Raw genomic sequence first — 114,294 nt, forward strand, 5'->3', positions numbered from 1 at the left:
GCCTTCTCATGAAGCTGGCCGTCAATGTCCTCCTTCTTGATTCAGGCTCTTCAGTGCCTGTTTCTTTTCAGAATTATTTTTGTGCCCTGTGCTTCTGAACTGTAGATCAGTTTGAGTGGAGAATTCTTACCCACAAGTGGCTTAACAGAACACAGCATCGATTGTTAAGTGAATTTTAGTGTTGACGTAACAATACTGTTAACCACGACCCCAGGTTGTTGGGAAGCTTAGGGAAGTTTCCTGGAGATGTTTGTCAGCAGGTGTTTGGCAGAGGGGCGTGAGCAGTCCGGGACTCTGGGGGCTGCTAGTGTGGCTTCTCACCAGCAGCAAGGAGCTGAGAGGAACTACTGCTTTATGAAGAACACTACAATCACTTTTGTTACATAATTTCCCTCTCCCACTTCAACCCACACCAGTCTGGTTCCTGCCCTTTGTATGAAACATGTATTAATTATCCCGTGTATAGAGCATGCTGGTTTATTACAATTCCTCTGCTCACTGGTGTCCATTGGCTTCTTTACTCCTGACCTTACTTGATCAGCCTGCTGCACTCACACTGTTGACTTTAAAAACTGTTTTTACCTCTCCGACTTCCTTGTTGGTTGTTCCTCTACCGGTGCTCCTCAGAGCGATGACTTTTGCCCTCTTTTCACTCGTGATCTCTAGGATATCTGCCCTGTACTGTGGCTTCAACTACGATGCTTTTGTGGTCTTCAAAGTGACCAGCCTACCTAGACCACTCCCCAGGATCTCCCTAGATCTCATGTAGCCAACTGCCTACTGGAAATGGCCGTCTGGAAGGCCTCTGGCCTCAGACAAAAGCTGTCCAGAGCTGCTCCTGCCTCCAGAGCCTTTTTTTCTAGCTCAGTCTCCCCAGCTGTCCAAGCCAGAAACCTTACAGGGCTCCCAGCAGTAAGCATGTCCAGGTCCGGAGCGGGGCCACCTGTCCTGCCAGTAGCGCCTTCATTCCCTGACACTGCAGTGGGCTCCTTCTCTTTCTCAGACACAGAGACAAATAGGAAGGGAGAAAAATGAGAAGCATCAACTTGTAGTTAGTTGTTCAAAGATTGCTTCTCCCTTGATGGGGGGAGGGAGCCAGTGACCTTCAGACCATGTCTATGACCCCACACTCAAGCTGGCAACCTCAGGGTTTCAAACCTGGGTCCTCAGCGTCCCAGGTAAATGCTCTATCCGCTGCGCTATCACCTGGTCAAGCTGCACTCGTCTTTTTTTTTTTTTTTTTTTTTTTTTACTACAGAGACAGAGGGATAGATAGGGACAGAAACGGAGAGAGCTGAGAAGCATCAATCATCAGTTTTTCATTGCGACACCTTAGTTGTTCATTGATTGCTTTCTCATATGTGCCTTGACCGCGGGCCTTTAGCAGACCGAGTAACCCCTTGCTCGAGCCAGTGACCTTGGGTCCAAGCTGGTGAGCTTTGCTCAAACCAGATGAGCCCACACTCAAGCTGGCGACCTCGGGGCCTCGAACCTGGGTCTTCCGCATCCCAGTCCAACACTCTATCCACTGCTCCACCGCCTGGTCAGGCTGCACTCGTCTCTTAAATGACATTTTTGCCTCTGGTCCTTCTTTCAAGTATGTCATCCTTTGGAATTACCAAAGAAATTCTTTTAAATTTCAAGTCTGATCATGTCATTTTGTGTGCAACCCTTGGGGGCTCCCAGTACGCCTCTGCCCGAGGTCCCGGCCTTTCCTTACTCTGGCCTCATGTCTGTATCACCCCAGCCGCCTTCCTAACAATACAATTTTGTCCTCTTTGCCCACAGTTGAGCTGGCCTGGGATACCTCCCCTCGTATTCATGGACCCAAAACAACTGGTATCTTTTCTTCACAACTTGGTTCATGTGTCACCTCTAGAATGCTCATGTGAACTTGACCCCTCACAGTAGAAACTGGCCACTCCACCCTTCTGGGCTTTGAGTGACCGGCACTGTCGACAGAGATCTCCATGTGGTTACAGAAGCCCCTTGGAGGGAGACGCCGTGTCCGGGGCAGTGTGTCCCCGGCCAAGCAGTGCTCAGCAGTGCGCTCACATGGCCACGTCTCCAGATCATGCTGAGTGAGGCCCCAAGCCACCACGGGCAGGCCTGGGGCACGCATGCTGAGCGCCTGGGTGGTAGTGCCCGCAGGCTTCCGGCTGGGTGAGCTGAATGCTCAGCAGACACCAATGGCAGGACCACCCGGACAGGGCAGGGCCACTGGACAGGGCAGGGCGAGAGGTCCTATGGGGCAGGCAGGGTCCTCCCTGGCCGGCCTGCACTCCGCTCTCCCTTCTCATCCGCCGCCCTCCGTGGCGCAGCTCCTCAGCTGCTACAAACCAAAACGGGGACGCGACGTTGGAGTCCTCTTACCTTTCAGGTTTACGTTTGACTTTGTGGGGTCTGAGGGTTCAAGGGTCTCAAGTGCAAGCTAACCAGGAACTAGAGAGAGCATTGGGGCTCTGGAAGCTGGGGGCACAGAGGAACGGCAGATGGGCACACGCAGCTCAGCGCGCCCTGTGGCCCTGCAGGAGAGGGGACCGGCCTGGGCAGGCCCCTGCTGCTCTTTTTGGTCCCTTTTAACTTCTAATTTTATTTTCTACCACCCCCCCCAAAAAACCAAAAAGACACAAATGATAATATTTTATTATTTTTTTTAAAAAAGGAGCATCCCAAATACAGGATTACGTAAACACTGGCGGGTGAAATGTGCAATTTAAATACAGAGTGAAGAGGCCGAGGGAAGGCATCTGCCTGTGAGAGTTCTGCAGAGGCGGTCCCACCCGGAGCACGGTGTGGCGCCGTCCCCCGTGGAGGCGCCGTTTGCTTTCTGAACTCACCGTGCCCATTTCAACACTTTCAAAATGGTGGCAAGAAGTGGCATTGAATAGATTACCAAACCCCTTCTTAACTTTCTATTTTCGCTCAAAAAGTGTCTCCATATCATACTTGGTCTGCATTCAAGCCTGTATTCGGATCGTCGTTACTACCCAGGGACCTGCAGGAACTCTCTCTGCAGACATGCGCCCTTCCCGGACGGTCCCCAGCGCTCCCAGGTCTGTCTCCATCAGCTCGCACACCTTCTCTGGGATTTCCGCCTACAGCAGCTGTGCGGGCAGTGAGGCTGCTCTCCCCTGTGCTGTCTGTCCTTCTGTCAACACCTCTCCTCCTCCCCTGTGCTGTCTGTCCTTCTGTCAACACTTCTCCTCCGCTTTGGAGAAATCATTACTGTCATCACCAGACACCCTTGAACAGCCTCCTTGCCCACTATAGTCTCTGAGTCCCCAGTGGCAAGGGCGTCCTACTCTCCCACACGTGATGTGATGTGGACACAGACTCGGACTCGAACCCTCAAGTCCAAGTTCATCTTGGCTTGCTGATACCTCTGAGCGAGACAGTCTGGGCAAAACCATTTCTCTATGCACATGATCCTGTGTGAACCACCTGGCTTTCTTTAGGCACTTAGAAGAAACACTGAGCCAGAGCCCACCTCTTCTGTATCAGAAACACCTGCTCAGGGGACCAGTGCTGACCCCAAAGGGAAGGGCCGCAGCCCAGCCTGTGTTCCCGTGGGGCGGAACGTCCTGGCCCTGGGAACGAGCTGCTGTGGCTGAGCGCAGCCCCCCAATCACAGCAATGCAGAGCCCCGGGCTGGGGGGTGTGCGGGGCGGGAGAGACCTCCTCTCCCTGGGGCCCAGCCTCCTCCTCAGCCACCACCACTGGCTGGCACAGGCACACTGACCTCCACCGCTTTTCCATGGGGTTGGGGCCAAAAGCACAAGCCAGGTTGGGGGAAAAGAATCTAATTCTTCACAGCCTGAGTGAGTCAATGGTTTATGTGGAAAACAAGTGTGGAGCCCACGCCATCCTTTCAGCTTGGCTTCCTGCCCGACAAGGACCGACACGGCGTGAGCACGGGCCACAGCGCATGGACGCCCCGGACACCCCAGACGTCAGCAGCACAGCAGCTGCGACAGGCACACAGACCACACACAGCCAGGGCAGACTCCCTCTCTGTGACATGGCAAGAACTGAAAGTGCAAGGGAAGCACCAGCAAACAGCTTCTGGGCTGCTCAATGACTAGTGGGCATGACCGTACACTGGTAGCGCCACAGCCAGACCTGACCTCAAGTATGAGCCAATCAGCGTCACAGAAATAACACTGCCCTCTGGTGGCTAAGTAACCCCAACCCCACACCTTAACCTGGCGTCAGCCTTCCCCACGGTGCCAGTGGGCATCAGAACGCTGTCAGCGGGAGGTGATTCAGCTCAAACCTGATCACCATTTCCGAGTGGGAAACAGCACTGACTCCTGCTGACCACGCGCACAGAGAACAGGTCCTCAGAAACCTTGTTCTGTAAGCCTGGAGGGGCAGCTCTCAGCACCATCTGACTTCACCTCTGGAGGCCCGGGACTAGCAGTCATAAAACAGAGTCGAGCAGCTGACCCCATGGGAAAGGAGTTGAAGAGAACTGGACATGCTCATATCCTGAAGAACCTGAACGAAACGACACCTCTTTGTAGCCCGTGATGAGTCAACGCTCTGGGGAGGTGACTGGACAGCCAACCTGGACCACAGAATGGGAGCTCATCCAATGACACACGTGGCTCTAGCCATGCAGACACCGGAGGACGTGGGTCATTGCTGGGGGGAGAGATCTGGGCGGTCACACGCTATGCATTATCACGCAGCTGACCGACCGAACACAACCACTAGGTCTAATTTCTTTTCAGCTCCCCCTCCTTTGGGGATTATATTAGTATGGCTTCTTAGTGTGAGCAGCCGACAGGCCGTCTCAAAAATGAAAAATATCCTGGCATCCAAAATAACTCCACGAGTATGAAAAGAATATACAAAGAAAAAGTCTGGACTGGGACAAAGCTGGTGTCCCCCCAGGGACCCCCAGTGCTGGGGAGAAGACGGTGCCCACATCCTGAAAGCCTTCAGGTCCCCTCTGAGCCTCCCAGCCACACCCACGGCCATGTGCCACTCCAGGGCGGAGACCGGCGGCTTCCCGCTAGTCCAAGCCTGGACAGCGCACGCGGCCTGGTCTGGAGAGGTTCTTCTACTTGAGCTGTGAGTTTCCTCCCAAGTGAGTCCTTCATTGAGGCTCAAGCACCACGAAGCTGGGGCTTTGTGAACACTGCTCTGCCATCACCCTTCCTGCCAGTGAACGGGTGGTTTTGGAGCGTTTGCTGCATGAATGAAAAAACAAAACTGAATTTAAGTGCCTAAGAATTTCCTTTTAGACAGTCTGAGTGAGAGCCTCGCTCTTCCCTGATGCGATCTGGGCTCAGACGCCACCGGGAACGGCACCTTCATGAACCTCCTCTGAGCATGCCATTAGCGCCCATCTGAGGAAGACGGAGATGATCTCCTTTTCCCTTTGGTCCCTTTGCTAAGTAACGTGCCTGCTATCAAAGCAAGCACACAGAAGCCAAGAACAAAGCATAAAGGACAAGAACCGCTCTGCTGGATATGAGGCAACCGGAGTCCTGACTTCCTTTTCTGCTTCTGCAGTTATGCAAAGACTCACTGAACAGCACCAGACCTCAAATTTCAAGTGACCAGGGCTACTGCAAAGCAGGCAGCTCACTTCCCAGTGGGGCTGTGACCCCCTGCCGGGGGTGCAGGTACCCTGGGAGGACGCACGTGGATGGGAGAGTGGGGCAGGATGGGGGAGAAGCACGTCTCTTGCTCATGGGGAGGACTGGCTGTGGGCAGCCCAGACAGAAAAGCTTCGAGGAGGGGTGGACCCACAGCTGGCCCTACTCCTGAAAGTCGTTAGAAGCCATCTGAGAAAGTGGGGCGTTTAGCCGGTCAAGTTCGTCCACCTGGGGCGGATGATGCATCACGACCTCCTGGTCCTCCAAGACATCCTCCCCAGTTGCTACCAGATTAGTGAGCGATTTGCTCCGAACACACTGGAAATCCACGTGGCGGCTCTTCCCTTCTTCCTTCTCCCACGACATCTGGATGAAGGGCCGCTGCACGTAATTGTAGATGACTTCGGATCGGCCACCAGGTCTTCTCTTAATCTTTTCTTTACAGGTGGGGTAACCTAAAATAGGAAAGGCCGTCCTCATGACTTCAGCATGTGCTCACTCTGGCTGCCTGACCTCATCCTCACCACATCCATTTCCTCCCAAATCCAGAGACGCAGGAAAGTGACCAGCCTCTGACAGCGATCTCCCAGCCCCAGAGACCCTTTCCCTCCTGCACAGTCGGTCTCAGCCCTGGAAGGGAAGTAAAAGTTCTACCCCTCCTAATGGGAGGGGAGAGGAGCTTCTTACTGATCTCGGAAGCTTTTAGTTACCGGCAAGGACCCTGGACAGAAGCCCTGCGGGGCGCGGCTACTCCAGGCCTCTGCTGCTGGTGCTCAGAGGGCACACCGGGAGAACGAGCTCAGGGAAGGAGGAATGTTTAGCCTAAAGAAAAAACAGGGATGCCGCCAACATATCTGCCAGGCTGTCATATGGAAATGGCAGAGATCTTACTCAGAGTCTAGACCGAACAGGGCGGCGGTCGCCTATTAGAGATGTTGAGAAATGTCCCCACAGTGGAACAATGTGATGTCCTGCCCTGGGCAGTGGAATGATCCCTACCACCCTGTCCCCAGGGTTTCCAGAAACAAAGGAAGCACACAGTCTAAAGAGATTTACTGCCTGACCAGGTGGTGGCGCAGTGGATAGAGCATCAGACTGGGATGCAGAGGACCCAGGTTCAAGACCCCGAGCCCGCCAGCTTGAGTGCAGGCTCATCTGGTTTGAGCAAAAGCTCACCAGCTTGGACCCAAGGTCACTGGCTCGAGCAAGGGGTTACTCAGTCTGCTATAGTCCCACGGTCAAGGCACATATGAGAAAGCAATCAATGAACACCTAAGGTGTCACAACAAAAAACTGATTGATGCTTCTCATCTCTCTCTGTTCCTCTCTGTCTGTCCCTATCTATCCCTCTCTCTGACTCTGTCTCTGAAAAAAAAAAAAAAAAAAGATTTACTAGAGGATCTCAAAAACCTCTTCCAACTTGAAATCCCAACCTAAGTCAGACACAGTGAAGATCCGCTGGGTTCTGTGGGTAAGACCCACGACTTAAGGGAGAGGCGCAGGACGCAGGAGTCAGAGGCCTGTGGAGGGAGGCGGGTGGCCTCGGCAGTCTCCGAGACCCTTCCACGGAGACCGCAGGTTGGGAGTCACTGCTCAAGAAAGGATCTTTCAAGGTAAAGCAATTCCGTCAGTGTGTCTAGGCATTTCTCAAAGGTATGTATGCTGGTCACAGCCAAACCTGACCTCAAATATGAGCCAGTTAGTTTCAAAGAAATAAAATTACCCCTGGCTACAAAATAACCCTAACCCTAAGCCTTAACCCAGTATTAGCTTACAAAACTTAAAAATGTTGAGTCTCTACGCTCTAGTGTTCAGGAGGAGCCTTCCTGATCGCAGAAGGATGCCCACCGAGATGGCTAGCGGCCCTCGGACCTCCAACGGGGGAGCCCCAAGACCTGCTCCGCCCCCCAGAGGCCTGGCCCGCACTGCGCTCCTCCTGAGGCAGGAGACTGGAGCTTACTCCTCCGCTGCCTTACCGCGTTTGCAACTGAAACAGGATGAGGAGGAATGTATGGGCAAACAAATGGAAAGTGCTTCACACTCGGGGAGGACTGTCGTTCTCCTGTGTGTCCACTGTCTCGGTCCCCTGGCGGCCGGGCTGAGGGACCGGAGCTGAGGCCCTAGCTCCAACGTACCCCGTAAGCCATGCAAGCTGAAAGCGGACTGGACTCCCTTACCTTCGATTCCAATGCGGATGTTTTTCAGGCCGCGTTCCTTTAACACTGTTTTAGCAACATCCCGATTCTCAATGTATTTGAAGAACCTGTAGAGCTTGGAGCTATAAAGAACTGGGGGAGAAAGATCGGGTGTTAGTCACGGAGCGGAGACCTCCGCAAGGAGGAAGGGGGGCTGGATCACAGATTAGACATTAAATAATACAGTAACCATAAGAAAAAATCCATACAAGAAATTTTTATCATCGCAGGGCAAGGAAGGCCTTTCTGGGTATGACGTAAAATCCAGAAGCCATGAAAGAAAAGCTTATCCCCCCATCACATAGAAATATATCTCTGCTTAGTCACAACCACCACTAAAGCTAAAGCGACAAATAATCAACTGGAAATATTTGCAACTTGTACTAGAAAAGGCTAACCACCTTGATATACAGTGGTCACAAACAGTGTTTGCACAAATTGCTAAGCAAGCGACTAACAGTCTCATTTGTAATGGACAAAAGGCACGAGTACAGTTAACAGAAAAGGAAATAAAAATGGCTCTTAAAAATGAAGATGTTCAGCTTGACCTGTGGTGGCGCAGGGGATAGAGCGTCGACCTGGATGCTGAGGTCGCCGGTTTGAAGCCCGGGCTCGCCTGGTCAAGGCCCATATGAGAAGCAACTACTAGAAGTTGTTGCTTCCCACTACCCCCCTCCCCCATTCTCTCTCTTTATTCTAAAGTCAGTAAGTAAAATCTATTAAAAAAAAAAAGGAAGATGTTCAGTCTTATTCATGAAATGAGAAATATAAATTAAAACTCTAGTAAAAAAAAAACACAAAAAAAAACTCCAGTAGCAGCCTGACCAGGCAGTGGCGCAGTGGATAGAGCATTGGACTGGGATGCGGAAGACCCAGGTTCGAGACCCCAAGGTCGCCAGCTTGAGCGAGGGCTCATCTGGTTTGAGCAAAAGCTCACCAGCTTGAGCCCAAGGTTGCTGGCTTCAGCAAGGGGTCACTCAGTCTGCTGAAGGCCCGTGGACAAGGCACATATGAGAAAGCAATCAATGAACAATTAAGGTGTTGCAACGCGCAACGAAAAACTAATGAATGATGCTTCTCATCTCTCCGTTCCTGTCTGTCCCTGCCTATCCCTCTCTCTGACTCTGTCTCTGTTAAAAAAAAAACAAAATAAAAAAACTCTAGTAGCAGACAGAAAAGTTTAGTAAAACACTTTTGGTAAACGGGTGCAGAAAACAAATTCATGTTTTGTGAGTATAAATTGGCTCAAGCTCTGTGGAGAATAATTTGGCAAGATCTATCAAAATTACAAAAGCTTAAGGCTTTTGGTACAGAAATCCCACTTAGAGAAATATCATTCTATAGCGACGTGCATGTGTGAGAGACTTGTACAGAATAGTCACTGTGGCGTCACGATTTATAGCTTAAATGTCTGTAACAGGGCTGGTTAGCGATCACAGCACAATCATGCGATACAGTACTGTGCCGCTATAGAAACTCGGGAAGCTTTCAGTGTAAGAAATGGTAATGAAGCCTGACCAGACGGTGGCGCAGTGGATAGAGCGTTGGCCTAGGATGTGGAAGACCCAGGTTCGAGACCCTGTGGTCGCCAGCTTGAGTGCAGGCTCATCTGGTTTGAGCAAAAATTCACCAGCTTGGACCCAAGGTCGCTGGCTCAAGCAAGGGGTCATTCGGTCTGCTGAAGGCCCACGGTCAAGGCACATATGAGAAAGCAATCAATGAACAACTAAGGTGTTGCAACAAAAAACTGATGATTGATGCTTCTCATCTCTCCGTTCTTGTCTACCCCTCACTCTGACTCTGTGTCTCTGTAAAAAAAAAAAAAAAAAAAAAAGAAATGGTACTGAAGTCTGTGGAACACGGTATCATCTGAGAGAAGGAGAGCCTCGTGCAAGTGCCCGTGTGTGCGCTGAGTGCATCGGGAAGACACTGAGGAGGACAGCGGACAGACGAGGCCCGCTGGGAACGAGACTTTTCAATGTATATCCTTTCGTACTTTTTGGATTCTGAATTATCGCTAATTCAAATGGATTTAAACATGAAACAGACGGAGGTAAAAATGCCGGCTCAGAAGTGACGCCGGACCAGACGCTGGTGGCAGCAGGGCAGGCAGACGTGCACTCTGCTCCCCGGACACAGGGAGCACCCGCCTCACTAGGCTGAGCTGACCACCCAGGCGGTGTGCTCATCACTGGCTCAACAGTGACATTCCCAGTGCTCCTGGGACCTACTGCTCCCCTGGGCAGCATGTCACTGGCCAAGAACATGGCGTCATGCAGGTGGCTCCTACTTTGGGAATATTCCTCCCCCATGGGTGGGGGGTGGTCTTCGTCCCAGTCCACAGAATCCTCATCCGTCAGCACAACGATGTGGCACTCTCGCTCCCCCTTCTTGGCACAGCCCACCATGATGGGCAGGATCAGCTCTTCGAGGTAGTGATCGAACTGCTTGTGGGCACCGTCGTTAGACAGCTCGTGCAGCAGCGCGCCTGGGGAGAGAGGGACCCAGTGAACACCCCGCGGCCCACGTGCGTGTTCCTGGAGTGACAAGACGCGAGTGATACTGTTACCACTGATAAGGTCAGAGAATTGACCCATGAAAGGGCAGACTGTTTGTTTCCTGCTGCACAGAGATAACTAGCCCATTTTGTTAGGTGTTTCACATTCTACCATGCTTCCGTTTCCTGCTTAATATTAATAACACCTGAGCCTTCTGATGAATGGAGATTCTGCTGAACACAGGGTCATACCATAAACATGAATTCTTCCTGAGACAGAACCTTCATTTGGGGACGACTCTGTGGCACTCCTGAAGATGCCCGGGGCCCCAGCGTCATGCACCTCGAGTACCACAGCTGAGGAGTCATCTCGTTTGGTGACACCAAGGGGCTTGCGCTAAGGATACGCTAGACCCAGTGGAGAAAGCACCAGTCCGGAGAACGTGGAGGACTCTGCCAGGAAATGTGTCATGAACTTTAAAGAACAATTTAAAAATAATTTTCAGGAAGCCTGGTAATGATAAGAGCATGGACTTTGTATTTAATTAGTTCTAATCTCAGCTTTTAATGCTTTGAGTTTTAAATAGCTAATTTCTCAGTCTCATTTGTTAATTAAGGTTATCACCCATCTTTTAGGGTTGTTATAAGCACTTATGCCAAGTTCACATCTGTAAAGCACTTAGCAAACACTAAGTTAAAATAATAATATATATTGAGTGGGACACTTGAAACCATGTCAACACAATAAATTAAAAATTAGAAAAAAAATTAAAATAATGATAAAAATAATGGTAAGAACCCAGCTAACTTACACTGTTTAACTTTATTAGTGAGACATCCCGCACACGTGAGACTCAGTAGCGAGACTTCCCGCACACGTGAGACTCAGTAGCGAGACTTCCCGCACAGGTGAGACTCAGTAGCGAGACTTCCCGCACAGGTGAGACTCAGTAGCGAGACTTCCCGCACAGGTGAGACTCAGTAGCGAGATTTCCTGCACACGTGAGACTCAGCACCCTTATCTGTTAAAAGGTTGAGATACCCAGGTCCCAGGAAGGGAAGGACTCAGCCTGATGACCCAGGGGTCAAGCCACGTTTAGAACCCACTCCATGTTCTCGTTCCTCCGCCTCCTCAGCGCTCAGAAGCACAGGGGATGGAGCGCATCCCGCCTCCACCTCCGCGGATGATTTTCAATCCCGTGAAACTCTTTCTGTTTATCAATAAAAAGTGCCAGTCAACTGCAGGCCAACTAAGTCCCACTGCACCTGTACTTACTCAGATCCTGACAGCGGATAGTGTTGAAGTCGAAGTTGATGCAGAGGTAATCACACGTATCTCTCAGGTCTGGGATAGAGATGCCGTCAGGACAATTGATGATGCCAGTTTTGTAATAATCCTGTCAACAGGTTAAGAAGAAGAAATGTAGGCAAAGGACAAGATGAAAAATGACCGCTTCAACACCCTCTTCATCGCTGGTTCTGTTCAAGTGATGGGTTCCGAGCACCATCACGAAGCTGGGCGACTCATTAAATAGTAGTGGCTGCAGGCGGTCCTGACATGTGTAATCACCATCTGACGCCTGATCAGGCTCACACAGCGAGAAGGCTTACGTTACAAGAGGAAAAGAGAAAGCAGGAGAGTCAGGAACACGCCTGCTGGAACTGTCAGGGCGTGGACCCTGCGGGCCCGCGGGCAGGATGTGACAGAAAGGCTAGCACGCACCAGCACCGTCCGGAAGACAGTGCAGCTGATCCCCTCAGCGATCTCATACTCGCCCTTCTCGTTGGGCCGGGTGAAGTTGTACTCTCGTCCGGGTCCAAACATCCTGAAAGACAGCAGGCAACGGGGTGACCATCTCCCACAGGATTCGTCACCTCCCCTCCAGGAGACTGTCCATGTTACTCTCTCCTAGTGAGAGGTAGTGGAGGCTGGGGGCCCAGCCCCCAGGGAGGTACTCGGGTCTCAGGAAATGCCCCTTAGACGGGAACGGAGGCAGCCATTGCATTCAGCGTTGGAGTGCTTGGAGGCCTGAGACCTCACGCGTCCCCAGCGTGGGCTTCTGTGACAGCAAATGAAGTGAAACAGCACCACAGAGCTGGATGGGCGAGGGCACCTCTCCCACCCCGCCCCGGCCCAGGACTCTGCCTGCACGTGCACCGGGCAGCCCGGGGCAGCCTCCCGCGCTCCTGCCCTTGCCTGGTCTTTCCCCTCCTCTGCCAACATGTCTGCCACGCCGGCCCTCAGTACTCCTGGGCTTTGCTTTTCACGTCCCATCTGACAGGTGGATTTGTATTACTAGGTACAAATGTGTTCATGCTTTCCCTTCCTGGTACAATTTAATGGTGGAGCTCTGGGGGAAAGTGCCCTTCTTCCCTCCAAGGAGTAACTGGCACACAGGACACGTAAAAAGGGGGTGGTATTCGAGTGAGCAGTGTGACACAGGTCAGAGCCACAGGCCTGCTCTGGGCATGAACTCAGAGGCCATGAGGATACAAGGAGGAGTCTTGCTTTCTTATTCCTCCTTTCCCATCCCTCCTCCCTTATGCCAAGTCCCCTCCGGCAAAGCTGGCCCCTGCCTTCTAGGACCCTGCTGCACCTCTGTGTGAGCTGCGGTTAGGTTACCTAACCGGAAGCCAGGCGCTGCCTCCAGCCGACTTCAGTTCCCTGTGGGGGCACGCGGCCACTTCCTTCCTGGACCTGCGGGGAAGCCCTACCGTTCCACTGGGCACACTGTCAGCCTCCCCTCTGAAGACCCGGAGAAGACTCCCTCGACCATATATCAGGAGTCCATCCTGATAAAAGCCGTCTCCAAAGAATGCCGACGTTTTTCTGGAACGTTCTGGTTGAAATCTAGCCAAGACAGTTATGACTCAAAATAGTGAACACCACGCCATGAATATACTCCCCTCACCATCAGTGGGACCTAACCTCAGAGATATTTCTCTAGGAACGGCATCAATCCGGTCTCCCTCTCCTAGCCTGTCCTCTGTGACTAGCGGGTCACAGTAAGCTCATTATTAGCTGGACTTACAAATACTGTATGTAGCCACAGGACAGAATTCATGATCTTAGTCAACTCAGCTGATGGGCCATTTAGATAAAGAAACCTTCCTGAGATAATCTACTCCTAGATTCAGAGAACCAGTCACCCAGGAACCTGTAACCCAGAAAATGCTTGCCTTCCCGTGATCGCTCCTTGCAGAGGGAACCCAGCTCGGCCCGCCAGCCCCCGCCCCCCCCCAGGAGCCCTGTGGGGGCGGGGCTGGAGGCAGGGCACCGAGAACTGAGGCCAGGAAGTCAAGTCTGGTAAAACATAGGGCCAGCTTAGAAGATGTTTTAATGTCCTAGATTAATCTTAATTCAGACGTTTGAAAAATATATAGGTTTGGGGTTTTTTTTTTATGTGAGAGAGTCAGAGAGAGGGACAGATACGGACAGACAGGAAGGGAGAGAGATGAGAAACATCAATTCTTGTGGCTCCTTATTGTTCATTGATTGCTTTCTCATGTGTGCCTTGATGGGGGGGCTACAGCAGACTGAGGGACCCCTTGCTCAAGCCAGTGACCTTGGGCTCAAGCTGGTGACCTCGGGGTTTCGAACCTGGGTCCTCTGCATCCCAGGCCGATGCTGTGACCACTGCGCAACCGCCCTGGTCAGACGAAGTTAGATCTTTAAATAAGATCTACTCCTAAGTAGATGAAAATCCTTAAAAGCCAAATGTGTGTACAAACCCGTTACTGGTACTGTTATTTTACTCTCAGCCCACCGGCCCTTCCCCAGGTTAAGGTCTCTGACCAGCCAGGAAGGGGACTCCTAACTCGCAGCCCGGCTCCCAGAGCCTGCTCCTCCACACAGGTGCGGGCCCCCACTAGCTCTGACCCTGAGCCCTGGGGCGGGGGTGAAGAGTGGAGGGTGAGACCACAGTCTGAAGAGAACAAGGAGAATGAAGAAGACGATCACACAGCAATGCAACAGGCGGACACAGGCTCCGGAGGCCAACAGCGGCGGAGGCTCTGAAACACCACAGCGCGGGTCCCTTTCCAAGCACCATGGCAAAAGGTGGCAGGAGAACAACGCTTTCGGGGACTGGCTGTGCTGTCCTGTCATGTGAAACATTTGTCTAATTCTGTCTTTTCTTTATCAAGAGACAAAAGAAGTCCCCCCCAAAAAATAAAAGAAAAAGAAAAGATCATGATTTACAGATCTCACCTCATCCCACCAAGTCTGACTCATGGAACCCAGAAAACGTGAATAGAAGAAATTGTGACTAGAAGAAATCAAGTAGCTGACTTCTGTTTTGGAGTGAGTGCACAGAGGCACAGGGAACGAGACGGACCATTTCCCAGGGTTCTCCCTGTCTGCACGGACTTTCGTTCACTACACTGGCTTTGCACGTAACTCCGGTACCCAGGCCCACAAGTCACCCCCACACAGGGTTTCTGAGCTGCGTGTTCTCCCTGTCTCTCCATGGGGGGGGGGGGGGGGGGGAGGAAACTGGGCAATGCAATGCTTTTTATTCTCGCGTCTAAAGCCAGATTGACAGCAGGTGTTCTAGTCACAGAAACAGAGCATTTGGAAGGAAATGATCACCAATTACCTCCCCAACATGGTATCCGGATGAGCAGTGAAAATCTGCGGGTTCACCACAAAGCGTGTGCCATCTACAAGAAGTGTCACTTTCTCTGGCGCCTGGGGATGGACGTGACTGCCAAAGCCCGCCGTGCTGTTCCCGAAGCGTTCTGGAGCAGGAAAGGGCTCATGGCTCCGTTTGCTCCCACTCGGGAAGCAAGGGCCTCTGATGTCCTCGGGGAGCGGCATTATGTGCGGGAACAGAGGGTTTGCTGGTGGGGACGCGTGGTCAAGTGAAAGGTCTAAAAGATCAGACAGACAAACCAAAATAGCTCAGCAGTGGAAGCCTTGGGGGAAAAAAAGAAACCCTCTCTTCTTTAAAAAACAATAAAAAAAATTAAACCAGAAGCTCACAGGTTTTCAGGGGTTCACAGGCAAAATTCTTGCCTAAGGCAAGTAAAGAACAAATACACCAAGAGACTTATATTGGACCCCCCCAGTTCCCCCCCCATGCATGTGTGCACATGCATGTGTGTGTAGTGGGAATAAAGATAATAAAGGTAGTAATACCCACATTTTAAAATAAAATTAAAAGTTTTAAAAGTAAACTTGTGCATGGTTTAAACAAATGAAACATTAGGGAAGACGGTTCATGGAACAGCACGCTCTTGCCACCCCCACGACCACCCAGGCTTGTTTCAGGGGCGGCCACTTTCTTCTTCTGTCTTCACTTCTGTCTCTAAATAAGACTCACAGTTCCTGTGTTTTATGATTTAAGGAACCTGCTACCTCTGTGTGCCACAACTGTGTGGCAAGTTTTCCACAGTCTTCAAAAATGTCTCCAAGTTTTATTTTCCAGAAAGATAATGATGGATCCTGTCTAATGCATCACTTTTTCTATTAAAGTCAGAGGAAAAACACATTTTCACTCCTCAGAAAAGAACTGACCTCACCAACAGCACTTTTGGAACACGCAAGTCTTCTTACTGACAGCCAAGTCCACTGCGAGTGGCCCTGGGTGAGGGTTCATGCTTGGAATCTCAGGGTTGGTATCAACAAAGAGCCATTTTGGTTAAGTGATTTACTTTCTTTTCCTTTTTTTTTCTTTTTTAAAGTGAGAAGAGGGGAGGTAGAGAGACAGACTCCCACATGTACCCCGACCAGGAACCACCTGCAAACCCCTATCTGGGGCTGATGCTCTGCCCATCTGGAGCCATTTTTTTTCTTTACTTCTTTTTATTAAAATTTTTTTAAAAATCTCATTTTTAAAGAGAGAAGCAAAAGAGAGAGAGGGAGAGGGAGAAAGAGAAAGTGAAAGCAGAAGCGGGGAGGAGCAGGAAGCATCAGCTCCCATGTGTGCCTCGACCGGGCAGCAAGCCCAGGGGTTTGAATCAGTGACCTCAGCGTTCCAGGTGGATGCTTTATCCACTGCTCCACCACAGGGCAGGCCCATCCGGGGCCGATTTTATTTTTCTAAGCCTGGCTCATCGTCTGTGTAATGAGAATAATGTTCATTCATTCCATCTACTGCACAGGACTGACCAACTGCAAGCCTGTGAGAGCAGGTAGAAGTGGCCTGCACCAACTGCAGTAATGAAATCTGAGGTGTGGCCCTGGCCAGCTGGCTCAGTGGTAGGGCATGACCCAGCATGTGGATGTCCCAGGTTTGATTCCTGGGCAGGGAACAAAGAAGCACCCATCTGTTTCTCCACCCCTCCCTCTTCCCCTCCTGCAGCCATGGCTCGACTGGAGTGAGTTGGCCCGGGCACTGAGGATGGCTCCATGGCCTCTGCCTCAGGTGCTAAAATATAGCTCCAGTTGCAATGGAGCAAGCCCCAGATGGGCAGAACATCGCCCCCTAGTGGGGTTGCCGGGTGGATCCCAGTCGGGTACATGCGGGAGTCTGTCTCTGCCTCCCCTCCTCTCACTAAATAAAAAAATCTAAGGTGTACAGAAGACCATCAGGAACACGTACTGACCCAGGAGGCTCCTAAATTGGCAGTTCTCCTTGTATTTTATTTCAATGTAAAAATGTTTCTTAATGAAAAATTTCAAACAGGTTGAAGCAAAGCATTAATACAATATGTATAAGCCATTACCTACATTTGGCAAGCTCGGTTAACATTTTTCTACATTTTCTTCCCACCTTTTTTGGGGGGGAATTATAGAAACAACTGTATGTCTCACTCCCACCCTTCCTGTATTTTAAATCTGTATACAGTAGTTCATGAACACGGAAAATGCCCATGACTCTGGGAAATTAGTCTAATTTTCAGGCACTTAGGTAACCAAAGTACATTCTATTTTTTCTCCCACTAGTTTCTAGAGAAAAAGAAACCAAAATCTAGATCAAAAATCAATTTTGGGTTCACATCCTACAGCTGGAGGATTTCAGTTTTGAATGTGGCCCTGATTTTGCCAAGAGCTAAGTTTCCCCAAATCCACAGGCAGCCTGTAGCAAGAAACACCTTAATCACCAGACCAGACAGGCTTGCACAGGGCAGGGCAGGTCTCAAAAATGAAAAGAGGTCTCTAAGTTGCTACTACAGTTCTCTAGAAAGCTTCCCGTGCCCCCAGCAATGAAGCAATTAAATGAGGCTGATTCCTGAAGGGTGCCTCGGGCTCCACCCTTAAAAGACAAGTAGGAAGAGACACATTGCAGGAATTCTCCCAAAGGGTGCGCTCTAGGGGGCAGTCACTCAGCTTCTCTGTCAGTTTTTGTATCTAAAATAATACCACACAGTCTGATCAGAAAGACACAGGTTCAAATCCCGGTCCCCTAGGTCCTAGCAGTATGCCTCCAATTCCTCATTTTTAACGAGAAAATGAGTCAAACTTTCTGTTGAAGGCCAGAAATGAAATATTCTGGGCTTTCTGGGGCAGAGTGTGCCATTGTAGCAGGAAAGCAGCACAGACAACATGGAAACGTAAGGGCATGATGGCTGTATTTCAAACCTGTACTTACAAAAGCAGGCAGCAGCCCAGAGGTGACCACACCCTGCCACCCTCGATCTGAAGGATGTATGTAAAACTCCCAGCACAGCGAGTGGGCAGTAAGTGGGCAGTGCTGTGACTGTTGCTACTGATTTTATTAAAAGTCAGAAAGAACCTAATAGTTTATCAAGAGCCTTCACTTCCTGGCCTGACCTGTGGTGGCGCAGTGGATAAAGCGTCGACCTGGAAATGCTGAGGTCACCGGTTCGAAACCCTGGGCTTGCCTGGTCAGGGCACATATGGGAGTTGATGCTTCCAGCTCCTCTCCACCTTCTCTCTCTGTCTCTCTCTCCTCTCTCTCTCCCTCTCTGTCTCTCTCTCTCCCTTTCTCTCTCCTCTCTAAAATGAATAAAAAATAAATAAAATAAAAAAAACCTTCACTTCCATTAACTCAATAATCTTCCAGCCTTGAGGGGTAAGAAGGATGTTAATATTCTTGTTTTCTCAATGAAGGCAGTGGGGCTCGGGGAGATTAAGGCTATGGTGACAGTGGATAGGTCGCAGAGCTAGAATTCGAACCTATCTTCTGCCTGCAAACCCGTGACTATTTTTCTTTCTTTTTTTTTTTTTTTCATTTTTCTGAAGCTGGAAACAGGGAGAGACAGTCAGACAGACTCCCGCATGCGCCCGACTGGGATCCACCCGGCACGCCCACCATGGGGCGACGCTCTGCCCACCAGGGGGCGATGCCCTGCCCATCCTGGGCGTCCCCATGCTGCGACCAGAGCCACTCTAGCGCCTGGGGCAGAGGCCACAGAGCCATCCCCAGCGCCCGGGCCATGTTTGCTCCAATGGAGCCTCAGCTGCGGGAGGGGAAGAGAGAGACAGAGAGGAAAGCGCGGCGGAGGGGTGGAGAAGCAAATGGGCGCTTCTCCTGTGTGCCCTGGCTGGGAATCGAACCCGGGTCCTCCGCACGCTAGGCCGACGCTCTACCGCTGAGCCAACCGGCCAGGGCACCCGTGACTATTTTTCATACATCATTACTGCCAACTTAGATGAGCTGCTAGACGAATTAAATAAGCAGAGAGTTTCTGTGATGGTTAGCTTTATGTAACTGTGATATGTAAACTAAGCCAATTCACTGGATATGTTCCTTAGATGAAGAACATTTATGTCTTCTGGGCAGAGCGGATGCGTGGGTTCAGAAAGCCCTCCAGATTAAGTCAAGATCTATCTCATCAGCGTACCGTCAGTCCTGGGACCCAGAGGATACGTGAGATTCTGAAGACCAGAGGAAGTCAGGCAGCTTGTTTCTCTTTCCTGGACTGCAGCTGGGGTGCCGTCCATCAGGCCGCTGGGCTCCTGCCGCAGGAACCTGTCGTTCTCACCGCCACGCTGCACGCTCATGCCTGGGCCCTACGCCCAACTGTGGGCTTGATCGGGAAAACCCTGCAAGACAGGAATAGGCAGGACTCAGAAATTTCAAAACAGGTTGCCGACGACTTCCGTGGCACGAAAATCAAGCTCGAGGGCTGACAGCTCTCCTCCTTGTTTGAGAAGATATCACATCTCCAACACTTCTACGATTTTATATTGAGAGGAATCGGCTGATGTAAATGATCTGTTGGTGAACCTGTTACTAGGACATCACTTTAAGTTTTACCCACAGAATGGCACTGACCGCACTGATTTTTATGGTGCTGTGATAATACGGTGGTGTTTAAAAGGCAAGAGATTTCTGCGATCTGAAGAGAAAGCAGAGTCTATAACATATGGTGTTGTTTATACCAAAGAGACACCAGAGGGGAAGAGTCCAATTGGTCACTTAGAGAACACCTGCCCATATATTTTTTAAAAACCAACACATACTTCGGCAACCATAGAGCACCAGGAAATGGAAAATATTCACAGTGATAATGCTACTAAAATGAGAACTGAAACTCCGAGTCACCTGCCCTAAAAAAAGCGAAATTATCAGTTCTCTCTTTCACTTTCTATAGCTTATGCTCACTCCCCAACACCCAGCTATCACTGGCTATCACTCAAAATCACACCAAGCTATCACTGGCCTTAAAGCTAATGGTCCCCCCAGCAGGGGGCAGCCATCACAGAAACAACTACTGAGGGAATGCCATGTGCAACGTATCCACTGATCAGGCAGAATGGAGAGGCCAGGCAGAGGGCTTCTAACCTCTCCTCCAGGCAGTCATGCCCCGCAGCCCTTCCCCTTGGGGGCTGCCCATCTTCTGAAAACATTCCTGACGTCCACCCTACTCAGCACTTTCTGTACTGTACTGATTTTGGTGTTTTCATGGAAGAATCATCTTACATCATCTATGGATTGCAGGCTAACACCAATTTGTGAAGAAGGTCACTAAGGGCAGTAACATGTCTTGTTTTGTTTGTTTTTTTAAGTGAGAGGCAGAGATAGTTTCCTACATGTACCCTGACCAAGCCCCCTAAGAGCAATCGATGCTCTGCCCATCTTGGGCTGCTGTCCTGGCAATGAGCTATTTTTAGCACCTGAGGCAGAAGCCATGGAGCCATCCAGGGCCAACTTGCTCAAACTGAGCCATGGCTGCAGGAAGGGGGGGAAAGGGGAGGGGAGAGGAGAGGATGGAGAAGTAGATGGTTGCTTCTTCTGTGTGCCCTGACTGGAAATCAAACCTGGGACTTCCACACACCAGGCTGATGTACTACCGCTGAGCTAGCTGGCCAGGGCTTAGTTATGGCCATTAAAATAACTTTATGCTAGGAACTATCCAATGTAAGGTATTTTCCCCCGCCGAGAAGGAAGGAAGGGGCCTGGAGCTGCAAAGTGTGGAATAATAAAAGGCTTTATTGAGTACAGAGCGCGCATCCCGCCCAGCGAGTTTCCTTGGCCCCGAAGAAAGAAAGATGGAGGAGATGGAGGCCAGGGAAGTCGCAAGGATTAAACCGCGTGGGAGATATTTAAAGGGGTCCCTCTAGGGAAGTAGAGCTAATATGACGTGGTGAAATCTCACTGGCTGGCAGACGGTCGCTTTTTTCCAAACGGTTCCTGTGAAGCCTCTTTTGGTGCGCTTGGTTGTAGGCAGTCCTAGCCCAAGTTCCCGGGTCTGACCTTTCCCACCTGACCATCCCCCATTATCCACCGACCTTACATCCAAGGCACAAAACAGACCAGGCAAAGCTCATGACTCCTAATAAAAATCCAGTTAACATGCGACAGAATCTCTGGGGTGATGTCCCTAAAATCCAGGACACTCTTGTACTTGCTGTTACCCAAAGCCCGCTAAAGGAAGTGACACACAAACTGTTAAAGATTACTTAATGGCAAACTTCCAGGAACTAGACAAGATAAGATAGCAATAATATCTTAAAAAGGAACAGCATTGTCAACACAGCAGGCCATTTTACAGGAAAAAGCTAAGTGTGTGTACAGTAAGAAAAGGTCTGAATGCCTCAGGGAAGAGATCCATGGGCCTGTCCGTGCTGAAAATCCTGGAGGCAATCCACATCACCGTGTCAGAAGATGGTTCAAGGACTGGTTCCAAGAGTGTCAAAAGTTTTCACTGATTCTTGCCTGACTAGCAGTAGCGGTGGCGGTGGCACAGTGGATACAGTGTTGATCTGGGACCCTGAGGTCCCAGGTTTGAAGCCCCGAGGTCACTGGCTTGAGTGCAGGCTTGCTACTCAAGCTTGATTTCTGGTCACCGGCTTGTATTTGGGATCATCGAAACAATCCCATCCTAGCTGGCTTGAGCCCAAAGGTCATGGGCTTGAGCAAGGGGTCACTGGCTCGGGTCAGCCCCCCCCCCCAAGGCACGTATGAGAAGCAATCAAGGAACAATTAAAATGATGCAAATACAAGTTACTGCTTCTTCTATCTCTTCCTTCCTGTCTCTGTCCATCTCTCCCTCTCAAAAGAAAGATTTCACTGATTCTTAGCAAAAGTAAGGACAAAGCAGACAATCACACTCACACACAGATGCACACATCACACAGACACACATGCACCAATTTTAAAACCCTTGACATTAAAACATCAATCTAATAATAGGTTTTAGGAAAAAGAAGCACTACTATATTAAATGTATGTTTGATTTTCAGATACATCCTGATTTCAAAAAGATTAAAATGTCAACTGAAGAATTATAGTAGGTTAATGTAATGTTTTCTTGGGAAGGACTACCTTTTGTACCCAAATTATATCTTTACTTCTTTTTTTATGTTTAAAGATGTCTTTTCTTTAATGAAATCATGGTAACAGAAAGTGATGCCCGGATGTTATTTAATGTCCTAACTGCTGGCAACTTCACAAGAGGCTCCCAACTGCCCGCCCGGGCCCCACAATATTACTAGTTATGACTCTCAAAAGATGCGGGATCTCAGTCACCTTCCACCCGACTACGAAAACATGTCCAGTTCAGTCCTGTCTACCAAAAATAGAGTCTCTTGCTTAGCTCACTGTACCGCTGGGCAGAAAGCCTTGGCGGAAAAGACTTTTTTCCCCGTGTTGAGCTGAAGTCTGCCTTCCTTCCTCTGAGTGCCCACTCTGACCTACCTCCAGGCACTGGTTTTAGTCCTACCCCCTGGAATAACGTCCCTCAGAAAACTGTGGTAGAACCGAAAAAACATTTGTTTGAAGGTATTAGACAACCGGTAAGATAGTTCCTGGGGAGATGTGATGGTCAATTTTAAATGTCAACTTGGGGAGGCTGCAAGTATTGAATCAAACACTGATCTAGGCATTACTGTGAAAGTACCTGTATTTGGTAGATGGGAGGAAGATCTCTACTTCACTCTGAGGAAGAGCAACCTCGATCATCTGGATGCCTGACCCAGTCAAGGAGTCTCTGAGGAAGAAGAAATGTGACTATACACGGCGGCTTCAGCTCCGGCCCGAGCTGCCAGCCGGCCCCTCCTGATGGCCGCGCCCAGTCCCCCTTGTAAGCCAGCTCCCTGCAAGCATACCGTGAGATACATGTGTGTAGTTACACACAGACGGTATATCACATTATTCTGAGATAGGTACACACACACAGAACCGTATTCTGTAACTAAATCAAACAAACCAACTCCAGGACCAAACAGCCTGACTAGCAAATTCTTCCATGCCTTTAAGAAAGAAATTCCATCAATCTTACACATTCTTCCAGAGAATAGAAAAAGAGGACCATTTCCCAATTTGTTCTGAAGGCAGCATAACACGGACCCCAGACTTGATAAAAACATTACCAAAAGGGAATGTTGGTCCCGTTCTCTCATCAACAAGAATCCTAAACACATCATTAAAAAATCAAATCCAGATACATTAAAAAAAGATAATGCAACATGACAGTGATTTTCAACCTTTTTCACTTCATGGCACACATAAATTAATTACTGAAATTCTGTGGCACACCAAAAAAATATACTATACTCTTTCCTGATCTGACAAAAAAAAAAAATAGGTATTAATTCTGATTGATTTACAAAAATAACAGTAATAATAATAATCATTACCAACTCTTTTAGTTCCACAGTGACTTTTTTAAAAATCAGGTGCCTATACTTGTATATAAGGATCTCTGGTACCAAGAATTAAACGATTAGACACAACTTTTTATGTGATGTGCCCAGTAAGATGCAGCTCTATTTTATGACCTATATATTTATGGTTCAAGACAGGGCATTCACACTGGACACTATTGTGTTGGCTGGTGTCATCTTTTTATTTGGGAAAAGAGGTCAGTGCCCCTTACTAAACAGTCAGGTATTGCATGTTTTAAATTAAAAAAATTTTTTTCCCATTGATTTGAAAGAGAGATAGAGAAAGGGAGAGAGAGAGGGAAGTAGGGAGGGAGGGAAGGAGAGAGGGAGAGAGGCATCATCTTGTCGTTTCCCTTAGTTGTGGACTCACTGATCGATTCTCTAACATGCCCTGACTGGGAGTCGAATCCGCGACCACAGGCGATCCAGATTAATGCTTTATCCACTGAGCCAACCAGCCAGGGCCAGGTATTATGTTTTTAAAATTCTTGTGGCATATTGGTTGAAAATTGCTGCATCATGACAAAGTTTGACTTAACATGTAAAATCAATCAATATAACTCACCACAATAAAAAGTAGTTTTAAAATACTAACTAAAATAGCATGAAATAGGCCCTGGCCGGTTGGCTCAGTGGTAGAGTGTCAGCCTGGCGTGCAGAAGTCCCGGGTTCGATTCCCGGCCAGGGCACACAGGAGAAGCGCCCATCTGCTTCTCCACCCCCCCCTCTCCTTCCTCTCTGTCTCTCTCTTCCCCTCCCGCAGCCGAGGCTCCATTGGAGCAAAGATGGCCCGGGCGCTGGGGATGGCTCCTTGGCCTCTGCCCCAGGCGCTGGAGTGGCCTGGTCGCAGCAGAGCGTCGCCCCCTGGTGGGCGTGCCGGGTGGATCCCGGTCGGGCGCATGCGGGAGTCTGTCTGTCTCTCCCCGTTTCCGGCTTCAGAAAAATACAGAAAAAAAAAATAGCATGAAATAGTATTAATATTAGGTTTTAAAAAGGCAGGTTGAAATAATAAATATATTCATAGAAAAACAGATGGAAAATATTCATAATTATTCTCCTTTACTTGTAGGTTCATCATATGATTTTATTTTGAAATGGTGTTTTATTGAGTACTCCAAAGTCTCTAAAATACTTTTTAAATGAGAGAAAAGGAAGGTGTATCTCTAACACAGGGGACTCTTGAAGAAAATGTTGTAATTTTTTAAAATAAAAGCTTAGAACAGGAAACTTTGTTATGGCAGCCCTAGCAAACTAATACACAGATAAAACTGCAAAAATTAAATTTCACTCTTTCCCACCAAAATGAGCTTTAGGACAAACACACGGAAGGAGTCTCATATGGTTTTCTGGCAATGTTTTTCAACCTCCCACAGACGAGTGCTGGCCTGAGAAAGAGTTAACACCCTGACATGTGAAGATTACAGACCCAATGATCTTAGTCCCTTAAGCTCAGGGCGATTGTCACTTATCAGCCTGTATCACCAATGAAAATACCACTGAGGTTGTCTTAGAGATCTCAGCAACTTGCAGGCTCATTCAGACAACCTTTTATACCTGCAGAGCATTGACAGATCGTGCGCAACAGACAAACAGCATTCGGGCAAACTGATGTCATCCTCAATGCATCGTGCATTGGGGTTCGGAGATCAAGCATCATCTTGTACAGTGTCGCTCTGTCACGCGCAGTAAAATAAAATTTTATTCATTGCACACTTCCATTTCTGGCGGACTAGGTCACTGGTCCCCAAGTCTAAAAAGATTGAAAACCATTGTTTTACGGTATAGACTGGGATTTTCAAAGGGAGCTGTTTTATTCTAAGAAAGTTGAAATTTCTTTTAATAATCTCAACAATAATTTACTCTCACTTTCCTCTACAACCTTACTGACAGTATTTCACATCCATACAGCATACCATTCAGATTTTGTTCATATCTGTTACTGCAACTGATCCTCACAACCTTCTCTATGAAACAAGCAGGATTGCAGTAACAGAGACACCTGAAACCGAGTCCTCCGGCCAGGTCACAGGTCTTTCCACTGCGCCTCAGTGCTTTCCAAACTTGGGGCAAGACTCCCCGTTTTTGTAAGGACAGAGATCATTCACTTTATATCTATACTTATCATAAAGCCTTAAAATTTCAACAGTGGAAAACACAATATGAACCTAAAGAAGACAGTAACTTGAAATAAATTATAATGAATAATAGTAATAAAACCAATGAACAGCCAGCATTTCCTGAGAATGTGCAGCATCTCAGGCACAGCTGTGAGCACTTCACAGGCATTAACTCAATCCCAATAACCCTCCAAGGTGGGTACTATTATAATCACTATGTCAGAGACACAGAAACTGCCGGGTACTTTATCCAAGCTGGTACATGAAGGAGCTAGGATTTGAGCCCAGGCAAGATGGGCTCCAAAGCCCACATTCTTAACCACTACCCCATGGGGAACAGCTGACCCCTGAACACGGGTTAGGGGCATCGACCTCCCACACTGTTCAAAAACTGCACAAGTTCTCTGCATACTCAGATTCCCAAACGTGGAACTGACTGACCCTGGGATAACACAGGTTTAAACTGAGAGGGTCAACTGAACTGCAGTCATTTGAAAAATAAAAATTCATATTCATGAAACCTCATAGTTCAAGCCCATGTTGTTTGAAGGTCAACTGTATGAGGGTCTAAGGCTATTAAGCATAAACCTCAACGGTTTTGGAGCCAGCCAGATGGAAGTTTGAACACTGACAATAGGTTTATGACTTTGGGCAAGCTTAAGCTCTGCGTGTCTCGGATTCCTGAGTTATAAAATAAAGAGCACAAATTGAGACAATGGACATAAAAGCATTTAGTACAGCGTCTGACAGACAGTAATGTCGATGATACAGCAAGTCCAGTATTTCTCATTCTACTTTTCATGAATACATAAGAATGATCCAACATCTAATGTGGGACTCCCAGCAAAACTAAGTATCAAAAAGTTCTCTTCTTGCCTGACCGGGTGGTGGCGCAGTGGATGGAGCGTCCGACTGGGATGCAGAGGACCCAGGTTCGAGACCCCGAGGTCGCCAGCTTGAGCGCAGGAGAATCTGGTTTGAGCAAAGTTCACTAGCTTGGACCCAAGGTCGCTGGCTCGAGCAAGGGGTTGCTCGGTCTGCTGAGAGCCCGCGGTCAAGGCACATGTGAGAAAGCAATCAATGAACAACTAAGGTGTTGCAACGAAAGGCTGATGATTGATGCTTCCCGTCTCTCTCCGTTCCTGTCTGTCTGTCCCTCTCTCTGACTCTCTGTCTCTCTGTAAAAAAAAAAAAAAAAAAAAGTTCTCTTCTTTCATCCCTACTTCTTTCCTTCCTGCTATTGCAGAAATGCACATATACCATTCGGATAATCTCGCTTCTAGTAGGAGCATCAGAATATATTGAATCATATTAGTAGTTACATCAGTCTTTTATTCTGTCTCCCACAGAGATACCTAGTAACTTTGGTAAGGACAACAGTACAGTTATGTGACAACTTCAAAAGATTCTGGACATTGTTCAAACATCTAACACAGGGGTCGGGAACCTATGGCTCGCAAGCCAGATGTGGCTCTTTTGATGGCTGCATCTGGCTTGCAGGCAAATCTTTAATAAAAAAAATAATAACGTTAAAAATATAAAACAGTCTCATGTATTACAATCCGTTCATTTCCTACCGCTCATGTTCATGGTTGTGGGTGGCTGGAGCCAATCACAGCTGTCCTCTGGGACAACACCAAATTTTTATTGGATAATGACGAACACGGGTCATTGTATGGTTCTCACAGAATTACATTTTAAAATATGTGGTGTTCATGGCTCTCTCAGCCATAAAGGTTCCCGACCCCTGATCTTTACATAATAAAAGATCACCAATGTACTTAACTTTTACTGAATCTTCAAAAAAAAAACAAAACATCTCTTGGGATTACAAAATAACTACATATTTGCTCCTGTTTTTCCTTTTTCTACTTATTCCAGGCTCAGAGTTCCTTATTTTTAGTATTCCCACTCGTCAGGATTTATATGGTTCGATGACATTCTCCTTCAATCTCCCTTTTTTCCAAACACTGCTACTTCTGTAGTCAGTGAACGTCTCTGCCGTTTTCTTCATCTCCTTACAAGTTAATTTCTCTGGAGCTTTTCCATGTTTGAAGCCTTTTTCTCGAGACAGCTCAGGGGGAAGAACGCTGGGCCAGGAGCCAGGAGTCCTCACTCAGCCATCTCATCTCTCAGAGTCTTTATCTGAAAGACGAGAGGCTCGCGCTGGATACATTTGTAATAGGTTTCCTTATATCTCTAAGCGCATATTTCCATGACTCTGGGTATTCCAACCAGAAATCATTCATTTTCCAACAATTTCCCTAAACTGTCTATCCAGTTAGCCAAGGAGAGGCAGGCACATTCAGATCTGGGGGCAGAGGAAGTTGTGATAATCAGGAAACCCAGGACTTTGGAAGGAAAGATGTGACATTTGGTGAACCAATAGGAAAAAAGATGAATTAAGAGGAGAAATCAGACACCAAAATGATACTGAAGTCGGAAAGAAGGTCAGAAACACAGAGCCTGACTCGAACCTCACGCCTCCACATTTACTTAAAGAAGGACTAAGAAACAGAAAAGGCTTCTGGTAGCAGACTTGAGGATCCAGCCCTGCCTGCAGGGAGCCGTGGAACTCGGGGCCACCTCTGCAAGGTTACTGCTAAAATGACCTGCTACCCGTGCTCTGCACAACACACACATTACTGGGGTATCTGATGACGGAACTGAAAGCCCTCCTAAATGCTACCGGTGCTGCCACAAACCGGGGAGTCTGAAAGCTCAAGGCCCTGGGGGATGGCACGGCACCCGCCGCCCTGGTTCTAAGGGAAGGAGCCCCAGTTAGCCGAGAGGAGGCAAATCCTGCTAATGGCACTGTTGGTCTGATAATATGGAAAATAGCCCCCAGAAGGAAAAAGGACACATGAATAGGCCCTGGCTCTCTCTCAGCCACCAAGGCAATGTCAGAAATATGTATGAAAGTCATTTCCTACCCTGGTGTCAGAGTCTTGGCTCATGGACCGGCGGGGGGGGCAGGGGAGAGTAAATCAACAGAGGGATAAGGGAGCTGGGCAGCTCTCAAAGTCCTCAGGCCGCCCTATGGTGCTGTTTCTTCAAGTGTGGGCCCTGGGTCACCAGTAACAGCCCAAGAGAGAGGGTGCTTGGTTAAAATGCATACTCAGGGACCCATCACAGATCTCCGGAACCAAATTTCTGGGAATGGTACTGGCATTTACGATTTTTATTTCTTGATGGATTTTAGAGAGAGAGGAAGAGAGAGAGAGAGAGAGAAACATTGATTTTGTTGTTCCATTTGTTATGCATTCATTGGTTGATTCTTGTATGTGTCCCGACCCAGGATGGAAGCCACAACCTTGGTGTGTTACCAGGACAACACTCTAACCCCATTAATCTACCCCGCCAAGGCAAGTACTGGCATTTTTAAGGAGCAAACCTATGTCTGAGAACTACTGCACCCATAATTTGGGGGAGGGTGCTGATATTACTACACATTTTGGGAGCCTTAAGAAAACAACACAAACCCCTCAATTTCTCAGGTTAACAGCTGCAGCTAGTCGCTGCGCAGCTTACAGGGGGACAACAAAAGGGCCTGGAAAATGCATGTCCACAAACTGGTTCCACGGTTCCTCCACTGCCCTGTTTATACACTGTTAAGTTGGCTGGCTGGTCTGTTTATAGATAAATCGGTTCAACCCAGGAATTTTCAGAAAGAAACACAAACTCCAAAACAGAAGAGGTTTTTTTTTTTTGTTTTGTTTTTTGGGGTTTTTTGATCGTGCAGTGCCAGGGCTGTCAACCTGAAGTCACTGTGGGCTACTAAAAAGTGAGGTTTCATTTAAAAGAAAATGACCGGTTAGGGCTCTGCCCAGCGCCTCTGCAGACAGGGCCGCCCACGGAGGCTCGCGGGTGCGGGTGCGGGTGCGGGTGCGGGGCAGGAACGCCGAAGCAGGCGCGAAAAGCGGCGAGCAAATGCACTCTGCTCGAGTTGAGGAGGCAGTCCCACCAGCTACGTCATTTTTAACGAGTTTAGTGAATAGCCGGAAAAAAAGAAAAGAAAACTCGTGCCTGCGACTGTTTCATCAATGAACGCTCGGGAGTTCCGACTGGCGGCGAGCCCGACACAGCCAAGGCCCGCAGGAAACAGCTCGGGGACACTTCGGCCGCCCCCGCGGCCGAGCCGACGCTGGCCGGACAGGTGACGCCGCCCCGGCTCGCCGGGCCCCCCGCGGCACGGACACCGGCGCCGGGCCCGCCTGCCGACGCTGCTCCCCGCGGCGAGCGCAGCCCCGCGGCCTCGGCCCCGGGCGGCGTCCCGGGCAGACGCCCCCGCCCCCACCCGACACAAAGACAGACCGCGGGGCCGCGCCCGCCGCCCCTTACCTGCCGCCGCCCGCTGCCGCGCTCCGGGGCCGGGAGCCCGAATCCGCCCGGGAGGCGCGCGCACCCCGCCCGCCCGCCCGCGCCGCCAGAAGCCGCCCCGGGACCGGCCGTGCCGCAGCGGCGCGCGCCCCTCGCCCCGGCCGGCGCGGCCACGCGGCTGAATCACCCGGCGCTTCACGTTAAGAGTCCCCTCGGCGCGCGGGGCACGCTGGGAAAGCCGGGCTCCAGGGCCCGGACCGAGACCGCGGGCCCCACGCGGGGGCGGAGACCGGGGTGGGCCCCTCTTCGCTCACCCACACGCCCCACGGGCGGGAGGAGAGCACACTCTTCCACCTGCACCGCCAAAGTGGATTCGAGTTCTCAGGTGCGGATACCCACTTTCAATTATTAAAGGTCTAAAACGGAAAAGTTAGTACAGGTCTCAGTTGTAAAAATAAACTCGCTCTATCCCAGGACAGCTAATGCATTATATGTAGAACATTGTGGAGCCCGGATCGCTCCATACGTCTGAGGGACGGAGGTAATAAGAGCAGTGGAATTGTTTAAACACGTTTTCCTTGCAAGCCCCTATCCTGGGTGTGCATTCTGACCAAAAGGAAGGGGGCGGGGCGCTTTTTCTTAAGCCTTGAGTGCAATGAAACTACATGCTGTAGCAAACGAGGTGGAATTACGAACTTGAAATCAACTGGAAGCAAATTATTGGAAAACTGGTTGTGTTACAAGAAAACTATTTTAAGATTCATAAACACCTAGGTATGATCCTCTAACATGAAAGAAATGGCATCAATCCTCACTGTCATGATTTCTAATGGCTTTTGTGCTTTCAAGAGTTATCATACGAGTGAAATAAAACGTTCTACTGGTTATGCAAACTATTCTATTTTTTTAAATGTTGAGAACCATATAAGTTAATAATGGCATGATTCCTTAAATTCTGAGTCAACTTTTTTGTTACAAAAGTCTCTAAAAATTAATTTGAGGGCTAAGATTGTGATTCGAGCTGAAATCTCAGTAATAGAAGAAAAGAGTTTGACTCATTCCACCAGGTTGCAAATGGTTGCCAGATACTTGCACCAAATAGCAAAATTGCATTTTGCAAGATCAACAGCATTAATTGCAGAAAACTAAAATTTTTCATTATAATTGGATCTTAGAGGTCTAGAGGTCACTCCCCGTTTCTACTGGTTCACTTCTCTTTAAGTGACGGTGAAGCATTCAGTCCTGTGTTTGAATCAGGCCAGGCTAGGCTTTGATGCTGCACCAACCACCGGAAGGGACAGGAGACTCCAGGGCAGCGGACTTACACGTGGTGACTCAGCAGCTCTGTTAACCAAGCACTCGATTGGCAGGAGGGCTTAGAGTGGAGAATCCTGCCAAGGCTTTTCTTTGCCTCACCTGAGAGTGAACCTCTCACTTCTGCTGACACGTCATGGGCCTGAACTAGTCACATTGTTCAACCTGATTAAGAAGGCTGGTGGGTATCATTTCCTCTGTGCCTGGGAAAAAGGAATGCGAGAAATGGTTTGGTGAGCACATAGCCCTGTGTCTGCCACAGTGTTCAATAGTAAAAATAAATATAGACAATTGGAGAGCTATAGGATCCAGACTTTACAACCAAAGTAAACGTGGAGGATTATTCAAACTAATGCCTTTCTTTCCATTTCTATAAAGTACAGTGTTCTGTCCTTCAAGGTAAAGGAAAAAAAGCGGGGGGGGGGGGGGACTTTCTAATGTTCCTGTAAGAATTCTTGAAACAAATTCTTCCTTTCTGGAAAGGTTTCTCTCTGCACATTTGTAATAGACAAAAACCTGGCCCAAAGGTTGGAGAATCAGGCTAACAACTGTGTCTTTTAATTAATAGTTAAGACTAAATGGTTCTATTTTTTTGTCTTTAATTTTATATAATTAATTAATATAATGAATGAATATCAGACCTGATACCTTTTTTTCTTTTTTTGAGTAGACATCAAGGAGACGGACTAGAACAAATGTCTATTCACAGAAAGCACAGGTGTATGCTGACTTTTATCATTTGATTTCTACTCTAGTGCAGCTCCAAAACCTGAATCTCTCAGATGTATTTCTGTCTGAAGCTGAAACCCTTCCTAATGTCAAATTGGCAGACGTGGAATTTTCAGTGGTCTTAATAGCCAATTGAAAAGGCAATACAGTTCATCTCACTAACTGTTATCGGAGTCTCCTTAAAACATAACATCTATTACCAGTAATGTACAAAGCACTTTTCCCAATATTTTACATTACTTAATCTTTTTTAACAACTTGGGGAAAGAGATTTGATTACTCGGGTTTACAAATGAGGAAAACAAGATGTAATCGAATTATCTAAGGTCTTTACACTACTCAGCGGTGCTGAAGAACTGAGAAGCCAGGCCCTCTGACCCCAGCATTCTTGCTGGACCTCCGCCAAGGTAGGCACGTCCCCTGACTGCGTGCAGGTCAACTCCTGAGCACATGCTGGAGGCACCGTAAATGCCTTCAGCCGTTAGCACCAGACAACTAATTTAAAGTTGATGCTATCTATCTTAGAATGAAAATATTTTTAAAGCAATAGCCATTATCAATTATCATATAAGAAACTAATTATTCTTTCCACAGACTACATCAAATGTACAGTGGTAAATATAAAAACAAACCAAAAATCGCAAGATATTTGAACTCTCAAAGTAATAATGTTTGCAGGTTCTTAACTAACTGGTTTAGTTGTGTGATCTCTAGATGACTGCAAACATCTAATGAGACTATTTGAAAGAATGATCACTTCTGTTTGAAGTCCACATTGTGCTCAGCTATAGATGGCAATAATTATTTAATTTCTCACTTTCTAGATGGAAGCTGGCCAGAACCCTGCATTTTGACCCAAAATAGATCCACAAGAAACCTTTTTACTTCACTTTTATCAGCTTACCTTTGTTAACAATCTCTTCATGAAAGTCTCAAAGGCTTACGACCGGCAGGAAGCAAAGATTGGACCTTGAATAAATGTTCAACCAGAGAATCAAGCATTTTAAGTTTCTTCGTGGCTGGAATTTACTACTAAATCTTTATTAATATACATTTGCTTTACATACAACTTCAGTGTGCCTCTTAGTCTCGTTTATAGGAATGTCTCATATGCTAATTCAACAAACAAGTAGCCACAGTCCAAAGGTATAGGACCCCAAGAGAACTACGTAGATGATGATGGTAGGATTTCTCCTCTTAAGGAATTTTACAAAGTGAAGGCTAGTTATCTGGGCAACCAAGTAAGAAGTGAGGGAAAGCGAATCTGCGTCAAAGTATTCCACTATTATGTAAAAGAGAAATGATAGAGTAGCCCGATTTTGTAACCTCCCATGAATTAGTAGATACAGGCATTATGGGTCAACATTTTCAAAGATCATAAGAAGAGGGAGAACTAGACATTACGTGCCTCTTGAGGGGAAACCACACCACTGCTTAAATTGCTGCTGATGGGATCGAACCTAAATCTGATCTAGATGTGGGATCAGCAGCCAGTTTGTAGGAAACACAGGGAACAGTGGAACATGTTGAACTGTACTATGATCCTGGAATTTGCAAAGTCCTGACTATGGAAAACTCTATGGGTCAAAAGGCCTCTAGATAAATTATAAAGTTAAAAAAAAAAACCAAAAAAAAAAACCACAACAACTGGCCCTGGACGGTTGGCTCAGTGGTAGAGCGTTGGCCCGGCGTGTGGAAGTCCCAGGTTCAATTCCCAGTCAGGGCACACAGGAGAAGCGCCCATCTGCTTCTCCACCCTTTCCCCCTTTCCTTTCTCTTTCTCTCTCTCTCTCTCTCTCTTCCCTTCCCGCAGCAAAGGCTCCATTCTCCATTGAAGCAAAGTTGGCCCGGGCGCTGAGGATGGCACCATGGCCTCCACCTCAGGTGCTAGAATGGCTCTGGTTGCAATGAAGCAATGCCCCAGATGGGCAGAGCATCGCCCCCTGGTGGACATGCCGGGTTGGGTGCATGCGGGAGTCTGTCTCTGCCTCCCCGCTTCTCATTTCAGAAAAATACGAAAAGAAAAAGAAAACATGAGGCCAGTCCTACCTAAGAGCTGAGTTGTATTTTCTTCACACAGAGCATTTGCAAATACATCCATTGGGGTTTTTGAGACTATAAAAATTTAAATTCCTCTAAAAAGAAAAATAAATGCTTTGAAAAGAACAAACCCTTTGAAAGATATTCCACATTGTACTACAATTGTGGAATTTTATTTTGATATTCTTTTCTTCTAGAAGGCAATGGGCAAGCAGGTAGTGGAGTGTATTTTGAGTGTCAGGGGAAAGGTAAAATGGACTGATGGAAGATAAGGAGACTAAAACAATTTCTTGAAGTTTAATGGTCAAATTCCAATAGCACACATTTTCCACTGAGATTGTGTTGAGGGCACGAGCTCCCCCCCACTCCCCCACGTCCCCCCGCCTATGTGCCAGACTCTCAAGACTGCATGACTTTTTAAAGGTACATCGAATGCTCAGCTTGAAATTCAAGAATCAAATAAACCTCTGTGAATAGAAGTCCTATGAGGAATCAGAAAATGTATTGATAGAAGTAGCTTACCCTGGGCTTTGGCAGTGGCTGGGTGTAAACTGATAATATGTTTATCTCTCATGCCTCCTGTTACCACTTCACAAACAGACTCTGACCTGCCCATCCCATATGCCCCAGCCCTGCCAGTTCCCATTGCCTGTTTGTGAACAAACAAGTCTCATTCGTGAACCCAATACTGAGAATGCTGGGAAGTGTTTGTTTTTAACCTTACATGAGTTTAAAATAAACTGCATTTGAAAAACAAAACAAATAGACAAACCCCAAAATATATATTCTTCAAACTAGGATTTCAACTAGTGGACTTGGAGCTTTTGATGACATAGACTCCAGTCCCACACTGAGCCACCACAGAAAACCACGAGATCCTTTTACCCTGCTCCAGTCTCACCTCCTCTTTCCCCAAACCTTCAAAGCTGAGAAAGGGCAAAATCTGTTTACCAAAGCATGTGTCCTGGGCCCTTACCTCCACTCTTTAAAATTTTTTTTAAATTTATTATTGATTTCAGAGAGAGAGGAAAAGATTGAGAGAGAGAGAGAGAGAGAGAGGAGACAGGAACATCAATCTGTTCCCGTATGTGCCCTGACCGGAGGCCAAACCGCCAACTTCTGCACTTTGGAATGATGCTCTAACCCTAAGCTATCAGCCAGGGCACTGAGAAATTCTAAAATGAGAAATACTGGGAACTAAGCAAAGCCGGAAAGGTTGCTTCTGATTCACCAAGAGCCCAAAGAGTTCTCCTTGCTCCTTTGGGGATGGGATATGCCGACTTGGAAATAAGTCAACGTCTGTGAAGGTACAAGGTACCTGGAAAGGAGATAGGAAGTTATGACCTGGTATCAGATCCGGAAGGCAGTGCGATGTAGTGAAAAATAAACACTGGGGAAAGCGCCAGGTGACCTCGACGCTAGGTCGGTAAGTGGTGATTTACTGAGGGAGCAAGTCACGCACAAGCTTGGGTTTCCTAACCTGTAAGATAATAGCTGACCTAGCTTTGTCATGAGGTTGCTATGAGGAAGAAAACATAACTAAAATGATGTGAAAAGTATTTTACAACCTACTAGAGAAGGTTAAGGTACTATTAGTATTAATGTCATGCACACATGTGATCTGAACCTGTAGTGTCTTTAAAAGGAACACCCCAACACATTTTTAGGAGATAAAATTGCCCTCCTCAATATGGACCGTAAATTGTTAGATTAGTTGTTATGGACCTAGATTAAAATAGGCTGATTTCCAGCCTGACCTGTGGTGGCGCAGTGGGATAAAGCGTCGACCTGGAACACTGAGGTCACCGGTTCAAAACCCTGGGCTTGCCTGGTCAAGGCACATATGGGAGTTGATGCTTCCTGCTCCTCCCCCTTCTCTCTCTCTGTCTCTCTCACTCCTCTCTCTCTAAAAAATCAATAAATATGGCTCAGCGGTAGAGCGTCGGCCTAGCGTGCGGAGGACCCGGGTTCGATTCCCGGCCAGGGCACACAGGAGAAGCGCCCATTTGCTTCTCCACCCCTCCGCCACGCTTTCCTCTCTGTCTCTCTCTTCCCCTCCCTCAGCCAAGGCTCCATTGGAGCAAAGATGGCCCGGGCGCTGGGGATGGCTCTGTGGCCTCTGCCTCAGGCGCTAGAGTGGCTCTGGTCGCAATATGGCGACGCCCAGGATGGGCAGAGCATCGCCCCCTGGTGGGCAGAGCGTCGCCCCTGGTGGGCGTGCCGGGTGGATCCCGGTTGGGCGCATGCGGGAGTCTGTCTGACTGTCTCTCCCCGTTTCCAGCTTGAGAAAAATGAAGAAAAAAAAAAAAAATCAATAAATAAAATATTTTTTAAAAAAAGGCTGATTTCCTTAACATTTATTATGAGGTTTGAGTGAATATAAAAACATGTTATAGTGACAATATTTTCAATATTTCCTCCTTTTATCCATAATCACTAATAACAATAGAGTTACTAATTTAAATAGAATTTGACATCTTTTCTTAAGGGGACATTTGGTTTTCTATCAAATGTGTCCTTTTTAGTGCGTTTTTAAAATGGTACAGTAATTGCCCTCATAGATTCTTATTCTTAAAAGGTTGCCCCTGCCACACACATCAATGTTCCTATCTCTCTCTCCCTTCCTCCCTCTCTAATAAAAAACAAATTTAAAAAAAAAGGAGCTCTGAGGAGCTGTGTAAAATGAAGGACTTTTAGAAGCAGAAGAGGGGGGAAAGAGGGACATTGTACTGGCAAAGAGGCCTGTTAGTTATTGCAAGGTTACCTCGTCCTTTAGGGGCGGGACAGCGGGGTCTCTATCTGTCATACCTAACTAGTGCTGATCAGGTCATTCCTGATTGACTGGTTTAAGATTCTATCTCAGGGAGAGTCTAAACTAGTTAAGTCTCAGTTTGCTGATGTGGGGCTAATAGTAAGTGACTTCATTTGGGGCCTATTATCTTGCTATTAACAGTAGGCAGGTACTAGCTCTAGTTCTTCTAGTAGCCTGGCAAGACAGACCTGCATTATAGATACAGAAATTGGCTCAAAGGAGGTGAAGTTATCATTTCAGGTTGCATTAGGTGAACTCCATGGAACCATTTCAGCTTTGCAATTCTAAGGTTCCATAGAGAGAAAATCCGCTCCTTGGGCTTATGTTTCCCTTTCAGAAATTATGTCTAGCCTTGGCCGGAGAGCTCGATTGGTTAGAGCATCATCCCTAAATGCAAAGGTTGTGAGTTCAATCCCCGGTCAGGGCACATCCAGGAACAGCTCTTCCTGTCCCTCCTGCTCTCTCCCTTCCTCTAAAATCAATACAATAAAACATTGAAAAAAAGAAGAAATTATGTTCAGGAGTCACTTATAAAAGGCCCGATGTGGAAAGAGCCTTGAAAATTGTAAAGCCAGTAGCTGCGGCCACCATCACAGCCACCTGGCCCATGCAGGTTCACATTTGATTCGGACAGTTGGTAATGAAACAACAGAGCCAAGAACTGGTGGGCCATTAGCTTTAATCCTAGCTTGCACCGGGCGGGCAAGAAATACACACAGTGGGAAAACACTTCCCTTTCCATTCAGGTCTCCCAAAGCCACTGACTTATCCGAGTTTCCTAGAATCAAAGGTTTCTAGATCACCAGCCTTACTCACCTCTGTTCCCCATCTCCTTCTTACTGCACAAACTCTGCACAAACTGGCTTCTCCTTCAGCACTCTGCCATCTTGGCTGCTTCTCCTCTCCTCCACATGGCCTTTCTCTGCTCTCCTCTCTAATGCTAATCTCAGGAACCAAGAGAGAGCAAGCTCCCGGTCTATATTTATATAGTATATTTCTATACTTTATAGTATAGAAATCAAACCTTTAATCCAGTATACAAACAAGGAAGTCTCTGATACAAAGTCACTTATCTGAGGCATAATGGGATTCCTTATGAGAGTGTACCACCCCACATCAAAAAGGGTGGGAAAGACTTAAAACTAAGCCTTAGGCCAGGGGTCCCCAAACTTTTTACACAGGGGGCCAGTTCACCGTCTCTCAGACCATTGGAGGGCCGGACTATAAAAAAAACTATGAACAAATTCTTATGCACACTGCACATATCTTATTTTAAAGTAAAAAAACAAAACGGGAACAAATACAATATTTAAAATAAAGAACAAGTAAATTTAAATCAACAAACTGACCAATATTTCAATGGGAACTATGCTCCTCTCACTGACCACCAATGAAAGAGGTACCCTTCCAGAAGTGCCGCGGGGGCCGGATAAATGGCCTCAGGGGGCCGCATGTGGCCTGCGGGCCGTAGTTTGGGGACCCCTGCCTTAGGCTATAAGGATCCTGCCTGCTTACAGCCTGTCCCCTACACCCAATGCAAACTAGAAGCGAGCAAACATATACATCATATTTGCAAACTTATTTGACCAACAAAAATCATCTGTGTCAGGCTTTTCACTTGTTAAGAAGGAATCTAAAGTCCAATGAGGGTCAGTGACCAGACCACGTTGGTGACTTATTTTTCTCTTTCAGTTTTGCCCATAATGTAACCTGATTCTACCTGGATAAAAGTATAAATAGGAAGGTAGGTCAGGAAGTGGTATTTGGCCTGGGCTCCAAAAGCTTCTTAAAGATGACCTTGGTCCTGTGTGCAAGTACTGTCCATTCAAATAAGTACTATTTCCAAAATTTGAAGGTCACTGGAGGACATCCCTTTTCTATGGAAAGGTATAAAAAAGGGTGGTGAGTCTCTTCCAGCCAGAACCACTGAACCAGTGAAAAGTCAAAGATGATTCACACACGATTAAAAAGAACTTGATTTTAAAATTCTTTAAACACTAAAAAGAGAATACATTTCAGTAAACAATTAACTTTCTTCTTTTTTATTTTTTTTAGATTTTACTTATTGATTTTCAGACAGAGGAGAGAGAGAGAGAGAGAGAGAGAAGGGGAGGAGCAGGAAGTATCAACTGTAATAGTTGCTTCTGGTTATTTGCCTTGACCTGGCAGACTGGGCCAGCCCTGGGGTTTTGGAGGCAGGCGTGACCTCAGCATTCCAGGTCACCTCTTTACCCACTGCACCACCACAGGCCAGGCAACAATGAACCTTCAGAAAACAATGCATTTGTATGTATTATGGCTAGCTAAGGGGGAGAAATCCCACGGAAGGAAGGAGAAGGAAACGGGAGAGAAGAGAGAAAGGGGGAGGCAATACCAAACTAAAGAAAATAAAAAGAGGGAAGAAAAAATAACATAGGAAGAAAAAAGAGTTCAGGAGAAGGAAAAGAAAAGAAAAGAGAATCACAAAGAAGAGTGAGGAAAAGAGAAGGAGGAATCAGACAGGGGGAGAGAAACTGGGAGTGGGCCAGAGAAGTTGCAGCTGGTCTTACTTAGAAGGGAGAGAAAGACCGGGAACTCGGAGAAGCAGAGAGGAAGCCGGGCGAGATGCGTGAGGGGAGGGCCTCTCGACAATAACCCTTCCTGCCCGCCCGCTGTCTGCAAGGTGTTCTGATCAAGTCAGGTCCAGGCAAAACCAACGTGCTGCAAGAGAGTTAAGGATTTTGTTTCTTTAGTAAACTTTCTTTTTTTTTTTTTTTTTTTAATGAGCATGAAGAGTAACTTATGCTTATTTAGAAACTGGAAAATAGTGGAATAAAGGGTCTCTGATTCTCTTTCTCTGGGTGAAAGAGAGGAGAAAAAAAGGATCTCTAATTCTAGGCTATTGACAATTGTACTGTCTTTTGTTAGGCGCTCTTCCTGGTGCGCAGTTGCAAGGGGGGAGCCGGCTCCTCCTAGAGATGGCGGAGGTGCCCAGGGACAAGCAGGAACCCACCCAGTCCTCAGGCCAGGCTGGAACGCCACACCGTCACTTCTGCCCCAGGCTCCTGGAGTCATAGTGGAGGTGTGGATGCCAAGAGTGAAGGAACGCGGCCAACAAGCGCATTCCCAATTTTATATCATGTAAAAAGTATACGTGTCTAAGTATAACAGAAATGGAAAATTGCACTTTTATCGCTTCTGGGACAATGCAAGAACACTTCGAAAGTCACTTTTAAAAACAAATATGTCGCCCTGGCCGGTTGGCTCAGCGGTAGAGCGTCGACCTAGCGTGCGGAGGACCCGGGTTCGATTCCCGGCCAGGGCACACAGGAGAAGCGCCCATTTGCTTCTCCACCCCTCCGCCGCACTTTCCTCTCTGTCTCTCTCTTCCCCTCCCGCAGCCAAGGCTCCATTGGAGCAAAGATGGCCCGGGCGCTGGGGATGGCTCCTTGGCCTCTGCCCCAGGCGCTAGAGTGGCTCTGGTCGCAATATGGCGACGCCCAGGATGGGCAGAGCATCGCCCCCTGGTGGGCAGAGCGTCGCCCCCTGGTGGGCAGAGCGTCGCCCCTGGTGGGCGTGCTGGGTGGATCCCCGTAGGGCGCATGCGGGAGTCTGTCTGACTGTCTCTCCCCGTTTCCAGCTTCAGAAAAATGAAAAACAAACAAACAAACAAACAAAAAACCAAAAAAACAAATATGTCATCACGCTCCTATTCTGAAATGATATGTATGGTTAATGGGAACTTCATACAAATTCAATTTAAAAATCTGTAGAATGCCCTTCTCTTAGAGGAGAATGAAAAGGAAGTTAATTTATAATAATAGTTACCATAAACCAATATGATATGTATTTCAGTATATTAAAACTCGGCGTAAGCCCTGGCGGGATACCTTGGTTGGTTAGAGCGTCTTCCTGACACCCAAAGGTTGCAGGTTCGATCCCTCATCTGGCACATAAAGGAACAGATCGATGTTCCTGTCTGTCTCTCTCTCTCCCTTCCTCTCTCTCGAAAATAAACAAATAAAAAAAATTGCATAATATAAGAGAAGACTCAATCAAATAGTCGCTTGCTTGCACCTATTTGTAGAATCGCTGTGAATGTGACACCCACAAATACAGTATGGTGAGGTGTGTTAACTTAGTAACTCGGTTACCATGTGTGGCATTGCAGCCCTCTGGTTTTCTGATATAATAAATCTTGTTAAAGTTTAGAAAAACAAAATGATACTAACAATGAAAGTGTAAGTTCCTCTTGATTTCGTGACTTATATGGAAGATGAAGTCTTAGAAAACCCAGTGTATACAAAACCCATGCAAAAAGTCTTTGTGTTTATATATGTGAAACAGACTTAAGTTCTAAACTCAGATAGTCATATATGGATTGTTTTTAACTTACCTGGATATCCAGAGAAACAGTACAGAGTTATATAGGATGTAGGACAATTTGTAGGATCGTGGGGGGAAACTTTCACAGTTGGTACCTTGACATTGGAGTAGGTCAGTCTAGGGCAGGCATGGCCAACAGTGTTTACCCCCGGGCCAGATCAGAAAGAAAACTTTTTTCATGGGCCGGACGAAATATTAAAATTAAAAAATGTTAAATACAAAAACAATTCATTTAAGTAAACAAAATTTTATTATGTAATTTATTTATGAATAAATGTGAGTGAAAAAATTTTAATATACAATATTATTTTAATAAAAATATAATTACATACTGTATAAATATCCAAACTGTATCGCAATCAATCAAAATAATATTTAATTAATAGGCTGAGCTTGAAGGGGTTATATCACAAATAAACCAACTATTTCGTTTTACAGCCTGGACACGTTTTCAGTTACTAACTGCAGCTATTGTCTATGCTACAGTGCCGCTTGATTCGGCACCCTCGACCACAAAAATAACGAATTGTTTGACCTTGGGTGCACACTGGCAAACTCTGCCTAAAACAATGTGGGTTTCACATCGCTACTAAACATCAAACAGTTCATATCGAGTACAAACAAGTACAAAAGTTGTAAATCTTTATAATGGATTTTTTTAAAAAAAATAAAGAAGTACCACGAACCCATTCGACCAATTATTGGAAGTTAACCCTAGATTAGTCACACATGGAATTCTTTTCCACATATCACTATCTTCTTAAATATCTTGATTTCCAATAATCAAAGACACTTCTGCTTCTGAGTGGCTGAGATTTTAAAGTAGCAAAGAATATTAAAAATTTAATTGCAGGCTGCATAAACTCATTACGTGGGCCGTATGTTGGCCATGCCTGGTCTAGGGTCCTTGATTCTACCTATTAAATCTGAATACAACCCCCTATTAATATAACTATCTAAATGCACTCCAACATTTTCAACACCTGCTCTGTGTTCAGCAACACTGAGGGACCATCCTCCGTGAGGTCCACTAATATATCCCGGACTGTAAAGATTTTGCTCACTATTAAAACCTAGCACCTACCACAGTGCCTGGCACATAGAGCTCCAACTTTGTTTTGGCAAGTGCTCACTTAACATCGCCACCGGAATGACTTCTCAGATACCCAAACACTGAATATATCCAATTCACCATTTCCTGCCACTGCACCCCTCTCCCAAATACAACTCTACCCAACAAGGCGAAATACTCTATGCTGGTATTCTCTGGTTCAGTTAATGCCACTGTAATCCACTTATTTGATCATCAGAAACCTGGGACTTATCCATGAACATTGTCTCCCTGTCATCCCCTTTTCTAATCAATCAACTCTAGTTCTTTAATCTTCTTAAATTTACACACTTTTTCTCCATCTCCTAAGTTACTATAAGGGTCTCTTGCCTGCTTCCAAACCATCCTCCATCCAGTAGCCAGAGTGGTCTTTTGAAACAGGGGTCTGATCATGTCACTCTCCTGTTTAAATGCCTTCCGTGGTTTTTCACCGTTTTAGGATCAAATCTAAAGCATGCAGCAGGGCATACAAGACCCTGCAGGACTCGGCCCCTGCCTACGTATCTTTCCTTCTTTCGGGCTTGCCCACTATTCTTCAGTCACCCTGGCCTTCTTTTACTTTGTTTCTTTTTTTTTTTTTAATTAATTTTTATTTTTTAAACTAATCCAAACACATAATTTAGAAATCAATCATTGCTAAATAGTTTATGACAAAACCTCCCCCCACCCCCACCCGGCAGGATCCCTGCCTTTATCTCTATTGGTTTACTTCCTTCTTCTGGTCAACTGCCCACCTTCTCCAGTAGTTTCCTGAGAAAAGATGCATGGGAGGCTAATTTTTTGAGATATTGAAAAACTGGGGCTTATTCTAGTCTCATTTTTTTTTAATTTCTAATTTTTATTAATTTTAGAGAGAGAGGAAAAGGAAGGGAAGGGAGGGAGAGAAAGAAAAAAGAGAGAAGTATCGACTTGTTGCTGCACTCCACTTATGCATTCATTGATTGATTCTTGTATGCATCCTGACTGGGGATCGAACCCACAATCATGGGTTGTGAGGATGACCTTCCAACCAGCTGAGCTACCCAACCAGGGCCTCACTTGTTGATGTAAATAGCTATATAGTCCTCAGTTAGAAAACATTTTCCCTCAAGGTTTCCAAGGTTCTGTTGTCTTCTAGCATCCAGTACTGCTGTTGAGTTTGTTTTAATTCCTTTTTTTTCAATCTGGAAGTGTTTAAAATCTACTGTTTATCACCGATATATGACATTTCAAGATGTGTGTGTGTGTGTGTGTGTGTGTGTGAGTGTGTGTGAGTGTGTGTGTGAGTGTGTGTGTGTGTGTGAGTGTGTGTGTGTGAGTGTGTGTGTGTGTGAGTGTGTGTGAGTGTGTGTGTGTGAGTGTGTGTGTGAGTGTGTGTGTGAGTGTGTGTGTGTGAGTGTGTGAGTGTGTGTGTGAGTGTGAGTGTGTGTGTGTGAGTGTGTGTGTGTGTGAGTGTGTGTGAGTGTGTGTGTGTGTGAGTGTGTGTGAGTGTGTGAGTGTGTGTGTGAGTGTGTGTGTGTGAGTGTGTGTGTGAGTGTGTGAGTGTGTGTGTGTCTGTGTGTGTGAGTGTGTGTGTGAGTGTGTGTGAGTGTGTGAGTGTGTGTGTGTGTGTGTGTGTGAACCGTGGCATAGTTCTTTTCATTCGTCATTCTGGAAATTCAGTGGGCCTTTTCATTCTGCAGCCACATGACCTTTGGTTTTAGGAAGTTTCCTCACATTTATTTATTTCATAATTTTTTTTCTTTTCTTTCCTTTTTTTTTTTTTTTTTTACTGAGACAGAGAGTCAGAGAGAGGGATAGACAGGAACAGAGAGAGATGAGAAGCATCAATCGTTAGTTTTTCGTTGTGCATTGCAACACCTTAGTTGTTCATTGATTGCTTTCTCATATGTGTCTTGACCGCGGGCCTTCAGCAGACCGAGTAGCCCCTTGCTTGAGCCAGCAACCTTGGGTCCAAGCTGGTGAGCTTTTGCTCAAACCAGATGAGCCCGCGCTCAAGCTGGCGACCTTGGGGTCTCGAACCTGGGTCCTCGGCATCCAGTCTGGTGCTCTATCCACTGTACCACTGCCTGGTCAGGCTCATAATTTTTTTTCTAAAGCTTTAGTGGTTTTTTCTCCCTCCCACCAAGAGTTGTTATTATTCAGGCATTTTACCTTCTAGATCCTATAGTCTTAACCTTTTCTTCTAGTGTTCATATATTTGTCTTCTACAAGTGAGTGTTTACTGATTTATTTATTTATATTTTTATTGACTGTAGAGAGAAAGAGAAAGGGGGAGAAAGAGAGAGAGAAAAAGATCGATTTATTGTTCCACTTATTTATGCATTCATTGGTTGATTCTTTTCTTTTTTTAATTTAAATATTTTATTTATTGATTTTACAGAGAGCAGAGAGAGATAGGGGTGGGGGGAACAAGAAGTATCAATTAATGGTTGCTTTACTTTAGTTGTTCATTATTTGCTTGTTGTATGTGCCTTGACCCGGCAAGCCCAGGGTTTCAAACTGGTGACCTCAGTGTTCCCGGTCAATGCTCTCTACCCACTGCGCCACCACAGGTCAGGCCCATTGGTTGCTTTTGTATGTGCCCTGACAGGAGATTGAACTTACAACCCTGGTGTATCTGTATGATACTCTAACCAACTGAGCTACCTGGCCAGAGCAAGTGAGTTTTTAAAAGAATTTTCAAACATAATTTCCAAGCTCATAAAAGTTCTATTCAGAAGTTAATCTCCCTGAGCTGTTAAAAGAAGAATAAAGAGAAAATTATAACATTTCTGCTGGTACATTTTATTATTTTAGTTAAAAGTAGCAAATTTTAGGCCCTGGCCAATGGCACAGTGGATAAATCACCTCAAAGCACCAAGGTTGCTGGCTTGATCCTGGGGTCGCAGGCTCATTTGTGAGGGCACCAGTTCAACCTCTGGTCACTCATATAGGAGAAGCAATCAAGGCACAACTAAGTGCGAAACAATGAGTCCATGCTTCTCTCTCTCTCTCTCTCTCTCTCTCTCTCTGTCTCTCAAAAGAAATTAAAAAGTTGCCTGACTTGTGATGGCACAGTGGCTAAAGCATTGACCTAGAACGCTGAGGTCGCTGGTTCTAAACCTCAGGCTTGAGCTCCCCGGCCCGAGCAGGCGCGCCAGCCGCCATGGCGCACCGCTGCCTGCTGCTGTGGGGCCGGGGCGGCTGCTGGCCCTGCGGCCTGCCCCAGCTACTTGTTCCCCGCTGCGGCATGGTGCCGACAAACGGTCCTACCTCCGGAAGCTTTATTGCTATGCTACGACTCAGACGACGACCAGAAAAAATTCTCTTTTGGCAGATATAATTGCTGCTTATCAAAGATTCTGTTCTCGACCTCCGAAAGGATTTGAAAAATACTTTCCTAATGGAAAAAATGGAAGAAAAGCTAGTGAACCTAAAGAAATTACGGGGTGGAAAAAAAGAGTCAAAGTCTGCTGCTTCGCGGCCTTCTGGAGGAGCTGGTGGCGGTGGAAAACGTGGTGGCAAGAAAGATGATTCTCACTGGTGGTCCAGGTTTCAGAAGGGTGACTTTCCATGGGATGACAAGGAATTCAGGATGCACTTTCTCTGGACTGCTCTATTTTGGGGTGGAGTCATGTTTTACTTCCTGTTCAGGAGCTCTGGAAGAGAAATCACATGGAAGGACTTTGTCAATAACTATCTTTCTAAAGGCGTAGTAGACAGACTGGAAGTTGTCAACAAGCGATTTGTTCGAGTGACTTTTACACCAGGAAAAACTCCTGTTGATGGGCAATACGTCTGGTTTAATATCGGCAGTGTGGACACCTTTGAGCGGAACCTGGAAACTTTGCAGCAGGAACTGGGCATAGAAGGGGAGAACCGGGTACCTGTTGTCTACATTGCTGAGAGTGATGGTTCGTTCCTCCTGAGCATGTTGCCCACAGTGCTCATCATCGCTTTCTTGCTGTACACCATACGAAGAGGGCCTGCTGGCATTGGGCGAACAGGCCACGGGATGGGTGGGCTCTTCAGTGTTGGAGAAACCACTGCCAAGGTCTTGAAGGATGAGATAGATGTGAAGTTCAAAGATGTGGCCGGCTGCGAGGAGGCCAAGCTAGAAATAATGGAATTTGTGAATTTCTTGAAAAACCCAAAGCAGTATCAAGACCTAGGAGCAAAAATCCCAAAGGGTGCCATTCTCACTGGTCCTCCAGGCACTGGGAAAACGCTGTTAGCGAAGGCCACAGCTGGAGAAGCCAACGTCCCTTTCATCACCGTTAGTGGATCCGAGTTTTTGGAGATGTTTGTTGGTGTGGGTCCAGCTAGAGTTCGAGACTTGTTTGCCCTTGCTCGGAAAAATGCCCCTTGCATTCTCTTCATTGATGAAATAGATGCTGTGGGAAGGAAGAGAGGAAGAGGCAACTTTGGGGGCCAGAGTGAACAGGAGAATACACTTAATCAGTTGCTTGTGGAAATGGATGGTTTTAACACAACAACAAATGTAGTCATTTTGGCAGGCACCAATCGGCCAGACATTCTGGACCCTGCACTGATGAGGCTGGGGCGCTTTGATAAGCAAATCTTTATTGGACCACCAGACATAAAAGGAAGAGCCTCTATTTTCAAAGTTCACCTCAGACCACTAAAATTGGACAATACCTTGGAAAAGGAGAAACTGGCAAGAAAACTTGCATCCTTAACTCCAGGGTTTTCAGGAGCTGATGTGGCTAATGTCTGTAATGAAGCTGCTTTAATTGCTGCAAGGCACCTTTCAGATTCCATAAACCAGAAACACTTTGAACAAGCAATTGAACGAGTGATTGGTGGCTTAGAGAAGAAAACCCAGGTTCTGCAGCCTGAGGAGAAGAAAACTGTGGCTTACCATGAGGCAAGACACACGGTTGCTGGCTGGTATCTGGAGCATGCAGACCCACTTCTAAAGGTGTCCATCATCCCAAGGGGCAAAGGACTAGGTTATGCTCAGTATTTACCCAAAGAACAATACTTGTACACCAAAGAGCAGCTCTTGGATAGGATGTGCATGACTCTAGGTGGCCGGGTGTCAGAAGAAATCTTCTTTGGAAGAATTACAACTGGGGCTCAAGATGACTTGAGAAAAGTGACTCAGAGTGCATATGCCCAAATTGTTCAATTTGGTATGAATGAAAAAGTTGGGCAAATTTCCTTTGACCTCCCATGTCAGGGTGACATGGTATTAGAGAAACCTTATAGTGAAGCCACCGCAAGATTGATAGATGACGAAGTACGAATACTTATTAATGATGCTTATAAAAGAACAGTAGCTCTTCTCACAGAAAAGAAAGCTGATGTGGAGAATGTTGCTCTTCTATTATTAGAAAAAGAAGTATTAGATAAGAATGATATGGTTGAACTATTGGGCCCCAGACCATTTGCAGAAAAATCTACCTATGAAGAACTTGTGGAAGGCACTGGCAGCTTGGATGAGGACACATCACTTCCAGAGGGCCTGAAGGACTGGAACAAAGAACGGGAGAAGGCGAAAGAGGAGCCCACAGAGGAGAAAGTCGTTAATCAGATCCAAGGAGGGAGGCCCTTTTAGCATGGATTGGGGTTTCTGTTCGCATGTTATTTCAACTCTGGCTTTCTCAGAAGAATGAGAAGATTGCTGAGTTGACCTTAACCAGCTGCTGACCAGTTGGAGTGGTACAAAGAGAATGTGATCCTCGGCCTCAGGAGCCCAGTGGTGTGGCAGGTGATTTTCCCAAAGCTCTTGGGCAGCTGGGAGAGTAGAGATTGGTGCCCATGACTGCTCCCTCTCCACCATCAGTGAGGCCCGCTAAATGGGTCAGGGAGGGAGAATCTGCGAGCTGGCAATGTGGAAGAGGTCTAGATTTCACTTTCCATCTCCCCACTCTGCATTCCCATTTCCCTTCAGAGGCTGTGAAGTTCAGTTGGAGTCCTGATAAGAATATTTTAATTACTAAGATTGAATCCAATCACATGTTGCTGTTTTATTGGAGTGGATTTCTACAGAGAGCTGTAACATATTTAAATATATGAATGTATTATGTAAATATGTCTTCTTTACATCAAAAATAAACATTGTACTTTTTTTTCTTCTGAAAAAAACAAACAAACAAAAAAACCTCAGGCTTGCCTGGGCAAGGCACATATAAGAAGCAACTACAAGTGGATGCTTCCTGGTCCCCTTCCCCCCTTCTCTCTCTCCCTAAAAATCAATAAATTAAATATTTTTTAAAAAGTCGCCAATTTTAGCAATTAATTTAAAAGGTGCGTCTTCCATGTAACTAAATACAAATCTTTTCAGACCACATGCTTTTTTTTTTTTTTTTCTTTCATTTTTCTGAAGCTGGAAACGGGGAGAGACAGTCAGACAGACTCCCGCATGCGCCCGACCGGGATCCACCCAGCACGCCCACCAGGGGGCGATGCTCTGCCCACCAGGGGGCGATGCTCTGCCCATCCTGGGCGTCGCCATGTTGCGACCAGAGCCACTCTAGCGCCTGAGGCAGAGGCCACAGAGCCATCCCCAGCGCCCGGGCCATCTTTGCTCCAATGGAGCCTTGGCTGCGGGAGGGGAAGAGAGAGACAGAGAGGAAAGCGCGGCGGAGGGGTGGAGAAGCAAATGGGCGCTTCTCCTGTGTGCCCTGGCCGGGAATCGAACCCGGGTCCTCCGCACGCTAGGCCGACGCTCTACCGCTGAGCTAACCGGCCAGGGCTAGACCACATGCTTTTTAAAATATTTTACTCCTTTTCCAGATACCTTCATTGTCCAACTGACAAACCTTTTCAAATAGGTATTTTTTACAGTAATTTTATTTTTTATTTTCCTTTTTAAAGATTTTTATTCATTTTAGACAGAGAGAGAGAGAAGGGGGGAGGAAGGAGCTGGAAGCATCAACTCCCATATGTGCTTTGACCAGACAAGTCCAGGGTTTTGAACTGGCAACCTCAGCATTTCCAGGTCAACGTGCTTTATCGCTTTATCTACTGTGCCACCACAGGTCAGGCCAAATAGTTATTTATAGTAAGCCTGATAAACTTGTAAATACTAGTGATTGTTAATTCTCTTATATGTTAAATTCTCTTGAATTTTACATGCCCTGGATACACTGGACCACTCCTCCACCAAAACAAAGGAAGATTTCAGTTATACCATTAACTTTCCACCTGTTGAGAGCCTGTAACAAATACCTCACTTGACTAGGTTCAACCAATTCATTTACTGCTTCATTCTGTTTTGAATTCTTTTCTAAATAGGCCACAAATCTTACAGATATCCATATAAAATCTTATACAATTATATTTATTTGTTTTTATTTATTTTATTTATTTTTTACAGAGACAGAGAGTCAGAGAGAGGGATAGATAGGGACAGACAGACAGGAACGGAGAGAGATGAGAAGCATCAATCATCAGTTTTTCGTTGCGACACCTTAGTTGTTCATTGATTGCTTTCTCATATGTGCCTTGACCATGGGCCTTCAGCAGACCGAGTAGCCCCTTGCTCAAGCCAGCGACCTTGGGTCCAAGCTGGTGAGCTTTGCTCAAACCAGATGAACCCGTGCTCAAGCTGGCGACCTCGGGGTCTCGAACCTAGGTCCTCCACATCCCAGTTCGATGCTCTATCCACTGCGCCACCGCCTGGTCAGGCCCTATACAATTTTAGATATCTCTCCTGACTTTCCCCCAAGTTTTTATTATGAAAAATTTCAAACAAAGGAAGTTTGAGAGTATAATATATTTGCCATGAGTATACCCACTAGTTAGATGCAGCAATAATCAACATTTTGACAAATATTTGCCTTTTTATTGCTATTTGTTATGAACTATTTCGAGACAATCTTAGTTCAATTTTCAACTTATTGGATTGATGTGACAATATTAGAAAAAGAAGGGTGTGTGTGGGAGAATAGGCTTCATTAGTGTCTGTGGAGACTGTTGAGATGGACTGTGTGTATGAGGATTAAAGAGAGAAGACAAGAGTCATTCCAGGGAGGAAACACACACACTGAAGTAGGACGAAGAATGTATTCCATCTCCAACCCTCCTCGCCTCTCTAGGTATTTTTAATCTATTTTTATTTGGTTTCACTAATTTGTCTCTCATTTTCTATGTGTACTAATTTAGATTGTTCTGTTGATGGAATGCAGTTATTGAACAGATGGAGAAAGTCTGCAGGGAGATGAGGGGGTGGGGTGGGGTGGATCTAAAGGCCAAGCAACAGGGAGATGTTTATCTAAGTTAAAAAAGACCTTAGAGATCGTCCCGTTCCATCTTTCACCCAAATCTATAACTTTTGCATATATGGCATAAAGGCTGCTTGTATTTTTAGAATATCAGTATTCATCTAACACACCAAATATGTACTGAGAAATGGGGGAAATCCTCTGAAAATATATCTTTCAACAGGGAAAAAACATGAAGAAGAAAAAAATTAATACTGTTGTTTATGAATCTAAAGAACTCCTGAAGCCCTCTCCCAAAGTAACGAATTGTTGCAAATCACTGGGGGTGAAATACAGTTTTCAGAAGGCATACATGACCAGACTTGCCAGCGACCAGCCAGTTTCAGCCATGTCCAGAAACCCAGGTAAGAGATTTATATTAAACTAAAAGAAATATTTTTCTTGGTATTGGAGACACAAATTTGGGCATTAAATGGATTACTTCAACATTTAACTGTAGGAAGACAGTGCTAAATCTATTTATCAAAGTTCTATGAGCTAAAAATCTAAAACTGACTTTGCTCTATGGTATAAAATGTCTTAGTTTTTATTAGCCCTGAATCAGTGATGTGATAACTAATTAAGATGATCCCAAAGCAACTTAAATAGATCAAATTTATCTTTTAAGAAAAACTTGTCTTTAAACTTGACCTGACAATGTCTGCACTTACTTTCTATTTAAAATTTTTTTAAAAATATTTATTTTATTGATTTTAGAGAGAGGAAAGGATGGGAGGAGAGGGGGGGAGAGAGAGGGAGGGAGGGAGAGAGGCAGGGACATCAATCTGTTCCTGTATGTGCCCTGATTGGGGATGGAAGTGGCAATTTCTGCGCTTTAGGACGATGCTCTAACCAAGCTATACAGCCAGGGCTATTTTTTATTTTTTATCACTATTTTAAAATTGCTTTTAGAGAGACAGAGAGGAAGAGGCAGGAGAAAGAGAGAGAGAGAGAGAGAGAGAGAGAGAAATAGGAAAACATTCATTTTGTTGTTCCACTTAATTGTGCATTCATGGGTCATTTCTCGTATGTGCCCTGCATGGGGATTGAACCCTCAACCTTTGTGTTTCTGGACAATGCTCTAGCAGACTGAGCTAGCTGGCTAGGGCCTGTCTGCATTCTTAAGGTAGGGAAAATTCAGTTTGGAGACCTTCTTGATTTTGCCAGTACAGAAAAGAATTGAAGGAAAAATTAACTTGAAATTTAGTTTTGCAAAAAATATGTGACTCCTAAATGTCCCAGACTGTTGGAAATTTCGTCTTATGCTTTGAAGAGCATTAAAGAACTTTGGGGTCAAATTTATGGGTTTTTATGACTTTTAGATTAAAATATGCTAGACACATGAAAGGTATTATCAAAACTAATCCCAAACTATTCTCCAATTTCAAAAGAATCACATGCCACTGAGAAAGTGGAAATTTCAAGCATTGTGATAAATAAGCCTTTGGCCACCAATATCAAATACGGAATCTATTTCCCAGAGAGCGCTCTATTGACATAAATATTGAATTTTCATCTGTTCAAGTGTAAACAATTCTCAAAGCCTGAGATCCTGTCACCTGTGAATAACATATTTTAAAATTGAGATGTAATTCATACTCCGCGAAGTTCAATCTTCTCAAGCGCACAGTTCAGTAGTTTTTTGTTTTTTTAGCATTGTTCACAAAGTGGTGCAATCACTATTCTAGAACTTATATTTTACTTAAATCTTTGGCAGCACGTTTCCACGCTCACTGGACCGCCTGGTCCTCAGCGCCCTCTGTCAAGCTGATGGGGACGTTCCGAGGTGCCCGTGTGGGCGGTTACCACTTTCACCCAAAATGCTTTCCTAATCAGTTTCACCTCAAAAGGAGAAACAGGGTGAAGAATTAACAACGCTACCACCTTTGACTTACAGAGTGGCAGCCTACAACCTGATCCCCACGTTTGTCCCCGTGCCTAGAACTCCCCCGGCGGCGGCCCGTGCGTGGACTCTCACCCGTGCGGGCGCTAGCCGCCGGCGGGTCCCCGGGGAGAGGCGGGCGCTAGCCGCCGGCGGGTCCCCGGGGAGAGGCGGGCGCTAGCCGCCGGCGGGTCCCCGGGGAGAGGCGGGCGCTAGCCGCCGGCGGGTCCCCGGGGAGAGGCGGGCGCGCCGGCCTCCCCCTTCCCCGGCGCGCTGCTCCCGGCCCAGCAGGCAGCAGCGCCTTTCATCCTAATGTTTCCGGCTCTCGCTTAAGAAATGGGAAGTGCAGACTGAAATGAGAGAGGCAGTGATGACAGGGATGTGGAGCTGTTACTCCGGCGCCCAGAATGACAAAGCTAGGGTAGCCGGACCTCGGGGCCGGGCAATGCACCTCCGGGCCGGGCGTCCCCGCCTCCCGCTCCGCTCAGAGTCGGGTGCGGATTCCGCGCGCTGTTGCCGGCTCGGGAGACCGCCCCGGGCCCAGCGCGCTCCCCATTGGCCGCCGCGGGCCCACGTGACCTCCGCACACAGCGCTCGCGGCGCGCACGCTCCGCCCCCTCGACCAGGCATCTGGCTCCCGCTGCAGCGCGTGCGCCCGGCTGCGGGATGCCCTGCAGAGGATCGGGGAAGCTTTCCTTAAACGAATAAACAAAAGCCCCAAGTACTACTGTCCAAAGTAAAGAAAGCTCTTAGTGGGAAAACTGATTGTCGTGCAGGTCTCCTTACCCGCTCTGTGGCTTTGGCCCTGGGCTGCGACGCAGACTGGAAATGGAAATGACCAGCCTCTATTGGCCGCAAAGTAGCTTGCTGAGGCCAAACTTGATCTGCTACTTTGTTGACGTCTACGCGTACGACCAACTCTTTAGGGAAAAAGAAAACAATTTTTGTGTGGGGAACCTAGAGCCACTTTTTTTCTTAGAGAAGGTGAAGGGGTGGGTCGACTCCTGGGAAGTCCAGAGAAACCATTCTGAGCAGTCACTTAAGGGGAGTTAGAAACTCCTGGGAAAGCAAACGAGTAAAAGCAAAAAGAGATCTTGCCCATCTTGAAAAATGTAATAATTACTGATAGGAAGGGGAAGAGTTTCAAGAAGCCATATCTATGTCTATTTCCGTGAGCATGTAACTAGATAGTATACATGGTATGTAATTGTAGAAGTCAATACAGAGCCCAGAGATTAGCAGTTTTCCTTCTTCGAGAGTGCTTGGATGCTCCTTCTGCCTATTTTTCTTCTAAGGCTTACCAACAATCTCCCTCCTCCTCTAGGAAACATTTTCGCCTTTCTTTTTCTTATTCATTCAAGAAAGTACGAGGGGGCATACTACATTGCAGGCACTGTGCTAGGTTCTGGGGTGACAATGGTGAGCAAAAACAATAACAGCCCTTCTCTCCTGGAACTGCAGTCTGGGTAAAGGAGGCAGGTGGCCGTGAACTACCCGTCCCAGTGTTGAACATAATGTAAGTTCTAAGACATGTCCAGGTGCTGTGATGAAACTTTGACCTAGCAGGTGAGGGAAATCTTTCCTCAACAGGTAACCCTGAACCCACACCTTAGGGGAGGTGAGAGTTGCAGGCAGAATGAACAGCTTGTGCAAAGGAGCGCAGTCAGCCCCTCCCTTTCCAAAGACTGCCTGTCTCAACATTGGTGGATTGTCGGTGGACGCCCCCAACGCAGAAGAAAATATTGTGCCCCTTAAAAAAAAAAGAGGGAAAATCAAAATACATGTTAACCATATTTTTAAATAAATAAAAAAGTATTATGTATTATTCATGTTATAATTGGACATATGAAACCAAACTGGTTGTCATTAGAAAAAAGTATAAAGTTGGGGTTTTCTTCAGAAGTCAGGGCCCAGGGCGCGCACCCAGTGTACCCACCCTTAAATCCACCTCTGTGTCTCAACCATTTCCACTAATGCATTCTTATTAATTAATGCATTAACACATGCATTAGTCCTGCCTCTTATTCTCAGAAGACACTTTTTTTTCTTTCAATTTCGAGTTCTTAAGAAGTAACTTGTGCCTGACCAGGTGGTGGTGCAGTGGATAGAGCGTCGGACTGGGATGCAGAGGACCCAGGTTCAAGACCCCAAGGTCGCCAGCTTGAGCACGGGCTCATCTGGTTTGAGCAAAGCTTGGACCCAAGGTCGCTGGCTTGAGCAAGGGCTTACTCGGTCTGCTGAAGGCCCACGGTCAAGGCACATATGAGAAAGCAATCAATGAGCAGCTAAGGTGTCACAACAAAAAACTGATGATTGCCTGACCTGTGGTGGCGCAGTGGATAAAAGCGTCGACCTGGAATGCTGAGGTTGCCGGTTCAAAACCCTGGGCTTGCCCAGTCAAGGCACATATGGGAGTTGAAGCTTCCTGCTCCTCCCCCCCCCCCCTCTCTCCTCTAAAATGAATAAATAGGCCTGACCTGAGGTGGCGCAGTGGATCAAGCGTTGACCTGGAACACTGAGGTCGCTGGTTCAAAACCCTGGGCTTGCCCGGTCAAGGCACATATGGGAGTTGACGCTTCCTGCTCCTCCCCCCTCCTCTCTCTCTCTCTCTCTCTCTCTCTCTCTCTCTGTCTCTCTTCTCTAACATGAATAAATAAATAAAAATAATTTAAAATAAAATGAATAAATAAAAAAAAATAATTAAAAAACAAAAACTGATGATTGATGCTTCTCATCTCTCTCCGTTCCTGTCTGTCTCCCTATCTATCCCTCTCTCTGACTCTTTCTCTGTCTCTGTAAAAAAAAAGAAGTAACTCGTAACCTGTTATTATCGATATAGACGATTATCCAATAGGATAGTCTAGTATAAACACATCTAATATACATGATCACTTCTGTTGTTTTACATAATAAAAACATGCAATGATTATAACAAAATGTAGAATATGATGTCTCTCAATAAAAGTAAAAGTACTATAGCTATTCAAAGTGCTGAGAGATCATATTATTTCAGAAGACTCAAAAAAGGCATCTAAGAGACAGTAATTATGATAAACAAATTACTAATTCGAAATGACTTGTAACAGTGGCTGACATATTATAAGTGCTATGGAAATGTTTACCTAAAAATACGTTTTCATGGCTGGAAAACTAAAGAATATGAAAAGGTACATAGTGAAAAGTCTCTCCTGTGTTTCTGTCTCCCATCTGCTCAGTTCCCATTCTCATCACTCCCCAGCATAGGCAACCATTGTTCTTAGACCATAGGATTTTATGCAGATACGAACAATTGTGAACAGACAGACAGGAAGGGAGAGAGATAAGAAGCATCAACTCTTCGTTGCAGCACCTTAGCTGCTCATTGATTGCTTTTTCACATGTGCCTTGACCGTGGGGCTACAGCAGACCGAATGACCCCTTGCTCAAGCCTGTGACCTTGGGCTCAAGCTAGTGAGCCTTGCTCAAACCAGATGAGCCCGCGTGCAAGCTGGCGACCTCGGGGTCTCGAACCTGGGTCCTCCACGTCCCAGTCCAATGCTTTATCCACTGTGCCACTGCCTGGTCAGGCGTGAACATAGATTTTTATATTTCCTCTTTTTAGACAAAAGGGAGCACATTAAGTAGACTGTTCTTGCTTGCTTTCTCAGTTAACAGTATGATTTGGAGAGCTTTCTGCATTAATCCTTACAGAGCGACCTCATTCTTATTTACCATGGGATAATATTTCATTGTGTGTATACACCATCATTTATTTAAATAGTTTCCTATTGCTGTATATTTGAGTGGTTTCCAATCACCTAATATTGAAACCAACACTACAACAAATAACCTTGAACGTATTTATAAAATTTGGTAAATAAATAGGTTACCCCCCAGAGAGATTGTACCAGTTGATACTCTCACTACCAATCCAGGCTTCGATAAGATTCTATACCAAAAGAGTTTAAAATATGTGAATTGGCATTATTGTTGCTATTTTTTTTCATTATTGTTGCTATTTTACAACTAAATGCAAGGAGAACTGTCTTCAAGACAAACTAAAAGGCAGAGCTGTCCTTAGATTAATATACAGGGTAGCCATTCTCCACCCCCTTACCCGACTGCATCTTTACCATCACAATCAACAACACTGGGTGAGTAACTTCTGTGTGTAGGGAACTGAACTAGGTCTCGGAGTTATGAAATGGATACATGCCCTCAAGGGTTTCATCATTCAGTTGGTCAGAGGTGCACAAACTATAAACAGTTATTATGTTGAGCTCCAGATTGCAAAGCACACCTCTTGCTTTCTGCACACTCAGTTCTTGGTTGCATCAGGTCTCCAGGCTCTACCCCTCTGCCCCTTTTGTAATCCCTCTTCCTAATGCAGATAATGGGCTAGAGTTTGCATTTCCCAGGTGACAATTACTTCATCAGTTAAATAGTTTCAAATCATTATGCATTTGAGTGACACAGGCAGGGCTGGCCCTACACTCTTTGTCTTTTTAATTTTTTATTTATTGATTTTAGAGAGAGAGGAAAGGACAGCTAGATGATAGATGATAGATAGATAGATACATAGATACATAGATGATAGATAGAGATAAAAAAAACATTGACTTGTTGTTCCACTTGTTTATGCATTGATTGGTTTACTCTTATCTGTGCCCTGACCTGAGGACAACACTCTAACTGAGCTACCCGGCCAGGGCCCTAAACTCTTTCTGAAGTAGGTGACATTTGTTTGGAGGATCTCCCCACTCTCTCCCTTTTCTTCTCTCTGACACCTTCTCTCCTCGGCCCTCATTGGTGCCCTCACCTTTGCCAGGTAACTGTCAGAAAATCCTTGTGGAGTGTTAACTAATCATCCATGTGGTATTTCACAATGGCTTGAGGCAGAGAGAGTATGTGTCTGTCTGTCTCAGGATACTCTTGAGAACAAGAACAGAAACTGAAACGACAGGCAGTAAGGTTGCAATGTTGACCCAAGGGCCATATATCTCACCGACTAGTGAAGCCGCCTGGTTAGGGGCTCACCCTTGGCTGAGCTGAATTAACGCACTAAGACTGTCCCTCTTCATCCCGTCCTCTCCCGCGGACACTTCGCTCTGCTGTAGGGTCCTGGAGCGGTGGGGAGCGTGCTCTCGGAGCTCTTAACTTTCAAACTCAGCTGGCACGGCAGTATCGGTTGTTTTTCCAATTGTATCCCCCACCCCCACCCCCTGCTGCACGAGCCTCTGCCCTTTCCACTCGGGTTGCAGTGATTCTTGCTAGTTGCCCCAGGTATTTAAAAGTGTGGCTTTGGGTAATGCTGCTGCTTTTTTTGCATTAAGGTTTTTAATCAGGCCGTGGCTCAGTAGTTCAATTGGTTAGCGCATCGTCCTGATACACTAAAGTTGTGGTTCGATCCCGGGTCAGGGCATTTATAAGAATCAACCAATGAATGCATAAATAAGTGGAACGACAAATCAATGGTGTTTCTTTCTTTCTCTCTCTCCCTCCCTCCATCCTTTTCTCTTTTCTTCCCTCTGTCTGAAATAATTAATAAAAAAAATTAAAAATATCTTAATCGAAGCAACTTTTATGTTCATGGAAACAAATCTAGTACTGGGAGCTTATGGTGGAAAGGGCCTAACGCAGTCTGACAAATCGAAGGCCTTCTGTGAAGCTTTGTTGAGCGAATGAATGACTGAATACAAAGTCAGTATCCAGCCTCTCTCTCCCTCTCATCTCCACACTCCGCTGTTCCACACTCCACAGAGGGCAACTCTTTACTTGGCCATATTTCCCAGTTTTCTAGATCTGTGATTTCCACCCATGGCTCTATGTCAGAAGCACCTGAGGAGCTTAAAAAAAGTTACCTATGTGTTGTTTTATCTCCCGACCAACAAAATTGTCTTTTTTTTTAAGTCTCTAAGCTGATAGTCATGTACAGCCAGAGCTGCGAACAACTGCTTTATTCCTTTGTCTCTTCATTTATTGATGCCACTCATTGATTCCTAGACCTGTCAGATGAGGTGTAGCTCATAGTACACCCTCTCGTTCCATGTTTGATAGTTAAATTATTATTTTATTTATTTATTTATTTATTTTTTGTATTTTTCTGAAGCTGGAAACAGAGACAGTCAGACAGACTCCCGCATGCGCCCTACCGGGATCCACCCGGCACGCCCACCAGGGGCGAAGCTCTGCCCACCAGGGGGCGATGCTCTGCCCCTCCGGGGCGTCGCTCTGCCGCGACCAGAGCCACTCTAGCACCTGGGGCAGAGGCCAAGGAGCCATCCCCAGCGCCCGGGCCATCTTTGCTCCAATGGAGTCTTGGCTGCGGGAGGGGAAGAGAGAGACAGAGAGGAAGGAGGGGGGGTGGAGAAGCAAATGGGCGCCTCTCCTATGTGCCCTGGCCGGGAATTGAACCTGGGTCCCCCGCACGCCAGGCCAACGCTCTACCGCTGAGCCAACCGGCCAGGGCCTAAAATTATTATTTTAATACTTCTGGTTTTTTGTCTATATAACTTAAATAATTTATTTTAAAACTTTTTTTTTTAAGTGAGAGGAGGGGAGATAGACAGACTCCTGCATGTTCCCCAACCAGGGTTCACCTGGCAACCCCTGCTTGGGGCTGATGCTCAAACCAACTGAGCTATCTTCAGTGCCTGGGGCTGAGGCTTGAACCAATCACCTGAGCCACTGGCTGCAAGAAGGGAGGAGAGAGAGAAGAGGGAGGGGAAGGGAAGAGAAGCAGATGGTTGCTTCTCATGTGTGCCCTGACTGGGAATCGAACCTGGGACCTCCGCACATGGAGCCAACTGGCCAGGGCCTGTTTTGTTGCTGTTCTTCATAAATACTATTTTGCTTGAAACTTCCCCTGTGGGAGGTTAGGATAAACTTTTCTTTTCTTTGGGTACAACTTTAGGACCCTCGCCAGCCAGAAAGAGAATGCACATCAAGGTCAAATATATCTTTTTTTTCTCCTGTTTTTTGAAGGCGGTGATGATTGTTTTCGCTTCCTGTTTTACAACTCTGATCAGTTTTCTTCTTTATATTTCTGTTAGTGACTATTTTCAGCCACTTCAGTACCCCGTCCCAGCAGATGGCCTCGTTTCTGTTCCATGTAGAAAATCAATATCATCACGGCCAGACACCTGAGTCTCCTCTCCCTGGGTTCCAGACCTCCCTATGGGAACATCACGCCTTCTCTCCTCTCCTAGCTCCCAAGAAAGAGTCCCGCCCCTCCTGTCAAAGCTCATTCTCCCGCGTGTTTTTGCCGCAACAATTTGACCTCCATTGTCTTCTGTTTTCCATCACTCCTGCTCCGATTTCACTCCTCAACCTACAAACCTGCTCAAAACTCTCAGAAAATTTCTTCAATGCACCTCCTCTTCTTGCCACTGCCTTTCTCTCTCATTTCTTTATCAGGGTATCTCTTAGAAGAGGAGTCCACACTTACTGATGCCAAATCTAGTCTGGTAACTCAAATGCACACTTCTCTGCTTTGCGAACTATTTTTTATCCTTACTGCATTCTCTTTTGTTATACTTCAGTCCTGGGTGATATCAGCAATCTTTTTAAAAGGTTCTATTTTTCCACCCCGGCCAGGTAGCTCAGCTAGTTAGGGCATTGTCTCCATACGCCACGGTTGTGGGTTCAATCCCCATTCAGGGCACAATACAAGAATCAAGTAATGAATGTATAAATAAGTGGAACAACAAATCGATGTTTCTCTCTCTCTCTCTCTCTCTCTCTCTTTCTCCCTTCCACTCTCTAAAATCAATTTTTAAAATTATATAAAAAAGGATCAACTTGTCCTTGCTAAGAGACTTTGAGCCTTCCAGATATTGTTTAGGAGTCCTGATAAATTTAACCAAATTGCTTTAAAATTGTTATTCGGGTTAAGAATTGTTAGGAATTGAACATTCCACTATGATACGTTTGTGATTGATTATGAGAGGGCATGTCCTTTGAGATGGGGCAACTACTGCTGATTTTGTATTTGAAACATTTAAATATTCAAAGTGATCGAACTAATGCCCCAAAGTCCTCCTGAAAGAAGCCACTTTCTGCAACTAAAAGAAGAGGTCAAGTGAGTTTGAGAAGGAGCCTTAAGTTCCGGGGAGGTGGTTTGTCTCTGGAAAAGGGGAGCGTGTGTTTTCCAATCTGGAAGCAAAAGGTCCAGCACGTGAAGAGGCCCAGACGACTAGTCCCCCATCTTCACTTTTGTCCATCTGTTATATCTGTATTCCAACAATGAAAAGGTTGTGCGAACTCCCTTGACGCTCTGGAGTTTAGGGGTGGGGGCTAGCAGCCATAAAGACTATGTGTACTGGGCTGAGTCTTCCTGAGAGTAATCACCTCCCAGTCAACAAGGCACTTCCCTGAGATTGCTTAAAAGGATGCTTAGTCATATAGGGAAAGTGCTGCGAAGTTTAACACCAGGAAATATCATCTTAGGAAAAAAAAAAAAAACCCACCGTAAAACAATTCCTTTAAGTTTAAACCTAAGACACATTTTAATTTGCTTCACCTATGGACCATAAACTTACGGCGTGACCTTTCATTGTTTTCTGGACTTTCTCACTGCCTCTCCGCCCCTCTCCCACATGCTCTGTAATTTCCCCAACTTTTCAAGTACGCTGTGTCTGGTGTCAAGTCTCCGTGTCCCCTGGGGGCTTCCCAACTACGGCTGTCCTCTGGCGGCAGTTACCATCCAGGGACTTTCCTTCACGTGGGTGGGATCCACCTCTGGCTGGATCTTCTTTTTTTTTCTTGGTTTAGTCACGCTCTGTTTAGCCTGTTTTACAGGAATGCTTCCTCAAGAGCCTTCCGAAGAAATGGTGTGTGGGAGAAAGCTTCCTGGGTCCTTGCCTGTGTGCCAGCGCTTTCCCCCATGGCTCACGCGGTCTAGAGCTCAGCAAGGCTGAGAATTCTAGTCTGATGATACGTTTTTAGAGGACATTAGTGTTTTACTGTATGTCTTCTAGTATCATTGTTGATGAGAGAGTCCGCTGCCCAGCTAAACCCCACTTCTCTTTGGAGGTTTTTAGCATCTCCTTAGGCTTGAAGGGGTTTTGAAATTTCAATATGGTCAGGAGGTGAAGTTTCTATTCCCCCATTTGTTGTCCTGAGAATTTGATGGGGCTTTTACGTGTGTGTGTGTGTGTGTGTGTGTGTGTGTGTGTGTGTGTGTGTGTGTGTAAGGGGTACTTTCTAACCTTAAATTTGGTGTCCTTCAGCTCTGAGAAGCTGTCTTAGACAGTTTGTTCTGAATCTGTCCTCTATTTCTCTCTTTCTGGGAGGCTTATTAGCTAGATGCTGGTCTTTCCATAGTGGGACTCTTCTCTTGTTTTCTTCTCCCCTATTTTTCAACTTCAGATGCTTTTATTCTGAGTGATTTCCCCGCCTTTATTTTTTCAGACCATCAATTGCGTTTTTAAGTTTGGCAATTATACTTTTTCCATTTGAAAGAATGTTCCAGGATTATTCTTTTTCTCAGAGCATCCTCACACATACATATTAGCATTTGCAGCCCTGGGTGCCCCTGAGTGCCAACACGGTGGCCCCTAGCCCCGCGACCCAGGACTCCCCCGCCCCCACCCGGACCCGTCCCACGCGCGGGCTCAGCGGGGGACGAGTGGGAGGTCTGTATGGGGCCAGCGTTGCCGCCTGAGAGAGAGAGAGAGACAGACAGACAGACAGACAGACAGAAACGGAGAGAGGAGTGAGACCTAAGGCGCGAGTCCAGAACCCCTCACCTGTCTGTCTGGGCGGCTGGAACGTTAGCTGCGCCTGGAAACAGGTTGCCTGGCTGTGACCCGCGCCACACCGCAGCGTCTTCTGCCACTGCGCTCTGTCAGCTGGGAGGTAGGGGTGGGGGCGTGGAGGGATTGAGCAAAAAGAGAGAAAGAGAAAAATTAAGGGACACAGGCAACAGTGTGGTCATTAAGGGGATGGTTAAAGGGGTGCAAATGGTGATGGGCAGACACTTGACTTGGGGGGTAACCATGCAGCACTGCAGTGTACAGATGTGTTGTAGCGCTGGGCACCCCAAACCTGTATAATTTTGTTAATAGTGTCACCCTCAATAAATTCAATTAAAAATAATTTCAGGCCCTGGCCGGTTGGCTCAGTGGTAGAGCGTCGGCCTGGCGTGCAGAAGTCCCGGGTTCGATTCCCGGCCAGGGCACACAGGAGAAGCGCCCATCTGCTTCTCCACCCCCCCCCCTCCTTCCTCTCTGTCTCTCTCTTCCCCTCCCGCAGCCGAGGCTCCATTGGAGCAAAGATGGCCCGGGCGCTGGGGATGGCTCCTTGGCCTCTGCCCCAGGCGCTAGAGTGGCTCTGGTCGGGACAGAGCGACGCCCCGGAGGGGCAGAGCGTCGCCCCCTGGTGGGCGTGCCGGGTGGATCCCCGTCGGGCGCATGCGGGAGTCTGTCTGACTGTCTCTCCCCGTTTCCAGCTTCAGAAAAATAAAAAATAAATAAAAAATAAAACAATAATTTCACACATTTTTTTCTATTCCTTGAATTCTGGCTGTTTTTTTGTTTGTTTGTTGTTTGTTTTTAGGATTACTGCTTTGTTTGTTTATCTGGTATCTCGTAGTCTGTGGTTCTTAAATTGCGATACTTTGTTACTTTGTTATTTTAAAGATATAGGGACTGGAGAGCTGGTAAGGTTTCTGTCTGCTGTGGTGTGAGTAGGGCTGTTTTCCTAGGTGGTGAGGTAGCTAACATTTATATACTGTTTATCCAGGTTCCAGACACTGTCCTGTGCAGGTTAAATATATTAACTCAATCATCTAAACAACCCCTCTCAGAGGAAGTTACTGTGGCATTTCATTAAGTTTAATATTTCATTGGTAGTAAGATGTACCATTATTTGGTTTACTACAAAAAAGGTAAGCAATGCTGTTGAAGTATGACACACTACAGATTAAAAATCACGTTCTGATTTTAGAAGCCTTAAAACATTCTTAGAATTGGTGAAATAATATATTCCTATTCACATTTTATGGTTGAAACTGAGGCATAGAGAGATCAAATAAATTCCTCCAGCTTCCAGAGTTTTCCTTGTAGCAGGTTTTACATTTGAACCGAAGTGATCTGGCTTCTGAATTTTACCACTGTGCCCGACAAATAGAGGGCTCTGAGTTGAGGGAAGGGAGGTTTTGGGGAGATGTTTAGGGAGCTTTCTGACCCCAGATTCCTCAAATACCAGAACAAAGGCCATCTAATCTGAGGCGCCAGCATCCCTAAAGAAGCTTTAGCTACTCCCATAGTATCTGTCCTCTTATTAGAAAAGGGAGGTCTGGGTTTGATTGATTGATTGATTGATCGATCGATTGACATTCCGTGCATTGAGTATAGTGCGCTGGGATAGCAGGGGCTCCAGGTGGTGCAGGTGATCCCCATCAGACCCCGGTCAGTGGTGTGTCTCTCAGCCTGGGGCCTTGGTGGGGTAGATGGGCTTCTAGCCGCAGGAGCCCCTGTGGTCGGTTCTTGGCATGTCCTCTGCCTAGCTCATGTGTCCGTATCTTGTCTCATTCCTTTCTGCCTTTCACAAACACGTCCAGAGTTCTCATCAACTGTTCGCCTTGCCTCCCATTCTCTTCATTGTGGCGCTTTTGTTCTTTTTCATACTTTACTATTTGGTGGGGTTTGGGAAGCTTTAGGAGAAATGAAGAGGCCAGTGCTTGTGCTCAGTCTTGAACCAGAAGCCCCTAGTAGACCTTCATTTTTTAGTGAACACAATCAGGATTGTAAAAGGATGATCACCCTATGAGAAAATCAAATATTCACATGCTAGCTGGCGGTGGAAGAGCCCTTATTAAACCTAGAGAGCGTGTTTGCTGGAAAGTTTCCCTAAATGCAGCTCAGGGGAGGGTTGGTCAAAGTTAGGATTCTCAAGGTACAACAATATTTTTAAAAGTTCCAATGCCTTGGCCCTGGCCGGTTGGCTCAGCGGTAGAGCGTCGGCCTGGCGTGCGGAAGTCCCGGGTTCAATTCCTGGCCAGGGCACACAGGAGAAGCGCCCACCTGCTTTTCCACCCCTCCCCCTCTCCTTCCTCTCTGTCTCTCTCTTTCCCTCCCGCAGCCAAGACTCCATTGGAGCAAAGATGGCCCCGGGCACTGAGGATGGCCCCATGGTGCTAGTGTGGCTCTGATCGCAACAGAGCGACGCCTGGATGGGCAGAGCATCACCCCCTGGTGGGCATGCCGGGTGGATCCCGGTGGGACACATGCGAGAGTCTGTCTGACTGCCTCCTGGTTTCCAGCTTCAGAAAAATACAAAAAAAAAAAGTTCCAATGTCTTGAGGCTTAATTTACTTTATACAGGAGGCTTTATTACAGAAAGATTAACAGTGAGATTTTTCCAAATTCCCCAGTAGGCCATTTAGACTATGGTTTCATTTTTGGAAGTCTGTATGCATATATACATACTCACTCAGATTTCAAGCACAAAATGAGATACTTATTCCCTCTGGATATTAAAGATGCAATACTTAGAAAATAATAGAGAGCTTTGCTTTTTAATTTCACTTATCTAAATGATCTGGTCACAAGACTTCTCACTTCAATACATGATCATTTTAGAACTTGGATGCAATGACTTGCTTCTTGTTATCTTATAATATTTCTTATAATATGGCCTAGCTATTTTGATGCATAAATGTCTTTAGCCAGCAAATAATGCCACGTATAGGTTGAGCACAACAGAACTCCATCCATTTTGCATTCAACTTTTATTAGGAATGGATTAATGACCAGAACCAAAAATATAAGACACTCGTATCAGGGACTTAATTTTTAAGTTTCACTTTCAGAGTCTGCCCCGAAGTCAGTTTATAGCCAACACAATCTCCTTCACAAGTGTATCGACCTTCGGCAGTTCTGGACAGTGATAATTAATGTAGTATTCATGATTACTTGTTTGGTTGCAGGGAGGAGAGACCCACTCTAGTCACCTCCAGAAAGCTGTGGTTTCTGGTGAGGGTGCTTATGAAAAAGAACTGAACTTGGAGGTTCAGGTTCTGAGGCAGTTGTGGGGTTAGTCTGCTTTTTTTGAGCCTTGGTTTCTTTCTGAGTGTCCGCCTGGCTCTTCTCTGTCAGCCAGCCTCCCCTGCCTCTCCTTTAAATGTGTCCTCCCCCTTCATAATTTTCACTGGCAAATGACTTTGACTTATTCTGGGCCCAACATAATCCTGTGCCATTTCTAGTCCCACTGCCAATGCTTCCCTTGGTCCCCTGAGTCTACGCTGAACAGAGAGGAAGGGACGCTGTTCTCTTTTGGCACTAGGTTCTGAGTACCTGGCTCACCAATAGATTATTGGTTATTGGGTCAGGTGTTCTCACAGCTGACCCAATCAGCTGTGAACTGGGGTGGCCCTGGCCGGTTGGCTCAGTGGTAGAGCATTGGCCCAGTGTGTGGAAGTCCTGAGTTTGACTCCCGGCCAGGGAACACAGGAGAAGTGCCCATCTGGTTCTTCAGCCTTCTCCTTCTCCTTTCTCTTTATCTCTTTATTCCCCTCCTGCAGCCAAGGCTCCATTGGAGCAAAGTTGGCCTGGGAGCTGAGGACCACTCCATGGCCTCTGCCTCAGGCACTAGAATGGCTCTGGTTGTAACGGAGCAACACCCCAGATGGGCCGAGCATCGCCCCCTTGTGGGCATGCCAGATGGATCCCGGTTGGGCGCATGCGGGAGTCTGTCTGCTGCCCTCCCTTTTCACTCCGGAAAAATACCAAAAATCCCCCCAAAACCAAAAACCCACAACAAAACAAAACCAAAACCCAAAACCATGGACTGGAGTTGGGGTGGAGCTATGTAGAAAAAAACCCAATTGCTTAGGCAACAAGTCAGATTCTCTTGGAAAAGGGGTGTGGGCAAGTCAATGATTGGCATCTTTTTTTTTTTTTTTTTTCTTTTTCTTTCTGAAGCTGGAAACGGGGAGAGACAGTCAGACAGACTCCCGCATGCGCCCGACAGGGATCCACCCGGCACGCCCACCAGGGGCGATGCTCTGCCCACCAGGGGGCGATGCTCTGCCCCTCCGGGGCGTCGCTCTGCTGCGACCAGAGCCACTCTAGCACCTGGGGCAGAGGCCAAGGAGCCATCCCCAGCGCCCGGGCCATCTTTGCTCCAATGGAGCCTCGCTGCGGGAGGGGAAGAGAGAGACAGAGAGGAAGGAGGGGGGGCGGGGGTGGAGAAGCAAATGGGCGCTTCTCCTGTGTGCCCTGGCCAGGAATCGAACCCGGGTCCCCCGCACGCCAGGCCGACGCTCTACCACTGAGCCAACCGGCCAGGGCCTGATTGGCATCTTTAATACAAGAACACTATGGTATGTTTCCAGATTCTGGATCATCATAAGCAGCAGCAGCAGCAGCAACACACACACACACACACACTCACACTCACACTCACACACACACACACACTCACACACACACACTCACACACACACACACACACTCACACACTCACACACACACACACTCACACACTCCAAGTAACAATGTCCACTAGTACGTTTTAGAAGGAAATTTTCAACAAGATTTGAAAGATGGTTAGGAAACACCATTTTTCCTGATTCCACTTTCATGTCTCTGAGTTTTCTCCCACCGTCTTTTGTTGTGGGCTTTTGTTCTTTTGCCTACTTTGTTAACAATCACTCTTATCCAGAGGTGGTGTCATCAGCTATACAAACTGAAATATCTCATCCACTTCCCTGTGTTTTTATCGAGTAAATGAATAATGACTTTTCAATCTTCAAGTTCTGACAACCCAAGCTTCAAATATTATCCAGATGGGTGCTAAGATGTCCTACAGGTATCTTAAATTTATAAACAAACTCAAATTTTGTTTTTTTCTCTTTCTACCCACTTCCCCTGCCTTCCAAACCTGTCCTCCTCCGACCCCCATTCTCTGTATAGGCTGATGGGGGCGTCACCCCTCCCCATCTGCAGAGCTAGAAAAGTCGGAGTTTCCCTTTGCCTCACTTTGCTCATCGAATTGATTGCCAAATTCCGGAATATTCTGCTTCCTATATATTTATACATTCTGTTCTCACCCTCCAATCCCTATTAGTCCTGCTCTAGTTTAGACCTGGGTTTAAATTCTGTCTCTCGCACTCTGACTTTCAATCCCTAGGCAAGCTGTCAACCGTCTCCTAAACCACCAGTCCTCAAACTTAGCTGCAAAATGGATCCGCTGGGGGAGCTTTAAAAAAACGTACCCATGCTTGCTCCAACTCCAGGATAACGATGTCATTGGAAAGGAGTGCGGCTTGAGCATTGAGAGTTTTAAAAGCCCCATCCGCCCAAGGGTTCCGAGGTGGAGCCAGGGTTGAAAAGCGCTCTCTAAGCCCCAGCTTTCTCCTCCGTAATAGGGAGGTGAAATGACCTCACAGGGGCGTTGTGCGGGCATGGTCAGCAAAATAATGCGTGTACTGTCTGGCATGTGGTAAGCATGTTAGTTGCCATCAGGCAACTCCTTATCACCCCTCCTCTGGACTCGGCAGTAGCCTCTAAACCCCTGCCCTGTCTTACCACTTTCTACTCTGACCCCAGAAGGAAATAGCTAGAAGGCAAACCTGATTGTATCATCTCCTGCTTCAAACCCCTCGGTGGGTCTCCTGCTCTACTGGATCAAGTCCAAGCCTCTCACCGTGCCTTCATGACTTAGCTCTCGCTTGCTCTATTAGCTTTGTTTCCCACCACCCTCTCCCTGCCTCACAACAAAAGCACTACTTAGAGTTAATGCACAAAACCTCACTCTGTGTCCCCTGCAGGTCTTTGCTCACGTGGTCCTTCTGCCTGGAATGTTCTGTTGGCCGCGCCCTCCCCGCTGACTCTGGTCCCCCAGCTCTCTCTTCTTCTCCTGGCGAATTCTCCTTTATCCTTTGTCCTTCAAGACTGAACTCAGATATCACCTCGGCTGGGGTGTCACCCTGACCTCTCTCTAGACCCTGTGTACTATGACATTTTGAGTTGTCGTTTCTGTCTCTCTCCTACTGGTCTACTTGAAGACAGGCTTATTCTCTCGGTACAAAACCTGAAACATCAACGTCCTCACATTTTATTGGTACAAAGTAGGTTCAGTGCAAGACTTGCTGTATTTATGAATCCATACTTGTATCCACTTTAGCCCAAATTTATTTCCTTGTCCGTATTCCTAAAGCGGTTGGAAATTGTATCATCCCTAACCAGTGTGCTGTGAGCAACTTAAAGACAGAAACCTTGTCTTTTTATTTCTTTATAAGTTTCCCAAAACACCCAGCCCAGCAGTTTACTCAGAGTGTTGCTTAAACACACTCATTGGTGGCTGGAAGCGTATAGCATTAAGAAGAACTCATTCAAGGATTGTGGGTAAAAAAAAAAAAAAAATGGAAAAACATCCTTTAAAAAACTGTAAAGATCCAGACCTACCCCATACAATGACTCCTAATCACATTTGGTTTTTGAGCACTTGAAATGTAGCCAGTGCAATTAAGGAGCTAAATTTTAAGTTTTATTTAATTTTAATTAATTTAAAAAAACTGATATTTGATTTAATTGTTGGAAAACTTTCAACTATGTTTGGAACAGCCTGGATATACGAATCTAATTTTTAAATGTAAACTTCAGCCCTGGCAGAGTGGCTCAGTGGATAAAGCATCGTCCCAGCGCACTGAGGTCACGGGTTTGATCCCTGGTCAGGGCGTGTATGAGAAGCAATGAATGAGTACACAACTAAAGCAACAACGAGTTGATGCTTCTCTCTCCCTCTCAAATCAATGGGGGAAAATGTAAACTTCAGGAAATCTAAATACAGATCAGGTTTTCCAATGAAAAGTTAGCTGCTAAACTGAGATGTGCTGTAAGAATATATTAACACTAGAGTTCAAAGACTTAGGTATAATAAAAGAAATGCAAAACATATCGTTTATATGTTGTAATGATAACACTTTGGATATGCTGGTTTAAGTAAAACATATTACTGATTAATTTTATATGCTTTTGCTACTAGAAAATAAAAAATTAATACATAGCTTGGATTACATTTCTATTGAACGGAACTGATCTATTTCCAACGCAAGCCTTTTGTTTCTTGATCGTCATTCTAATGATGGGGTTTCATCCCTCTCATTGTCTAAGACAGTTTTTAGTAACTAGGGGTGAGTAATTACAGAGAGTTAACGGAGTATCTCTTTTGAACTCTTTTCTCCCCGGATGCAGATCACAACTCACCATCTCAGCCCAAGGAAAACGGCATTGACCAGAGCCCTCATCAGGAGGAAGTAATCCACAAGTTGGCCATGCAGCTGAAAAACATCGGAGACAGCATCGATCATAGGATGGTCCAAGCGGTGAGACCTCTGTTTCTCCGGCAAGGGCCGGTCGGGTGGGAGAAAGGGCCGGCCGGACAATGGCCGCTGCGTGGCTGGGATGCTCGGGAATTAGCAGAACACGTGGATGTATAATGGCCGCATAACCGAACATTAGATCTGAAAATTGTGAACCTGGCTCAAGGTCGGTATTTGACCTCACACCTGCTGGTCCATGGAGTGGGAGCCTCAGCGTCACTCAGCAGCTGGGCAGAGGTGCCAAATGCCAGCCTATGACTGGAATCGCAGTCTACCTTTATGCACACCTGCCCGGGGGATTCGTGTATACATTAAAGCGGGGGACACTTTGCTCCCCGCCCTTAAGCTAGGATGCTTGTGGGAATTTAAAGAATTACAGCTGCTCAGCGCCCCACCTTGAGAGATTCTGATTTACCTGGCATGGGGTGTGGCCCCGGGCACAGCATTATATTTTATTTATTTATTTGTTTATTTATATTTTTTTATTTTTTGTATTTTTCTGAAATGAGAAGTGGGAAGGCAGAGAGACAGACTCCCGCATGAGCCCAACTGGGATCCACCTGGCATGCCCCCCAGGGGGCGATGCTCTGCCCATCTGGGCCTTTGCTCCGTTGCAACCAGAGCCATTCTAGCGCCTGAGGCAGAGGCCATAGAGCCATCCTCAGCACCTGGGCAAACTTTGCTCCAATGGAGCCTTGGCTGCAGAAGGAGAAGAGAAAGAGAGAGAGAGAGAAAGGAGAAATGAGAGGGGGAAGGGTGGAGAAGCAGATGAGTGCTTCTCCTGTGTGCCCTGGCCGGGAATTGGACCCGGGACTTCCACACACTGGGCCAACACTCTACCACTGAGCCAACCGGCCAGGGCCCTGGGCACGGGATTTGAAAAGCTTCCCAGTGAACCAAATGCTCAGTCAAGAAGGACAGCCTCTGCCTTAGACCATAGTAACCCTCCTGAACCAACCCAAAGGTAGGATCTAAGCCCCACTCCCGCCCATTTCTTAGCTTTTCGAGCTTATTATGAGAGATAATGAGGGAAACAGGAAAGAATAGTGATTACTGTTTGAAATCACGGGGTGAGGAAAGACACAGCAACTTGGTTTCCCTCAGAACAGGCCGCAGTTAGCAGCAGAGAGAGAATGATCGCACGGGGCGGGCGACAGGAGGGTGGCTGCCCCTCAGGGCCCAACTCCTTGCCCTGACAGGCACCTCTCCTGTGATGACTGCGTGTTCATCACGGCGGCCGCCACCAGGCTGGCTTCGGGGAGTGCCGGGCCCTCCTTCGCGGTCTGGTCCAGCTGCGGGCAGCGCGCAGCCTGGCCCTCAAATGAAACACTCCTCGGGGCGAAACGTGAATGGGAGGTTCCCAACAACAATGCGACTAAACTCGAGAAGGAAACAGAAGACAAAGTAAACCCAGGCAATCAAAGGAAACACTCGACAGACCAGTTTCATTCAAAGCGATGTTTATTGAACACCTACTATATGCCAGGTTCCATTTCAGGCCTTGGGAGCTAGAGCAGGGAGCCGGTCAGAAGATGAGCCTGCTCTCCTCCATCTCCTAACCCGGGAGGGGGGACAGGCAGCCCAGCAGACAAGCCGAGGAAGTCTATTCCGGCAGGATGCCGACTCGAAGCAGCGTGAGAAGGCGCTGAGTGATGGAGACGGATTTTGGAAGGGGCCGGCAGGGAAGGTGGTGTCTCTGGAGAGGCGATATTCCGAGCAGAGACGGGAAGGGAGGGAGCGGAGGCATGGGAGCACACCGGTGGGAAGTGTGTTCCAGGCAGAGGGAACAGCCAGTGCAAAGCCCCTGTTACAGGCACAGGCTCGAGGAGCAGCAAGGAAGCCAGGGCTGGAGTGGAGCACGGCGAGGTCTGGCAGGTGGCCTTGGTCTTAGAGGAGGACGTAGGTGTTTGGGGTTTATGCTAGATATGAGGGAAGGTTCTGGAGAGGAAGAGCAGGAGAGCGCCGTGAGCTGACTGACACTGAGAATGGAGTCTGGCCGGTGCTGGGAGTAGGCTGTGTGCATGCAGGGGCTAGAGAGGCAGAGGAGAGCCCCAAAGGCGAGCAGAGGGGACCGGCCTGTAGCTGTGGAGGCTGTAAGGAATGATCAGACCCGGCGTGGATTTCAAAGGTAGGATTGACTAATGAACTGGCTGTGCAGAGTGAGAGGAAAAAACACATTCCTTCAGTGGTCTTGGCCCGAGTGTCTGAGTGGAGGGTAGTTCCGTTTACCAAGATCAAGAAGACGGGACAGATCTGAGGGGAAATCCGGTGTTCTATTTGGGAAACGTAAGTCTGAAGTTCCTACTGGACACAGAGATTGAGATGTTGTGAAGTTGTGTAGTAGTTGTAAGGACCAGTCTGGAGTTATAGGTGACCTGAAGCCCGCGATAAGAATTTGGATGATAAGGCCTTGCTTTCTTCCTGGGCTCACAGGATCAGTAGTGACCTTGCCCCGAGCCTAACTCTGCGTGGAGGGTGAACTAAAGCTACGTAATAACTAGTGCTTACTGACGGCTTGCTGTTTGCCCAGGGGCTACACTTAGGGTTTTGCTTGCATTGCTTTTTCATTCTTACAACCCCCAATGGAGCTGGGACTATTACTATTTTCACATTTCAAAGGAGGAATTGTGTCTGTGTGTGTGTGACAGAGACAGAGAGAGGGACAGATAGGGATAGACAGGAAGGAAGGGAGAGAGATGAGAAGCATCAATTCTTCGTTGTGGCACCTTAGTTGTTCATTGATTGCTTTCTCATATGTTCCTTGATTGGGGGGCTACAGCAAAGCGAGTGACCCCTTGCTCAAGCCAGTGACCTTGGGGGCTCGAGCCAGCAGCCTTTGGGTTCAATCCAGCGACCATGGGGTCATGTCTATGGTCCCATGCTCAAGCCAGTGACCCCCAGCTCAAGCTGGATGAGCCCGCGCTCAAGCCAGTGACCTCAGAGTTTCAAACCCGGGTCCTCTGTGTCCCAATCCATTGCTCTATCCACTGTGTCACCACCTGGTCAGGCTCAAATGAGGAATTTGATGACTTGGAGAAATCAAGTAAAAATTTCTCTGAGGTCACACAGCTGGTAAGATGTGGAATTAGGATCTGAACCCATGTCCTCTGGCTCCAAAACACAGACACCACTCCACTGCTGTCTGCTACTATTGGCTCCCTACCCCCCCAGGAGCCACCCGTAGCCATCTGCTCTCTTTGACATTTGGACCCAAGAGCCTGAAGCCCAGAGGCAGGCGGGAGTGCCCTCCCACCTCTGTTACATCTTTTGTGTAGCACCCCTTCCGGAAAAGACCTCCCAGAGGGCCTCGCCCTCTGGTCTCAGTGGACAACCACATCAGGATATTACATCAAAAGCTCAACATACGCAGGAGAGATATTTTCACATGGTCTCGCTGTTCACTGAATCTTCAACTGTGGCATTAGGTGTTAAATGTGCTGACTTTAGTGTCCCAGTACTGGATCCAAAGTCTGGCTCACCACTTTAGTAAATAGCCAATAGTAAGACCTCCCTGGGTCTCATCTGTAACACAGAGATAATAAGAGTACCTACTGGCCCTGACCGGTTGGCTCGGTGGTAGAACGTCAGCCCAGCGTGTGGAAGACACAGGTTTGATTCCCAGCCAGGGTACACAGGAGAAGCACCCATCTGCTTCTCACCCTTCCGCCTCTCCTTTCTCTCTCTCTCTCTCTCCCTCTCCCGCAGCCAAGGCTCCACTGGAGCAAAGTTGGCTGGGGCACTGAGGACTGCTCCATGGCCTCTGCCTGTGGCGCTAGAATGGCTCTGGTTGCAACAGAGCAAGGCCCCAGATGGGTAGAGCATCGCCCCCTGGTGGGCATGCCAGATGGATCCTGGTCGGCACCTGCAGGAGTCTCTCTGCCTCCCAGCTTCTCATTTCAGAAAAAAAGAAAAAGAAAAAAAAAAAGAGTATCTACCTTTTGTGGCTGTTGTAAAAATTAAATGAGTGAATCTATGTAAATCACTTAGAACAGAGCCTGACCTAGGGAAAATGATCAGCAAATGCTATCTAAGCCCAAGAATTAATTTTTTTGTCCTCGCCCTCTCAACATTTGGAGTTGAATATCTCCTTACCACGTACCATTTCTTAGGGCATCCTCCTGACATTTGCCACCTTTCTAGGTTACAGTTTCTTCTGTAGGAAAGTTCTCACTTTTCATTCTAGGGAATTCCTTAGTTCGATGTTCCTGCTTCTTGATTAGCTCATTCTGAGAACTCATGGGTCCTTCTAATATTTTTCTCTGAAAAGGAGAGACCAGCGTAGGACAAATCGCAACCACCTGTTTTCTGTTTGACTCAACTCAGTCAAAAGATCACTGCTCCCGTAACTGCCTTTTCCATTCTGCCTCCTTTTCTTTCTCTCCTTGACCTTTTAAGTTGTAATTTATTTACAAGTCTTTTATTTTTTTAATTGATTTTAGAGAGCAAGGAAGGGGGAGAGAGAGACAGGAACATCAATCTGTTTCTGTACGTGTCCTGACTGGGGATCAAACCCCGACAACCTCTGTGCTTCAGGACAATGCTCCAACCAACTGAGCCATCCTGCCAGGGCTTACTAACAAGTCTTAAACTTATCTCTGCAGCTGACTGGGTCAGCACCAAATGCCCCAGCTTTTCTTTTCTTTATTTTCTTTATTTATTTATTTCTTTATTTATTTATTTATTTATTTATTTATTTTTGTATTTTTCTGAAGTTGGAAATGGGGAGGCAGTCAGACAGACTCCCACATGCGCCTGACCAGGATCCACCCGGCACGCCCACCAGGGGGCAATGCTCTGCCCATCTGGGGCATTGCTCTGTTGCAACCAGAGCCATTCTAGCGCCTGAGGCAGAGGCCACAGAGCCATCCTCAGCGCCGGGCCAACTTTGCTCCAATGGAGCCTTGGCTGTGGGAAGGGAAGAGAGAGACAGAGAGGAAGGAGAGGGGGAGGGGTGGAGAAGCAGATGGGCGCCTCTCCTGTGTGCCCTGACCGGGAATCGAACCCGGGACTCCCGCACGCCAGGCCGACACTCTACCACTGAGCCTACCAGCTAAGGCCTCTTTATTTATTTATATTGTTATTTTTTCCCTTTTTTTCCAAGTGAGAGTTGGAGAGATAGAGAGACAGACTCCCACATGTGCCCCAACTGGGATCCACCTGGCAACTCCCATCGAGGGCTGATGCTCTGCCCATCTGGGACTGCTCACAACGAATCTATTTTTAGTGCCTGAGGTGAAGGCTCCACAGAGCCATCCTCAGCACCTGGGGCTGATGTACTCAACCAATCAAGTCATGGCTGCGGGAGGGGAAGAGAGAGAGGGAGAGAGAGAAAAGAGGGAGGGAGAGGGGTGGAGAAGCAGATGGTTATTTCTCCTATGCGCCCTGACCGGGAATTGAACCTGGGATATCCACACACTGGGCCGACACTGTACCACTGAACCGACTGGACAGGGCCTAGCTTTTCTTTCTTTCTTTTTTTTTAAAAAATAACTTTATTGAAAAATAAAATTTACATACAGTTCTCCCATGTAAAGTGTTCGGTGAATGGTTTTAGTGTATTCCTGAACTTGTACAGCCCTCGTCATAATCAAATTTTAGAACATTTTTATCGCCCCAGAAAGAAACCCCAAACCCACATGTGGTCCTTCTCATTTCCTCCCATTTCCCCTTCCAGCCTCACCGGTCTGCTTCCCATCTCTGTGGGTGGATTTGCCTATGGCCAGTCCCTGTCAGCGGACTCACGCATTTGTGGCTTTGTGTCCGGCTTCTTTCACTTAGCATCATGTTTCTTCAAGGTTCACCCCTGTTGTAGCACATGTCAGTATGTCTTTATATTGCTGAATCGTGTTCCATTGTCTGTCTAGATCACCTTCTGTTTACTGATTCATCAGGGGATGGACCTCTGGGTGGTTTCTGCTGGTTGGTCATTATGACTAAGGATGCTCTGAACAACTGTGTTCATGTGTTCGTGTAGGGTTTGTTTACAGTTCTTCTGGGTACACTCCTAGGCGTGGAATTGCTGTGGTACACGAGCACTCTTACGTTTAACTTTGGGAGGAGCCTCCAGACGGTGTTCCACGGTGACTGGATTCCCCCTCTACATTCCCACCAGCTGTGTACAAGGTGCCAGTTCATTGTTGCCGCGTGTTAGCAACCGTATGTTTGATTATAGCCAGCCTCGTGGGTTTGCAGAGGTATCTCATCGTGGCGTTTTGCATTTCCCTGATGGCTAATGCGGTGCACCTTCTCATGTGCTTATTGGCCATTTGTGTTATCTCTTTGGAGAAACGTTTATTCACATCCTTTGCCCACTTAAAAAAAATTGGGTTAATGGCCTTTTATCATTGATTTGTAGGAGTTCTTTATATATATGGTCTAGAGATGTAAGTTTCTTATCAGAAGTATTATTGGCAAATATTTTTCTCCCATTCAGCAGGTTTTCTTTTTACTTTCTAGATGGCATTCTTCTGAAGCAGAAAAGTTTTTAATTTGGTGAAGTTCAATTGAGTTTTTCTTTTGTCTCTAATGCTTTTGGTGTCATACCTAAGAAATCATCGCCTAACCCAAAGTCATGAAGACGTGCACCCACGTTTTCTTCTACTAAGAGACGGGCAGTTTTAGCCCTTAACTTTAGGTCTTCGTTCTGTTTGGAGTTCATTTTTGCCTGTGGTGTGAGTTAAAAGTCCATCTTCGATCTTTTTCCTGTGGGTCCCCCGTTGCCCCAGCACCGTTGGTTGAAAAGACTGTTCTTTCCCGGCCACTCTTGTCGAAAATCAATGGACTGTGACTGAGGGTTTATTTCTGGACTCTCAGTTCTATCCCATTGATCTGCGTGTCTGTCCTTACGCCTGCCCCAGCTTTCCTTGCCGCATTTCATAAAGCCGGCATTGACCTAGAAAACTTTCAAAGATACCTTGTCCTGAACTGCCATATTGTGGTGTAGAACACTTTGAAATAGACCACGCCTTATTTTCAAAAATAATCTCAGAATTTCCTCCTCAGTTTGGCTCGAAAATGCAGAAGGCTTTAAACTCCTGCTGCTCCAAGGCTTAAATCAAGCCACGTGAACAGAATTTCAAGCCTGGCATGGGACGTTTCTCTTATGGATAGCGACCAGTTATTCTGCGTCTGCTCTCTGTGGAGTCAAGCGGGCCCACTGATTCTCCAGATCCCTTCCTGCTTTTAATATAGTTGGAGAAACTTTTACTCTCGCTCCTGGGATACCCTGACAAGGAGCTCACGGGGCTGTGGCGCAGCCTGCCAGAGCGGGGGCCCTTGGACCCACCACACGTCTTGCCTGCCTGTTCTGTTCCCTTAAGCAAGCGTTCTGTATTTTCAAACAGGCCTGATTCTCGAGATAACATCTGTTTTGCTGTTCGGTTATACAAGGGTTTTCTCATGCAAGGACCTGGTCTTTTTCTTTTTTTTCCCCCCTCTAAATCCAGGGTGTGTTATTTTCCTGGATATAAATTGTGTTCTATAATAGTCTTCCCATCACTTTTAGGACCTTGAATATGTCTTTGAAATTCTTCTCTACAGGAAGGACTTTTTCCTTCTGGGTTCTAGAAGCTGCCCCCTCCCTGTCCCTACAGGCCTCAGAGTGGCAGCCACACCCCAGGAACCAGCCCTGGGTGTTGTACCACCTGCTGGGGTCCCCTTCCCCTCTGCAGAGAGAGTCTCTTTATCCAACCCTGCCTGAATTATCCTAATTTGCAAGTGCCATCTGTTTTCTTGGGGACCCTGACTGATACAACACCCGCCTGGGACACTTCTTTTTTTTAAATTTTTTTTATTTATTCATTTTAGAAAGGAGAGGGAGAGACAGAGAGAGAGAGAGAGAGAGAGGAGAGACAGAGAGAGAGAAGGGGGGTAGGAGCTGGAAGCATCAACTCCCATATGTGCCTTGACCAGGCAAACCCAGGGTTTCGAACCAGCGACCTCAGCATTTCCAGGTCGACGCTTTATCCACTGCGCCACCACAGGTCAGGCTGGGACACTTCTTAGTTTGTCAGAAAGAAGGGAGGGAAACTCACATTCAGCAAATAATTTCTTCCAGCTGCTCTTTGAGAACACCCTCAGAGGGCAGAAGCAAAATGGGACTTCTTTCATTTCCTTCCCCCAGAAGCCCCCATCCACAAGCAGTGTGGGTATTGCAGGAGGGGCAGCTGAGGTTCAGAGAGATTCCGATCCCAGGTCACCCGGCGAGTAAGTGACGAAACTGGGCTTCTGACACGCGGCACACGAGCATGTGACTCGGTGGTCATTTTCCTCTGCCTCGCTGGGGGGACATGCATTCAACTTTCCCTAACTGATGTCAATTAAAAGAAGGAGGGAGCCCTGGCCGGTTGGCTCAGTGGTGGAGCGTCAGCCTGGGATGAAGGAGTCCCGGGTTCGATTCCCAGCCAGGGCACACAGGAGAGGCGCCCATCTGCTTCTCCACCCCTCTCCCTCTCCTTTCTCTCTGTCTTTCTCTTCCCCTCCCACAGCCAAGACTCCACTGGAGCAAAATTGGCCCAGGCGCTGAGGACGGCTCCATGGCCTCCGCCTCAGGCGGTAGAATGGCTCTGGTTGCAACAGAGTGATGCCCCGGATGGGCAGAGCATCGCCCCCTGGTGAGCATGCCGGGTGGATTCCGGTCAGGCACATGCGGGAGTCTGTCTGACTGCCTCCCTGTTCCAACTTCAAAAAAATACAAAAAATATATATAAATAAATAAAAATAAATAAATAAAAGAAGGGGGGAAAATCCTTTAGCGATTCCGAGTTACTGCCAGGACAAAGTCGAAATTCCTTAACCTGCTGCTAAGGATTTATCATCCATTCACTTTTCCAACTAACGTTGACTGAGTACCTGCTGTGCGCCAGGCTCTGTTTCGGTACTGGCGATAGGGCAGCGATCGAGAGAGACAGGATGCCCTGAGCTGCATGGGGTTTCTAGTCTAAAAGGGAGCCACGTCACAATAAACGGATCAAGTATATGGTTGAGCAGACAGTCATAGACATTTAGGAGAAGAATAAAGCGAGGAAAGTGGGGGGGAATGCGGAGGGTTGAGCATTCTGAGTAGAGGCGTTTAGGGAAGGCCTGGAGGAGATGGTGACTTCAGAGCAAACCCTGTGCGGCAGGGGACGGGGCTACGTGGAGAGCCGCCCAGACAGGCAGGTTTTCAGGGGCCTGCGGGCCGGCCGAAGCTGGGGACGGGAGAAGGCGAGACGGTCAGAGAGGCAGGGTGGTGGTAAATGCGGCCGGGCCTTCGGGTCACACCGTAAGGACTTTTCTTCTGAGTGAGCCTCGGCCACTGGAGACCATGGAGCAGGGGAGCCGCATTTCAGGTCGACTGAGGCTGCTGTGTTGAGACTAGAGGGTGGGAGGAGGCACAGGGCCAGGGAGAGCCCTTTGGATCCGACCCTCCGACCTTCTGACCCTCTGACTCTCCGCCTCCTTCACCCGATGCCCCCTTATCAACAGTGGCCTTAGGGCTCCACAAACCTGCTGTGCTCTGTCACCTCCAACTTCGCTCCTAATTCACTCCTTTCTCCACCCATCCAAGTCCCATGGGTTCTTCCAACCCCAAAGCGAACTTCTCTTGCTTCTCTGAGAGGACTAAGGAAGTGAGTGCTCTGGCGAGCCAGGCAAAGCTGTTATCGGCCCCGAAAAGAGGGTCCCCACCAGCTGGCCCAGTGGCGGGATTCAAATCACTTAGCAACTGGTTCTCTGCCCTAAAGACCATTTCAAGTACAAAAAGGTGATATACCGAAAGGTAGTTTATTATTTCATGCATTTAATACTTCAAATAAGAACAATAAAAGAGGCACACCAAACCAGATCATGTTACAAGAAAGAGTTAAAAAATATGAATGAAAAAATACCTGACAAAAAAACAATAAAACTGCTATTTAAGATGTTTCCATCTTGCTTCTTGACTGGGGTCCTCACTTGCAATGTTTTTCACCTACGGCCGGAATGAACATGACTACGGGGGCTTAGAATGCGCTGTCGCGCAGGTGAACATTAAAAAAAGAGTCAGGAATGTCAATGTGCGATTTCCACATTAGAGAGATCTCTGATGACAAGTGCCATTTTAACAACCGGTTCGCTGAACTCAGCAGAAAAATTAGGTATCGGTTCTGCTGAACCGGTGCCAACCGGCTGAATCCCCCCCCCGCTGAGCTGACATTTGGGGTGGGAGAACGCATCCAGGGGAGAACTTCCCAAGGCCGCGCAGAGGGTATGGACATCACTAAGCGGACCAGGAGCCGCCTCCCCTCGGTTCACACAGTTCGTCCAGTTCATAAAGCAGCCCAAGAAGCCTATTTGGATAGGCCCTGGCCGGTTGGCTCAGTGGTAGAGCGTCGGCCTGGCATGCAGGAGTCCCAGGTTCGATTCCCGACCAGGGCACACAGGAGAAGCGCCCATCTGCTTCTCCACCCCTCCCCCTCTCCTTCCTCTCTGTCTCTTCCCCTCCCGCAGCTGAGGCTCCACTGGAGTAAAGATGGCCTGGGCGCTGGGGATGGCTCCTTGGCCTCTGCCCCAGGCGCTAGAGTGGCTCTGGTCGAAACAGAGCGACGCCCCGGAGGGGCAGAGCATCGCCCCCTGGTGGGCAGAGCATCGCCCCCTGGTGGGCAGAGCGTAGCCCCTGGTGGGCGTGGCGGGTGGATCTCGGTCGGGCGTATGCGGGAGTCTGTCTGTCTCTCCCTGTTTCCAGCTTCAGAAAAATACAAAAAATAAATAAATAAAATTCATTTAAGAAGCCTGTTTGGGGGCACTGATTGAATTAATATTAACACTGAATTTCTAACTTTGAATTATTCTCTTACCTTTAAAAAAAAAAAAAACCCTCTCTCTCTCTCTCTCTCTCTGAACAGGATCTCCAGTGGGAAGGCAGAGAGGCACTGGTTCGTCTCGTCCTAGTTCTGTTTGGAGGAGTTCATGCGCCGCTGCGCTTCTTCTGGAATAACCATCTGATGATGTGAAGAGAATATGAAGGTCAAGTTCTGTTTTCCTTCGACCCTCTGAGAAACACGAACCCCACCGGCACAGATGGGAAGAAGAGCCCTCTCCGTCTCCCTCTCTTTTTACCCGGCACTGTTGGCTTAGGCCTGGTCCATTGGAGAACCGCGGACTCGCTGACCACTCCTCTGTTCAGAGCTAAGGGACAGCTGAGATGGCCTCGTGGTGGAGCCCAGGGCGCTGTGGGTGGCCCCAGTGCTCCTTGTTAGGACGCCTTGAGCATTTCTTTCCACGAGTGACACTGAACCTCATTCTCAAACCAGAGGTGACAGAAACAGGCGCTTTTCCCCGGGGTCCTTCCTGGGTCCCCGCAGCCGCCTGTTGGCCCCACTCTAAGTGTCTGTGTCCAGAGCCACAGTGCATCATTCTTCTCCTTCCTTTCTGTCTACCTCATATCCCACCCCTCCCACCTTTAGAAGTACTACAGGTATTAAGACAGTTTGTTGTTATAAATGATAAGTTCGATATATGTTTGAGTTCTTTGTGGGAAAAGTATTATTTAAAAAATAAAATAAATATTGTTATTTTATTGAGCATGAACCACCTGTGCAGATTTCTTTTGTGAAGGAGGGATTCCACTTATTCCTGCTCCTGTGGGTTCATACTTTTGCAGGCTTAGATCATAGGCAGCCTTGCCTTTGCCCTTCCAAAGGGAAATGTTCCCGTTTTTAGTTATTTATCTATTTTTTAGTTTGCCCTAGGATTTGGCTTCCTGACAAGGAACAGATCCTTAAACAGTTTTCTTTCTTTTATTCCTCCTCTTTTGAATAGGTATTTAGTCATGTGGTTCAAAAATCAAAACAATATAAAGAAGTTTGCAGTGAAAACCCTTGCTCTTATTTTCTATCTTGAATCCCAGTTACATTTGTTTGTTACACATCCCTCCAGAGGTGTCTTAGTACAAATATCAATATACTACACACACACACACACACACACACACACACACACAAAAGGTAGTGTGTAATATATACATGCTGTTCTATACCTTGGTTTATTTATTATTATTATTATTTTGCTTAGTATGGTGGTCAGGCACTGTTTTTTACCAATGTGAGCTCACTTACTCTTCATAACAACCTTATGAGACAGGTCTTCTTATTAGCTGTATGTTGCTGTTAAGGAAACTGAGGCAGGAGTCAATACAATGGGGCAGTAAAGAGGTTAACTAACATGCTCAAGGGCACAGTGACATGGCTGGTGTTCCCGGCCAGGCAGGCTGTCCTCAGACTCCAGGTTCCTACCTGCTCCGCTGCCCTGCCTCTGGAAAGCTTGCCAGGGTCCACAGAGACTCCCTCACACAATGCACAGTATTCTGTAAGATGGATATACCATAACTTATTTCATCAATCCCTTTTGAATGGATGCCTAGTTTTGTTTTTGCTTTGTGTGTGTGTATGTGTATGTTTTTCTGAAGCTGGAAACGGGGAGGCAGTCAGACTCCGCATGCACCCGACCAGGATCCACCCGGCACACCCACCAGGGGGCATCGCTCTGTTGTGACCAGAGCCACTCTAGTGCCTGGGGCAGAGGCCATGGAGCCATCCCCAGCGCCCGGGCCATCTTTTGCTCCAATGGAGCCTTGGCTGTGGGAGGGGAAGAGAGAGACAGAGAAGAAGGAGAGGGGGAGGGGTGGAGAAGCAGATGGGCGCTTCTCCTGTGTGCCCTGGCCAGGAATCGAACCTGGGACCTCCGCACGCCAGGCCGACGCTCTACCACTGAGCCAACCGGCCAGGGCCGCTTTTTTTTTTTTTTTTTTTTAAGTGAGAGGAGGGGAGATAGTGAGGCAAACTCCCCGCATGCACCCTGACCGGGATCCACCCGGCAACGCCTGTCTAGGGCAGATGCTGGAATGAACCGAGCTATTTTTAGCTCCTGAGGCTGACTCATTTGGGCCAACTGAGCTGTCCTCAGCCCCCCAGGGGCTATGCTAGAACCAATCTACTGCGGGAGGGGAAGGGGGAGAGATGGGGGAGAGGGATGTGGAGAGAAGCAGGCGGTAGCTTCTCCTGTGTGCCCTGACTGAAATTGAACTGGGACATCCATACACGGGGCTGATGCTCTATCCACTGAGCAGACCAGCTAGGGCCTGGTTGTTTCTTGTTATTTGGCATTATAAGCCATACTGAAGTAAATACTCATGTACTACATTTTGAGTATGTGTAGGTATATTTGTTGAAAGAATTGCCGTTGATGGGAATGCTGGTTGAAGAATAAACGCGTTTGTAACTTGGCTAGATTCTGCCATGCTGCTCCTGGTGGGGTTGTACCTGTGTGCGCATCCAGCGAAGTGCCTGTTCCTCTCAGCCTCTCCAGCGGACTACGTTAATCAGCTTTTGAATTTTTGTTAAATGAATGGAGTAACAGCAGTATCTCAGAATTCGCACAGCTTTTTAATAAGGGAGTGAGTGTGAGCATCTTTTTCTATGTTCAGGGCCCCACTGGGCATTTTGTTTTATGTGGACACTGCCTATTCGTATCCTTTGCTCATTTTTCTGTTGTATTTCTGGCTTTGTTCTTACCGGCTTCTGGGAGCTCATGGTACATCCGTGCTGAACCTTCCTTCTAACAGCATCCACATCCTCAGATGGTGTGCAGGTTATTCTGCACGTTTGTTGGTTTGCTTTGGTGCTTCCAACCTCTCCCCCTTTCAGCTCAGAACAGAGGGAGCTAAGACAGGTGCCCGCGGGTGCTGGGCAGGTGGGCCCCGCTCCTGAGGCAGCCAGAGGCATGGGAAGAGGTGCCAGCCGGGTCCACTGAGTCGGGGCTCTAGGTCAGGAGGAGCACCACGCCAGCCCTGATGGTGGCTCTTGAGCCCAGGGATTTGGGGTCCCCACCCAGCCAAATGTAATATGAACAGAGGTCCCCCACCCCTAAGGGGAGGCACCTGCTCCAGACCCCACGGCAGGAGCGGGCCCCCCTCCTATGGCACAAGGACAACGACGTAAGGTTGGTCTGTTGTGGTCCCGAGCCCAGGACAGGGGCTCCCTCCTCTCCCCGAATCCCGCCGAGTCCCACACTCATCTCCCTGGGAGCCAGGACCAGGCCGCCCGAGGAGCTGTCCGCGGGCCGGAGGGTGCAAGCGGGGACCCACGCCTCCAGACGAGCCGCGGCGCCCCGGGGTTCCGCGCCCGCGGGGCCGTCCCTGCCCTCCCCCAGGCCCGCCGGGGCGGGAGTGGAAGCCGGATTCCGCTCTTTCGTTTTCGTTTCCCGGAAGGATAGCGATTACCGGAGCGCCCCGCGCGCCTGGGAACCGAGCGCACGCCACCCGGCACTTCTTGAAAGAGATCTCCTCCTGCGAGACCTCTCCGCTTTGCGGGGCAAGTTAGGGGTTTGGGAGGGGAGGGTCCGGGCGTGCCGGCCTAGGGCCCCGCAGCCGCAGGCGTGGCAGCGTGCACCACGGACAGCCGGGCGGCTCCCGCGCCCCCACCTGTGATGCAGGTAAGAGCCTGGCCACCGAACCCCGCAGCGCGAGCGCGGGGCCACCGGCCCCCACCGCTTCTCCACCACCTAACTTTCCCTACCATTCCATCAGGACTCCCCGCCCCCCTTCTCTCCCCTGGAGGGGATCTGACTCCCCGACACACGCCCAGACCTCGCCATCCCTCCCTCTTGGCTCCTCCCGCTTTCTCTCTTTGAAACCCCTCCGCGTGCTGCTCCTTCTTCCCTTCTCCTCACCCCTGCAGCACCCACATGTGGAGTCTCTGGACGTGTCTGCACAAGACAGCCCCTCACAGGGGACACGCACAACCCCCACGCGGGGGCCCTCTTCTTAGAGTCCCTCTGCTTTTGCCTTATTTTCCTTGGGAGCCTCGGAACCGGGCCCAGAGCTGCTCTACCCCGCACCCCCCCCCCCCCAGGCCTTTCTCGGCTCCCCTCTCTCCAGGATCCGCATTCATGCCTTTATCCAGAGAGCTCGCTCCCTGGCTTGATGCGGAAACCCCGTGCTCTGGCTCCCCCAGCCCGGGGTCGCGGGGGAGGGGGTGGGGGGTGGGCACCTGGCCTTTCCCGGGCCTGCAGGCCGGCAGCCACAGGCCCGGAATTCCCCCTCCTCTGGCTTGGAACAGGGTGGAGGAGTCGATGGTCTTCTCGGAAGCCCTAGGCCAGTCTGGGGCCGCCAGTCCCTTCTCCAGCTTGGCAAGTCCCCCACTGTCTCTGAGGCTGGGTTACCTGGGAAACAGCACCAACTGGGGCAGAGTGGGGGCGGGGCGGCCAGCAATGAAGCGGGAACTACCCAGAAAGGTGTTGGACCCTCTCAAGCAGTGACCCAGGCTCTGGAGTGTGCCTTGCTGGCTTCAGGTCCGCGGTCTTCCACTGCAAGTTGCCCTCCTTGGAGATGAACGCAGCCCTCTCTCGGGGATCCTGGAGTGAGCAAGTGACTCTTGCTGGGACTAGTTTCACTTTTACTTTTCACGATGTTGCAGCTGGAGACCAGGCGTGAGCCCCCCCCCCCCCCCCCCAGGAGCCTCCTGTTTCTGCAGCATCCTTCGGCCCCTTTCATCCTCTGGATGAATGGACTTGATGAGTGTCCTCTGGGGGCTACGCCGATTGGAATATTGGAAAGGCACAGACTTCCCTCGGGGGGGACTTTAGGGCTCAGAAATGTATCCTTTCTTTTTCTGTTTTGAAAATAGCATTTAATGGTTTATTTCTGACTTAAGATCTTTTTATCCTGGCCCCTCAGGCCCCCAGTGAGTAAGAAGTATTAAGCCCTCAGAGTCTTGGCAGGGCAGACTTCTCAAGCACATGCACGAAAAGCTCAAATAGGAAAGATGAGATTTATCACGTGTCCTCCGTGTACAAGATGTTAATGGTGTCAAGCTGAAGACCGACATGGCTCCTACCTTTATGGTAGACCGGGGGATGGATGCTCTTTCCCTTGGAAAAAAAATTCTAATACGTTTAAGGATGACCGTGCCGGTACCAAGAGGCTCACTATTGACTGCCCTGGTTTCTCCTCTGCCCAGGAGGGAGCGCTGGCCGGTTCTCCTGTGAGCCCCGTGGCGGCCACGCCACCTCCAGGTACCCAGACCCAAGCCAGATGTGAAGCGCGGGTAGACCTGCTGGGTGAGGCTGGCATCTGCAAGCTGCCAGGAAGACTCCGTGAGTAGAGGGGAGGAGAACGGGAGATGTTTGAAAAGGACATAGATGGGAGGCGTCAACTTCTCTTGTCCGAGGACTTAACGTCCCTCCATTTGCTGTTTCTTTGCTGGGTTTTCTTGAACTAGGAGGTCAGAGGAGGTAAATGTGGAGCCTCCCTGCAGAGAGAACCGCTGACATGCCCAAGCGTGAGGGTGCCTGTCCCCTCACTGGTGAGATGAAGGTTGGGGACCCCGTGAGCAGTTGGGTCTCTTTCTCTGGAGTCTGAAGACAAAGAGCTAGGGGTGTTGTGAGCGAGTAAGCCAGCCGGGACTAAGCAGTGGACAGTTGTAGGTATGTGGAATCCTCTTGTGAAAAATTATGTTGACTTTTTATTGTTACAAAAGTAGCATGTGTTTATTAGTAAAAAACTGGGATATGGCAGAGACGCAGCAGAAGAATGATGTAAAGAACAAACCAATCCACCCCAAAATAAGCACAGGAAATGTATTGGCCGTGCAGTGCCTTCATTGCAGCTCCTAAGTCCTGCTCTTGCCTGAAGGCAACCAGCTGTGGGGCAGGCTGTAGACTAATGCATTTATGCCCGTGTTTCAAATGGCAGAGCTGAGAGGTAGAAAGCTAAGTGATGCGTTGGAGATCACACAGGCTCTCTGTGCAAGGCTTTGGTGCAGCCAATACTCTTCTAAGAGATCTTTAAATGCACTTCCTAAGCTGTAGGAACCGTGTGGGACAGGCAGCTGGCTGACCGTGGGCAGGGTCTTTGATCCGGGTGGGGGTCCTGGGGCAGCTGTAGGAAGTCATGCCTGACCTGGACTGTGAAGTGCCCAGGCCACTTCCTGCTCGGCCGGCCCTGCGGATGGAATACTGCTTTATTGATTTGACACCCATCTGATTTCCTGGCCACAAAGTGCTTTCCGAGGCACCGACAGGACTCAGCAGGATGTGGGGTCGGACTCCACAGGCCTTAGGGAGACCCTGCAGCCCCCTAAAGCCTCTGCTCTTTACTGCCTGGTATTTTTTAAAGTGGGGGACAGAGCCTGCCTTTCCATGATTAGAGGGAAGGTGGAGGCCGAGACAGGGACACAGGGACAGGTGAGGAGCCCGGAGTGCCGAGGAGGCCCTCAGTGCTGGCAGAGCTGGTGGAGGGGAGTGCCCTGTGTTTGGGGAGAGGGTAGGAGCCCTGCAGGGAACCCCTGCTGTTTCATTTTGTCCAGATGCTGACCCTGACCTGGAGTTTGGGGCTCAGGGCTGCTCCAGGGAGATGTTTGGTGACACTTACATAGAGGGTAGGATTTGGGCTCCATTCCCAGCCCAAACCATGGTGAGGAAGAAAAACAGGACCTCGGGGACAGACCTAAGACCCTGAGTGGTACTGCTGAGCAGGACCTGAGAGATCACCTAATCAGTCCTCTCGTGGCAGCTGAGAACACTGAGCCTCAGGAGGGAGGGCTTCTCTGTGGGTCCCCAGGGCCCTCTGCATGCCCCGGAAGGCCTCTGCCGTATTCAGAGACCAGCCCACAGCTGGCTCTCCAAGCCCTAGGATGTCAAGACTGGTAGAGACCCTAGCTGTCACCTCAGGCAACAACCTCATGTTCCAAATATGGAAACTGAGGTCCAGGAAGTTTGTTCTGCCTGAGGTCAAGTATTCATCAGTCCTCTGCCTTCCATTGGGTGCCTTTGCTCAAGGTACAGAAGTGGGGACTTAGAAAGGTTAGTTAACTACCTCGGTAAATACAATTATGTAAGCCTTTTCATTTTTTGAAACCTCCTTCAGCGAAGCCCCTCTGCGATGGTCATCAGGCCTTTCTGCACATTTCTAGTGATAGGAGTTTCCTCCCCCCTTGAGCCAGCCCATTCTCTGGTTACTCAACTCAGAATACAGGGTCGTGGGAGCTATCTAGAACTCCCGTGGTACTAGTCCTATTGCCCTGGGTTAGGTTTCCCCAGAAGCAGACCCTGAAATACTTCACAGAGGAGAGAAGGAATTCAAAAGTGTTCTCCCAGGCCAGTTAGCCCTGTGGGCAACTGGAGCTCAGTCCCAATGGGGACCTCTGGGGGGGCAGTGAGAGCACAGCCGAGGTTGTCTGTACCCAGAGGTAAGGAAGCTGGGTCTCCTGATGGGATGACGGCTGCTTCCAGGGCTCTGGACTACCCAGCTTCTCAAGTTGCCCCATTCACTGGCTGAGTCAGGCGCAGGGTCAAGGGCAACGCCTGGCCGCCTTCAGGGTGCAGAGGTCAGAGAGCCAAGGGCCATGGGCAGGGCACTACCGCATCTTCTGCATTTCTCTTTGTAGATTCCATGACTCATATTTACTTCTGAAAATATTGAGACAACACAGTTCTGGCCTTTAGTATACATCTAACAGTCTTGAAAGATAGGGTACCCTAAATGACTCATTTTCCTGTCGACAGAGTCCCAAATCAGCAAACTGCTGACAGCTCGGGAGGGTCTGACCTTTCAGGTGGCTGGGGTGATGGTGTCAGCCTGACTCTGACACGGCTGGAAACTGGATTTCCATCACTGGGCAGCTCTCTGACACTTGTTGCCGGTCACCCACCCCATTCCCTCCTCCACGTCCACCTTCCGTTCTCATGATCAGGGCTGGTTTGCCCCAACAGGGCGGTGAACACACAAAGCAGGTTCGGTTTCGCTTGGGAGTCGGCATGAGCAGGAGGGCGGTGGAAAGCCCACTCCAAGGACGATGTGACGCCTGGTGACTGCGGTGCGCCGGGCGGAGGGATAGGATGCGCGGAGCGCAGGGATAGGATGCGCGGGGCGCAGGGATAGGATGCGCCGGGCGCAGGGATAGGAGGCGCCGGGCGGAGGGATAGGAGGCGCGGGGCGGAGGGATAGGAGGCGCGGGGCGCAGGGATAGGAGGCGCGGGGCGCAGGGATAGGAGGCGCCGGGCGGAGGGATAGGAGGCGCGGGGCGCAGGGATAGGAGGCGCGGGGCGCAGGGATAGGAGGCGCCGGGCGGAGGGATAGGAGGCGCGGGGCGCAGGGATAGGAGGCGCGGGGCGCAGGGATAGGAGGCGCGGGGCGCAGGGATAGGAGGCGCGGGGCGCAGGGATAGGATGCGTCGGCCTCCAGCAGACTGGCCTCCGCTCACGAAAGGAGACTCAGACTCTGCGTCCCTCTGTGCGAGTGGAGAGAGAGGGAGACTTGCCCCCCACCGCCGTCTCAGGGTCTGTCTGCTCGTGGCCAGGGTGGGGGGAGGGGGCCGTCAGGAGCTACGAAGGCAGTGCCAGTCCTATGACCACTTACAGGCCCGGGGCTGAGGTCACTGGAGAGTGAGTCTGGGAGGAGGGATGCCACCCCAAGAGACACCTTGGGGGATCTTGAGAGGAGGCCATTTAGACATGATCACCAGCTCAGCCTGATTCAGTGGCAGAGAAACTGAGCCTCGCTGAGAGCAAGGGTCACCGTGATGCCCGCGGTCAGATGGGGCCCTCACCCAGGACGCTCAGGTCTCAGTCCCGAGTCTCCTGCTGTCCCAGGGGTGCTCTCCTGGGAGAAAGCTCTGTGCACTTCCTGCAGCCGGAGGTAGAGGGATTGAGGCATCTTTGTGTTTTGACTTTGACTTTCAAAGCTCCTAGTTGTGGCTAAGCCACAGGCAGAGACAGAGAGGCCGCCTCCTGTCTTCAGAGGTCACAGGCAGAGGACGGTCCTCTACAGCTCCCTGGCGGGGTGGCCAAGGGAAGACACCCTCGGGAGCTTCAACGGAGTTTTCACGCCGCGGCTCAAGCTCACATTCGTCACTGATAAGATAGTCCTGGGCACTGATTTTAGTAGATACGATTCTAACAGCCGTGGCTTCCTGGTACCCTAGAGCAGGGCGTCCTACAGGTGAAGGTGCTCAGGAATCTCCTGGTACAGTAGGTCTCGGGTGGGGCCCAGGGTTCTGCACCTCTCCTGGATCCCCAGGTGTCGCCACCGCTGCTGGCCACGACGCATCTGCGGACTCATTCACACCGTTAAGTCTTAACAGTGATGTTCACAGTCTGGTGCAGACTCACTAAGGAGGTGGCATCAACCAGTGTGTCAAATCAGTGTGTTTACAAAGTGACACAATGTTTATCAGAGTACGTAGTAAACAGAAAAGGTCACCGTGATTTCACAAACACTTTGTTTTGGCTATTTGTATACACGTGTGTGGGTCATAACAGAAGGCTCATTTTCTACGGTGGGTTGAGGTCAGAATGGTTGGAGAAACGCTGCCCTCGGTCAAGGCCCGTTTGAAACAGTAAGTTAGGAGGTTGCAGGCTTTAAAGCAAAAGGCAATGTGGAGTAGGGTGGATGGAGACTAGAAGAGAAGGTTGTGGAAGCTGTTAGTTTTTTTAAATTTTATATTCAGTATGAAGAGGGGAGGCACAGAGACAGACTCCCGCATGCACTCCACCAGGATCTGCCCAGCAAGCCTTTTATGGAGTGATGCTCTGTTCACCTGGGATGTTGCTTTGTTGCTCGGCAACCAAGCTTTTTTTTTTTTTTTAGTGCCTGAGGCAGAGGCCATGGAGCCATCCTGGGCCAACTTGCTTGAACCAGTTGAGCCATGCCTGCAGAAGGAGGAGAGAGAGAGAAGGGGAAAGAGGGTGGAGACGCAGATGGGCGCTTCTCCTGTGTGCCCTGACCGGGAATCGAATCCCGGACATCCACATGCCTGGCTGACGCTCTACCACTGAGCCAACCGGCCAGGGTGAAGCTGGGAGTTTTGACAGTGGCGTCATCACCCAACAATGAAAGGGAGTATGGCAAACAGCAAACAGATGGGAGATTCCTACAAATGGACAAAGAGCCTTTTCTTCTAAGCTCAGGGTATGGGCTGGGCTGTGTGCACTGTGGTGAAAGTGGAAAAGACCCCTTCTTTGGGCACAAGCCAAGCCAAGCTGTGGCTGGGGTTCACGCTGCTCCCCCCTTCCTCCCCCTTCAGATGGTTCCTTAGTGCGGGACAGTAGAGCTGTGCGTGCTGGCCTTGTCCCCACAGCCTGGCGACAACCATAAAACTGAGTGTGATTACCAAGGAAAGCAGTATCAGCCAAACAACCAGGGCAAGAACTGGGGTGACAGATCTGAGGGGCCCCTGGACAGACAGTGTCAGCAGTAAACTAAGAACAATGTTAGTGCTGACCCATAGTCATCGTGGCAGAGAAACAAGGCAGGCTCCCCCAGTGAGGGTGCTGGTCATCATAACAAAGGCCCGTGGTTGGGTTTTTAGGTACTATGCCGCGGAATAGATGCCCTCACTAGGTCTGGGAAGGAGGTTCTGCCACTATCCCCGCCGTACAGATGTGGAAACTGACCTTACAGTGGGATGAATGATCTTGTCCACAGTCACCCACCAGTAAAATGGTGAAGCTGAGATTTGAACCTACGTCTCTCAGGCCCCACAGCTGTCACTCACTCTGAGCAACAGCCTCCAGCATGAAACAGTGACAGCCTCCATTTTTAGGAGCCCAGCCAAGCACGTTACCCGGTGCCCTGCTTTTGCCCTGCTTTCAGTGGGGTCTCGGAACCAGGACAACCCGGTTGCAGGGTTTTTGACCTGATAAGGTTGACAGTTGGGAGCCACTTGAGTATCTTGAGCAAGAGAGAGGAGGGGGTGCAGTGGGAAGAGAGACCTGGTCAGGTGGGCTGGGGGTGCAGAGGGGGCTGGGCAGGATGCCCAGAGGCCGTTTTGGCCCTCGCTGATTCGATCAGCTCCCTCGCTTAGGCAGCTTATCTTTATTGAGCATCTACTATGTGGCTGGCATTGCTGTAGGTGCTGGAGAGACAGAAATGGCTGCAACTGACACAGTCTGTGGCTCATGGTGCCCACGTTGGGGTGGGGGGGGGCGGTGCAGTGACTACATGAGGAAACCCTACGCCTGGTGGTAAGGGCAACAAGGGCAACACAGCTGAGGGAGGAGGGGCGCCCCATGTCCAGCCCTGCTCTGCGGGTGGGGGCAGAGTGTTGACTCTTTAGGTCAGTGATTCTCAAACTTTTTGAAGTCAGAGCGCATGTAAAATCCTACAACTGCTTGACCAGGTGGTGGTGCAGTGGATAGAGTGTCGGACTGGGATGTTGAGGACCCAGGTTCCAGACCCCGAGGTCACCAGCTTGAGGACGGGCTCATCTGGTTTGAGCAAAGCTCACCAGCTTGGACCCAAGGTCGCTGGCTCGAGCAAGGGGCTACTCGCTACTCGGTCTGCTGTAGCCCCACGGTCAAGGCACATATGAGAAAGCAATCAATGAACAACTAAGGTGTCACAACGAAAAACTGATGATTGATGCTTCTCATCTCTCCATTCCTGTCTGTCTGTCCCTATCTATCCCTCTCTTTGACTCTCTCTCTGTTTCTGTAAAACAAAAAATCCTACAAATAATTGTAGGCACACTATATGCAAATTTCTAAGAAATATGTTATAATAATTAAGTCAAACATTAAAGAAAAAATATAAAGTCCAAGCGTGCTTTTATGATAATTAAATGAAATACATACAAAATTAAATTTATTCTGAAATTAAAAAACATTTTTATGTTACCTTTTTTTTTTTTTACAGAGACAGAGAGAGAGTCAGAGAGAGGGATAGATAGGGACAGACAGACAGGAACGGAGAGATGAGAAGCATCAATCATTAGTTTTTCATTGCGCATTGCGACACCTTAGTTGTTCATTGATTGCTTTCTCATATGTGCCTTGACCACAGGCCTTCAGCAGACCGAGTAACCCCTTGCTCGAGCCAGCGACCTTTGGTCCAAGCTGGTGAGATTTTTTTTGCTCAAACCAGGTGAGCCTGCGCTCAAGCTGGTGACCTCGGGGTCTCGAACCTGGGTCTTTGGCATCCCAGTCCGACGCTCTATCCACTGCGCCACCGCCTGGTCAGTCCTATGTTACATTTTTTGAGTTATGCTTTTTAGAATTTGTAAAAAAGAAGGGTTAAAAAAATTTTAAAATGACAAAAAGTTATTGTTTTATATATAGATACATTCTTAGTAAGATGTAGTAAATTCTGTAGCTCCCAGTATGAATGTGTTAAGTTTTTCCATTCTTGTGTTTATGAGAATCAGGAGCCTGATGTGTCTTAGTGATTTCTTCAATGTTTGGGCATATATTTGAAAGGCAAACTCTCATTTCTTCATCCATACATTGAAGAATTCCTCTCTTTTTACTCTTAACTGTGTTGAGTGCAGAAAACCCCCACATATCATCTTAACTTTACACCAAACAAAGGATAGAAGAAACTTGCCTCCAGTCTTTCTGAGGAACATGGGGGAGTAGTATAAACAATCCAGCACCACAGCTTAACAGCCTTTTGCAACCTAATCAGGCAAGTGAGGTGAGGGGTTGGGCAGACTGTCAGCTTACAGCCAATTCCCCACACCTCTGTCCCCCCAAAATCTAAACTCCAAACACCCTGTTGGTTTTTTGGTCCCCAACAGGCACATATTTCTCTGGAATACCATAGGGCGCACCTGGAAATCTAATAGGGTGCACCAGTGTGCCCTGGCGCACACTTTGAGAACCACTGCTTTAGGGAGACATCCCCCCCAAGCCCTCCCACTGAGCCCTAGACAAGCAGCTCCTCCCGCCGCCCCAGCCACCAGAGTCTCTGTTGAGATCTGTCCAGAAACTGGGAGCCGGCCAAGCTGGAAATTCCCAGCGAGCAAGTCTTGGGACAGGACAAATACAGTGATAGCTGGCTGAAGTCTGGAGAGACAAAAGATGGTTGGTGTGAAGGAACTGAAAACACGGGGGCCATTGCCAAGAGGGAAATGGGATAATAGTGCTGCCTCTTTGGGCTGCTGGGCTGTTTGGGGGGCAGTGTGGTGCAGTGGTTAGGAGCCCAGCATTTCCACCCCTAGGTAGAGACCTCAGAGACACGATGACCACATCCAAGCACGTGCATGCAAATGTTCATTATGGCTTTCTTCACAGCAGACAAGAACCGGAAACACCCCACATATCCATCAGCCCGAGAATGGACAGTCTTCACCATGGGCTGGCCTGCAGGTGAAGCCCCAGAGGTTTGGATAGACTGCCAGGGAGACCCAGTGCGCCCAGGCCAGTTACGAGGCCCAGAGACTCCTGGGCAGTCCACACCTTAGCCAACACTCACCAGCACTGGCTGGGCTCTTAGGTGTGCCAGGCTCCGTGCCAGGCATTTCCCAAGTGTGACTTCATCTTCCAGTAAGAGCTCTATTTGTCTCGGAGGGCACATGCCACACGCCAGACATGGGCTTTCTGGATTCTCCCACGGAGTCCTCGGAACAGCCTGTGTGGCTGGCACTGCGTGTTCTAACTTTGGTTGCTGGAGGCGGGTCCAGATGAGGAAACTGAGACAGTCATTTAGGTCCCGTTGTTGACAGCTGGCCAGGCACCGTCATGGGTATTTTTTGTTGCTGTATGTTTTCCGTCAAGTGTACTGATCATAAGTGGACAACTCCATGAATTTTTATGTACGTATGCACCTGCGTAGCCATCACGAACATTAAGGTCTGTCTAGACCGTTTCCAGCGCCCCAGAAAGTTGCCTGGTGCCTCCTCCCAGTCAGTTTTCTGCCAGAGGGCGACCACTCCTGACACCTCTCCCCAGAGGAGTGCTGTTTCTTCTTTTTTTTCTCCCCTGAATGTGCCCTGACCAGGGAATCGAACTGGCAACCTCTGCACTCTGGCACGGCACTCCAACCAACCAAGCTATTTCTTTTTTTTTATTTTTATTTATTGATTGAGAGAGGAAGAGAGAGAGCGGGGAGAGGGAAGGGAAGCACTCATTTGTTGTTCCACTCAGTCATGCATTTATTGGGCGCTTCCTGTGTGTGCCTTGACCGGGGATCAAACCCGCAACCTTGTCATTTCAGGACAATGCTCTTAACAGACTCAGCTAACTGGCCAGGGCCAATTTTTGACCTCAGTTTTATGTCTGGCTTCCTTCCCCAGCAGAGTATCTTTTTTTTTTTTTTTTTTAATATAATAATTTTATTTTTTTAATGGGGTGACATCAATAAATAAGGATACATATATTCAAAGATAACAAGTCCAGGTTATCTTGTCATTCAATTATGTTGCATACCCACCACCCAAAGTCAGATTGTCCTCTGTCACCTTCTATCTTGTTTTCTTTGTGCCCCTCCCCACCCCCTTTCCCTCTCCCCCGTAACCACCACACTCTTATCAATGTCTCTTAGTTTCACTATTATGTCCCACCTACGTATGGAATAATACAGTTCCTGGTTTTTTCTGATTTACTTATTTCGCTTCGTATCATGTTATCAAGATCCCACCATTTTGCTGTAAATGTTCCGATGTCATCATTTCTTATGGCTGAGTAGTATTCCATAGTGTATATGTGCCACATCTTCTTTATCCAGTCATCTATTGATGGGCTTTTTGGTTGTTTCCATGTCCTGGCCACTGTGAACAATGCTGCAATAAACATGGGGCTGCATGTGTCTTTACGTACCAATGTTTCTGAGTTTTTGGGATATATACCCAGTAGAGGGATTCCCAGCAGAGTATCTTTAAGCTTTATCCAGGTTTTGTGAATGGCACTCGGTTGGACTTTCTGGTTTATTACCGAGTATCATTTATTGCATGAAAATATCACAATTTGATTGTCCATTCTCGGGCTGATGGATATGTGGGGTGTTTCCGGTTCTTGTCTGTTGTGAAGAGAGCCACAATGAACATTTGCATGCACGTGCTTGGATGTGGTCACTGTGTCTCTGAGGTCTCTACCTAGGGGTGGAAATGCTGGGCTCCTAACCACTGCACCACACTGCCCCTCAAACAACCCAGCAGCCCAAAGAGGCAGCACTATTATCCCATTTCACAGAGGGGGAAATTGAGGCTGAGAGAGGCTGAGCGGTGACTTGGCTAGTGAGGGGCTGAGCTAGAGCCCAAACCTTGCGCGTGGGGGTTTGGCCCCAAGCTGGTGGCTGACCCACTCACTGCTTGGAACCTGGTCCTTTCCTAGGGTACAAGTCCTATTCGAAAAGCCTTTTGACCTCAGTATTCTTTGAAAACATGGGGAGTGAGGAAGTCCCTTTTCTTTGTCACTGGACTGGAGGTAGTGACAGGGACTGGATGAAAGGTGAGCATAGGAGAGATCACATCATAATGAAAGAGAAACGAAATCACCCTCCAGGCAGATGGCAGGCTTCAAGGTTTCAGGTGCTGCTGTGGGCTGTGTGTGACCTCAGGGTCCCTCCGCGACAGCCTGGGAAGTCCCCTGCCCATCCCTGCGGACCTGGGAGCAAAAACCACATCTGTGTTTGATAATGTCTGCAGGTGCAGGGTCTCTCCCTCTTAGTGTCCTTGTAGTTTCTCGTGGAGGCAGAATGGCCAGAGGTGTGGGGGAGGGGGGGGAGGGATGGGGGAGGAGTGTGATCCCTCCTCCACGCTCTGGCCAAACACAGGAAAATGGGCCGCTCTGACTCAGGAATCATAGTTTCAGATCTTCAGACTGACGCCTCAGTAATCATGAAATAGGCAATGCTGAAAAAAAAAAAAAAAAAAAAAAAAGCAACGGCCAGCTGTCCGCAGGAGCCCCGGCAGGCCAGGCTCCCGACAGGGGCTCCCTCTGCGCTCCGCATCTGAAACCGCAGGGCTGTCTGTGTACCACCAGGCTGCGCTCCCGCCCAGGCCCGAAATCCCCACTTCCACCAGCAAGGCGCCTTTGCCCGTGCATTCCTGCCCGGGGCAGGTGTTATTAAAACACCATCTCATTCTTCTGTGACTGCGCCTGGCCCTGACTGTGGAGGTGACACTTCCCACGTGTTTCTTAGTTTATTAGCAGGTCTGCTCTACCACACGGGAGTACTCAACTGGCAGGGATTCTGCCCCGCCCCTCTCCCGGACATTTGGCAATGTATGCAGACAATCTTGGTTGTTGCAACTTGGTGTGTGCGTGTGCTGCTCACTAGCAGGCAGAGGCCAGGAAGGTTGCTAAGCAGCCTTACTGAGCTCTGGACAGCCTCCACAGCCAGGAATTCCCAGGCCCCATGGGTCAGTAGGACTGAAGCATCCTGCTCCACTGTAAACTGAGGTAAGATTTTTTTTTTTTTGTATTTTTCCGAAGCTGGAAATGGGGAGAGACAGTCAGACAGACTCCCGGCACGCCCACCAGGGGCGACGCTCTGCCCCTCCGGGGCGTCACTCTGCCGCGACCAGAGCCACTCTAGCGCCTGGGGCAGAGGCCAAGGAGCCATCCCCAGCGCCCGGGCCATCCTTGCTCCAATGGAGCCTCGCTGCGGGAGGGGAAGAGAGAGACAGAGAGGAAGGAGGGGGTGGGGGTGGAGAAGCAAATGGGCGCTTCTCCTATGTGCCCTGGCCGGGAATCAAACCCGGGTCCCCCGGACGCCAGGCCGACGCTCCACCGCTGAGCCAACCGGCCAGGGCCAGGTAAGATTTTTTTTGTTTGTTTTAGAAGATATTCAGAACCCTGGCTGGATAGCTTGAAGCACGGAGGTTGCCAGTTCGATCCCTGGTCAGAGAACATACAGCAACCACACAGACCAATGTTCCTGTTTTAGTCTCGCCCTTCCTCTCTCTCTCTCTCTCTCTCAAATCAATAAAACCAAAAAAAGAACAAAAAAAACCCTCAGAGATGCTCTCGACCTGTATAGGCTTTAACCTTTTATCTGCCATTTGCAAGTATTTTTCCAGAATCTGACCTCTTTTAGGTTTGTTTATGATATCTTTGTCACAAGTACAAAAATTAATGTAGCCAAACGTGTCCTTCATTTTATGACAGCCTCGGAGTTTCCTTTCATGGTTATGGTTGACGAGTCCCCTGTTCTTCTTTAGTGCATATGGTTTCTTATTTCTACTCTGTTGAAGTTTTCATTAGGCCATAACTAATCAGAAATTGGTTTTTGTGAATGGTGGGAGGTTAGAGTTCAAAGATATTTTTTCTGCGTGGCTTTACCATATCTTAAATGAACTATCCTTTGCCACTGAATTGAAACCCCACCCCTGCCGTATTTTAACTTTGCGCACATTCACACAGACACACCCCCTCCAGGCTCCCTCTTCTTTTTCAGTGATTCTTGTCAATCTTAGTTTAGTACCGTCAGATCCTGATTACATGACTTTGTGCTGTGTGGCGCCACAAAGGTCACTTGTCACCTTTATTCTTTCTTCTCCCCTTCAGTAACGTTTTGGTCCATTTCCACCATGTATTCTTCCTTCCTGTTCACTCGTAGATCCCAGAATGAGGCTGGGAAAGCCTCCCCTCCCCTCTGAGCCAGACCGCGTGGCCTGCATCCTGCGTTGGCAGCGCAATGCGCGTTCCCCTTGGGCCACCAATCAAGATTGTTATTAGACTGTCACTGACTTTGCTGAGGCCCCTCCCTCCTGCCAGTCTCCCTCTGTGCCCTATCCCCATGGCACAGTGCTTGGCACATGGCCAGTGCTTGTTAGATATTGGCTGAAGGAAGGAAGGAATGAATGAATAAGAAGATGATGCACATCGAAAAAAAATTTTTTTCCATTGATTTGAGAGAGAGAGGAAGGGAAGAGAAGCATCAACTCGTCGCTCCACTTACTTGTTCCATTTAGTTGGGCACTCATTGGTTACTTCTTGTACGTGCCCTGACCAGGGGTCGTACCTGTGACCTCTAGCATGCTGGGTCAGTACTTTATCCACTGAACCGCCCGGCCAGGGCTGATGCACATTTTTTTTTAAAAAAAAACAGGTTCCAGGCCCTGGCTGGTTGGCTCAGCGGTAGAGTGTCGGCCTGGCATGTGGGGGACCCGGGTTCGATTCCCGGCCAGGGCACATAGGAGAAGCGCCCATTTGCTTCTCCACCCCACCCCCCCTTTCCTCTCTGTCTCTCTCTTCCCCTCCTGCAGCCGAGGCTCCATTGGAGCAAAGATGGCCCGGGCACTGGGGATGGCTCCTTGGCCTCTGCCCCAGGCGCTAGAGTGGCTCTGGTCGGCAGAGCGACGTCCCGGAGGGGCAGAGCATCGCCTCTTGGTGGGCAGAGCGTCGCCCTTTGGTGGGCGTGCTGGGTGGATCCTGGTCGGGCGCATGCGGGAGTCTGTCTGATTGTCTCTCCCTGTTTCCGGCTTCAGAAAAATACAAAAAAAAAACCCAAAAAACAAAAAAAAAACAACACAAAAAACAGGTTCCAATGAAAACTACTTTTCTCTGTTATGTTGTTTGGGAGCAAGACAGTCAGAGGCTGAGTTGGTCTCTGTCACTGCCAGGGTGAGATGTTGGACAGCTGCCTCTCCCCTCTGCCTCAGTTTCCTTACCCAGGCTCCTCCACTCTCACACGGCGGGGGCGGGGGGGGGGGGTCCTGAGAGGGACAAAGAGCTCTTGGCAGAGAAAGCATGCCCCGGAGCAGACCCCGGCCGATTCGTCACAGGGCAGTGCCGAGGGTCCAGGACTTTCAGGGGCTCATGTAACAATTCTGATTTCTTTTGAAATCAGAAGAAAAAATAACTTTCAGGTAGAAGAAAATGTTTTAATCTGTAACAAATACTTAGCTTTATGCCAATGCAGTCATAAAACACAATTTAAAAAGAAATTTAGTGGGGGAAGAGGCCCATGAAGGCAAGAGTGCCCGGGACCCACGGGAGTCATGCTGTGGCCCTGGTGCTAAGTGACCCGGGGCTGGAGAGGGGGTAAATGACCGGCACTGGGAACACACCTGCCAGGGCAGAGGGGGCGGGGAAGGGGGAGAGAAGAAGGCGGCCACTTGTCTGAGTGTTGCCTAGAGGTGGGAACACAGCAGCCAAGGGTGGGTGGGGACTCCTCTGCCCCCTGAGCTGTTCCCTGGGCCAACCCTGACCTGAGCTGTCACCACCGAGTGGAAAGGTACCGCAGCCAGACAGACCTGGTTCCCGACCGGGGTGTGCCTCACGCTCCTGTGTGACTGAACCTCTGGGAGCCTCGGTTTCCTTACTTGGAAAACAGTAACAACCCCTTCTTTGCAGGACTGGTTGGTCTTTCACGCGATCCTTCAACGCGTGTTTATCGAGCACCTACTGCGTTCTAGGCACTGTCCTGGAACATACACGCAGTGTGCCCAGCACACCCAGCCCAGTGCCTGGCAGAGAGGGGCCCCTCATTAAACATTTGTTGAATGAGTGATTGGAAAACGGGCTGGGGTGGGGGTGAGGCGGGAGGGAGCACCAAAAATAGATGTGACTACATACATAATGCATAGATAATGATAAGCATAAACATATAATTATATAAATGTAAAGCGTAATCACAAAAAAAGTAAGGTGCCAGGAGAGGAAAGAACAGGGCTCGGTGACAGACAGTGACTGGGCGTGGGAGGCAGGAGTGTTTAGGGTGGGCTTCTCGGAGGAGGTGGCAGGAACGGGAGGATGAGATGAGCGGCTGGTGGGGAGAGTGCCCCCGCCGGCCCGCCCCCAGCCCGCGTGCGTGCTGCGCTTGCAGGGATCCAGCCGGCGCTCTGGAGCCGGGAGGACGTGCTGCACTGGCTGCGCTGGGCCGAGCGCGAGTACGCGCTGCAGCGCACCGCCCAGCGCGGCTTCGAGATGAACGGCCGCGCCCTCTGCATCCTCACCAAGGACGACTTCCGGCTCCGCGCGCCAGGTTCAGGTGTGCGAGCTCCCTGGCTCTGTTCTCCAGCCGAGGGAACCCAGCTGGGCCCGGGGGGAGGTGCGGGGGCGTTGGCTGGAGGGCCACGCTCACCTGCCAGCCCTGAACACTGGCGGACGCCCCTCCTTCCATCGGAGCCAGAGCTGCCCTGCGGCAAAGGGGTCAACTTGGCTGTTGTTTTCAGAGTTCGGGGGCCCAGCCTGCTCCCTCGCTTTCCCCTCCCGTTCCCTGTGGCCCTGTCTCCCCTGCCACACTACCGCCGCTCCTCCCCATCAGCACTGGGCTTGTGACAGGACATGCCACCCAAGGGGCAGGTGACTGCAGCGGAATGAGGCCAGCCCGCCCACCCAGCCTGATCAGCTGCCCGCTCCCGCTCCACCCCAGGTGACGTCCTATACGAGCTGCTCCAGTATATCAAGACCCAGCGGCAAGCCCTGGCGTGTGGCCCATTTCTGGGAGGGGCCTTCAGGCAGAAGATGCCTGGTCAGTACTGCCCCTGCCTTCTGGCAGGTGAGGAGGCCCTTATCCGAGCTCTGAGCCTGGTTGGGAGGGTTGGGAGGGCAGGGCTTCCCCCAGCAAAGTAATGAAAAGGGAGAGGTGTGGGGAACCCCTGTCCCCTCCCTGCCCTGCGCCCCCAGCCCTCACGTCTTGCCAACAGGCCCTGCCTCTCACCTCATTGCTCTGCTCTCCTCTCCAGCAAAAGTTGTTTGTATGGTGTCTGTTTCTTCTCCCCCTGATCTCTGCATGGAAACCACTCTTGTTAGGGTCTCTGGGGACCTGCACTTACGGATGACCATGTCCACTTGCTGTGACCTCTCACAGCCTCCCATCCAGTGGGTCACCCTCCTCCCCCAAACCCTTCCCTTGGCTTCTAGGACACCCCACTGGTCACTCCTTCCCAGTCTCCTGGTTCTCCTCTTCTCCCGGACTTCTGAATGCAGGATTGCCCCGGGGCTAGGGGCCTCTTGTCTGCCTGCACTCAGACCTGGGTAATCTCACCTAGTCTCGGGTGTGAAGTGCCAGCCAGTGCTGATGACACCCCTGTACACCTGGACCTCCCGGAGTTGGAGACTTGAGCCCCCACACTGCCTGCCCCACCCCTGCACTGGGATGTCGAGTGGCCATCTCAACTCTAAGAGCAACTCGACTCCTGAAACAAATACCAGGCTCCCGCCTCTCCCCCGGGTCTTCCTGTCTCCTTCCTGTCTCTGGCCAAAATGCTGGGTGCCACGTTGGATTGCTTTCTCTCTCTCCCAGCTTTGGACCTCCTCACTGGCCTTCTTCCTTCTCCTCTTAACGTCCTGCGATCTGTTCTCAACGGAGCAGCAGGGGAAAATCATTAGTCAGGTCATATGACACCTCTGCTCCAAGTCTTCCAATGGCTCCCGTCTCACCTGGAGTCCAGGCTCCAGTTCTGACGGTGACCTCCTGACCCTCTGCCGTCCTCTGCCACCCCTGTCGTCTGTGCTCAGCTGCTCCAACCACACTGGCTGCCTTGTTCACTGAACGAGCCAGAGACACTTCTGCCTCAGGGCCTTTGCACTTGTTCCCTGTGCCTGGCATTCCCTTCTCTAGATTCCCACATAGCCCACTCCTCTACCTCCTTCAGGTGTCTGTTCGGATGCTAACATGTTGATGAGGCCTTCCCTGAGCAACATGCACCTTTCCCAGGATTTCCTCTCTGCCTTATGCCGCTTTATTTTAACCCCTTATTATATACTGTTTCTATTTCCTTTTCTTATTACTATTTTTTTTTTTTTAGTGCAAGGAGGGGAGGCAGAGAGACAGACTCCCACATATACCCCGGCTGGTATCCATCTGGCAAGCCCACTAGGGAGTGATGCTCTGCTCTGCTCATCTGGGGCCATGCTCAGCAACCAAGCCATTTTTTAGCACCTAAGGTCAAGGAGCCACTCTCAGTGCCCAAGGCCAAATCACTTGAACCAATTGAGTCATGGCTGCAGGAGGGGAAGAGAGAGACAGAGAGAGAAGAGGAAGGGTGGAGAAGCAGATGATCGCTTCTCCTGTGTGCCCTGACCTGAAATCAAACCCGGGACTTCCACACGCTGGGCTGATGCTCTACCACTGAGCCAACTGGCCAGGGCCTATTTCCTTTTTTATTTTAATCATCTACCTGCCCCCACCCTCAACTAGACTATAAGCTCCATGAAGGCATGGGCTTTTTGGGGTTCAGTGATGTGTCCCCAAGATTCTTAGAACAGTGCCTGGCTCATAGAAGGTTCCCAATAAATATTTTTTGCGTGGATGGAGAACACACTAGGCTGAGATACAGGCCCCGGGCTCTGGACCCAGCTCTTTCAGGACTTGGCTTTGCAAACAGTTTTACAGATGAAGGAACGCTGGGAGACGGCGTTACTTGTGCGGGGGCTGGGGTGAGCACAGGGCTATCTGGCTCTCGCCCACGCCCTCCCCTGCCTCCTTGACCTCTAAGCAGGAGCTGGGCGGAGGAAGATCATTGGGAGAGCTGCCCCACAGGGCCCCCAGGCATGTCATCGAGGGGGCTGGGTGGGGGAGGCTCTGGTCCCATGGAATCAAGGGTGCCATTTGCTTGCAGAGGGGACCAGGCTCTCTCAGATGGTGCCCCAAAGAGGCCTCTTGCAGCAGCCACCAGATCTGGGGCTTTCAAACCCCCTGAGCCACCTGGATACCCCTGACCTGGCCAAGTGGCCCCTCAGCAGGGAGAAGTCCCTCGACTTACCTCACTGTGCGGAGTTCGGCTGTAGGGCCGAGGGAGTCTGCTCCTTCTCGACGGCGTCACCAGCCCCCATCGACGGCAGGATCGCAGGTGGGTAGGAGGCTGTGTTCCCCTGGCCTGGCGGGGGGCGGCGGTCGTCGTCACAGGTGACAGGTGACAAGGGGTTTCATCTGGGGCATGAGAGGCTCTGCCTGTGCTGGGCAGTGGGGGTGTGGGGTGACTGTCCTGTGTGCTGGGCACAGTCTGGCCATAGCAAGCAGTGCAGCCTGGCATTGCCAGGTGCCCCTGATCTCCAGAGCAGAGATGGTGAAGCCAGTCATAGTCAGTCAGATGAGCATCTAAGACTTTACTTACTTTTACCTAGTTGAGCGAGGCATGATTCTTTATTTAGTCCCACAGCAGCCCTTGAGGTTGGGATTGTTATTAGCCCCGCTCCCAGATGAGGAAAACGAGGCACAGGAAGGCTGAGTGATTCTCCCGTGTTCACAGGGCACTGCGTGGCAGCGTTGGGGTGTGGGCCCGGGCGGGGTGGCCCCAGGGCTGAGCTCTCACCAGGTGACACCCTGGCACTTTGCGTTGGTTGTGAAAGGACCGTCTAGCAGACAGGCAAGCAGACAGACTGACAGATAAGCACCGGGCGATGTGTTCTAGCCGTGCTGCGGCCACCGTGTTTATGCTAAGACCCCACGGAGGGGGAGAGCCTGGCTTCTGGGTTGGAAGTGACTGGCAATCAGTAAGTCACAGTTCTATGGTTTTTAAAACAAGAACACTTGACATTCTCTGAGCACTAACTCTGCACCAGGCACTGGGCTAAGGGTTTGTTGTTGGTGTTTGGTCTGTTCTCTTATTTTGTGCTCACATCACCCAGCTGAGGAAACTGGCCTGGAGGCCCCGGCAGTGGGACTGGAGCGCTCTGGGCTCCCGGGCTCCCTCTGCCGCTTGCCCTCTGCAAAGGTACATTTGATCTTCCTGCCTTCAGGATGGAGATGGATGTTAGACCCTGCTTTAAAGAGTCCTGGGAGGGATGCCGAGTGACTGCCAGGGGCCGAGAGGGACGGGAGGCTGCCTGCCCCTGCGAGAAGGGCGTTGGCTCTGTTGTCGGCAGAGCTGTCTGCTCTGCCTGCCACCCAGGAGCTTGTGCCTTGGGGTGCATCTGTACCTCCCCGAGCCCATCGCCTCCCTCATCTCTCCCTGGGGATAAGGGTAGCTACAGCTCAGAGTTAGGGCGACTGAATGAGACAACGAGTAGTGGGTGCCCCGTTTCCGCTAACACCGCGGTGGTCCTCACCGTCCTGCTGCATGCCGGGGCTGCAGCCTCGAGGGCCCCGGGGCCCACCCGTGCAGCCCCGGAGAGCGGCTGCCTACACCCCTGTGCTCCATTGCAGACTGCCGGCTGCTGTGGGATTATGTGTACCAGCTGCTCTCTGACCCCAGGTACGAGTCCTACATCAGATGGGAAGACAAGAAGGCCAAGACCTTCCGCGTGGTGGATCCGAACGGGCTCGCCAGACTCTGGGGAAACCACAAGGTGAGAACGTCAGTCAGCGGGCGGGACGGTCCCAGCGCATCCGGAAGAGGACAGGCCAGCGGTCAGACGGACCGCTCAGCACTAGGGCGGGCCCAGTCCTCACCTGATGGGGCCTCACAGCAGCTCCAGAAGATGTTGGGATCATTTTATCCTGGGCAAACCTGAGCCACAGACAGTTACTTCCTGAGGCTGGGGACTGTCCCTGGGACTTGGGAATCTTGCCTTCTGATTTCTTGGTCCCACCTCCACTTGGCACGGAGACCTTTCAGAGTGTGTTGACATGAACTGTACCAATCGTACGCCGTGAGTGGTTGGACCAGATGAGGAACCCGGTTCCCTGGGGGAAGCTGGGACAGAAACCCAGGTCTCGGCCCTCAGGAGCTCTGGTGACAGGGCCGCAAAGGCCTGTGTGATGACGGGGACTGGCATTCCCCACATGGGGACTGCCCGTGCCTCCCTGGGTGTCTGCCGGGGGGCCCCAATAACCAAGAACCTATTTCAGTAAGAACTAGGATTTAAAATTTTAACTCTCATGTTTCTCTCATGGTTTACAGTGGTGATACAAAGCAAGTGTCCTTGTCTATAAATTAATTCACTGAAGTAAAAAAAAAAAAAGAATCTTTTAAGAAAAACTAATACTGATAATGATCATCTGTAATACGTAGCACTTCCTGAAATGGTAGAGCGTTTGATTGGCAGGCGCTGCTCGGAGGGCTTTACCTATGTTAACTCATTTATTTTTTTTAGAGATATTTATTTATTTATTTATTTATTTATTTATTTATTTACAGAGACAGAGAGAGAGTCAGTGAGAGGGATAGACAGGGACAGACAGACAGGAACGGAGAAATGAGAAGCATCAATCATTAGTTTTTCGTTGCGCGTTGCGACACTTTAGTTGTTCATTGAATGCTTTCTCATATGTGCCTTGACCATGGGGCGACAGCAGACCAAGTAACCCCTTGCTCGAGCCAGCGACCTTGGGTCCAAGGTGGAGAGTTTTTGCTCTAACCAGATGAGCCTGCGCTCAAGTTGGCAACCTCGGGTCTCGAACCCGGATTCTCCGCATCCCAGTCCGACGCTCTATCCACTGCGCCACCGCCTGGTCAGGCTATGTTAACTCATTTAATCCTCACAACCGCCTCGTGAGGGTAGGCGTTGCCAGATGGGGAAACTGAGGCACGGGTTGGTTTCTCAGCTTGTCCAAGCGCCTGCAGCCAGCAGGTGGTAGAGCGGGGACTTGGAGCAGCCGGTATGTAGCTCTGTACTCCACTCTCTCTTGCGGCTTCTCCGTAGTGCTGGTGGCTGCAGCCAGCAGGTGGTAGAGCGGGGACTTGGAGCAGCCGGTATGTAGCTCTGTACTCCACTCTCTCTTGCGGCTTCTCCGTAGTGCTGGTGGCTGCAGACGGGCAGGTGACTCGAGTTTGGGTGTGCTTATCTGGTCCATCCCCGCATAGTACGGGGTGCGGGGACTGAGGTTCATTTAATGAGCACATACTAAGTGCTCTCATGAACTAGCAATGTGATCTTTACCACAAACCTGTGAGACGGACGTTCTTATCCTCGTGTTATATAGCTCGGGACCCAGAATCAGGGAGGTAAAGAAGCTTGTCCGAGGGCACACGGCTGCCAGACGGCGGAGCTGGGGCTTGAATTGACACCAGAGTCCAGCTGCTTTGCCTTACCCTGCGCTGCCACCCCCAGCGAGAGAGGAGAAAGTCACATGGCCCGTGGGCCCGAGCCACCATGCTGCCTCTCTGATCACGCTTCCAACTAAGTGAATATTTATTTGTTACTACTTGTGACATTTGCTATTTAAAAGCAGCATGTGGCCTGATCGGTGTTGGTGCAGTGGATAGAGCGTTGACCTGGGACAGTGAGGTCCCAGGTTCGAAACCCCGAGGTTGCCGGCGTGAGCACAGGCTCACTAGCTTTAGCATGGGATCATCAACATGATCCCAAGGTCTCTTGCTTAAAGCCCAAGGTCGCTGGCTTGAGTAAGGGGTCACTGGCTAGGCTGGAGCCTCCCCTGCCCCCTCCCATCAAAGCACATATGAGAAGCAATCAATGAACAACTAACGTGATGCAACTATGAGTTGATGCTTCTCATCTCTCTCCCTTCCTATCTCTCTCTCTAAAAAAAAAAAAGAAAGAAAGAAAAGAAAAAGAAAAAAAAAGCGGCACGTGACTCTCTCCTGCCCGTGGCTCGCAGCCAGGTAGATGAGAGCAGCACCCCGATATTTCTCCCCTGACCTCCCCCTGCCTTTTTCCTTCCAAACCCAAGAGAACTCTCGGGCACCCTCACAGAGCCCCCGGGCTGCCTCCAGGTGTGAAGACCGAGGCCGGGAAGGAGCGGGGTGGGGAGTGGGGGGTCACGCAGCTGCTCTGCCTTCCAGAACCGGGTGAACATGACCTACGAGAAGATGTCACGGGCCCTCCGCCACTACTACAAGCTGAACATCATTAAGAAGGAGCCAGGGCAGAAACTCCTGTTCAGGTGGGTGGCCGCGGGCCGGGGTGCAGACGGAAAGTGGGGCTGCAGCTGGGGGGGGGAGGCCCCCACTGCCAGGGCTGGGGGTGACGCGCTGCCGGGGACGGGGTTCCAGGTTTCTGAAGACCCCCGGGAAGATCACCCGGGATGAGGGCAGCCGCCTGGCGCAGCCGGAGGGCCGGGCGCAGGACGAGATGGAGCTCAAGGAGGAGAGGCTGGAAGTTTCTCCGTGAGGGGTACCCATGGGACAGAGACCGCCTCCCGTGAACGCTGCCGGCTGCACGGCCGGCCTCCTCCCTCCGGCCAGGGAGGCAGGGACCCGGTCCCCAGCCGGGCTTTGCACCCAGGGGGTCAGAGCTGTTGTCTCAGGCCTCAGAGCTGCCTGGGGGACTGGGCCCGCCTCCGAGAATGGGGAGGCTCCCGTCCAGAACACTGTGGGGGCCTCTTTCTTCGAGAAGGGCAGCCCTGGGGCTAAGCGGGGCGCAGGGTGGGTGCCCTCTTTCCCTGCCTTCCTCTGGCTCACTGCCCAGTTAGGGAGAGGTCGCCTGGGCTGGGAGCATCAGCCCAACTCCTGCCTCTTACTGAAGGAAGCAGAAGGCGCTCTCTGAGCCTCAGTTTACCTGCTCGGTCAGAGGGGCGCGGTCCCGGAAACCTACCCGCCCTCGGGGGCTGATGTGTGATGGACAAAGGGCTATTGTTTTGTGAACCTTACTGATAGTAGCAATGGTGATACCTGGCATCCAAGTGCTTACTGTGTGCGTGCCTTGTACTAACGGTCCCGACCATATTTTATCTCCTTCAGTTCACACGCCCACCCCCCAGGGGGCACGGAGGGCAGAAGCGGGGGCTAAAGGTGGGGAAACAGAGGCAGAGACGCGCAGAGCTGGGATGTCTCTCCAGAACCCAGTGCTGGGACCTGTTCTCTGTGCGTGGCTCTGAGTGACGTAGGCGCTTCTGAAGCACACAGGCTGTGACCTTGCCTCTCTGCCCTTGGCTTCTTTGTGGGACAACCCTCTTGTCCCCGGTTTCCAGTCCTTTGGTGACCCTGTGACTATGACCCGGGGAAGGTTGCCGCCCCCTCCCCCTGTGGCTTCCTGTGCTCCTCCCACACCTGTATCTGCCGTGTGACCTTGGACAGGTTGTCCCACCTCTCTGGAGCCTCCAGTTTCTCCCATGTAAGGGGCGGGGTGCCGCCCTGACTGACCTCGGGGGACGAGCAGGTGTCCGTGCGGCGCTCCGGGTTGGCCTGCTCTGCAGGAGCACTCGCTGCGCTGCCCGAGGACCACAGACCGCAGGCTGCTCTGGGGTGCTGGTTCCGCTTCTCCTCTCTGCTCCCCACCCACCCCCACTGCTGGCCGGGCCTCTGCCCCTGCACTGACCCCCTCCCGGACACGGGACAGGGCTGGGGAGAAAGCAAACGGAGAAGGGAGTAGTTTCACTTCATCTTAAACAGAGCTTCTTAGAGTTGCACCTTCTCCCATGGAAGGAGGAGAAGCCCCTGTGGGGCCGGGCGGAAACCCCCCGTCTGGCTGAAGCTGCGGTGGCCGGAGTCACTGTGCAGGGGCAGCTGATAAGCAGGCTCGGACTCTGGAACTCAAAGCCGGGACCGCTCACGAGCAGGGAAGCTCCTGGCTGAGTCCTGTCTGTGGCTCCTGACAGTGCCACACCCGACGGGGCCAGTCCGGGGGTCTTGGCCAAGGGTTCAGCAGGAAAATCCTGTCCCTTCCATCTTCATTGAGACTGTTCTAGCAGCTGGACTTCGGTCCAGGATGGACCCATACCCCGTGGCCTTTTCCACCATCCCCAACGCACAGCTGCAGAGCTGAGTGGGAGGAACCATCGAAATCAACTGGTCCAACCTCTCGCCCGACGTGGCCATTTACATGCAAGTTCCCATTAGATTTTGACAGACACTAAAGAAACAGTGGAGCCAAAAAATGGTGGGCCATTCCCTTAAGCTAGCCTCGCACCAGCCAACGAGCAAACACACACAGGTAAAAACACTCCCCTCTTCATTCAGGGCTCACAAAGCCCTGACGCATTCTCTGGTTCCACAACCAGGAGAATCTTCTCCGGTTCCTCCTAGAATCAAAGGCCCCACCAGTCTCAGCGGAGCTCGCAAAACCCTTCAGCTCTGGTTCCCCATCTGCACACCTTCATTCTCTCTGTTCTCTCTGCAAACATGGTTTCTCTCTCTGCCTCTTTTCCTTCTCTTCAAAACTTTCTGGCACAAAAACCTCTCCTTCAGCAAACATTAGCAAGATAATGGCCCCTCCCAAGCAGGAAGGTAATTTGCAATTTCACAGATCACGTACTGGTGGTGCTTGGTGCCATTTTTTAACATTAAAAGTGAGCAAACTAAAAAAATACATTTTAGCCTGACCTGCGGTGGCGCAGTGGATAAAGCGTCAACCTGGAAACGCTGAGGTTGCCGGTTCAAAACCCTGGGCTTGCCTGGTCAAGGCACATATGGGAGTTGATGCTTCCTGTTCCTCCCCTTCTCTCTCTCTCTCTCCCCTCTCTATAATGAATGAATAAAATCTTTTTAAAAAAGTGCATTTTAGCCCTGGCCGGTTGGCTCAGCGGTAGAGCGTCGGCCTAGCGTGCAGAGGACCCGGGTTCGATTCCCAGCCAGGGCACACAGGAGAAGCGCGCATTTGCTTCTCCACCCCTCCGCCGCGCTTTCCTCTCTGTCTCTCTCTTCCCCTCCCGCAGCCAAGGCTCCATTGGAGCAAAGATGGCCCGGGCGCTGGGGATGGCTCTGTGGCCTCTGCCTCAGGCGCTAGAGTGGCTCTGGTCGCAACATGACAACGCCCAGGATGGGCAGAGCATCGCCCCCTGGTGGGCAGAGCGTCGCCCCCTGGTGGGCGTGCCGGGTGGATCCCTGTCAGGCGCATGCGGGAGTCTGTCCGACTGTCTCTCCCTGTTTCCAGCTTCAGAAAAATGAAAAAAAAAAAAAAAAAAGTGCATTTTACAAACTCATTTGCCCAAAAATAGATAACACAACGGGGGCAGTGACGGGGAATGACTTGCCCAAGGTTGCAGAACCCAGCTCAGCCTGCTGGCCCCTAATGTTGCTTTCTTCTTGTCTCAGAACTTTTTCCTGGATCCATGAATGAAGTCATAGGTCACTTCTTCCAGGTACCATGTTGGCATGTGCCTGCTGGTGTGTTCATGGTTGAAAACAGCTGCGTACCCTAAGGACCGGGTCTCTGCCCAGGGCAATGAATCTCAGCCCACACGGGGACTCCTGGGGCAGCGGTGGGCTGTGGGTGTCGGCAGAGTGCCCCACCCGGATCCCAGGTCCTCGGAGTGTGCACGCAGCCCCGGGCCCCGCTCCACCCTCTCCCCACATCCCCAGGCACAGTGGGCTGCACCTGGGACCGCGCCTAGGTGCCAGGAATGCAGGGATCCTGCAGCCCTTCCTTCCGTGAGCGCTGACTGCACGCCTGCTGTGTCCCTGGCATCTGCGAGGCTCTGGGTTTACCTCCATTTTTTTTTTTTAACAAATTAGATTTCTGAAAAGTTGTGGGTCACTTGAAAACAGCACATGTCAGAATGGACTTATTCACAAATAATTTTTTTATTTTTTTGTATTTTTCCTAAGTAAGAAGCAGGGAGGCAGAGAGACAGACTCACGCATGCGCCCGACTGGGATCCATGCCCACCAGGGGACGATGCTCTGCCCATCTGGGCCATTGCTCTGTTGCAACCAGAGCCATTCTAGCGCCTGAGGCAGAGGCCATAGAGCCATCCTCAGTGCCCGGGCCAACTTTGCTCCAATAGAGCCTTGGCTATGGGAGGGAAAGAGAGGAGGAAGGGTGGAGAAGCAGATGGGTGCTTTTCCTGTGTGCCCTGATGGGGAATAGAACCCAGGACTTCCACACACCAGGCTGATGCTCTACTGCTGAGCCAAACGGCTAGGGCCTCACAAATAATTTTAACAAGTAGAAAATTTATGCCAGATTACATTAATTTCCACAGTAAATAAAAGAGTTTATAAAAACAGCGATATATTAAGAAGTTTACCAGGCGGTGGCGCAGTGGAGAGAAAATCAGCCTGGGACGCAGAGGATTTGAAACCCAGGTTTGAAACCCAGAGGTCACCGGCTTGAGCACGGCTCATTCGGCTTGAGCATGGGCTCACCAGCTTGAGCCCAAGGTCACTGGCTTGAGCAAGGGGTCACTCGGTCTGCTGTAGCCCCCCAGTCAAGGCACATAGGAGAAAGTAATCAATGAGAAACTAAAGTGCTGCAACAAAGAATTGATGCTTCTCATCTCTCTCCCTTGTGTCTGTCCCTCTCTAGTCATCTCTCTCTCTCTCTCTGTCTCTCTCTCAAAAAAGAAAAAAAAAAAAAGAAAAAAGTGAAGTTAATTAACGAAATAACCGATACAAGCCACGGTCTCCATCCAGTCAAGCTGTTGACAGCATTAACCCAGGACACAGCTCTGAGTTTGTCCATCTTCCCCTTGACATGCACCCTGTTTTGAAATTGCTTTTTAGTTTCATTTTTCAATTACAGTTGACATTCAATGTTATTTTGCATTGGCTTCAGGTGTAGAAAATAGTGATTAGACAATCATACACTCCATAAAGTTTCTCTTTGTTATTTCCAGTACCCACATGGCACCATACTCAGTCATTACAATATTATTATTATTATTTGGGGGGGGGGGAGGGAGAGAGATGAGAAGCATCAACTCATAGTTGTGTCACTTCAGTGTTCATCGATTGCTTCTCGTAAGTGCCTTGATGGGGTGAGGAGCTCAAGCCAAGCCAGTGACCTCTTGCTCAAGCCAGCAACCTTGCGCTTCAAGCCAGCGACCTTTGGGCTCAAGCCAGTGACCTTGGGATCATGATAATCCCGCGCTCAAGTTGGCAAGCCTGCACTCAAGCCGGATGAACCTGCGCTCAAGCTGGCGACCTTGGGGTTTTGAACCTGGAACCTCAGTGTCCCAGGTGGACGCTCCACCCACTGCGCCACCACTGGTCAGGCTACCCGTATTACTGGCTATATTTCCTACGCTGTACTTGACATCCCCATGACTATTTTGTAGCTACCAATTTGTACTTCTAAATCCCTTCCCCTTTTCCACCCGTCTCCTCAACCCCCTCCCCTCTGGCAACCACCAGGCTGTTCTCTGCATCTGAGCACAACACGGATTCTCACTGTGAAAGTCTTTCCCCCACCAAGAGGTAAGCGGCAGACCTGGCTCTCCCAGCTTCACTGAGGTCGAGGGGTACAGCATGGCGCTCTTTCTGGAATCTGGTGCCCCGCCCGGTCCTGGGCTCTGACAGCAGGATGTCTGGCTCATGCTGGTGACCCGCGGCCTTTCTTGTGCAGGATCCTAGTGGTGACAACCTTTCCTGACTTCCTCCTCCGGTCCCTCCCCATGATGTTAATGCACATTTTCTACTCAAGTGTTCTCTCAGTGGTTTTGGAGACACGCAGGAAGCACACCCATTTACAGAGCAAGGGCTTGGTGGCTGCAAACTGTCCAGTGTCCGGCGGCACCTGCTGGGCTCAGACGGAGCCTGGCCAAGGCTGGGGCCAGGTCCACTCCTCCACGGTGGCTTGGCCACTCCTGGGACAGCCCTGACATTAGGGTGAGGAGTTTAAAGCGGGTTGTCTTGAAATCAGAACATGCAGTTTTAAACATATCTTAATCAGGCCCTGGCCGGTTGGCTCAGTGGTAGAGCGTCGGCCTGGTGTGCAGAAGTCCCAGGTTCGATTCCCGGCCAGGGCACACAGGAGAAGCGCCCATCTGCTTCTCCACCCCTCCCCCTCTCCTTCCTCTCTGTCTCTCCCGTTCCTGCAGCCAAGGCTCCACTGGAGCAAAGTTGGCCCGGGCGCTGAGGATGGCTCTGTGGCCTCTGCCTCAGGCGCTAGAATGGCTCTGATTGCAGCAGAGCATCGCCCCCTGGTGGGCAGAGCATCGCCCCCTGGTGGACGTGCCGGGTGGATCCCGGTCGGGCGCATGCGGGAGTCTGTCTGACTGCCTCCCCGTTTCCAGCTTCGGAAAAATACAAAAAAATAAAAATAAAAAATAAAAAATAAACATATCTTAATCATAATCTTAATTTTTTAAAATTTCCAAACCCTTGCGAGTTAACTGCTCCAGCGGGGTGGCGTGGGAAGGAGAGCAGGCCCCGCCCTTGGGTCGGCACACTCCCGGAGGCGGGGCACCTGGCAGGCAGATGCAGACCCACGCGATGCGGTGAGGGGCGTGCCCGCTGGGTCAGTGGTGACGAAGGGACACTGTGAGCCCTGCTTGGCAGGTGCTGGGGAAAGTGTCCCTCGGAGGGTCGTCCAACCTTCCGCCCTGCGCCCTCTTTTCATTTTCGAGGGGTGAGTATGAAGGTGAGATGGCGGTGGGTGTTCTGGTCACAGGGGTCAGGGAGGAGCAGGTGCAGGGGCAGGGAGGGAGCTGACTGCGGAGGCCTGTTCCTGTCCCTGAGAGGAGGCTAGGGGGTCTGAGGCTTGTGCTCGGGCCGGCCTGGCACCCGAGCCCAGGGAAGCAGGCTGGGGCAGGGCCCAGGCCTCCCAAGGGTGAGGAGGAAGCCTTCCGGAGAGGGAGGGACTGTCCCGTGTCTGGCCCACGAAGGAGGAGGCTCCCAGCAGCCCTGCCCGCACCCCCGCCGCTCCACAGGGTGACTGCTCTGTGAGGACAACACCACACTGTGGACACCGGTCCCCAGGGAACCTGCCGCTCAACCAACGGACATTGCGGCTTGGCCTGCACCCTGACGCCCAGGCCTCGAGGTCGCGTGGGGGGATTGAAACCATGCCCTTTGCTCACAAAGAAGTGAGATGGAAGGAGAGATGACGAGAGGAGCAGCTGGCCTGGGCCGGGGACTCAATGCGGGGATGGGAGCATGTCCCCTCAGAGGACCGCCCAGAGCAGAATCCTGCACTCACCCTGACGGCTGCGCCGGCCCACGGGGCTCTCAGGTACTTCTGGTTTTGCTCAACTTAAGCGAACTCCGTGGGGAAATGAGAATACACGAAGCTCATCGTGACTTCCACCGGTGGGCAAAGGCCTTTGATGACAACCAATGACATAATAAGATAAATAGAAATAATAGTATAACAAATATTGTGAAACTATGCTCCTTGGTAGACAAACTCTTTCAGAATCTGATATCTATGGGGCCAGCACTTGAAGAGGTTTTCTTTGGGGAGGGATGCGATGGTAGGTGTGTGTGTGTGTGTGTGTATGTGTGTGTGTGTGTGTGTGTGTGTGTGTGTGTGTGTGTGTGTGTGTGGTGTTTTGGTGGTTCCATGGAGGCTCAGGCAGAACCGGACACATTGGGAACTTTTACCTCTGGGCAGACAATCCCAGGTCATTCCCAATACAGAGATGAGCAGAATGAACAAAGGA

At 49.2% G+C, this 114,294-nt stretch overlaps 3 protein-coding genes, 1 long non-coding RNA gene and 1 pseudogene across 6 annotated transcripts; 4 read left to right on the forward strand and 1 right to left on the reverse strand.

The window, feature by feature from the left end:
• Positions 1–2,628: 2,628 nt before the first annotated feature.
• Positions 2,629–29,934, reverse strand: KCTD20 (potassium channel tetramerization domain containing 20). 2 transcript variants are annotated; one of them, XM_066359536.1, is made up of 10 exons: positions 29,778–29,923; positions 22,554–22,643; positions 19,053–19,254; positions 14,900–15,173; positions 12,025–12,127; positions 11,578–11,698; positions 10,095–10,292; positions 7,787–7,897; positions 3,202–6,064; positions 2,629–3,161 (listed from the first exon to the last, which is right to left on the reverse strand). In XM_066359536.1, exons 3-9 carry the CDS (start codon positions 19,210–19,212, stop codon positions 5,772–5,774), a joined length of 1,260 nt encoding a protein of 419 aa, XP_066215633.1. In that variant the 5' UTR covers positions 19,213–19,254; positions 22,554–22,643; positions 29,778–29,923; the 3' UTR covers positions 2,629–3,161; positions 3,202–5,771. The 2 variants fall into 2 exon arrangements, with proteins under 2 accessions (XP_066215633.1, XP_066215632.1); XM_066359535.1 differs by lacking the exon at positions 22,554–22,643 and having other exon boundaries at positions 29,778–29,934.
• Positions 29,935–30,018: 84 nt separating this feature from the next.
• On the forward strand, positions 30,019–32,792 carry LOC136387644 (uncharacterized). The gene is made up of 3 exons (XR_010748135.1): positions 30,019–30,141; positions 31,826–32,206; positions 32,624–32,792. It is a non-coding gene; the product is annotated as an uncharacterized lncRNA (long non-coding RNA).
• Positions 32,793–45,254: 12,462 nt separating this feature from the next.
• LOC136387645 (mitochondrial inner membrane m-AAA protease component AFG3L2 pseudogene) lies at positions 45,255–48,162 on the forward strand (annotated as a pseudogene).
• A 2,350-nt stretch (positions 48,163–50,512) lies between these two features.
• PXT1 (peroxisomal testis enriched protein 1) lies at positions 50,513–80,797 on the forward strand. Its single transcript, XM_066359556.1, has 3 exons — positions 50,513–50,684; positions 69,382–69,512; positions 80,372–80,797. The coding sequence occupies exons 1-3, from the start codon at positions 50,513–50,515 to the stop codon at positions 80,477–80,479; spliced, it is 411 nt and encodes a 136-aa protein (XP_066215653.1). The 3' UTR covers positions 80,480–80,797.
• Positions 80,798–83,734: 2,937 nt separating this feature from the next.
• ETV7 (ETS variant transcription factor 7) lies at positions 83,735–112,581 on the forward strand. Of its 2 annotated transcripts, XM_066359553.1 has the most exons (9): positions 83,735–83,957; positions 85,484–85,619; positions 100,012–100,176; positions 100,561–100,686; positions 102,752–102,982; positions 104,278–104,420; positions 106,817–106,917; positions 112,046–112,108; positions 112,257–112,581. In XM_066359553.1, the coding sequence occupies exons 1-9, from the start codon at positions 83,952–83,954 to the stop codon at positions 112,510–112,512; spliced, it is 1,227 nt and encodes a 408-aa protein (XP_066215650.1). In that variant the 5' UTR covers positions 83,735–83,951; the 3' UTR covers positions 112,513–112,581. The 2 variants fall into 2 exon arrangements, with proteins under 2 accessions (XP_066215650.1, XP_066215651.1); XM_066359554.1 differs by lacking the exons at positions 112,046–112,108; positions 112,257–112,581 and adding an exon at positions 107,027–108,145.
• The last annotated feature ends 1,713 nt before the right edge of the window (positions 112,582–114,294 follow it).

This window comes from Saccopteryx leptura, chromosome 1 (genome assembly GCF_036850995.1).
Source record: "Saccopteryx leptura isolate mSacLep1 chromosome 1, mSacLep1_pri_phased_curated, whole genome shotgun sequence".
In the NCBI taxonomy this organism is placed as follows: domain Eukaryota; kingdom Metazoa; phylum Chordata; class Mammalia; order Chiroptera; family Emballonuridae; genus Saccopteryx; species Saccopteryx leptura.

Excerpts from the sequence above, each read along its gene's own strand:
- PXT1 (XM_066359556.1), top strand. The coding sequence starts at position 50,513 with ATGAAGAAGAAAAAAATTAATACTGTTGTTTATGAATCTAAAGAACTC. Across the intron at positions 50,685-69,381 it reads AGCCATGTCCAGAAACCCAG|ATCACAACTCACCATCTCAG; the intron begins GTAAGAGATTTA and ends CCCCGGATGCAG. Across the intron at positions 69,513-80,371 it reads ATCATAGGATGGTCCAAGCG|GATCTCCAGTGGGAAGGCAG; the intron begins GTGAGACCTCTG and ends CTCTCTGAACAG.
- ETV7 (XM_066359553.1), top strand. Across the intron at positions 100,687-102,751 it reads CTGCCCCTGCCTTCTGGCAG|AGGGGACCAGGCTCTCTCAG; the intron begins GTGAGGAGGCCC and ends ATTTGCTTGCAG. Across the intron at positions 112,109-112,256 it reads AGTCTTTCCCCCACCAAGAG|GATCCTAGTGGTGACAACCT; the intron begins GTAAGCGGCAGA and ends TTTCTTGTGCAG.
- KCTD20 (XM_066359535.1), bottom strand. The coding sequence starts at position 19,212 with ATGAGCGTGCAGCGTGGCGGTGAGAACGACAGGTTCCTGCGGCAGGAG. Across the intron at positions 15,174-19,052 it reads TCTGGGTCCCAGGACTGACG|ACCTTTCACTTGACCACGCG; the intron begins GTACGCTGATGA and ends CTGATCTTTTAG. Across the intron at positions 6,065-7,786 it reads CATCCGCATTGGAATCGAAG|GTTACCCCACCTGTAAAGAA; the intron begins GTAAGGGAGTCC and ends TTCCTATTTTAG.